General features: G+C 52.1%; 6 protein-coding genes and 1 long non-coding RNA gene across 23 annotated transcripts; 6 read left to right on the top strand and 1 right to left on the bottom strand.

Moving 5' to 3' along the window:
• Positions 1-26,341: 26,341 nt before the first annotated feature.
• On the top strand, positions 26,342-57,758 carry Fam102a (family with sequence similarity 102 member A). The gene is made up of 11 exons (XM_028884724.2): positions 26,342-26,848; positions 48,078-48,198; positions 48,425-48,454; positions 50,217-50,333; positions 51,688-51,734; positions 51,867-52,021; positions 53,608-53,712; positions 53,795-54,011; positions 54,420-54,541; positions 54,635-54,704; positions 55,415-57,758. Exons 1-11 carry the CDS (start codon positions 26,703-26,705, stop codon positions 55,458-55,460), a joined length of 1,176 nt encoding a protein of 391 aa, XP_028740557.1. The 5' UTR covers positions 26,342-26,702; the 3' UTR covers positions 55,461-57,758.
• A 914-nt stretch (positions 57,759-58,672) lies between these two features.
• Dpm2 (dolichyl-phosphate mannosyltransferase subunit 2, regulatory) lies at positions 58,673-62,060 on the top strand. Of its 4 annotated transcripts, none has more exons than XM_037204563.1 (5): positions 58,673-59,175; positions 59,468-59,557; positions 60,118-60,197; positions 60,643-60,745; positions 61,538-62,060. In XM_037204563.1, exons 1-5 carry the CDS (start codon positions 59,173-59,175, stop codon positions 61,628-61,630), a joined length of 369 nt encoding a protein of 122 aa, XP_037060458.1. In that variant the 5' UTR covers positions 58,673-59,172; the 3' UTR covers positions 61,631-62,060. The 4 variants fall into 4 exon arrangements, with proteins under 4 accessions (XP_037060458.1, XP_037060459.1, XP_028740560.1 ...); XM_037204564.1 differs by having other exon boundaries at positions 58,874-59,175; positions 61,430-61,630; XM_028884727.2 differs by lacking the exon at positions 60,118-60,197 and having other exon boundaries at positions 59,071-59,175.
• Positions 62,061-62,750: 690 nt separating this feature from the next.
• LOC114703808 lies at positions 62,751-76,883 on the bottom strand. Of its 2 annotated transcripts, XR_005091302.1 has the most exons (5): positions 76,546-76,883; positions 69,460-69,649; positions 66,525-67,789; positions 66,028-66,107; positions 62,751-65,220 (listed from the first exon to the last, which is right to left on the bottom strand). It is a non-coding gene; the product is annotated as an uncharacterized LOC114703808 (long non-coding RNA). The 2 variants fall into 2 exon arrangements; XR_003736191.2 differs by having other exon boundaries at positions 62,751-66,107.
• Pip5kl1 (phosphatidylinositol-4-phosphate 5-kinase like 1) lies at positions 63,548-72,464 on the top strand. Its single transcript, XM_028884723.2, has 10 exons — positions 63,548-64,074; positions 64,922-65,122; positions 66,212-66,265; positions 66,417-66,571; positions 66,785-66,909; positions 67,211-67,245; positions 67,335-67,390; positions 68,497-68,609; positions 68,858-69,005; positions 71,951-72,464. The coding sequence occupies exons 1-10, from the start codon at positions 63,562-63,564 to the stop codon at positions 72,216-72,218; spliced, it is 1,668 nt and encodes a 555-aa protein (XP_028740556.1). The 5' UTR covers positions 63,548-63,561; the 3' UTR covers positions 72,219-72,464.
• Positions 75,644-86,998, top strand: St6galnac4 (ST6 N-acetylgalactosaminide alpha-2,6-sialyltransferase 4). 3 transcript variants are annotated; one of them, XM_028884725.2, is made up of 6 exons: positions 75,644-75,818; positions 76,172-76,272; positions 77,897-78,085; positions 82,605-83,017; positions 84,662-84,769; positions 86,313-86,502. In XM_028884725.2, exons 2-6 carry the CDS (start codon positions 76,261-76,263, stop codon positions 86,500-86,502), a joined length of 912 nt encoding a protein of 303 aa, XP_028740558.1. In that variant the 5' UTR covers positions 75,644-75,818; positions 76,172-76,260. The 3 variants fall into 3 exon arrangements, with proteins under 3 accessions (XP_028740558.1, XP_037060457.1, XP_037060456.1); XM_037204561.1 differs by lacking the exons at positions 75,644-75,818; positions 76,172-76,272 and adding an exon at positions 76,292-76,612 and having other exon boundaries at positions 86,313-86,998; XM_037204562.1 differs by lacking the exons at positions 75,644-75,818; positions 76,172-76,272; positions 84,662-84,769 and adding an exon at positions 76,288-76,612 and having other exon boundaries at positions 86,313-86,998.
• A 2,102-nt stretch (positions 86,999-89,100) lies between these two features.
• Positions 89,101-108,728, top strand: St6galnac6 (ST6 N-acetylgalactosaminide alpha-2,6-sialyltransferase 6). 7 transcript variants are annotated; one of them, XM_028884730.2, is made up of 7 exons: positions 95,539-95,685; positions 96,573-96,627; positions 97,830-97,920; positions 100,611-100,790; positions 102,709-103,115; positions 106,546-106,653; positions 107,299-108,728. In XM_028884730.2, the coding sequence occupies exons 2-7, from the start codon at positions 96,602-96,604 to the stop codon at positions 107,612-107,614; spliced, it is 1,128 nt and encodes a 375-aa protein (XP_028740563.1). In that variant the 5' UTR covers positions 95,539-95,685; positions 96,573-96,601; the 3' UTR covers positions 107,615-108,728. The 7 variants fall into 7 exon arrangements, with proteins under 7 accessions (XP_037060449.1, XP_028740563.1, XP_028740564.1 ...); XM_028884731.2 differs by having other exon boundaries at positions 95,541-95,685; positions 107,295-108,728; XM_028884732.2 differs by having other exon boundaries at positions 95,541-95,685; positions 96,573-96,756; positions 107,295-108,728.
• Positions 108,729-109,528: 800 nt separating this feature from the next.
• Ak1 (adenylate kinase 1) lies at positions 109,529-121,829 on the top strand. 5 transcript variants are annotated; one of them, XM_037204559.1, is made up of 7 exons: positions 109,529-109,656; positions 115,966-116,003; positions 117,336-117,371; positions 117,677-117,840; positions 118,639-118,755; positions 121,259-121,450; positions 121,598-121,816. In XM_037204559.1, the coding sequence occupies exons 2-7, from the start codon at positions 115,997-115,999 to the stop codon at positions 121,664-121,666; spliced, it is 585 nt and encodes a 194-aa protein (XP_037060454.1). In that variant the 5' UTR covers positions 109,529-109,656; positions 115,966-115,996; the 3' UTR covers positions 121,667-121,816. The 5 variants fall into 5 exon arrangements, with proteins under 5 accessions (XP_037060454.1, XP_037060455.1, XP_028740567.1 ...); XM_037204560.1 differs by lacking the exon at positions 109,529-109,656 and adding an exon at positions 109,683-109,707; XM_028884734.2 differs by lacking the exon at positions 109,529-109,656 and adding an exon at positions 113,115-113,214.
• Positions 121,830-134,489: the final 12,660 nt, after the last annotated feature.

Raw genomic sequence — 134,489 nt, 5'->3', positions numbered from 1 at the left:
CGGGTGGTCGTTAGCGATCCTAACTGAGAGGGCCGGCGACAGGGCTCAGTGGGCAGAGGTGCCTACTGCAGGGCTGACGGTGGCCATCTGGGGGTCTTACATTTTTGGTTGTGAGCCTGGCCTTTAACGGCTGAGCCATCTCTCCAGCCCATCCAGGGGTCTTAATTGGGTTAAAGAATTAAAAGGCAGGAAAAATCAGGTAGCGTCAGAGAAATCTTGAACACAGACAGAAGCAGACAGACTTGGCATGGAAAGGCTTTCTTTAGGGGTGAGGAAACACACAGCGGGCACACAGGCAGGCTCAGGAAGCCTCGTGCAGCTTCTTGAGGGCTGGAATTTTAAGGTCTTTGAAGGGCTTTCCTCCCTATTTTGGGTTGATCAGTTTGAAGAAAGACAGGAAGGCTGATTGGCCACAGCTCTTGTGTAAACATGTCCTAGTCAGTCTTCTAAACTAGCAAGGCCTTTGCTTCTGGGCTTTTGTTGTTGCTGGTTTTTTTTTTGTTTTGTTTTTGTTTTTTATTTTTTGTTTTTTTGAGATAAGGTTTCTCTGTGTAGCCCTGGCTGTCCTGGAATTCTCTCTGTAGACCAGGCTGGCCTCGAAGTCACAGAGATCCGCCTGCCTCTGCCTCCCAAGTGCTGGGATTAAAGGCGGGAGCCACCGCTGCCCAGCTAAGGCTTTTGTTTTAAACTGCCAGGTTTGTCTCAGTGGGGTGAGGAAGAAGGCAGCCATCTTTGGATTTCACGGCCCCTCTAGCTATCCGTCTGCCTATTAGAGAATCTTTTTTTTTTTTTTTTTTTTTTTTCCGAGACAGGGTTTCTCTGTGTAACAGCCCTGGCTGTCCTGGAACTTGTTTTGTAGCCCAGGCTGGCCTCGAACTCACAGAGATCCGCTTGGTTCTTCCTCCCAAGTGCTGGGATTAAAGGTGTGGGCCACCACCACCTGGCCTATTAGAGAATCTGACCCCTAGTTCCTTGGGACCATCTGAGCTCAATCCTGGGACACACATGTTGGAAGGAGAGAACAGACTCCTGGAAGCAGTCCTGTGACCTCCACACATGCTCTGTGGCACACTCATGCCTATGTACACACAAAAGCTAAACATTTTAAAATGGGAAACAATTTTTTTTTGTTTTGTTTTTCGAGACAGGGTTTCTCTGTGTAGCTTTGATGCCTGTCCTGGATCTCACTCCGTAGACCAGGTTGGCCTCGAACTCACAGAGATCTGCCTGGCTTCACCTCCCGAGTGCTGGGATTAAAGGCGTGTGCCACCACTGCCCGGCTGGGAAACAATTTTAAAATATATAACAAGGACTGGAGACGTGTTTCTGCAGGTGATGCGGATGTTGCACAAATGTCAGAGCGGAATTCAATCCTCAGAACACATAAAGGGCCAGGTGCTGTGGTGTGTGATCCTGGTGTGCTGGGGAGGCAGAGATAGGCAGATCTTGGAGTTCTCTGACCGGCCAGCCTTGCCTAATTGACGAACCCCAGATAGCAGAGACCCCATCCCAAGAAACATAGTGGATGACTCCTGAGGAATGACACCTGAGGCTGACCCTTACACATAAACACTCATGGACTCATATACACACACACACAGTGTACATATAAACACATGTACATACACACATACAACAAAGTGTTAACATAGGTTGTTAGGGGTATAGCTTGGTAGAGTGCTTGTCTAGCATCCCTGGTCCCCAACAATAAAAGATAATGGAAGTTTTACTTTGTAGTCTAAACTGCCCTCAAACCCTGCTCAGCCTGTTGCAGGCTGAGATGATGGGCACAGTCCAGCAGTCTGCTTTACAGTGTCCTTGATGGATACAGTAAGGTATACCAGGACAGCCTCAAATAACCACGGAAAAGACAATCCATAAGTCCTAAGGTGTGATAGTGAATGTTGACTGTAAACTTAACGGGATTTACATATTTTTTAGATTTATTTATTTTCTTGTATGTGTCTGACTGTTCTGCCTGCGTGTATGTATTTGGTATCTGCATCACATGCATGTCTGGTTTTCACAGAAGTCAGAAGAGGTTGTCATATCCCCTGGAACTGGAGTTGTGAATGGATGTGAGCATCACAGAGTGCTGGGAATTGAACCCAGGTCCCATGGAAAAACAGTAAGTGTTCTTAACCTCTGAGCCATCTCTCCAGCTCCAACTTGATTCCAGCTGTAGAATCACCATGGAAACAAACATCTGGCTTGTCTGTGAAGGAAGGTTCATTGAGGGAGAAGGCTAGCCCTAACTGTTCGAAGCATCGCTAGGGCTCTGAGCTGAATTAGAAGCTGAGAGCAAGCTGAGCACTAGCAGGTACTCTCGGCTCTCTGCCCTCTCACTGAGGACTGAGTGTGACCAGCTCGGTCGGCTGCCCTGTGCTCCCCATCTCGAGGCTCACAAACTGCGAGCCCAAATGAGCCCTTCCTCCCTCCCTCCCTCCCTCCCTCCCTCCCTCCTTCCTTCCGTTGTCAGTTGTTTCCTTGCAGCAGTGAGACTTGGCTAGACACTAGGGACAGGTGAATTGAGGCAGCAGTGAGACTCCAGGCCTAGGGGAGTAAAAGTAGAAAAAGATGGATAACATCAAGTACTAGGAAGGATGTAGTGCCTGGAATTTGCATTGCTCTTGGTGGGGGGTCATAAAATGGCAAAAATTATGTTAGAAAGTAACTTGAGGCTGGCCAGATGGCTCAGAGATAAAGGTGTTTGCACTGAAGCCAGCTGACCTGAGTTGGATCCCAAGGACCCACACATTGAAGAGAGAGAATTCCCAAAAGTTGTCCCTCCGATCTCCACACATCCACCTGAGCATGAACAAGTGCTCCTGAGAGCTTGTGTGCGCGCATACACACACACACACACACACACACACACACACACACACACACACACACAAGTAAATGTCAATTTATTTATTTTTGGTTTTTCAAGACAAGTTTTCTCTGTGTAGCCTTGACTGTCTTGGTGAACTCACTCTGTAGGCCAGGCTGGGCTTGAACTCGGAGATTCACCTGCCTCTGCCTGCCTAGTGATGGGATTAAAGATGTGCACTACCACTACTGCCCTGCCTGGCTTTACTTATTTTTGAGACAAGGTCTGTCTGTATAAGCCCGGCTGGCTTAGATTCACAGAGATCCTCCTGCCTCTGCCTTCCTAGTGCGATGGTGTGCTCCCTTAATCTCAACTCAGGAGGAAGAGGCAGGCAGATCTCTGTGAGTTGAAGGCCAGCCTGGGCTACAGAGTGAGTTCCAGGAAAGGCACAAAGCTACACAGAGAAACCCTGCCGGGAAAAGAAAGAAAAAAAAAAAAAAAAGAAAGAAAGAAAAAGAAATAAAATCTTTAAAAAACAAAACAGAACTACTTTGAGCCCATCATGGTGGTGCATACCTTTAATCCCAGCACTGGGGAAGCAGAGGCAGGCAGATCTCTGTGAGTTCGAGGCCAGCCTGGGCTATACTCAGAGTCAAGACCAGTCAGGACTAAGTAGTGAGACTGTCTTTTTGTTTGTTTGTTTTCCTTTTTGGGACAGGATTTCTCTGTGTAGCCCTGCTGATGAGACCCATTTTTAAAGCGGGCGGGGGACAGAGAAACTCTGTCTTGAAAAATAGCAACAGTAATAATGATAATAAATTAGATGCCAAGTTGGGAAGCTGCGGCAGGAGAATTATTGTAAATATGAAGTCAGCTCGTGCTACATAATGAGTTTGGGGCCAGTCTGGGTTACAACGTGAGACCGATCTCTTCAAACAAAACAGACAACACCATGACTCTCAATATGTGCAGTTCAGTTTCTGGGGGTGAGATGCGTGTATGTGTGTTTTCTGGGAAATGGGATCAAAGGTAAGGAGGCTTTTTTTCTTTCAGCTTTCCTGCTTCTGTGTGATTTTTTTTTTTTTAAGAAAAAACCCAGACATCTGCATTTATATGTGTAATAAATGAAGCAATTCCATTTTTGCAAGAGGAAAAGAACCAAGCGCTCTGAGCAGATCCTGGCCCCGCTGACCTCACAGAGGCTCCTCTCTGGTGGCTGCTCCCTTCTGACCGGAGACTGGGAGATGACACAGACTCAAGGGCTTCCTGTGCTGGCCCGCGTGTCCCAGGCGCTCCGTGATAGTGACGGGAGTGGCCACAGATGCTTCCCGGAAGGCTCAGGGTCAGGCCTGAAGCATCACTATGTCACTGGTGCCGGCCCTGGCTGTGCTGGCGGCCACAGCGCCCGGGGTTTCCTCTGCAGTGGGAAATGCACAGGTTTGCCTGGAGCGGAAGCCGGGGGAGGGGGCGGGGGAGGGCGAGGATGGGGGGGCGGCGGAGGGCGAGGATGGGGGGGCGGCCCCCTCACGCTTAGCTTCACCATCTGGGGCTAGTGAGACGGCTCAGTCAGTCAAGTGCATGCCTTGTAAGAGTGAAGGCCTGGGTTCAGATCCCCAGAACTCGGGTAAAAATGGAAGCGCACGGTGGCCGCAGCCCTGCAAATCCCAGCTGGGGAGATGGGAGGTGGAGATGGGTGGATCCCTGGAAGCTCCTGGGAAGGTGGCCTGGCCTATGTGGCAAAGTTCCCACCAATGAGAGACCCAGTCTCAAACAAAAGATAAAGGTTGCCTGAGGATTTGATAGCTCAGATCGTCCTCTGCCCTCCACCGGGAACAACCGGTCTCCACACAGAAAGGGGAGGGGACGACTACTCGGGGAAAGGGGTGGTTGGAGGAAAATGGGGCCAGCCACGCCCCCTAGGCGTGGGGAAACAAGACCCAGGAACCCAGTCTTGGTACCTGCTTTCTCCTCCGCTTTTCTGGGCGTATGTCTACTACTGGTTGCATGTGCTGAGAGAGACTTCCTCAGAAGTCAGGTGTGGTGGCCCATGCTTGTAAACCAAGCACTGGCTATGCTGAGGCAGAAAGATTGGCATGAGTTCCAGGCCAGCCTGGGCTACATAGTAAGACTCTGTCTAAAGGGGCGGAGGGATGGCTCAGGAGTTAAGAGCACTGGCTGCTCTTACCGAGGATGCGGGTTTGGTTTCCAGCACCCACGTGGAGGCTCACAAACATCTGTAACTCCACCCAAGTACCTACATACATCCACTCATGTAGCTCTCCTACTAGTCTTTTTTTTTTTTAAAGGCAAGTGTTTTTTAAAAAAGATTTATTTTTATTTTAAATTTTATTTATTTTTATTTCATGTGCATTGGTGTTTGGGGGTTACAGACGTTGTGATCTTCCATGTGGGTGCTGGGAATTGAACCCTGGTCCTCTAGGAGAGCAGCCGTTGCTCTTAACTGCTGAGCCATCTCTCCAGCCCCGATTTATTTTTATTTTATGTGCACTGGTGTTTTGCCTGCATGGGTATCTATCCAGATGAGGGTGCCAGATGCCTTGGAACTGGAGTTACAGGTGAGCTGCCATGTGGGTGCTGGGACTTGAACCGAGGTCCTCTGGAAGAACAGCTCTTAACTGCTGAGCCAACTGTCCAGCCCCTCTACTATCCTAATAATCAAGACGTATTCTTTTTCCACCTGAGGGATTTATTGGTTCCTCTAGACCCTGAAAGTATTCATAGCCAAAGAATGACAGCTCACGTCTTCCCTGTCTTCCCTGCCTTGTAGTATGATGAAGTCCTTCACGTCTGCCCAGAATATCCACTACCCAGTGCGTGCTCCACCAGGCACAGGAGAAAACAAACGAACTGCTCTTTCTTTCAAACAACTCGGTAGGCCTTCCCTCCGGGGGTCTGTGAGGATAACCCTACCCCAACAAGCAGTACAGACGCTGATCACCGGTGTGCCATGGAGCCTGGGCCAGGGTGATTCCCATCCTCACTCATCCACGCTGCTCCAAAGAGTGTGGATGTGGCGAGCACACCATAGGGTCATCAGGTTTTAACCACCAGGTTCCTGAGCTGGGGAGACCACAGGGAGGGCGGCCAGTCGGGGAGCTCAGCGGGCCAGACCCCTCCCACCCCATGTCTGGAAGGCACTCAGTCACCAGAGCCTTTACTTTGAACTCTCAGGTAGTATTCTTTTTTTTTTTTTTTTTTTTTTTTTTAGCATAAATATTTATTTGTAACAAAGGAGTTTGTGTACAGTGTTGGAAATCCACAACTTCTTGTTAAATTCACATTTGCATTTCTCCTTTTTAAACAAACATTTATAATAATCATTATTTTATACAGATATAGATATGTAAATATAACATCGAGTTCAGTGATCCTTCAGCATTTTCCACTTAAATGTTTTTTTAACATAAAAACAGGTTATAATTCCAAAGTCCAGAGTTATTTGAAAATGGAAAATATTTTCTCTGTAGATAATAGTAAAAATGATAACATTTCCCAATAAGCCCCTTTAAGACAAATATTAGTTGAATTATGCATATAAATATTGATTAGATTCTGGGATACAGAAGAAACTTATCTTCTGTTCAGAGAGCTATGTTTGATTTATGGCAGACATTTTTCTATAGCTAATCCATAATCTAAAAAGATTTTAGCCTCCCCTCCTGAAAGTACAGCCAGCATATCCTTTCATCAGCTTGATATGGTTCAAATTCTTATCCTAATAGTGAAATATTTCACTAAAGCATGCCCAGTGATTGGGCAAAACCAAAACTTATTATAAGCCACAGTCATCCTGCCAGGTAGTCTCCCTGGATCTGTGGGTTGCAGTCTGATTATTCTTTGCTTTATATCTAGAATCCACTTATGAGTGAGTACATACCATGTTTGTCCTTCTGAGTCTGGGTTACCGCACTCAGGATGATATTTTCTAGTTCCATCCATTTGTCTGCAAATTTCATGCTGTCATTGTTTTTCTCTGAGTAGTACTCCATTGTGTATATGTACCACATTTTCTTAATCCATTCTTCAGTTGATGGGCATCTAGGTTGTTTCCAGGTTCTTGCTATTATGAATAATGATGCTATGAACATAGTTGAGCGTGTATCTTTGTGGTATGATTGAGCATTCCTTGGGTATAGCCCAAGAGTGGTATGGCTGGGTTTTGAGGTAGATCATTTCTGAGAAATCAGGTAGTATTCTTTGTAGCTAGAGTTTTCCTGCCTGGCCCACAGTTAGGACAAATCTTTGTCACCCGCCAGTCCCACAGCCGCTCAGACCCAACCAAGTAAACACAGAGACTTATATTGCTTACAAACTGTATGGCCGTGGCAGGCTTCTTGCTAACTGTTCTTATAGCTTAAATTAACCCATTTCTATAAATCTATACCTTGCCACGTGGCTGGTGGCTTACCGGAGTCTTTACATGCTGCTTGTCCTGGCGGTGGCTGCAGTGTCTCTCCTCCTTCTTCCTGTTCCCCCAATTCTCCTCTCTCTTTGTCCCGCCTATACTTCCTGCCTGGTCACTGGCCATCAGTGTTTAATTTATATAGAGTGATGTCCACAGCAATTCTTAGCCTCATTTTACTTATTCATTTTGGGACAGAATCTCATTGTGCAGCCCTGGCTGTCCTGGAGCTCACTATGTGGACTAGGGTGGCCTTGAACTCACAGAGATCCCCCTGCCTCTGCCACTTTAGGGCTGGGATTAAAGACATGAGCCCCCACAACAGGCTTCTAGTCCCACTTTACTGACAGGGAAACTAAGGTGCAGACATTCAGTGAGTTGTTCAGTGGATGGAGGCAGGTTCAGACCTGTTCCATCCTGTTACTGTCTGATGGGCTACTTGTGCCTGATGCAATTCCAGATACTGGGATATAGATATGGGTCTTGAGCTGGGGGGATGTGGCTTGGTTAGTATTCTTAGAGCCCTGGGCTTGAATCTTAGCACCAGAATCCACTGGGTGCAGTGGTACATACTGTCAATGCCGGAAGGTACTGATGCTGAGTCTAAGAATGGCAAAAGGAACCGGCAAAGCGTGGAGACACCAGGTAACAGAACGGCATATACAGTGTGTCCTGGATGACATAGCATTTTGCCAAAGGTCACCAGGGTACTGGTGACAGGGCAAGATAAGAGCCCAACCCTGGACTCTGTGACCCTGTTCCACCTTCTCCATTACCAATCACAGGCGAATGTCTACAGCCTTCTTGGAGGTAGCAAGACAACCACTCTGGGGAAGGACTCAAAAAGACATTGGATCCCAAGTGTCCCGAAGGACATAACCTCTAGGTGTTGTCTGCAGGAGTCATGAGTCAGGGGAAGATGCCAGTCTGATGGAGGAAGGGAACGGCACACAGATGCTGTCAGAGGCTGGCTCCCTCCAAAGGCTTGTGTGGGACATTCCCAGCTTCTCTAACAGTTGAGGCAATGCCGGGATTTTGACATGCTTTCGACTTAACCACTTGGAGAGATTCTTGACAAGCACCATCAGTTTCTGGACTTGAATGGCAGTAGCCAGATCTATAGCCAGGAGAGAGTGGACTGGACTCTCACCAAACAGGACTGCCAAGAGGCTGCTAACTAACCTGTCCAGCAAACATAACCGTAAGTGGGGCACGGGAAACACCTGTGTCCTCTGCCTTCTGGGCTGAGCTGGTTCTGCCCCCTAGAGGGAACCTCAGATGTTCAAGCCCTTTGGCCGAGAGGTTCTGCCTCCAGAAATTACCCCAGATGATTACACCAACGTGTAAGGGCATGAGAAGCTCACCACACGTGACCCGAGAGAGCAAAAGCCTGTAACACCTACTATCCCCATGGAACCTTCGAGTCCCAGTGTGAATGCCCGCATGTGGGAAGGCTATGGAGCCCTGAACAGCCTTTCCAACCAGGAGCAGCCTCTTGGAGTCCCTGATAAAAACAAAAGTGTGTTTTGTGTAATCCCATCTTTGTTTTTTTGAAAATAACAAAAATCAACAATGTTTCATTGTTGTTATTTTGTTTTTGTGGCTTCTTCCTTCCATTTTTTGTTTGTTTGTTTTTTAGACAAGATTTCACTGTGTACCTATTGCTGGCCTGGAACTCTCTGTGTAGACCAGGCTGACCTTGAATTCATGAGATCTCCCTGCATCTGCCTCCTGAATGCTAGGATTAAAGTTATGCATACCGTGCCCATTATTTTTAAGTATGTGTGTCTTATGCATGTTTTTGCATATGTGTGTATGTCTGAAATAGAGAAAAAATCCATCCTAAAATTCTCAAGGGACCCCAAGAACCAACCCCATGGTTAATCTCGAAGAACAAAGCTAAAGAACAGCATCTCCTAGTTTCAAAACTTTATAAAGCCGGGAGGTGGTGGCGCACACCTTTAATCTCAGCACTCGGGAGGCAGAGCCAGGCAGATCTCTGTGAGTTCAAGTCCAGCCTGCGCTAGAGAGCGAGATCTACACAGAGCAACCCTATCTCGGAAACAAACAAACAAACAAACAAACAAAAAACTTTATACAGTGCTGGAGAGATTCTGTAATTCTTGCTTGATAACTGTTTTATTATATATAATTTTGCTATGTTCAAGTTAAAACCTTCCTTTTTTATTAAATAGAAAAGGGGAAGTGCTGTGAGATGGTCTTTCTGTACGCTGTGAATATATGTTGTTCCCACTGGTTAATAAGTAAGCTGCTTTGGCTTACTGCAAGGCAGCTTAGAGGCAGGTGGGAAATCCAAGCAGAGATACAGGAAAGAGAAAGACAGGATAAGAAAGACGCTAGCCCACCATCCAAGGAGCAACAAGATGCCAGCAGATTGGTAATGCCACGGCCATGTGTCAACATATAGATTAATAGAAATGGGTTAATTTCAGATGAAAGAGCTAGTTGTCAAGAAGCCTGAGCCATAGACCATACAGTTTGTAATTAATATAAGCCTCTGTATGTTTACTTGGGACTGAGGGGATATGGAACTGGGCAGGACACAGGAAAACTTCCATCTACATCGGGTGTCCAACGGTGGTTCAGTGGTTAGGAGCACTTCCTGGTCAGGAGGACCTGAGTTTTGTTCCCAGCACCCATTTTGGGTGGCTCACAACCACCTGTAACTCCAGGTCCAGAGGATCCAAGTCCTCTTCTGGCCTCCATGAGCTCCCACACACTACATTCATTCACACAGACATATACACATACATACCAGCTTTTGTTTCATTTTTAAGTGTGGGCGTATGGGACTGGAGAGATGGTTCAGTGGTTAAGAACACTGGTCCTCCCAGAGGACCCAGGTTCAATTCCTAGCATCCACATGGTGGTTCCCAACCATGTGTAACTCCAGTTCCAGGGAATCTGATGCCCGTTTCTGCCCTCTGAGGGCAGAATACACCAAACACACACATGGTGTACATATGTGTAGACAAAACATTCATATACATAAAAAGAAAATGAAAATAGAAACAGAAACAATCTGACTACAAAACTCAGCAACCAAGAAAGTGACCAGGTTTAAAGACAGACAGAACAATGCAAGGAACTCAGAGCTTAGCAGCCAGGCTGCACACATGTGGTCACATGATTTTTAGCAAGGTTGGCAAGATCACACAGGAGGAAAAAACAGTCCTTCAACGAGTGGTCCTGTGAAATAATTTATGTTTAACACTGGTTACAAACATTAAATCAAAGTGGATCAAAACCTCAATGCAAGACCTTAAAACTATAAAACTCTCAGAAGAAAAGGGCAACAGCCTTGTGACATTGGATTTGGCAATGCTCTCCTGGCTACGACATCAAAGGCAGCAAAAGAAGAGACAGATTGGACCCCATGAACATTTCTGAAATCATGCATTTAAACAGTATCTATGGGGGCTGGAGAGATGCGTCCTGACTAAGAAAGAGCACTTGCTGCTCTTGCAGACGACCCAGGTGTAGTTCCCAGCACACAGGTTACAGTCTCACAGCCAGCTGTAACTCCAGCTAGCCTCTAAGGCTGAGAGAGCATCTGTACACACACACACACACACACACACACACACGCACGCACGCACGCACGCACGCACGCACGCACGCACGTGCAACCAAGATAAATCTTTTTAGAAGTTCAATATCAATAGTAAAAACACAGACCCTTAGAATGAGTAAAACCTGCTACAAATTGTACACCCAGGGCTTGGGATGTAGCTCAGTGGTAGAGCACTTGGCTTGCACACGAGAGTTCCTGAGTTTGATCTCCAGCATTAAAACAGCAAGGATGTCTCAGCAGTTTAGAGCATCTATCACTCTTGCAGAAGATCAGGGTTCAATTCCCAGGGCTCACACGGTGGTTCACAACCTGTAATTCTAGTTCCAGGGAATCTGACGTCCTCTTCTCACTTTCAAGGGACCAGGCATGGAAGCAGTTCACATAGATACATTCAGGGGAAACATCCATACCCATAAATAAAGTAAATATATGAAAAATTCTTAAGTAAAAGTATTTAAAAAGGGTGCACTCAAAATTTGAACATGACCTGATGGTGCAGGCCTGTAATCCCAACTACTCAGGAGGCTGAGGCTGGAAGACAAAACATCCAAGCCTGGTCTCAAGAGCAAAACAGGTCTGAAGATAGAGCTAAGTACTGAGTGGCCGTGGGCTCAGTGCACAAAGCACTGCATTCTAGGCCCAGCTCCACATAAACCAACATGGTGCCATAGTGGGTGCTCCTGTAATCCCAGCATGTAGGAGGTGGAGGAAGGTAGATCAGGAATTCAAGGTCATGGTGATTTTGAGGCTAGCCTAGACTACATAAGAACTGGTCTCAAGGTGGGGTGCAGTGGTGCAACCCTTTAATCCTAGCACTGGGGAGGCAGAGGCAGACGAATCTCTGTGAGCTTGGGGCTAGCCTGGTCTACAAAGCAAGTCCCAGGACAGCCAGGGCTGTTACACAAAGAAATCCTATCTTCAAAAACCAAAAACCAAACCAAAACAAAACAAAACATGTCTCAAGACAAAACCCCTAGAAAATAGCGAATACTGATGGTGAGAAACACCACAGCGGCTGAGGAAAATACTATGGTTGTTCCTCAAAACATGAAAAATAGAATTACCTACATGACCCAGCAATTCTACTTCTGAGGAGATACTTGCACCCCTCCCCCACATCCCCAGCAGCATCATTCACACTAGGTCACATGTGGAGGCAACTCCAGTGTCCATTACCAGATGAATGGGCAAGTGAGATGTGTTATATACACAACAGAACGTTATCCAGCCTTGGAAAGGCAGGACACCAGGACCTGTGCTAGGACTTGGACGGGCTTGAAAACATGTTAAGTGAAAGAAGCCAGGAACAGAGAGCAAACAACGGCATGGGTCCTTTCTGATGAGCTGCTCAGAGGAGAAAAACCACAGAAACGGGGTATGAAACGGTGTCATCAGGCCTGGTGGGGAGCAGAGATGGGAGCTAGTATGTAATACATGGTTTCAGTATTTTTTTTTTTCTTCCAAGAAAGTTTCTCTGTGTAGTTTTGGTGGCTGTCCTGGCTCTCGCTCTGTAGCCCAGGCTGGCCTCGAACTCACAGAGATCCGCCTGGCTCTGTCTCCTGAGTACTGGGATTAAAGGCGTGTGCCACCCCCACCCCTCCACCCCCCGGCAGTTTCAGGATTTTTATTTTTTACATTTTATTTATTTGTGGGTGTGTATTCATTCATGCATGTGTGGAGTCAGAGGACAGCTTTTGGGAGTCAGTTCTTTCTTTCTCCCAGGTGGGTCCTGGGGACTGATCTCAGGCCAAGGGGCTCGGTGGTAAGTGGCTTCCCCCTCTGAAGTCACATCTCCACCCACACAGTCTGTCTTTCTGGCTTTGTTAGGGATCACACAGGGCATGTTGGGCAAATACTCTCTCGCCATGTTAATATACTACATGGCTCTGGTCAAAAGTTCAGGCTGGGACTGGAACTTTCTGGATCTGAAGTCAGCTCCACTAAGGACTCCCCAGGCAGGATGGTCATGCTGCCTCCAAGCCTCAGTCTCCTCGTCTGTGACAGGAGAACTACCGCATGGGATGGCCGTGAGAAGCGGGAAGACTTCCATGCAGGAATCCCAGGCTAACCTCCGGGCAGCATCCTAAATGTAATGACGCTGAGCAGGGGAAGAGAAGGGGGCCTGCCCATCACAAACTGGATGTTTCTGCCTAGTCCGCTGCAGCAGCCACAGACTAACTATTATAACGTGGAAGCTTACTCTTGCCCTCTCGGGGCTGTGGGGCTCCTGGCTCTCGGCTTAACAGTTACCGTTAATGTCCCAGGCTCAGTTGCCCACTTCCTCATCATTCCAGTGGTCACTTTCTGGCCCCTGGCGGCAGGTAAAGCCTCCCTGGGCCTTTATTCCTCCTGTGAAATGGGGAAGATGAGGGTAGCTTTGGAAGGATGTAGCTGGCATTACAGCGTATCTTAATTATCCCAGGACACAGTGCTCTCAGGCTGAGGCCAAAACACAGAAGTTATTGCCACTGTTTCCACCAAATGCAGTGGGGAATATCAAGACCCTTAAATCAAAGCAGGGTGCCCAACACCATGCCGCCATACTACCTGTATCACTCAGGTAGTATTTTGGGTCTCTCTTGCCATGACAAACCTTAGGGCCTATGGTTCACCTTTCTCTCCCAGTGCCTACAGCAGCACCTAGCACACACAGTGAGGACACCATTTTTTACATTTTAATTTATTTCTTATTATGTATACGGGCATTTTGCCTGCAGGTATATCTGTGCACCATGTGTATGCCATGTCCGTGGAAGCCTGAAGAGGGTGTTTGATTCTCCTGGAACTGGAGTTGCAGCCAGCTGTGATCTCCCATGTGGGTGCTGGGAATTAAACCTGGTTCCCACTGTAAGAATACTCAGTGTTCCCAACCACTGAGATGTCTCTCCAACGCTTTAATTCACTTCTCAGAAACACCTTCAAAACAAACACTAGGATGATTCATATTTTAGAGCTCCAAAATGGAAGCATAGAGAGGTTAAGCAACTTGCCCAAGTTTACTCAGTGGCAGATGCAGAGTCTGAAGCTGAGGTGACCCTTGCTAGCTGAATGAATGAAGAGAGGAGAAGGCTGGGCACAGAGTTTGGGGTCTCTGGGTCTGAGTGGTAGAATCAGAGCAAAAGCCAACCCTGTCCAGCCGTCCACGGTTCCCCAAGTGGGGGCTGAAGTGTGGGAGGTAGCAGGACCCTAAGGTTAAGCAGAATATTAAAATCTAGGGTACCCAGATCCTAGGCTGTCGGGAAGCTGGGATTGATGGAAACCCCGACAGTGTAAGTTCCCTGCTGTCCCTGGGGAGGGCCAGAGGACTAGAGAGCACATTTTATAGCACGGAGGGCGGGCTGCCTGAGCTCAGTTGGTAGAGGGCTTGCCTAGCGCGCCAAGCATGGGGCTGCATCCTCAGCACCCTGTCAACCAGGTGCACACATCTGGAACAGGAGAGGGGTTGTCCGCTCAAGGTCATCTTCGGTTATATATCAAGTTTCAGGCCAGCCTGGCATTTATAAACTCCTGTCTCAAATAACACAACACCAGTATTAGGCTGTTAGTAGCCAACATCTGATGAGTGCTTCCTATTGCCAGGTAATTCACAAAGTCCTTTATATATATATGTATTATAGAATGTTGAGGGTATATTCTTTTTTTTTTTTTTTTTTTTTTAGTTTTTCGAGACAGGGTTTCTCTTGTGTAGCTTTGTGCCTTTTCCTGGAACTCACTTGGTAGCCCAGGCTGGCCTCGAACTCACAGAGATCCGCCTGGCTCTGCCTCCCGAGTGCTGGGATTAAAGGCGTGCGCCACCACCGCCCGGCAAGGGTATATTCTACATTATAGACTGTGTAAGTACTTTGTCAGATCCACAAGGCTAGTAGGACCATAAAGTGAAAAACCGAAGCTCAGGAATACCACACCTGGCTCCAGGTTCCAGAGCTGAAAGGCACAGAGGCTGCCAGTACGATCTTGATTCATGCCTGGGGCTCCCCTGTCCCATCCATCTCCTGCTGTTCCCATCTTCCCAGTGTTTCACCGCTACATGCCACCACAAAGCTGCCAACATTTAAAACCAGTTGTAGTTTGAGGACTGTGACTAAGAATTTAGCAAATATGCAGAGCTCAGCGAAGGTTGACGGGCCCTGGGTGTGCAAGACTCTAAGGACAGGGCAGTGACCCTGGAGTGCTTCTCCGTGGTAAGCACAGCCCTGACCACTGGGTGAAAGGTCCTGCCAGGTTATGTAAGCTCCACGCCTGCAGCCCACGTCTGGCCAGTGGGTGGGAGTTTAGAAAGATCCAGAAGACCCAGTCCAAGACGAGCAGGTGTCTTTGGAGGAGGCCTAGCACTTGGCTAGCCTGACCAAGAGAGACCTCAGCCAGCCTATCCCCCGCCACCCCACCTCCACTTCTTGGCTTCTCAGTGTAGTGTTCTTTCCCCTGATGCCTTATGTAACCGTGCAAAGAAGGTATCCTTATCTCCCTTCACAGGTGAGGACACTGAAGGAGAAACAGGTTAATGATTTCCCTGAGCCGTAGGACCAAGGAGTGGCAGGGCTGGTTTCTGAACCCAGGTCACACCTTGGTCAGAAAGGAGGCAGGTCCAGGAAATTGTGTACTTGTGCGGTGGTTTGAGACCCAGCAGCAGACAGAGAACGGCGAAGGGGATAAACTTCTGAGTCCTATGGGAAGGCAAAGGCCACACGGACCCGGTGTGTGGGATCCGGTGTGTAAGCTTACCATCCTCTGCCTGATACCTTCCATGGCTCCCCATCACATAGATAAAAATGTAGCGTTGTTATCTTGTGGGATTGGGCCTGAATTTCTTGCTAGCTTGGCCCATCGCTCTGGAAGATTCTGTGCTCTTATACTTTTTTTCCTCCTAGTGTGGGCAGTTTCTCCTCTCCACTATGCTGCCTCCCCTGCCTGCCTTCTATCACTTCCTCAGAGAAGCCTGCCTTGACTATCCACACTCCCCCAAGCCTCTCTGGTTCCCGTGCTCCTGGCCCTGCTGCCCCACCAGGCACCAGACACACAATCATCCACCACGTGAGCCACATCTGCCTGTATTTCTTTGCAGCCTAGCCCCAAAGCACGTGGTGAAGGACACCTGGGATGGATGGTGGGAGGGAACCAAAGGCTCGGCTGACCTTGCGAGGTGGGGTGGGAGTAAGGGCTGAGACTGCTGGGCAGATCTGTAGGCTGTACACAGAATGGCATCCCAGGAGAGGGGCCGGCCCGCCCTGGCCAGGAACATGGGCGAGCAGGGTCACTGCCCTGTGGCTGTTTGTAGCTGTAAGGGATGGCCTTCCAGAGCTGAAGCCCGGGTGTGGAAGGTGAAGCAGGCCCCGCGGCTGAAGGGAGAGATGAAACTGAAAACTTAGTTCCCCTTAGGAGGTAGAAGCAGGAGGACTGCGAGCTGGAGGTCAATCTGGGCTACATAAGTGAGTTCTGGGTCAGCCTGGGCTATACAGCGAAAGTGTCCTAAAACACACAGAGAAAACTCAGTTCCTCAGCTTTGCGAGCTCCACGTCAAGTGCTCATAGCCACAGGTGTCTCACGGTTGCCACACCTGACAGCACAGACAGGGAGCCTTCCTGGCACCTCACAGAGTTCTGTGGAAGCAGACAGGCCTCAAAACCCCTTGAATTTCAATAATTAACAGGTGCAGCCCCGAGGATGAGGCCAGTCGGTAGAGCGCTTGCCTGTCATACATGAAGCCCTGGGTTTCATCCACAGCACCATGTAAAACTGGGCTTGGTGGCATATACCTGTAATTCCAGTGTCCACATGGATGTTAGACCTGGGTATGGCAACATATGTCTACAATTTCTAGCACTCAGGAAATGGACGCAGAAGGATCAGGAGTTCAAGGTTAGCCTCCTCTATGCAGAAAGTTTGGGGCCAGCCTGACCTATGGGTAAGACATTGTTTAAAAAAAAATTAAGCAAACAAACAAAAAATTAAAAAAAAAGAGAAGAAGAGCAAGGCATGGTGGCGCACGCCTTTAATCCCAGCACTCGGGAGGCAGAGCCAGGCGGATCTCTGTGAGTTTGAAACTAGCATGGTCTACATAATGAGTTCTAGACTAGTCAGGAACAAACAATGAGACCCTACTATGAACAAAAAACAGGGGCCAGAGAGATGGCTCAATGGTTAAGAGCACTGGCTGTTCTTCCAGAGGACCTGGGTTCAATTCCCAGCACTTACATGGCAATTCATACCTGTCTGTAACTCCAGTCCTTGGGGATCCGACATCCTCACACAGGCATACATGTAGGCAAAACACCAATGTACATAAAATACAAATAAATAAATTATTTAAAAAACAAACAAACAACAACAACAAAACCAGGACCGGAGAGCTGGCTCAGCAGGGAAAGGCAGGTCCTGACAACCTGAGTTCAGAAGGAGAACCGACTCTTGAAAGTTGTCCTCTGACCTCACATGCGCTCTGTGGTGTGCTCCCACTCAGACAAATACACACACAAGTAAACAAATGCAACTAACAACAAGGTGGAAGTGAAGACCGAGGCTCCTTGGTTGGGTGTGGTGGCGCACGCCTTTGATCCCAGCATTTATAGGCAGAGGCAGGTGGATCTCTGAATTCAAGGCCAGCCTGGTCTACATAGCTAGTTGCAGGATAGCCAGGGCTACATAGTAAGACCTTGTCTAAAAAAAAAAGCAAAAAACCCCTAGTCTCTTACTCTCAATCCAGTATACTCTCTGCTGAAGTCAAGGAACTCCTGTGTATTAGCTCAGGCTTGGTCAGAGGTCCCTGAGGACAAACAACACTAAACCAAATCTATAAATGAAAGCAACACTTTAGTACATATATAACAGCAGTTGGTATTCATATTATATAATAAACCACTACAAATACATAAGAAACTATTACCTCAGTTTAGAAATAGACACCTCATTGAAGAAATACAAATAGCTTAAAAAATAGGAAAACATGCAGAATAAAGGTAGGCAAGCAGAATAACACAGCTTTTCTTGCTTGTTTATTCCAACAGATTGGAAAAGATGGAAGAGATGTGGGATGTGCATGTCTTGTACATTGGTGGGACATGTCAACAGCATTGTGTTCAGCCTTTTTTAGGAGGCAGCTTGGGGGCATCACAAACAAATGTGCACATCTGCAAACATCCTTTGACTCAGTAAGCCTTGGGCCTGACGCAGGACGGCTGACTCCAGATCTCGTGCTCTGAACCATGACTCCCCTGTGAGTGATGGTCAGGCTTGGGTTGAAAAGGGCAGAGTTGGCAGATTATCCAGAGAACTGTGGACTTGGCCGTGGGAGGCTTAAGCAGGATGGATTGCCGTGGGTGAGTTCTTTGGAGTCTTTATCTTCTTGTGTGGCTGGCTCAGATGGCAGCAAGGAGCCCAGAACAAATCAATATGTCCTTGGTCAGCTGCTTTGGTGGCTCCGTTGCCATTCCGGTTCTGCAAATAATCGGAGCCAGTCACCGGTGAATCAGCACTGCCTGCCCTTGGCACGCTGGGCCCGGAAGGCTGCTGTGTGAAGACGGACGTCTCTGTGCTGGGGGTCAAGTGACAGAGAGCCTGGGCCAGCTGGGTAGCTGCCCTCCAGGGTATTTGGACAAGGGACGTTTATATGCCTACCTTAGTTCCTTCTGGGTCTGGTTCTCTTTTGATCTTCTCACCCTCCGTTTCTTTCTTCCAGTTAATATGGCCAGGTGTTGTTCTAAGCCCCGGGCAGGGGAGAGTAAACGGGACCCTAGGCTCTCATTTTCTGTGCACGTGGGTGTTTGGTACCCGGAGGACACAGAGTCAGGGGCAGGCATTGTACCAGAAAGGGAAGGATGATGTGATGTGTGGATGCATGAGCTAGTGCTGGACACTGAGTGATGTTATCAGATGGGCAGTAAGGGAGGCAGGCAGAGGGTCGGAGCATTGCTTATAAAACGCTCTAAACACCAGGCTAAGAACTTGGCTTTTTATCCAGAAACAGACAAAAATGTGAAGGACTTTTGTTTATAGTCTTTTCTTTCTTTTTCTTTTCTTTTCTTTTCTTTTTTCTTTTCTTTTTTTTTTTTTTTTTTTGAGACAGGGTTTCTCTGCAGCTTTGGAGCCTGTCCTGGAACTTGATCCGTAGACCAGGCTGGCCTCAAACTCACAGAGACCCATCTGTCTCTGCCTCCTGAGTGCTGGGGTTAAAGGCATTTGCTACCACCGCCTGGCATATTCTTATACTTATATATTGTTAAATGGCAAAAGCTAATTCAGGTCTGGGGTGTAGCTCAGTGGCAGAGTGCTGGCTTTAGCATATGGAGCCGGGGTTCCGTCCCCAGCACTGAGTAAACTGCACATGGTGGGACATGCCCGGGAGGTAGACAGGAAGCTCAGAAGTTCAAGGTCATCTTTGGCTACATAGCAAGTTTGAGGGCCGCTGACTCCGTACTGGATCGGGTCTCAAACAATAACAAATCTACCTCATTCTATTATGAAAATCATCAAGGGCCAGGAGTATTTTCTTTTAATGAACTCGCGTGTACGCGTGCATACGTGCGTGCGTGTGTGTGTGTGTGTGTGTGTGTGTGTGTGTGTGTGTGTGTGTGTGTGTGTGGTGCTGGCACTCAATCTCCCTGTGCAAATGCTAGGTAAGTGCTTTCCCACTGAGCCACACCCCCACCCAGAAGAGCCAGGAAGAGTGAGTCAAGCAAGCCTGTCTTTCCAAAGCTTCTCCTCAGATGGAAGCTTCTGGTGACAACCCTTGTGGGTGTATCCCTCCAAGATCCTTTTCTATGCTCACATAAACAGCTCTCATTTTTCTTCACAAAAACAAACTTATCCTTTACACATTGTTCTGTCAGAAATGTGGCCACCTTCCGCCTCAGCACACACCCGTCTCTCAGGAGCCCATTGATGTCGCCTGCCTTTACAGGACACTTCTTGAACTGAGTGCTGAGGATGGAGGCAGGGACCAAACCCAGTCCTGTCCTGGAGGTCTCTGCCTTCCTCCCAGCGTGTCCCTCTAGCACACAGCATGCAGGGCGGGCTTGTCTGTAGACAGAGCCTCACTATGGAGTGCTGGCAGGCCTGCGACCCATTATGTAACCAGGCTGCTTTGTGTACGTGCCTTCCTTCCCATGCACGTGTGAGTATTACAGTCGGGCCATTTGTGAAAAGGAGTTTTGAGAGCTGGGTGTAGTGATACATGCTTGTAACCCCAGCACTCTGGATGCTGAGGCAGAAGGATTGCTATGAGTTTGAGGACACTGGGCTACATAGCAAGTGCAAGGCCAGCCAGGGCTGCAGAGCGAGACCCGTCTCAAACAAAAGGAATTCTGCACAAACATTTTTTTGATGAGGGGCCCTGTTTGTTAGCTAGGCTGGCCTGGAACTCTTAGCTGGAGCAGTTTCCCCGCTTCAACCTCCACAATGACTAGAAGTATACACGTTAAATTGTGAAATTAAAAAAATATTAGTGTGTGTGTGTGTGTGTGTGTGTGTGTGTGTGTGTGTGTGTGTGTGTGGTGTGTGGTGTCAGAGCATGCATACCATGGCGTACTCTTGGAGGTCAGAGGACAGCTTTCAGGAGTTCGTCTCTTCTTCCACCATGGGCTCTGGGAACCAAACTCAGGTCATCAGTCTCCCACAGCAAGCCTTTTACCCACTGAACAGCCTCTCTAGCCCAGCGAGTCTTCATCATTCTGTATGGTTGTGGTATAGTCACTCATCCAACCACCCACGCACCTGTCCACCCATTCATCCATGTATGCACCCACTCCTGGATCTGTCCACTCTGTACCCATCCATCTATATCTCCACATCCGCATCCATCTGGTCACAGTTTAGGGACTTGCCTCATGTAGCAGGCTTTGAACTGGGTAAGAGGACCCTGTGGGTGAAGTGTTGGACTGTGCAGTCCCTGCTATAATGAGACAGAGTTGTCAATAGCAACAGGAGGCTGCTGTGTGCTGGGGTGGGAGGTGGCCACACAGTAGATCCATGGCCAGAGGCAGTGTCTTAGTTAGCTTTCTATTGCTGTGATAAAGACCAAAAAATTGAGGGATGGAGGGGTTTATCTGGCTTACACTTCACCACTGAGGCAAGCCATGGCAGGAACTTGAGCAGAATAGGAATCTGGGGCAGAGACCATGGAGGAACACAGCTTACTGGCTTGCTTCCCAAGGCTTCCTCAACCTGCTTCCTTCTACAACCCAGGACCACCTGCCCAGGGGAGGCACCACCCACATCAGTCATTAATCAAGAAACTGCCCCACAGACTTGTCTACCCGACAGTCTGATGGAGGCATTTTCTCAATGGAGATTCTCTCTTCCCAGATGACTCTCGATTGTGTCAAGTTAACCCAAAACTCACCAGACAGAAGGTGAAGATTCTCTATGGTGCCCCTGCTTCCTCCGGTTACCCTTCTGTTCTGATGGCTGTGGTCACACTAAATTTCTTCATTCTTGTCTACTCCTTCCCCATGCCTGACCCTTGCTGACCTTCACTTAATCTAATCAAGAACCTTGCAGGGCTGGGCGGTGGTGGCGCACGCCTTTAATCCCAGCACTCGGGAGGCAGAGGCAGGCGGATCTCTGTGAGTTCGAGGCCAGCCTGGGCTACCAAGTGAGTTCCAGGAAAGATGCAAAGCTACACAAGAGAAACCCTGTCTCGAAAAACCAAAAAAAGAAAAAGAAAAAAAAAAAAAAAAAAAAAAAGAACCTTGCAGAAGGCATTCAATCCAATTAAAAACACTGAGGATATTCAATGGGTGGGATGTCCTTCCTGGACTCTCTAGTTTTGACCAGGAATTTGAGTAACTTAAAGAAAATTATCAGGGGGCTGGAGAGATGGCTCAGTGGTTATGAGCACTGGCTGCTCTTCCAGAGGACCCAGGTTCAATTCTTAGCACCCACATGGCAGCTCACAACCACCTGTAGTTCCCATTTCAGGAGATCTGACATGCTCCTCTAGCCTCCTCAGGAACCAGCACGAATGTGGTGCACAGAAGCAGGTAAAATATATATACACATAAAAAAATAAAGACAAATGTAAAAATTGTATTTGATAGTCACTTACAGAGGCACAGCCATGCCCAACTGGCCCTTTTCTTCATATTATCTGTTCTCTAAGCATGCTTTTCCTAACACTTGGGGTTCACTGCTTGTCTAAAGTTCCCCGTTTCCGCCCTGAGGCGGGTAGGCCCTGTGGCTGACCTCCATGTCAGCCTAACTCAAGGCATGGCTTTCTCTCTCTCTGTTTTCCTCTTCCAGGCAGTTCTAAAGAGCTGTGTTTTGCCACTCCCAGTTTTCCTTTGAAAGTGTAATAGGACACCTTCCCGGAGTCAGTCTTGTTTCTCCAGGATAGGTTCTGGGACGCATCAAACTCAGGTCGTCAGGCTACGTGCAGCAAGGTCTCTACTGCTAAGCGGCCTCTCCAGCCCTTGCCGCTTCTCCAGCCCTTGCCGGCCACACAGCTGGCCACACAGCTGTCAGTGCTCCCTGTGAAGTAGGTCTGTCCCCTTTCTTGTCCCATCACTCTGTCTCTACCCATAGGACTGGCTCCAGCCTCCTGCCTCTGTCCCTGTCTTGCTCCATGGCCCTGGCCAGCCTGGGGGACTTGCTGTAGACCAGGATGGCCTCCAGTTTGCAGCAGTGCTCTGGCCTCTGGGTGCTGGGATGACAAACGTGTGTCACTCTGTCAGGGCCCTGTGTCTACAGCAAAATTTAAACTTTAAGTCCTCAAGGGCCTTTGTAATTAGTGCCCCTCCTACTTCAGCCTTTCTCTGCCCCTTCTCATTCCATTCCAGTCACACAGAGTCCCCTAAATATGCAAATGTATGCCTCTGCCCCCAGTGCCTCATGTGCCTGCCTGGGTTCCCTGGATTTCTGAAGGCTCAGCTGAGATACCGCTCTAAGAGGCAACCTTTGGCCACGGCATCTGAGTCAGAACATGCGCTCAGACCATCTCCCTACATCTTTCCCCCGAGACTGCTTGTCTGAAATGGTACTTATTCATCTGGTCAAGGCGTTGGAGGAATGTGAACTGCTGCCAGGAGACACCCATAGACCACTTGCTCAGATCCCTCATCCCTCTAGTCCTGGGTCTTTCATGGCACATTCTAGAAAAGTTGCAAGGAAAGAAACGCCGGCTTATAGGTAGAAAAGTTAAGGTATCTCCTTTGAGGTCCCTTCCCCCACCCCTTCTTTCTTTTGAAGATAGGATTGGCCTTGCTGGGATCCTCTAGGTTAGTCTCTGAGTCCTGGGATTACAGGTGTGTATCACCACACGTGGAGCGCAGCCATCCTGGCAGGAGTGAGCTCTCCATCACTTACACTGCTTGCCCTTTATTTCAACCCCAGCCTCATGTCAGTAGCCTAGTGACTTGGGAGGTCACTGGATTTGCTCATTCCTTTCCCCATGGAACCACATTGAATAAACCTACTTTCCACTCTTGTCTTAGTTACTGGAGTATTGAGGACTGGCAGCCAAGCCTCTCTTGGAAGAAGCTCTTTAACATTCTCTTCTGCGTATGCAAGTCTTCACCCAAGCTTGTGGACTACAAACTGCCAATGGTGTACTGGTTAGAGCTCAGTATTGTTGGCTTCAAAGCACACTGTCCTCACTATAAGGCATACCCCGCTGACATCGGTAGATCCTAAGCCTCAGGGTCACAAACTAAGCCCCCATGCCAATGTACCAGCAGAGTCAGGATAGTTTGTTTTCTACACGGGGTTTCTCTGTGTAGCCCTGGCTGTCTTGGAACTCCCTCTGTAGACCAGGCTGGCCTCGAACTCATACAGATCCAACCTGCCTCTGCCGCCTCACAAGTGCTAGGAGTAAAGGCCTGTACCACCATGCCCATCCCAGAGCCAGAATTCTAACTAGGCTTGTCTCACATCAACTCTTGCACCCTGTCCTGTACCACACTTTTTTCACCATCTGGGAAGTGAGGAGGGACACTTCCTGGGTCCTAGCCTTTAGACTGCACAGAGCTAAATGGAGCCACGTCTGGTAGCAAAGCTGACTGTTTCCTGTTGGAGTGGCCCAAGGCTACACACACAGTTGAAACTGAGGAGACAGTTAGGCCTCCAGACATCCTTGGCTGATCTGGAAATCCCATTAGGGGCTCAGGCAGCCACAGGCTCTTCCCTTATGGAGCAGGCCTGGGGAGAATGGTTGAGTCCAGCCAAAGAATTTAAACCCTCTAGGCCAAGTCTGGTGTGGAAGTGCAAGCCTGTAATCCTAGGGCTTAATCGATGAAGGCAGGAGTATCATCTCTAGTCACACAGCCAGTTTGAAGCCAACCTGGGCTAAAAACATAAAGATACCATGTCAAAACCGAACCAAACCAAAAAGCCAAAGCCAGAGCTGGCAGGAGCTCAGCAGCTTGCTGCCAGGCCCGATGACCTAAGTTCCCTCTGATCTCTGGGCCCCCACGGTAGGAGAGAAGCTAAGCTGTCCTGACCACCACAGGCACTGTGACACAGGTGCCCGTTCACAGAAATAAATGTAACTTACTTGGGCCTCTATTTCCCCATCTGTAAAAAGAGACGCCTAGCTACATCAGGACTGGATTGGTTCATTTTAGTCCAATCTGACTGGGTTTTCTACTTGATAGGACAATTAAGAGAGGCAAGATTGCCACCCATGCTACTGAAATGCAAGCTCAGAAATGGGGGTCTTCTTTTACATGTCCAAACATGGCAAGTCCGGCCGAGCATCTGCATCTTGAATGCCAATCAGCCCCACACTTTTTAATCCTCCACAGTGAGGTCCTGCATGCCTTAGCTCCTGCCAGAATCAAAAATGGTGGAGCGGCGGTGGCGCACGCCTTTAATCCCAGCACTCGGGAGGCAGAGCCAGGCGGATCTCTGTGAGTTCGAGGCCAGCCTGGGCTACCAAGTGAGCTCCAGGAAAGGCGCAAAGCTACGCAGAGAAACCCTGTCTCGAAAAAAAAAAAAAAAAAAAATGGCCTCACTCACCCGTTCCCCATCACTTGAGGCCAGAACAAGCAAGTCACCACTATCTAGCTCAAAAGACCAGGTGGTGGCTCCCTCTTTACTCTGGTCTACAAGACTGTGCCAGATTCTACCCTGATCTTCCTTTCTCTCAAATTAGAATGCGTCCAGGGGTGCTCAAAACTTTCTGAGTACCACGCTGCCTGGCCAGCAGGCCTCTGGTGGCCGCCACTGTCCGTACCCTGACGTTGGGACTGCTTTGTGTCAGAACTCTTCCTTTGAGTTTTCTTCTCAATTCAAAAGCCAGATGCCTCCTCCGACCTCCCCACATGTCTACCTGAGCTCTTCAGTTGACTGTAGCCCCCTCTATGATCCGGTCTGCTTGGAGGGGTAGAAGAGAAGCCCACCAGACTTCCCACTGGGCGCCTGCCTGAATCAGGGCAGAGCCCCTACACCCTGGCGGACTGGATGAAAAGAAAACGCCGATAGCTTGGAGAGCACGAGGCTCCCCAAAGTGTCCTCTGCCTCCAGAGCAGTCAATCTAGCCCTAACTATCCTAGAAACCGAAGAACAAAAGCCTTAGATAACAGCTTGGAACGAGGCAAGCTGGGTCACAAGGCTGCAGGGCTCCACGGGATCTTCACACACGGCAACGCCAGGGCTAACGGGAGTCACGTCCAGAGCGAGAACGGCCCGCTCGGGTGTTAGGCCACCTCTCAGAGGGTCGTTTTCCTGAGGAATGGGGGGGGCTCACTTCCTCCTCTGCCTGCTGCATTGCTCAACCCGCTCAGGTCTTGGCGGGACCCGGGCAGGCCGTTCCAGCCTTAGTTTCCAGATGGTTTCTCCTAGCCATTGTTTCTCCTTTGCTTGGGCTCGCGCGCGCTCTCCTCCGGTTCCTGCTTGCGCGGGCCCCCCACCCCGCGACCTCCCACCCCTCTCGGCCCGCTTCACCCCCACCCCCGCTCTTCCCAAGGAGGCGTGTCCAGCCCCGCTAGTGCACCAATCCGAGCGCCCCTAGCCGGCTCTGCCTCCGCGAGCCCTGCCCCACGCCACCGCCAGCCAATAGAAATTGGCGTCTGTACAGTCGGCCCGTCCAATCACAGATGGGCCGTGAGCCTCGAGCGCCCCGCCCCTGCCGCGCTTGGCCGCTGCTCTTCGGGCGGCCGCGCCGGGGCTTCGGCATTCTTCGAGCGGCGCCGAAGTGCGTCGGGCTCCGCCGGCTGCGTCCGGAGGTGCGGGCGCCGGCGCCGCTGTGTTCCTGGGGAACTGGACGAGGCAGAAGCTACCTGGCTGGATCGGAAGGCGCCTCGGGCCCGGGCAGGGCAGGCGTGGCGCGGGTGCCAGGACTGAGCCGGAGGCCGACCGGCACACGTTCCCCGTCCGGCAGCACCTCCTGGAGAGGTCCCTGCGGAGCCGGGGCGGTCGCTGAGGTGGCTTCGGCTTCCCGGAGCCTCACCTGCGCAGGCCGCGGGGCGCCAGGTGCGGAGGCGTGTGCGCCGCCTGGGCGCCTCCCCCGGCCGCCAGCGGGGCGGAGGCGGGGCCGCAGCCCGGGCCTCCCGCGGCTCGCCCGGGCGTCTCAGTCTCACCGGTCCGCCGGGCCCCGCGGTTCGGGATGCTGCTGCCTGCTCGCGAGCCGCCTGCCACGCTTGCCCCCGCCGCCGGGGCCGCGCCTCGCTGTTTACATGCCGGTGGAGCCCGGGCCCCCCGAAGGTGAAAGTAGCCGGCTCACAGGACTGATTCCTCCGATCCCGGGCTCCGGACTCAGATCCTCTCCTGCCCCGCAGCCTCCGCCGCCATCTGGACTGGATCCGGCTCTGGTGTTTTTGAGGAGGGGGGTGTGGTGTCGGGAAAGGAATCCCGAGGATTTCTGGGATCCCCCTCCTTTTTTTTCCCCCCTCTTTTTTCTTTTTCTTTTTGCCCTGCGGGCTTAAGACTCAGGGAACTCGCTCATGGCTTTTTTGATGAAGAAGAAGAAATTTAAATTCCAAACCACCTTCACCCTGGAGGAGCTCACTGCGGTCCCCTTCGTGAACGGGGTCCTCTTTTGCAAAGTCCGGCTGCTGGATGGCGGGGATTTTGTCAGTTTGTCGTCTAGGTAGGCATTGAGGCTTTCGTGTTTGCACGGGAAGGTGTGTGTGTGTGTGTGTGTGTGTGTGTGTGTGTGTCGGGGGTGCTGGTGAGTGAGATCTTGGCAAGTGTGGAAGCCTCAGGTGGCGGCGGACAAGGGGCTTCCGGGCGTTATACGTGTCTGGGGGAAGATTTGGTCTAGGCAGTTACTTGGGTCCTAGTGAGCTGGCAGTGTGCCAGGCACTTGTCTGCAGGTTACCAGCCAGAAACCTGTTAGGGCCCTGCATGCATTCTCCAGGTCACCGTTTTGCAAACTTGCATGGAGAGAGCTGAATGAAATTGCACCTTGAGGGAGTAAGTAGGGGTGTCCCAGGCCATCTTGCCACCAAGCTGGCCCCTGTGGTTGTCATATGATTGGGAGCCTGGGCCAGCCACAGGTCTTCTGGCACTCTCCGTTCCCAGTCACTCCCTGGGTCTGACTGAAGATGGTGGCTGGATTTTGGGTTGCCCAGCCCCCTCTGTGTGACTGCCCTCCTCTGGCTGAAGCTGGGCTGCTTTGCATTGCAAATGTCCTTGCCAGGAGACTGCCTTCCTCTGTGAAAGAAGCCCTCCAGTTTGGTTTTGTGTCTCTGGCCGTCCTGGCAGGTCCAGCTTCCCAGCTTATGCTGAATGAGATCAGAGTTCTCAGTCTACCCTTTGCAGATAGAGCTCACTGGGGCCACACAGTTCTGGCCTGCCTGCCGAGGGCCTTGGAGTCCAGCTGATGGGGAAGGGGAGTCAAGTTCTGGCTCTTTCTGGGTTCCTGCTCCTCTTCTGCACAGATGACCACACAGGTTTCCCCATCGGAGTCACGGAGAAAAGTTGCAGTAGATAGGCCCACAACACAGCGCATGGCCCTGGGTCTGGGATACTCGACTCCTCACCTAGTCTGGCCTTTGCTCCTTAGGTTTTGTGGGCCTCGTTAGTTAGCTGCAGATGCCTCACTCTTCGGAGATCTCAGAGGTGTGTTTTACTGATTGGGATAATGAGCCTCAGAAACAGGAAGTAAATGGTTGCCAGGGACCTTGCCTGAGTCAGTTGTCAACCAAACTTGGCCTGTTCGGAGACCTGTTGGGTGAATCTGCTGGGAGCAGAGAAGCTGTGTGGCCCGATTCTGATTGTGGAATCTGTGTGCGTAGAGTGAGGTGCCTGTTCTGTGCACTGGGCCTCCTGTTCTGCTAGGAGCTGCTTATCTGAGGAATTTGGACAAGGGGTGCCCTTTGTGGTGGGGGTGGCTGCAATCTGCTGCCTGTCGAGCCTGTAGTCGCTAGAGCTACCCCGCCCGCCCGCCCGCCTAAAGGCACAGTGTCAGGGGGTCATGCTCAGACAAGGTCCCGGACTCAGCCCCTTTAGGCTTTGGGTGAATTACCCAGTCTCCCTGATTCTGATCTCAAGAGCTAGCGACTGTTGGTGCTCTGCTTGCCATTTGACTAGGGCCTCTTAACCCCTGGACTGTGCCATGGAGCAGGAGTACAGGTGGGGGTCTGGGGAGCATTTTCACAGACGTGAAAATAGAGGCTCAGAGAGAGTGGCTTTATGCTACCTTGTGCCTCAGAGCCTCAGTTTCCTCTTTTGTAAAATGGGGAAGTAATACCCACCTTTTGGTGGGAGGGGGGTGGAGAGTGTACCGTGTCTGGCCAGGGAACTTGCTACAGCAGTTACTATGACTGTATTGTAACGGGCCCAGACCCCAGTTCCCCCAACCCTAGGTCATTGGCAGGGGGATGTGGGGAACACGGGGTGACATCCCTTAATCAGCAGAGGTCCTCTCTGTGAGCTGGGGTTGGGCACAGTACCAAGGAATTTGTACCAAGAAGCCCAGGGTGTAGCTTCATCTGTCTGCCTAGACCCTTAGCCAGCCACTGTGACCTACCTGTGAGCTTTTCCTTTGCCCCAACTTGCCCCCACATCCTGGAAAGTCTGGAAAGTTCCGGGACTTAGCACACATGCTCTGGATTTCACCTCTGTTTCCCCTTCTTCCTCCTGGCAAGAGGCCACCGATTCTCTGAGCCCCACTGAACCTAGGCAGCCTTTCCTGGTACCCATTCTGGATAAAGCCTGCAGGATGGGGTGGGGGGGGGTTGCTAAAGAGGAAGAGCTGGCATTGAGGCCCAAAGCCGAGCACTTAGACGCTGGGCTCCAGGGTACTGCAGCTGTGGCTGCAGAGAGCAGTGATTTTGGAACTTGAGTCACTTTGAAGTGGCTTTGGCTTCTGTGAGCTTTTACCCAGGCGGTGGGGGCTCCTAGGTTGCCATTCCCTCTGCCCACATCCCTTCCACATTGATCCTGCAGCCTGGGCCACCCCTCCACTACTATGACCCTGTTGTTTATAAGTTGGGGTAGGGACTGAGGTGGTGGGACCCGCTTAGACCCTGGGCCTGGATGTGGCAGCACATCTTCCCAACCCCAGGGACCTCTGAATTGTTTGATGTGCTGTTGGCAGCATGGGTGGTGTCAGATTGACAACAGCCCGGGCCCCACCCCTGCAACACCCGCCCCCCTAGCTGGTGTTTCCCAGTGTGTTGAATGCCATGGCAACCACCGGTACTCAGCTGTCTGACCCAGTTGGAACAGGTGGAACAGGTGACTGCTGAGGTTGTTCCTTAGCCTCATCTTCCAACACTGCCTTAGGAGCAGCAGTTCACACAGCAGCCAGGCTGTTAGTACCCAGGCTGCCAGGCATAGTGCTGAGTGTTTTGCACTGGGTATCCCCATTAATCCTCTAAGCCATCTGGAGAGACACTGAGGCCAGAGAGATAGAATCATGTGCTGGGAGGTTACCAGATTGTAAATGGCAGTTGGGGAAACAATTCTTTTCCCATAGTGGCTTTCTTCAGTTGTGGACTTGCTGATGCCAGGGACTTGCTGAGCTACTCAAGCACCTGACCGTATGCCCTACTTGTAGGTGAGGACACTAAGGTCAGGAGAGATGAAGTGACTGGATCTCTGGAGTAGAGACAGAGCTTGATCGCAGCAGTTCCAATTCAGAGCCTTGCCTTGCCTTGATGGCATGAGTGAGAAGCAACTGGAGACCCATGTGACATTTCAGACCCTACAAAGGCTTCTTTCAGCGGGTCGGGTGGTACAGCAGAATCTGGAGCTGCATAGTTTAGAGGCACTGACTGGGTTTTGTGAAACTCAAGGCAAATACAGAGCCCCCAAGACTATAAGGTGAGGAGGGGACTAAAATAATCACTGTATTTGTGGTCAGGCTTAGGCCGTCACTGGGGCACAGTGGGCATTTGCCATGTGTCCTTGCCTGGGGCCAAGTGTACCTGGGAGGGCTTTTGGGTTTGGAGGGTATCCAGGAGCATACAGAGGTCCCATCCAAGTGTGGTGAGTCTGGCAGACGCTAATGTGTCCAAGTGGCCTTCAGGTCAGAAGGATCCCAAACCTCCCAGGGGCCCTGCTCCTTGATAGCATTGGTCCTGTGGCTTGCCACATGCATGTGGTGGCTGTGTCGGGAGAGGAGTACAAGGGAACATTGACTACCTCACAGGATGGAGAAGAGAGAGAAGAGAAAGATACTGTCCTCTTAGCCAGTGGATGGGGAAACCACACTCGGGGCAGAAGAGTGACTTGCCAGGGCTGCTTCATAGGAGGAACAGTTGACCCAGTTGGACAGACTCTGGTAGTCTAGCTCTTACCTCTGTCCCTTGCGCTTCAGCCCATTAAGAAAGTGGGCTGGCCAGCAGGAGAAGAAAGGTCCCTTGCAAGGCTACCTCCTGCTCTGTGCTTGAGTGCCAGGCGGTCTGAGAAGCCGGCTGTGACTTGAAGAGCCCCCCCCCCATCCTTATCCTTTCTTCTTGGCCAGCTCTGAGTCCTCAGTGGGCCTTCAGTGGAGTTTCATTTTTGTAAATAGAGCCTGGCTGCTTACCACACAGGCACTGCCTGCCTTCTCTGGGCACAGCCATGTGCCCACCATGTAGGAGTACTCAAAGGAGCCTTTGGGACTCCTTGAGCATGAAGGAAGTCCTTGGAAGAGTTAGCTGTGTCCAGAGGCCTTGTGCCCAGGCCCAGACCTTGATCAGGCTTGATCATTCCTTACCCAAGCCACACATTTGGCCAGGGTTCCATCTCTGTCTCTCCCCCTTCCTCATTGAAAAAAGCTGTAGAATGCCACTGGGTTCACAGCCATGCAAGGCATATTCTGGGATAGCTTGGTATGGGGGTCTGAGAAAGCATAGTGGAGATAGATACCCACACTGAGGGTTCTCTAGCAGTCTGAAGATACAGGAGAACCCCTAAATTGGGTAAGGTATTTATTGTCCTGCTTAGAATAGGGACGCTGTGGGCGGGACAGATCGGAAAGGTAGCCATGGGTCTCTCTCTCCTCCCTGACTGAGACTGACTCCCTTTGGACTGGCTTCCGGAGGTGAGCAGGTCTAGGCAGTCCTGTTGCTCACAGCTCCTCCCAGATAGATGGTGGCAGCATGCCAGTAGGCCAGGCTAATCCGGGGCGGGTCCTCGTGGATCCCAGGGACCCTGGCAGACCACCTGGGGAATGTTTTTGTTCAGACTCTGTCCATCTCTGTTGTCTCTCAGGTCTTCTCATCCCTCCCCTAGTTCACTGTCTCATGGTAAGCCACCTTCTCCATAGGGAGGGAGTCTTAGAAGCTGAGAGGGCTCGAGCCGAAGACGGGGAAGACTTGTGCAGGAGCCCCTGGCTGGAAGGCATGTCTGGGCGAGGTGGGGTTGGGGTGTTGGAAGAGTTGAGGGGCTGGAGAAAACAGAGATGGCAGGTGGCTTGACTGGAACTGTTTCTAGTCTTGGGAGTCCTACAGGGAGCAGGGGAGCAATGTGACATCATTTACCATAAGATGATGGCTCTGGGTGCTGGTAAGAGACTACAGACAGTGCTGACTTAGCCTGGCAGAGTGGTGAGGGTTGCAGGCAAAATGGGCAGGGAGGTTCCCTGTCCTAAAGGCATGGCACCATACTTTGAAGGTGCATGGTGCTCACAGGTGCCCTGGAACTATTGCTCAGGTGAAAGTCAAGATTGACAGTTTCCTTTACATGGAAAACCTGACAGCAGTGCTGTGAGGTAGCAGTCAACACAGGGCCTTGTAACCGCCTCCTCACCTGGGTTCTGGGGGCTCTGCCTCCCTACAGCATGCTCTTAGATCCTTGACATGCTCTGAGTGTCTCTTCTTGTCCGTTTGGCTCCTGAGGCCCTGTGGATGGTCTTTCCTGTGCAAGCGTGGGGTGGGGTTGGTGGGAGGAGCGGACCTATGCTAAAACCCCTCTGGCAGAGAAAAGGGAAGGAGTGTGGCCCTTAGAGGCTGGCTGGGCAGCAGGGCCCAGGTCACCCAGCTCTCTCGGAAGTCAGATCATACTGCAAGTAGCCTTGGTAAGAAGCTTCCCAGTCTGTTTCAAGCCTTAGTAGCTGCTTCTTGGACCTGGCCTTTGCTGCCAACTGGCTACACTGTTGGCATGTGCCACCTTGGCAGTGCCTTAGCCTGCTTGGCAGCTTGGTAGTAGCCCTGACCCGAGGAGATCTGGCTCTTTGGAGGAAGCGCTGCTCCCCGAGGCCTGCTCTTTGCTTGGAGCTCCTGCTTGGCTGGGGCTTCTTGGCAGCAATAACACTGCCTGCCTGCAGGCCCTGCTTACCTGGGAGTGGCTAGGAGGCCCTGAGTGACTTTGAGCTCTGCTTTGTCAGAACCTGGAAACCCTGACTTGCTTTCAAGGGCCCTGCCTGTGCATCCAGGTGCCAGCTAGTAAGTCTGCCTCTAGGTCTCAGGAACTTAGGGATTTGGTGTGTGAGTAAGGGAGCCAAGGACAAGTGTGAGAGAGGAACAGACCTGGAGCTGAGGTGGGATGGGAGGGCATATATATAGCTCCTCCTTATCTACTTCTCCTGGCGAGTGCATTGGATTATGGGGGCATTAGACTTGTTCCCGGGTCCTAGAGGTGCCCTAGGGGGGCCTGCTGGCTCCCTAAAGGTCAGACTACATTTTTGTAGGCTTGATGCTGCCCGACTTGTACCTAGCCTCAGTGTCATCAGAGGGTTGTAGTCGCAAACTTGTGGTCTTGCTTTGAGCCTCTTGGTACCCGTGCCTTAGAAGAGCTCTTGACTATAGACCTGGAACTGCTTTTTACCCATTCTGCCTAGATGCTGCCTTGCAGTCAGCAGCCCTGAGCTCTGTGGCCACCTCCTTTCAGGCTGTGGAAGGAGTACTGCTGACAGGAACTGACTCTCCACTGGTCAGGTTTCTCCTTGGCCTCCTCCACCTCCGGACCCCAGCCTGCTAGTCACTGCCTATGGCTTCAGCCTGTGGCCTTAAAGCCCAGCCTCTTCCATGAGCATCCCTTGAAGCAGGGCTGCTGTGGCTGGAGAATGTAGTGATAGTGCTTGCTGGAACGCCAGCTTGGCTTCTGGTCCATAGTGGGAACACTGTGTTATGCTCTGTCCTTGCTCCCTCTGGGCCAAGTGGTATGCATCTTGGTAGCTGGTACTCCCCGAGGGTCCAAACCCCTGTGGTGCTGCCAAGATAGGATACTTGTTGCTCAGGCTTGCTCCTTGGTCTTCAGCAGTGGTGAGAGCCAGTAGGGAATACCCTAGTGTCTGAGCTCAGGGCCCAGTGGGGTTTGCAGTGGGGTCCACATACTTTCTCTTCTCTTTGACTTAGCCCTGCTCAGGGACCCTTGCAGACAAGCAGACAGCCCCTCACAGAGGTGCAGGATACTGGCTGTAAACCTGGGAGGGTGGGACAGATGAGGGAACACAAGGTCTTTTCAGTGGCCGACATCCTGCCCCTTGTTTTTCTGGCTACTCTGCTCTTCCTCTACCCTCTTACCCTGTTTTTCCACATGAAACTACTGCTCAGCCCAATGGCCACTTCTGGAAGCTCTCCCCCTGGCCTGCTGGCCTTATTACCTGCTGTCATTTCAAGGTATTACAGTCCCTATTCATTGTGTCCAGCTCCTTCCCCAGACTATGACCCTTCAAGGCCAGAAAAGCCTCCATTGCATCTTAGTCCTTGGGCCTCTTGCTGTGTGTTGGCAGTGTCCCAGGCTGGGACTTCTCTCTCCTGGCTCTGAACCAGTGTGGTTGTTGGTGTTGACTATGTGGTGGCTACTGCCAGCTGCTAAGCCCAAGACTACCCCCCACCCGGTGCCCGAAGTATCAGTCTGTGCCAGGAGGAACCCTTACCCATATACTGGACAGCTGGCTTAAAGACTGCAATTGAGATGCAGCCCAGGGCCCACTGGCTGAGTTGAGTGTACCGCTTGTAGAGGATATTGATCGTGCAGGTTTGGGGGAAGAGAGTGAGCTCAGCACTGCCATTGGATCTTGCAGCTGCTGAATTGCTCTGTGACTATGGTCAAGGGCTTTATCTCTGCAGACTGTTTTCTCTTCTAGAGGGCACTCACTTGAGGGCAGGAGACTGCCCAAGATCAAGGATTACCTGATCAGCACATGACCCTGGCAGCTGCCACCAACTAAACCTGCTAAGAGAAGGTAGTGCACAACCTGCTATCAGGAGGACGGAGGCTGGGTCCCTGTTCACATTGAAGTACCCTCTTCACCCACCACTTCCTGTCTGCAGGGCTGGACTCTGCAGACATGTGCAGGCAGTGCCTGTGGCTTGTGCTTCCCTGGGTTGTTCCATGACAGTTTCCTGGTCACCTTATGTGTCTGGGGCCATGGGAATCCCATGGGGGCCTGTGTAGGATCCCACCTGTGGTTCATGAATTCAGTCAGTGCTTCCTCAGCAGCCCTTGAGGAAATGATGTGGATTGGGGGTGGGTAGGATTAGAGGTTGGTTGTGGGAGAAGAGAAACTGAGCAGGAAAAAGCCAGTGGTGTGGAAAAGGATCAGAGAGGGGAGGATCTTGGGGATGGACTTGACGGTATGCTGAAGAAGCTGGGGTGGGCTTGACTCAGGGAAGCTCTCGGGGATGGACTTGACAGTATGCTGAAGAAGCTGGGGTAGGCTTGACTCAATCAGTCTTGCCTTTATTTGTTTGTTTATTTGTTGTTTTTTTGAGACAGAGTTTCTCCGTGTAGCAGCTCTGGCTGTCCTGGAACTGGCTTTGTAGACCAGGCTGGCCTCGAACTCACAGAGATCTGCCTGGCTCTGCCTCCCGAGTGCTGGGATTAAAGGCGTGCGCCACCACACCTGGCTCAGGTGTATTTGATTTATTTCTTAGTTCATTACTGTTTTTATGTATATGGATGTTTTGCCTTCATGTAAGTCTGTACACCATGTGTGTGCAGTGCCCATGGAAGCCAAAAGAGGGTGTTAGATCCCCTGAAACTGTAGTTAACAGATTATAGTCAGTCTCCACGTGGGTGCTGGGAATTGACCCCTGGTCCTCTGGTAAAACACCCAATGCTCTTAACTGCTGAGCCACCTCTCTAGCCCGTAGTCTTGCACGTTAGAACTACCAAAGGTATCAGTGGGATAGCCAGCTTAGGGCTGCCAGTTGTGTTAAGCCAAGAAGGGTATCTTCCCAGCTATTGTCATGGACCAGTTCAAAGCTGGAGCCATCCTCTACAGCAGCCAAGGTGAAGAGACACAAGACACCACAGACAAAAGGCCCAAGACAAGGGTCCCTGATGATACTTACACAGGGTTCAAAAACGGTCTGGTTCAGAGAAGGTGAGGTTGTGTTTGTTGGAGTTGGGGCCATATCTGGAAGGAGCTTTTAGGCCTGCAGAATTCTGCTTAGGGTTAGTTACACAAGTATGTTCTCTCTGAAGACTTGTGAGCTGCACATCTCTGTTGCAGAAACAAGCCTTGAGATGCCCATACCTCTGGGCTCTAGGTGGGCACCAAAGCTTTCAAGACAAACACAAGGGTGCCTGGAAGTCTGAAGTTGATCTTTGGGATTTTTCCTGGGTCTTTCTGGCAAGCAAGTCTGGACCATTCCAACCCGATGAGCATCGCTCTTGTTTACAGGGCAGTGGTTCATTTTGGCAACTGCAGGCAGTCTTCTTGGGCTGGGGATTTTCCTTCTCCCACTTACAGCCCCAGCAGAGCAGGGCTTCCAGGCTCTGGAGTTCAGCAGAAGGCTTGGTGGGCTCCTGAGGTTACCGCCAGACCACTGGGTATCTGGACTTTGCCTGTGATGGGTAAATGGACTCTTCCGTGGTACCTGGATGCCATGGTGAACCTGTTACTACCCATCATAGCTTCTGGCTCAGGACACCTGCTCAGTAAAGGCTGGCATGGCTAGTTTCAGTTCAGAGCAATAGTTGGAGGGGACCTGGGGCTGGAAGCGTGGAAGGAAAGGTTCATATTTCTTCCTTTCTCCCTCCATTTGTTGCTCTGCTCTCTTCCTGAGGTTCACCTGTTGAGACAAGTGTGATTGGAGCTGGGCCACTGCCCTGGCCATGATACTTTTGCTCTCCACCTGAGGCCCCAAAGCAGGAAGAGACCATTAGACATGTCCATCTCAGAGAAGTGCAGAGCATAGAGGGGATGGGGTTTTGCTACTAAAGCTTACATCAACCCCAAACCCTTACCTTTTGTTGTTGGCTTTGAGGCAAGGTCCCACTCTGTAGCCCTGGCTAGCCTAGAACTCACTATACAGAATAGGCTGGCTTGGATCTCACAGAGATCTGCCTGCCTCTGTTTCTCGAGTGCTGGGGTAAATGGTGTGCATCATCTTTGGGATGAACTTGACTCAAAAGACATACCCTGAGCTCAGCAGCTCTTATGGGGTTTGTGTTTGCCAAAAGGATACCAGGGAGCAATTGGACCTGGTTGTGAGGCTGGCCGTGCCCATTATGGGTATAGGCAAGACAGACTTTTTATCTGGGCAGCAGTCTGGTGGACTGCTTGGGGCTTTGGGTTGTAGAAGGCATCCTCTGTAGCAGCCATTATCACAGACAAGGACCCATCACATTACACCATTGAGCAAAAGGGCAAGATCCTCGATGGCGCTTGAGTAGAGTTCAAAGGCATTCTGGTTCAGGAAGGGTAAGGTCATCCTTGCCGTGCGAGGCCTGTGTCTAGACGGGGCCCTGTCCTCCTGACTCCTGGTGTGTGCTCAGTAAGAATGAGTGAAGTTAGTGACAGTAGTAATGGTGGGCCTGGGATTGGTCTTTGAGTCTGCAGAGAGAGTCTCAGGTGTTCACTGAAGAGGTGGAACCCTGTGAGTCAGGGCCTCATGGTCCTGTCTGACCCTGAGCCCTCTCTGTCCTGTGGTTGGAATCTTGGGTAGCTGCTGAGGACAGCTGGAAAAACAGGTCTGAGTCAGTGGCAGGCTGTGAAGAAAGGTGAGTCTGGCTCAGTGACTCCTGATTATCTTGTCACCTCCGAAGTTCAGAGAGCCATGGGGTCCTTTGTGCAGCAGGAACACCTAAGTAGCAGATGCAGTACTGATGGTCCCTGACCCCACAGACTCGAGAACAAGGTGCAGTCACAACTGGGAAGCTCCTACCTAGAAGGAGAATGAGAAGACTTGGCTCTACGGAAATAGAGCACAAAGATCTCTTGTTCAGTTGTCATATCGTCAGCACCATCTCTGAGGACAGGAGACAACAGTGAGTGAGTGTACAGAGAGAGGCCTTGCCTCTGGGAGCTTGGCTGGGAGACAGAGGCCTTGCTTGATTCTGCTACATGGATAGACCCAGTCCTATGTGCACAGGAGGTACCCTCAGGATGGGCCTGGGTGAAGGTGTCCCCATGACTGGTGTCCAGTCATTTCAGGAATCAGGCCTCAGGGACAGGAATCCCTCCTTCCTCTCACTCCTTCCTCTCCGGGTGAATCAAACACCACCCAGGCCTGAGTCAGCCAGGAACTGGTCACACATTCCTGGCCGCCTGCCACACCTCTGGACATCACAGCTGGGTTTCAGGCCTGGGGAAATGGCCAGATCCAGGGTCCAGGGCAAGGAAGGAGGCTGGCAGTGGGTTTTGCATGCTTCCAGACCACCTGCCTCTGAGATCCCTCTCTGCAGGTATTTTTCAAGGGATAGGCCGTGTCCTCCAGTGAGCAGAGGTGCCGGCTGTGTTTAGGCCAGCCTGTAGCAACTCCATGAGAAAGGATGAGAGGGTGACTGAGACTCGAAAGGCTCTGGTAGTCATCTTTGCCTCCCCAAGCCTCTCAAGTGAGCCTGCTGGGAACAGGAAAGGACGCTCCGCAGCTCTGTGTGTACTAATAGTCTGGGTTTTAAGAGAGGAAGTTGGTATCACATCCCAGTGTACCATCCACTGTGTCTTCCTGCTTTGAATTCCCAGGGCCTCTAGTTTATGGCCCTTACGTGAAAATGTAGTGTTGGGCGCCCAGAGTCAGACAGCCATAGGTTCAGATCTCAAACCTCCAGTCAGTAGACACTGGGCAGGTGAGTTCTTGGGCCTTGGGTTCCTGGCCTGTGACATGGGGCTGATGGGCTGTGGATTCTGTGACCATCTCTCCCTTGGGATGAGCCCAGTTGCAGTACCATCTCTTTCCTTCTGTATAACACTCATGGTAAAGGATGAGGCCACAGGGCTTGGGTTCTGGCATGACAGATAGTCATACTGTCACTGAGACCCGAGAATAGTTCTCCTATGTTGGCAGACTTCCCAGGGATGCTGCAGGGTTGGGGCTTGGAGTGTGGGTACCCCTCCATTCCTGTAAGACCTGCCTCAAGTTCCTGGGCTCCTGAGAATCAGTATGCTGATCTGTGAAGTGGAAGTAGGGCGTCAGCATGTGAAAAGGGCTTGTACTTGGCCTACAGGAGGACATCCAGGAAACAGGAGCCAAGAGGGTACCTTTGCTTAGTGCATGGGGCTGGACCTGCATTTGGTTCAAAGCCAGCAGTTTACTATGGATCCCTTCACTAGGGCTTGAGGGTGGAGCCCAGTGGTAGAGCTCTTGCCTAGCATGCACACTCTCCGGGTTTCAACCCTTGTGCCAACAGTAAAAAGAAAAAGGTAGTGACTACTGGCACCATTTCAGAGTCTGTTCACAGGCCTTTGCCTGGGTGGTCACATGAGCTGTCTGCATACCCTGGCTGCGGAGCGGAGGGCAGAATGGGACAGCTACATGCCCGTGTCTGTAAACAAAGGGTGCCAACACCTACCTGTCTTGGGCTTTCTGTAGGTCAGTCCCCAGGTTACTTGGCTGAAGAATGGCAAGATTCAAACCCAGGTGTGTCTACCCTGACTGATGCTCCTAACCCAGCAGGCACGTTGTTGGAACCTCACCCCTTCTCTGTTGTACAGTTTCTAAAGCTGCAGTTTGCCCACATTGTGCTCGATGGGGTCCCTTGCCAGTGTCAGCCTGCACTCCCGGCCTTCTTGTCAGCCCCTGAACCATTTTTAGAGTTCTTGCCAGCAGGGGAGCAGAGGAGGCAGCATGGGGCCCCAGGGGGCTTCTCCAAGCTCTCCAGCGTTGGGCACGAAGTGGCTTGGCTTCTAGGAACTTTCCCACAGGAGGAGAGACTGGCCTGCCGAACTGTAGGGAACTGTTTCCCCTGCACGTGGCCCTGAGCTCCTGGCAGGAGCCAGACCCTGTTGGGCTGCCACGTTGGCCCTGGACGGATGCCTTGGCTGGTCCCTGGGGTGGGCTCCTCCCCAGGCAGCTGTGCCGTTCTCTTCGGGAAAGCACTGGCAGATGTTGTCGATTAAAATGTTTCCTTATTAGACTCTCACTCAGGCTGGGGCTGCCTCTCATCAGGCCAGAACATGGATTGCATCACTAGGACCACTCATTCCTTGAGGAACCATGCAAAGCCTGGGGGTTCAGGCTGTTGTTGGGCAAAGCCAGGGACGGGCAGGCTGGATAGCAGGAGACGGAACTTGCTCTGGTGCCTGTGGGCGGAATCAGAGGACTAAGTCTCCTAGGACCCAGGAGCACAGTTAGAGCTGGGAGGTCCCTGGGGTCCTATCAAGCGCCTACCTCCCTGATCAGAGTTACCTGGAAGTTGAAGGAAGAGTGGTTTCCACGGCCCCTCGTGGTGTGTCTCAACTGGAGCTGATTTGGTCAGGTCTCAAGACAGCTTGTCACATCTGGAGTTGTTCAGCTCTAATTGGTAGGGTGCAGCTAAATGTGGCACAGTGCCCAGGACAGCTTCTCATAGAGAAAATACCTGCCTTGCACAGGCCGTGGTCCTGCAGGCTGGAAGACACGTCTGTGCTCACTTGTGTGTGGAAGTGCCTGTCTTGCTGGCCTTCACACTCGACTTTGCTCAGATTTGAGCACTTGACTCTCTGCCACTGCAGTGCCCCATACTGAGCATGCCAGTGGTGGTGAGTAAATGTGCTGATGGGCATTTACATTGTGTGTGTGTGTGTGTGTGTGTGTCCCTGTGCACGTGTGCGTGCATCTTGTGTGTTGGGGGATAAACTCAGGCTGCTAGGATTGTGCACCAAGCACCTTTTCCTGGTGAGCCTTTTAGCTGGCCCCTGGGAAAGTGAAGTGTTGTAGGTGGCCCAAGGGTCACCCCGGAGCCCTGTCATGGGGACTAAGCTGCCATAGTATTCCCTGGGGTTCCCTTTTCCTTGTTCTTTGCTCCTATGGCAACTGCCAGTCCTGCTTGCACTGTAGCGCCAGCTGTGGGAGAGTCCCTGGGCCCGTGAGTTCCTAGCAGCCTGGGCCTAGGAGGGAGCTCCCGAGGCAGTCAATCTCTTGTCACCTGTGTGTGGAGACCCAGGGCCACCAAAGCTCTGGGACACTGTTGCACCTTGTAAGCAGTGATGCTGCTAGGTACAGTATTTGTTGCAGTAAGCTCATTCCTAGGAACTATGAAGCCAGACTCCTAATGGGGACACTGCATTTCTGTTAGAGAAATTGGTGGAAGTGGCTTACTTCAGCCTGACTTGCCCCCCCCCTCCCTTTAATAAATAGTCTTGGTGGTTGTGAGCCAGAGAGGCAGTAGAGTGGCCTTTCCTCCATGGTGTCTGCTTATACCTTCCTCCTCTGGGGGCGCGGGGGGGGGGGGGACGACGGACGGATGGACGGGGGACGACGACGACCAAAATGGCATAGTGAATTGGGGAGCCTCATGGCAGGCTTCTGCAGGGAGACCTGGTGTTCTGTGACTGTGTTCTACCTTCCTGGACCTGAGTTTTTTCACCTGTAGAACAGGGATGGTATTTCAACAGACCTCAGGATTATGGGAGAGTTCTTTCAGTCCTGTACTTGAACCATTAATCCCACAGAATAAACTCAAGGCATGGGGGGTGTTTTTTATTGAAGTAGAGGGGCCAAGGAGCACATAGAGATCCCACTCTGCCAGCTCTGTCCTGGACTTTTAGGGAAAGAGGCCATGGTAACAGACAGAGATGTGGTCGCCATTAGTGCGGGACCCTGATGGTGGCCAGCCACGTTTCTTGGTCCCAAGACACAGCAAGGCAGATGCTAGGAAGATGTGGCCCTGCAGACACTGGGTTGATGGACTCCTTTACATCCCACTCGAACTGAGCAGAGACAAAGGAGTCACCCCAACAGCCCCATGCAGTGGGCATGCCACCTCCTCCCTTTCAGGCTTTCCTGTGTCATTCCTATTGTTGGGGACTTCCTTTTCTTTCGTCTTTACCCAGCGGACCCCAGCTTTGAAACCCTGACTCTGATGTCACTGCCTCCAGACATCTGCCCTGCTCTGTAGAGTGCTCTTGTCGCCCTTCAGAGATACTGTCAGCTGCCAGTTGTTTCCTGTATAACATGTTTCCCACTCTGCCCAGGACCATGCCTACAGCCTGGGCTGATGCCTGCAGCCACTCTCCACGGATACCTCAAGAGGTCTGCTTGACAGTTGGATTCAGGTCCAAGGTTCTTGCTGGAACACTGTATAGCTGCCTGGGGTAGGCCCAGGCAGTCAGGGAGTCAGATTGGGAGATCCTAGAGCCAGGAGAGATCTGGGAAGTCTAAAGCTTCTGAGACCACTGTTTTGTGGGGCGCTTACTCTATTTTAGGACAGTTCAAAAATAACTACATGGTGGCCACAGAGGCCGCAGTGGCTAAAGGGCTCGCCCTGTCTCACCGGGATTTGCACGTCTAATTGTATATCTTAAAGCTAAAAGCAAAACCTGTCTCTTTAATTACCTGTCCCTGGCAGTGGCAGCAGCAGCAGGGAGCAGGGATGCACGCCCTGAAACCCCAAGCTGGAAGAGCTGACTCTCAGCCTTCCAACCCTGACAGCAGGTCGCCCACATTCACTCAGTATGTCCCCACTTGGCAGTGATCGGGGAGTAAGGGTGGGCCCTGGCCTTGAATCAGAGACTTGTGGCTCAAATCCCTTTGCTCATTATAACCACTCATCCTAACTTAATTTCCCTTTCCTTTGAAGTTAAATTTTATTTATTTTTTTATTTAAAAAATTTAAAAAAAATTTTTTTTGGCTTTTCAAGACAGGGTTTCTCTGTGTAGCCCTGGCTGTCCTAGAACTAGCTCTGTAGACCAGGCTGGCCTTGAACTCACAGAGACCCACCTGCTGGAATTAAAGGTGTGCACCATCACCACCCCGCTTAAAGTTAACTTTTGATGAGGAGAACTACTCTTAGACAAAAACAAGGTAGCCCCAGCAACTCCTCGCCTGTAGATCTAAGACTTCACTGAACTGTCCCCTTCTTTCTGGCCATTGTCTCTTCATATCAGTGTGGATACGCCAGGTGTCCAGGGAGCTAGCAGTCCAACTAGGTCTTTTTTGGGCTGGGGTGATCGCTCAGCCTTGGTTTTGCCATTTTAGTTAGTTATCTGGGCTGAGCTTGCTAAAGTTCTATGACTTTACATTGCTGTTGTCTGGCTGCATCCTGAGCCACATCATCAGACAGGGAGCAGGATACACACTTGTTTTAGTTACACCTTTTTTTTTTTTTGGAGACAGATTTCTCTGTGTAACAGTCCTGGCTGTCCTGGAACTCACTCTGTAGACCATGCTGGCTTCAAACTCACTGAGATCTTCCTGTCTCTGTCTCCCAAGTGCTGGGATTAAAGGTGTGCACCACCACCACTGCCCAGCCGTAACTGTTTACATCTTAGGTATACTTGTCTTTCACACTTTCCTGATTCCCATGGCTGGCCGGCTGTGCTCCTGATGAATGGGGATCTATATATTGGGCACTGCTGTGCGTGGGCCTGTGGTGCCCTGGCAGGCCCAGTCTCTGTCTTCCTAGCACCTCCCAGCTCATTGAGGTTGCAGACAGTATAAGATGGTGCTCAGTCTCAGCATCCTTGATACTGGGTCTCCCAGGGTTAGAGGGCTTCTACTGTTCCCTAAAGTGCTTTTTCTGCCTCTGATGATACTGTATACTCCCAGACTCATAGAAGAGTTAGTTCCCTTTACCCAGGCAGGCATTGTGAAAATTTACAACCAATGTTAACAGTTGAATGAATAAATAAGGAGCTGGGGATTTAACTCATTGGTGGAGTGCTTGGCCCTTACATGTGCAAGGCCTTAGGTTCAATCCCTAGCACCATCAAAAATGAATGAGAAAAGGGTGTCAGTGGTAGAAAGCTTGCTTGCCTGGTGTTCATAAGGTCCTGCGTTCCATCCCCAGAGGGAGAAGAGACACACTATCTCTTCCCTGCCCATCCTCACCTGTGGTTTCCAGACACTCAGGTGCCCAGTGGTGGCCCTCATATGCCATAGGATGTCATGGGCATCTCTGGATTTTCTGTGCACACCATTTCGCATATGTCCTATTGAAACCAAAGGAGATGATATAGTGTAGACGCCCTCCTGGGTCTGGCTTTTCCTGCTGTCCTGCAAGGCCACCTTCCTGTCCTTCTCTTCTTTCTTTCTTTCTTTCTTTCTTTCTTTCTTTCTTTCTTTCTTTCTTTCTTTCTTTCTTTCTTTTTGTTTTTTTGTTTTTCGAGACAGGGTTTCTCTTGTGTAGCTTTGCGCCTTTCCTGGAACTCACTCGGTAGCCCAGGCTGGCCTCGAACTCACGGAAATCTGCCTGGCTCTGCCTCCCGAGTGCTGGGATTAAAGGCGTGCGCCACTACTGCCCGGCCCTTTCTTTCTTTCTTTCTTTCTTTCTTTTTTTTTTTTTTTTGAGACAGGATCTCATTATGTACCCCTGGCTGGCCTCAACTCAGAGATCCATCTGCTGCTGCCTCAGGAGTGCTGGAATTAAAGGTGTGAGCCACCAAGCCCTGTCTTCCCCCCCCTCCAGACAGGGTTTCTCTGTGTAGACCAGGCTGGCCTTGAACTCAGAGCTCGGATTGCCTGTCTCTGCCTCTGCCTCTGCCTCCCAGGCCCAACTTCCCTTCCCTTGGTGTCACTGAGCAGTCTCTCCTTGGAGTTGTTTCTGTTTTTGCCTCACTTGGCCTCGGCTACTACGCACCCTGCCTTAGCACCCTACGTGGTCAGTCCCTTTGTAATTTGGGGCCAAGACTCCTCTCCCCACCTGTTTTGGAGCCTGCCGCTCTGCCCTCCTATGTTCCTCAGTACACACACTGGCCACATTCCTACCTTAGGGTCTTTGTTGTCAGAACTCGATGTCTTCATCTGCAAGTGTCTGTGTGGCTCACTCACTTCTTCGGTGCTTTGGTTTGATGTTCCTTTCTAGTTAAGACCTTCCTTGGCCACCTTTCCTCACAGCTCTGTCTTCCTTGACTGTCCACTGCCCACCTCTTCCCATTCCCTTTTTAACACTAGGACATGCATTGCTTGCATTTTCTGTGTCTCTTACCCACTGCCCAAGTAGTAGCACCTCAAAAGCAGGAATTTCTGTCTGCTTTGTGTGCTGCTCATTTCTCTATCAGGATATTTGGAAATGTCTAGCACATTGTGGGTGCTTTAGTTAGATCTGAAGTGACTCCAGTCTGATAGTTCCTAAACCCAGCCTGGCCAGCTCCTGCCCAGGACTCATGGCTGCCCTTTTGACATCCTCAGTCCTACCTCTGGGCCTGGTTCTTGTCCATCTCATCCTTGCTCTGTCTAGAACCTCCTTGTTCTTCCATAGGGGCCTGGGTCTGGGCTTGAGAGAGTGCATCTCTCTCTCTTTCTCTCTCCTCTCCTCTCCTCTCCTCTCCTCTCCTCTCCTCTCCTCTCCTCTCCTCTCCTCTCCTCTCCTCTCCTCTCCTCTCCTCTCCTCTCCTCTCCTCTCCTCTCCTCTCCTCTCCTCTCTCTCTCTCTCTCTCTCTCTCTCTCTCTCTCTCTCTCTCTCTCACACACACACACACACACACACACACACACACACACACACACACACACACAGTTTCTCTGTATAGTTTTGATAGTTTTGGTGCCTGTCCTGGATGCCTTGAACTCACAGAGATCCACCTGGCTCTGCCTCCCAAGTGCTGGGATTAAAGGCGCGCACCACCACCACCACCACCACCACCACCACCACCACCACCACCACCGCCCGGCATCAGCATTTCTGAACTTCATCTTCCTGTGAAAAGTGGACAGGGAAACAGCCACCTCTGTGGTGAAGAATTGTGGGATGGAGTTAGGGCAGGTACTCAAGAAGTGACCACTACTGTGGTGTTTATTACACCTGGCAAGGCTGCTTACTGCCGCCTTTCCCCAGAGGTGGTGACATGTACTACTGATTGTTCAGAATCCCCATGGAAACAGGAGGGTGGTCCAGGGCTGATCCCATAAGCCCCGCCCTGCTCACCTTCCTGCAGAAGGAGGGAACAAGCCCGTCACCTGAGCCTGGGAGGGCTTCACGTGATCTGTTCTGGCCTGGCCTGGCAGGGCTGACAGGAACCACAATTGAGCCTCAGGCTTCCTAGCTGGTATTCCCATGACAGTCTCAGAGGGGCGGGCAGTTTGCTGTCAGTCTTTGTTCCCAGGCTCTAATCCTAATTCCTCTGGGCGTTTCAAGTGTCCCATCCTTCCTGCTTCTGCTGGTCTCCAGCAGCTGCATCTCCTCTTAGGTGGGGTGGAGGTGGGGGCTGGGGATCCACACAGAGTGCTTCCCAGTTTTGACCCCTTAAAGCTCAGGACTCAGTTGCTCAAGAGTGACTCTTCTCTACCTTCCTACTCCCTGCCTGGGTGTGTGTGTGTGCTCTCTACTTCCATCTTAGCCACATCCATGTGGCCAAGGCAGCCATGAGCAGATTCAGACACCTGCCCCCGCCCTCACTGCTGTTCACTGTCTCCCCGCTGGCCGACCTCCTTGGTGTTTCTGTTTACCAAGTATATTCTCACACAGGGCCTTCAGACTGCCATTCACCTTACTTCTCTCCACTCCAGCTTTGTGAGCTACCATTGCTGGAAGGTGCGTCTCTAGACACCGCCCTGAAGTAGCAGCTCTGCCTGCCCAGCCCTGCTGTCCTCGTTTCTGTTGATCAGATTGGCTGTGCATTTTGTTTCTGTTGTACTGACAGAGAATTTACATATCACATAATCCATCTACCTGAGGTGTAGGTTCAGGGTTGGTGTGTTTTGGTGCTAGGTAAGGAACCCAGGGCCTTGCACATGACCAGCAAGCGCCGTTCCCACAGCCAGTGGTTTCCCACCTTCACAAGCTGTGCTCTCGCTGCAGGCCTCTCAGACCATTTTCGTCACTTCACCAGGAAACCCCACACGTCTTAGCTGTCGCTCTTCATTTCCCCAGCTCCTGTCCCCTGGAGCCACCAGCATACTTTCTGTCGCTCTGGGTTTGCCTGTTCTGGGCATTTCCTACAAATCAAATCTGCACTAGGCTCTCCTGTGTGCCTGGCTTTGACTTAGCTTAGCAATAATGTGTTCAAGGTTAGTAGCACTGTGTAAGTTCCTCCTTCCAAAGGACAACTGGCCTCATGAGCAGACCACAGATATTTTACCCACTTGCCATTGGTGGGTGTTGGGGTGCTTTTGCTTTTTAACTATTCCGAATAGTGCCGCTTGGCACATTTCTGTGCAGGTTTTGGTGTGGATGTAGATTCTGTTTATGTTGGGTGTGGACCTGGGAGTAGAATTACTAGATCACGTGGTAATTACGTGGACCGGCTGGCCTCACAAGCTCCCAGGGCTTCAGCTGCCAGGTTTTCCTGCTTCTTGTGCCCCTGAGCCAGTGTGGCAGCCTAGGGCTCTCACTCTGAAGCCAGACAGCCTGGGTTTCAGCCTGCTTTGTGAGCTCTGGACTTGCAATCTTGCTGGAGCCCCAATGTCACCAACGATAAAAGGGGTGGCACAGATCCACAACCACCTAGGCTGCCGTGAAAAGCAGGAGATGCCCTGACTGCGGCCCTCACTGACCCTCACCTCAAAGCCTAAATCCGGCCAGCAACCCATGTTTCTTGGGTCACTCAGGGTGTGGGAAGGTCACTTCGCAGCTGCATGACTGTCCATCCAGTTAGGTGGGATGCACTGAGTGGAGATACTGTCACACTACCTCCTTCCCATGGTTGCCCCTCCCTGAGCACCAGGGTTTGGGCAGGGCCTGTAGTGGTGCCACAGCTCAGCTCTCCAGGCTGTGCTCTGCTGCCACCCCAGATGTTGCTGAGCTCCCACAGCAGCTGGCTGAGGTGTAGATTAGCTACCCCAGAGTTTCCATCCAACTCCAGCCACCTCGTTTAGAAGTGCTGGGTTGTTCCTGTAGTCACATTCCAGGGCAGGGAGGCTAGAATTCCACCTGGTATCTCAGCACCTTCTGTTTCTGTGTAGACAGTGGCCGGCAGGCTTCCTCCAGCACCCTGGGCAGGCTGTGGTGACGGCCTGTCCAGTCTGCTTCGCAGTCCTTTGAATGGTGCCTAGCCCCCGGGAAGCAGCACATAGCATTAGCTGTTGGTGGTTACTGTGTTGTCCTTAGAGGAGTCTAGCTGTGGGCCCCACAGACTGCCGGGAGGGAGATCTGGGGCGCTGACCCGACCTTGACCTCGTATCTGTACAGTGGGTTGAGTGAGTGCATCCCAGGGAAGACTGAAGTGAGGGTCACATCAGGTGGCCAGCGGGAACCTATCGGGCTGATACAGGGAGCGTAGGAACAGCCAAGGTCAAGGTCAGGGAGGAGAGGCTCGGCATGTCCGTGGGTCCCTGGAAGGCGAGCTGCCCCAGCCTTTTTGATTCTTTGTTTTTCTTCTTTTTTTTTTTACTGGGGGGGTGAGGGGAGGGCTGGAGATAAGGTTTCTCTGTGCAGCCCTGGCTGTCTTGGAACTCACTCTGTAGACCAGGTTGGCCTCACACTCATAAGGCAAGCACCACCACTGCCCGGCTGAGTCTTCATTTTTCATTTCATGATTTTTGTGTGTTTACCATCATACTGTCATAGTCTCATGAAAACACTGGCGGGGGTGGGGGGACCCTTCCCCTGTCCCTGATAGGACTGGAGTGGGGGTTGGTGCTCCACATTAACCGCATTCACCTGTCCCATGTTCATGTCTGCCCTGTCTCTGCAGGGAGGAGGTGCAGGAGAATTGTGTACGGTGGCGAAAGAAGTTTACCTTCGTGTGTAAGATGAGCGCCAACCCGGCCACAGGCCTGCTGGACCCCTGCATCTTTCGGGTGTCTGTGCGCAAGGTGAGGTGGGTTCATGTGACTGAGCCTAGGTAGGGGCTGTGAGCTCAGAGCTGAGGGTGGGTGTGGAACTGACCGCCTGTGGTTTTAGGCCCCTTTCCTATCATGTCCACTGAAAGGAGAAATTTGGGCCGTTACCCTGGCCCCTTTTTGTGTTCTGTTTTCATGGTGTTTTGGGGAGATCTCTGAGAGTTTCCTAGTCATGCCATATGTCTCTCTGTCTCTGCAGGAGCTGAAAGGCGGGAAGGCTTATTCCAAGGTAAGATGGCTTTGCTTCACACCACTCCCTTCCTTATTCCTTTTCCTGGGACTTCACAGGTTGGGTTAGGGATTGGTTAAGAACTTATCAGAGATCACCCAGCCTCTGCTTCCCAATTGCTGGGTAAAGGGGTGGGCAACCACACCCAGTTTCTATACTTGGAGTGTGTATGTGTGTGGTGCTGGAGATTGAACCGGGCCCTCGTGCATGCTAGGCAGATATTCTACCACTGCTCCGTTTTTCTAAGGAGAAAAGAAACGCACATACAGAACTGAATAAAAGTGTGCATGTGACGTAGAAAAATGGAAAGGGAGGGAGTGCTCTGCACGTGTGTGCTTGAAAGCAGTGGTTGGTTCAAATGATGCACAGATTCTGCAGCTTGGGCTTCTTACTTACCCGGAGTAGCATGGGTACTTTTCAGGTCACCCTAGCTTTCTGTATTCTTTCTAATGGCAGCAGTGTCCACTGTGTGGCGTAGGTTCCGCCATTCACTGCTGTTGCAGAGCTGTGTTGACCCTAGGTTTTCACTCGTGCTTGCCTCCCCCCCCCATCTCCACCCCCCCACCCCCCAACCCCCGGCTTCAGCCCTAGAAGGAAAACCTTTTCGATGGGAAAAATTGGGAGGAGATGGCCTAGCTTTGAATGAGCATGTCCTGTCCTCCATCTCTCTTCTTGGCCAGCCCAGCACAGGAGGGGCTGTATCTTCATGTGCCCCACCTCTTACCCTGTGGGGATGGATACCTGAGATCTGGGTAGCAGACATCCCCACAGCAGGCTCTGCATGCCTGCCCTGGCCCAGCTGTTTACTCATGAGTAAGGACTGCCAGTGTACAGCCAAGGAGTCTTCAGTCCACATCAGATGTCGCCAGACCTTTCCTGCTGTTCCATAGCAGGACCTCACCGTGGGCTTTATCCCATTATGCAGATGAGGAAAACAATACAGAAAGCCTGAACTGTAAAATGGGGTCCCTCTGAGTCATTACAAGGGCTTGATTCCAAACCCTGTTTTCTGATCTTGAAATCGGTGCCCTAAACACTGTGGTCAAGACCTGTGTGTTACTGGTGCACAGTACATGTCCCAGTGAGTTTGCTACCCGGTGACCCCCAGCCTGGCACACTCACTGCAGCCCGGCTCTCCTCTACTCAGGCAAACTGGATTCTATCTGACTCATCCCTGTGGCCCTGTTCTTCTCTGCTTTTACGCCTTTTCTCCCTCACATCTCACCTGCACACATCCTGAGAGGAACAGGTCCGGACTGGTTGGTGACTGGTTGGTCTTACCCAGTAGGCCTGTGCGCTCAGGACAGGGGAAGGGTTCCTGTCCACATGGTAGACTCTTCCCTCCTCCAGGACTTCATGGGGACCTGCCCACTCTAGTGTTTCATCGCCTACCCTGCCACCAGGTTCCCACAGGCCTTCCCTCTCCTCTGCCCGTTCTTCCGTCAGCTCCCGACAGCATGGCCTTGTTTCCTTGGGAACAATGTGTCTGTGTCACAGACAACAATGTCCTTTCATCTCAGGCACACTGGCCCTAGTGCACCCTGGGACTCCACACAAAGGGTGCTTTGTGCCACTCAGGGATGTGAGCTCCTTGCTTTGCCACATCGGTGCTGCTGACCAGGATCCTGTCCTTGAGTCCTGGTTATGCAACAGTCAACTGGGGCTGTGGGGGAGCCCGCCCCCCCAGGTTAACCCCTCTGGTGCATCTGTGGCCCAGCACCCACACTCCCTGCAGCCTCCCCCGTCTTCTTTTTCCTCCCAGCTGGGCTTCACGGACTTGAACCTGGCTGAGTTTGCAGGCTCAGGCTCCACCGTGCGCTGCTGCCTATTGGAGGGATATGACACCAAGAACACCCGCCAGGACAACTCCATCCTCAAGGTACCGGGGCCCTGCCGCCTCTTCTGCCTTCCTAAGGGGTAGAGACAAATGTAGCTCCTCATCAGAAAATGCAAATTCTTAGAGATGCTGCGAGGATATAGGACCCTGGGTCATGGCCTCAGTTTTCCCATCCATGGTTGGGTATGACCCCTCACCTTCCATAAGGGCTTGATAAGCACCTTTCTTAAGATGGACCTTGTGCCATGTGCCATGTGCCTGTCCTTTTCTATCTCGTGGCCCTAGCAGCAAGCACAGCCTGTGAGCGTGGTGTCTGTCCTTAGCTCTGAGTTTGAACAGGAGAGAGTCGTGACAGCAGAATTCATCTGCCCTAGCTCAGACACAGAGCTCCCACTCAGTCCCGCCAGTCATTTAACTGCACAGCCTAGCTCCTGGTTGTTGCCCATCATGATCTGAGACTTCCTGGCTCCTGGTGAGGTATCAGTGAACAGAACTGATGTTCTGGACCCACGTGCAACATTGGGGGATATACTCTGAGAGCTCCAAGGCAGGCCTGCCCTGCTGGCCACACAGGTCTCCAGAAGCCCAGGTAGCTCATTTCCCTCAGGCAGCTGGTGATTTGTCTTCTTCGGAGTAGAAATACCCAGGTGTCTGCACCAAAACACCTCTTCATCCCTTTCCACCCCCTTTTACAGTCTGGCCGAGAAAACCGGTTTGTCCTAACACCACCTCTGAGCTGACCTAGGAGTGGCCAGCTGTGCCTGGCACAGAGCTGGGCACGAAGTAGCCGACAGGATTTGAAAAACATCTGAATAGGTTTAGGCTGGTAGATGTGGTAGCATACTGTGTAATCCCAGAATTTGAGGCTGAAGTTAGGAGGATCATGAGTTTGAGGCCAGCCTGAGCTACACAGCAAGAGCCGGGTGGTGGAGGCGCACGCCTTTAATCCCAGCACTTGGGAGGTAGAGGCAGGCGGATCTCTGAGTTCGAGGCCAGCCTGGTCTACATAGTGAGTTCCAGGACAGCCAGGACTACAGAGAAACCCTGTTTGGAAAAAACAAAAAGCTTTCAGCCAGCTCCTGCTTGCCATGGTGGGTCCTGTGGGTGTCCCCTCCTCCTGTGGAGCTCCGTGAGCCCTGTCCCCCACGCCAGGCTCTGTTCTCACACACTTGGGCGAAGCGCCTGTGAATGAACGTGTTCCTGGAGCTCACGTTTCAGTTGTCAGGTCGGATTGGAGGTGCTGACTCGCTGCACTCGGGTCTAGGTGGCAAGCGGGGCCTGCCACTCCCTCGGGGCTGCCCACTCTGCCCTCTACAGGACACACTGGGCAGGTGGAGCCCGGAGGGCGACCTGGGCTGGGCGTTGGCACCCAGTGCTGATTTCTCTCCACCAATAGGTCACCATTGGCATGTCCCTGCTCTCTGGAGACCCCTGTTTCAAGACGTGAGTGACACCCTGGTCATCGGTGGGGATGGGGGCCATGAGATAGATTCTTCTTCCTCCAGGCTCTGGGGTACCCGTCTCCATCTGATCCTGAGGTTGGGGCACCCCGGTCACACCCCTCTCTCCTCCCAGGCCACCGTCCACTGCCAAGTCCATCTCCATCCCGGGCCAGGACTCCTCCCTGCAGCTGACGTGTAAAGGTGGCGGGACCGGCGGCGGCGGCAGTAGCACTAATTCCCTGACTGGGTCCCGGCCCCCCAAGGCCCGACCCACCATCCTGGGTTCAGGTACGTCTTCATCCGCCTGTCTCTCCACTGCCTGTGACTACAGCGTCTCCCCTGAATGTCCGGCCCAGGAAGATGCTTATCAAGAGGAGGGTGCAGGCACAGTGGCACCCCCTTAATCCCATTGCTCAGACAGAGGCAGGAGCCTCTCTGAGTCCCAGGCTAGCCAGGGCTACCCAGGGAGACCTTGTCTCAAAAAGAGGGTGGTGGGATGGTGGAAGAGGACGTATGTTTCTGCTGGTGCTGCCGTTGCTCGTGTGACTGAGTGAGTGCCATGCTGGCCTCAACCCTACACACCCTCCCAGAGGTGCCCTCAAAGCTGGGAGGCGTGTGGCTCTCTAGACCTGAGGCTGTGATGGACCTAACCACAGGGCTTGACTTTCCCCCTAGGTGCCGCCGTTCCCGCCTGCCTTGGCATGGCATGTAGGGCCTCCCCACACCGTTGCTCTCTCTAGCTAGTGGAGGCTGGGGTGCAGAGGAGAGCTGTCTAGACCAGGGCGCCTCAGCATAGATGCTGCCCTTGTGTACACTAAAAGGCAGTAATTCTCTCCGGAACAGAGTGGTATTTGAGGGCCCATGTACCTTTGCAGTTGGTTCCCCTGCCATATACAGAGAGCTTGGTGACTTGAAATCTGCCTAAGCTGGTGTGGTCCATGCATGTAATCCTAGTGTGGGAGGGGAGGCAAGAGGATCAGAAGTTCAATCTACATAGCAAATTCAGATCCACCTGGATTACATAGGACCCTATCTTTAAAAAGAAAAAAAAATCGGGGCATGGTGGTACACACCTTTAATCCCAGAAGTCAGAGGCAGGTGGATCTCTGAGTTAGAGGCACTTGCCTAGAGAGACCCTGTCCAAACAAATGATCAAAATGTTTGGGAATATGGCGGACCTGAATCCAGCCTGTAGCTGGGGTGTCCTTGCTCATCTCTCGAGTGGAGAAGGCTGGCAAGGCTGGGGTGTGTGCGTCTGCAGAGCCATGTCTGTGTCCGCCTGGTTCCTTAGGTTTACAGCTGGGGAGGGAGGGCCAGGAAAGTTGTCTGAAAGGACCTAGGACAGCTGTTGGCCTGGCTTGGGGGCTTGTCTGTTTCCGTCCTCCTCCGTGCTCCTCCTTTCCCAGCTTTGCCCCTGAACCCAAGTGCATTCCATTTCAAGGCCTTTAGTGTGCTGTTCCCGTTGTCTGGAAAGCTCTGTCCCTGCTGCCTTCTCTGTCTCCCCTCCTTGGTGTCCTAAAGGTCTCAGCATTAAGTCATCTCCTGAAAAGGCTTGCCTGGTCGACAGACTGACCAGGCCCTCCATAGACACTGTCCCTGCTCCACACCTACTCACCATGGTTGTGGGTAACTGTCTCAAAGCCTTTGTCCTCAAAGATCTGTCACAGACATTCTCTACACACAGAGGTCCCAACAGCTTCTTGTGGAATGGGTGACCTGGGTTCCAAGGGTAGCCTGTGGCTTGAGGTAGATTCTGCTCCTCTAGTCCTTGGTCTTCAGTCTGTGGAATGGAGGCACAGGTGTCCCGTGGAAGGCTGGTTGAGAGGGGGGTTATGGGTGGGGTGGTACCTTAGTAGCCTTGCTCCTGCCCCCAGGACTGCCAGAGGAGCCGGACCAGAGCCTGTCTAGTCCTGAGGAGGTGTTCCACTCTGGCCACTCCCGCAACCCCAGCTATACCAGCCAGCAGTCCAAGCTGTCAGGTGAGTGCTCAGGCCTTCAGCTTGGGATCTCCCACAGCCCTGGGCCCCCGCAGTCACCGTCCCAATGTCACCCCCTCCGCAGGCTACAGCACCGAGCACTCTCGCTCCTCCAGCCTGTCCGACTTGACTCACCGAAGAAACACGTCCACCAGCAGCAGCGCCTCTGGGGGCCTCAGCATGGCTGTGGAGGGTCCTGAGGGCACCGACAGGGAGCACCGGCCCCCTGAGAAGCCACCTCGTCCTCCTGAGAAGCCCCCACGCCCCCCACGGCCCTTGCATCTGTCAGACCGCTCGTTTCGGTGAGTCCAGGTTTTGGGACTCTCTGGTAAGCAGAACCCTCCCTGTGCTCTGCGTCTGACCACACAGGGACAGCAGAGTCGGTTATGATTATAACAGAATGGTTATGATTTAACCGACCGCCGGTCACAAAAGCACAGCCCTGGACTAGGCATGCACCCTTGCTTATCCAGTGCTGCTGTTCATGGTTTTGTGTATTTGTCTGTGGACCCGGCAGAACTTGTTTGAGCCTTAGAACCACTGCACACATGCTGTCTGGCTTCGAGCAGGTTCCTTAACCTTAGTCCTAGCCTGTCAACGCGTGCCTCTGATGGTGTGTGCATAGAATGTGCTAGTGCCGTAGGTGCTGGGGTTGTCCTTGTTGCTGTACCTGTCACTGCCCTGTCATAGTTCTGTCCCTCTCCCCCTAGGCGAAAGAAGGACTCAGTAGAGAGCCACCCCACCTGGGTGGATGATACTCGCATTGATGCCGATGACATTGTGGAGAAGATCATGCAGAGCCAGGACTTCACTGATGGCAGCAATACTGAGGGTGAGCTGCCCACTTCAAGCCAGCTGGAGTGATGATAGCCTCCGGAGGCCACCCCTGCCCACTCAGCCTCTGTCCTCCCTTGTGTCCCCACAGACAGTAACCTTCGGCTATTCGTGAGCCGTGATGGCTCCACCACACTGAGTGGCATTCAGCTGGCCAACAGGTAGGAGCTGGAGACAGGGAAGTTTGGTAAGGCAGCCACAGGGACCCCTGGCCTGGCTTTGAACACCCATCTTGTCACCAGTGACCTTGGACCCACCCATCCTCAGAGTCCTTGATAACTACCTTCAGAGTGCCTTCCCACAGGCCTTTGGGTGGGAACTCCAGGACTTCCAGTTCCCCAGGCCTTTGAGCCAGTGAGTGAAAGTAGTATCCAGCATACAGGCTGTCCTGGGGATCTTCCTTGTGTTTTGGGAGCTAAGAACATGTCCTTTGAACTTCTGGATCCAGAGGCCAGACAACTTTGTGAAGGGTGTGTCTTGTGCTGCTCTGCTGACCCCTGTTGGCTGAGGCTAGAAATTACAACCATGCTCTCCCAGCAGTCCTGGGCTGCACTGGGTGAAAGAGCAAGAAACCACGGGTACCTCCTTTCTCTTGCCTTCTTAACAAATCTTACAGCCCCTCCTTGCCAGGGTGGTACATCCAGGTGTGTACACAGCTGATGTTTAGAGGGGATCAGTGTGGACCCCACTGACTCTTGATACTGTCTCTGTCACCCTGAGCAAATGACTAAACATCGCTGGGGCCTCAGTTCACCCCGTCTGTCTGTAGAGACTGATGGCGGTGATTGCATGTGGGGTACAGGGCCTGGCCCAGGGGAGTGCTTGTAACTGGAGCATCAGAGGGATAAGCTCACCTTTCTCTTCCCTGCAGAGTCTCCTCTGGAGTCTATGAGCCAGTCGTGATTGAAAGCCATTGAGGGATGAGGTGGCAGGCTGAGGCCATCTCTTGTCCCCAGGCCAGCAGCATTTCCTAGAGGAGCCGGAACCTGCCCTTCGGATCTGCTCTGATTTGCGTCTGTGCCTCCTTGTACTCTCGCCACACCAGCCCCCAAAGCATCATTCCATTGTCCTCCCATCCACCCTGGAACCACTGGTCCTGGGTGCCACTGTGAATATTGTCCTCTGAACCACTAGAAAACGGGGCAAGTTGGAGCTATCCAGAACTGTCCAGACAAGAGAGGACCTGGGCCCAGCAAAGGACACAGCCACTCCTTCATGTTGGGGTGCTTGTGGCTGCCCCCCCCCCCACGACCCATTTACTTCAGGAGCAGCAGCTTCAGCCAGTCTAACAGGGCTCTTGCTCCTGTGCCCTTGCCCTTCAGGAGCTGGAGCACCCCCAGAATCCTGCCACCTTTGGCCCTCTGCTTCGTGCTTCAGCTGTCCTCTATGTCCTGAGGAGACCTGCTGGCAGCCTTCTCCCAGGAGCCAAGACCTCAGACCCCACCTCCCTCGTCAGATGCTCTCCTGCTGCCCTGCAGCCTGCACTTTGCACATGCTTGGCCCCAGCACAGCCACCGGCCTTGGTTTTCCCCAGGACTCCTGGGTGCTGTCTGCTGTGCAGCCAGACAGGGTACAGTAGCCCGGCTGGAGCGTGGCACTGTCCCTGCCCTCTACCTATCCCCAGCTCAGACCGAGAGCAGAGCCTAGAAAGGTCTGAGCATCAAGGTGCCATCTGCCCAGGGCTGGGTCCTGAGCAGCTGGCCTTCCTGCAGGAAAGGAAGGGTGGGGCCCAGCTGTGCTGGGTAAGCAAAGGCCTCTTCCTCTGCTCTCGGTCAGCAGGCCTGGCTGGGTTCCAGGCTGGAGAGGCAGTCAGCCAGGTGCCGAGCTGTGACTGGATGGACTGGAGCTGGCTTATTGCCAGACAAGCCTCAGCCCTCCTCTGGGCAAGGGGCATGCTTTTCCTGGGTAGTCTGGTCCTGTGCCCTGCTCAGGCCTTCCCCTTACTACCCACCCTCTTGATACCTCCCCAACTCTAGCACTTTCTGTCTGTCCCGTAATGTGCTTAAAGGATGGTACTGGCTGCCAGTCCAGCCCTGGATAACTCCCACCTCTTTTAAGTTTCACCCATTTTGTATCAACCCAGCAGGCTGGTGTTTTCCTTTTCCTCCTGAGTTCACAGCCCTGTTTCCTCCTCCCCCAGCAAGGGGGGGTAGGTGCCTCTGTTCCCCACTCCACCTACTCAGCAGGGCTGGGGACGGGGTGGGACACTTGTTCTGTGGGTGCGGGATAGCTGGACTCCCCAGGTCGGGAGGTCCTTGCCCGGTTTCTGTCTTCCTTAGCTAACAAAAGTTGGGGCTCTGGTTTTAGAACTTGCTGGTGCTGGGACCAGAGCATTTCTTGGGATTTTGTTGCCATTATTTTAAACACCTAATGACTCTTGGCGATGAATGTTAGAAGGTGCTGCCGAGGCAGGCCAGAACATGGCTGGAAGAGGTTCTGCTCAGCTCAGTCCTTTCCTGCCCAGCAGGTATCTGGCACTTTAAGGGACACTGGCAGCTGTTTCTTAGTAAGGTGACCCCTAGAAGATGGAGAGAGCAGTACTCTTGCTGGTCTGTGACTGCCTAGTCGGAGCATTATTTTGGTCCGGTTCAAAATTCCTGGGCTCCAAACACAAAGCAGTTGGGACTCCTCCAAACCAACCCAAGCTAGGGTCTGAACCAGATGGTCACTATGCCACATCCTCCCATTCTAGGCATTGGGCTGAAAACATGGCCACAACCAAATGAACACTGACTCGAGCCAGAGACTAAGCCTTTCTCCGGTCTAAGGGTCCTTGTGAGCTCAGTGATTCCCGCAGGGTGCTCTGAGCACCTGGACTTCAAATTCTATATATACAGAGATAGGATCTATTAAGAGATATTTTTGGAAAGGAATTGGTCTATGCAATGCCAGTTTGGAACCTTGAAAGACAGTTTAATGTTTCTACTAGGGAGATATGAAAATCTACAATATTTTTAGGATTCTTTTCTGGTTACTCCCACAACTGACCACATGGCATGGTCTGGCAGGATGGAGAAGGCGGGTCTTCCTCTGGGGAGGTGACTGGGAAGAGGGTTTGCTTTTGGTTAATTCCCCCTTTCTAACCGTGTAGCGCTGCTCTCATTCCATGAGCTGTTTGTATCCCTGTCTCGGCTTACAGTAGAAAATAATGTCATACGGGAAATCAGCCTAGTGTCAATGTTTGGTGGGGGGATTAAACTCGATGTTTTTGTTACTGTTTTGTTGTTTGTTTGGTTTTTTTTTTTGTTTGTTTTTTTGTTTTTTTGTTTTGTTTTCCGAGACAGGGTTTCTCTGTGTAGTTTTGGTGCCTTTCCTGGATCTCACTCTGCAGACCAGGCTGGCCTCGAACTCACAGAGATCCGCCTGCCTCTGCCTCCCGAGTGCTGGGATTAAAGGCGTGCGTCACAGCCCAACTCTTTGTTGTAATTGTTTTTTTAATTATCTCATTACCATGTTCACTTGGGGGCCGAAACAACAGAAGCTAGCCACATATGTTACATATGCAGGTGACATGCCACAGGGGAAAGCCTAGGAGGCCAGGGTTCTCCAATCCTGCCTCCAGTCATATCCTCACACCCTTAAAACAAAACAAACAAACAAAAAACTCACCACCCCCACCCCCAACTGGGTTTCTCTGTGTAGCCCTGGCTGTCCTTGAATTCGGAGATCCGCCTGCCTCTGCCTCCTGAGTGCTGGGATTAAAGGTGTGCACCACCACTGCCAAGCTTTGCTTTTTTGTGGGGAGTGAGCATGAGCAAAGGTCAGAGAACATAGCCAGGCTGTGGTGGTGAGTACCTTTAATCCCAGCACTTGGAAGGCAGAGGCAGGTGGATGTCTGTAAGTTCAAGGCCAGCCTGGTCTACAAAGCAAGTTCCAAGATAGCCAGAGCTGTTAAGCAGAGAAACCCTGTCTTGAGTATTTATCCATGACATTCAGCTCAGGCACTCTGGATTTGGGGTGCTAATCACGGAAAAAACTGGTTAGAATACCTGACACTGTGGGGACACAAAGAGGGAGCTGCTGCCTTAGGTGCAGACACACGGCCATTCAGCAATCTGGCAGTCAGGACCTAGAAGAGGGCAGTGAAGGGAAGGAAACCAGGCAATATAAGGGAGTATCACTCTCTGCCAGTGGAAACCCTCGTCTGTGCGGGCTTGTCTGACCCCACCTCTCCTAGGCGGGGGTGGGAGGTGGTGGTGTCATTCTACAATCTCTTCCAACAATTTCAGGACCAGGAAACAGCCTTTATTCTGGTGTCTGCTTCACTGACTCAGATTATGGCTCTCTGAGCCTCACTTTTCCCACGTGAAGGAAAAAAAAAAAGACTTCCAACCTCAGGATGCATTTTGCTCTGGCTTGGGACTGTGTGATGTGTAAAGGAAGATTTTTGGTTGGGGAGGGTCTGACAGTGCTGTAGCCACAAAGACCGAGAAGTGCCAGCTACATAGTTCCCTTCAGAAACTACATTTCCCGACATGCAAAGTGGGCGGGACAGGGGACGTACCCGCACGTCCGTCCTGGACGAGTTCAGGGACTACAACTCCCAGAGTACCACTCTAGCTTTACAAGGCGGAAAGTCCTGAGCCAGGAACCGGATATGTCCTGTTGCTCCGGCGAAACGCTGGGGAGATGGTGAGCCTTGGGGTGCGGTACCTCTGATTTGGGGATGTCAGGGGTCAGGCCTGGAGACTCCTTTGGAGTTGGGGGGCTCGGGCTTTCCGAACCCGGATCGCTCTCCCGGCCGCTGGTGGACAGGTGACACGGGCCGGCGCGGCTTCCTAACCCGGAGAGCCACTTCTGGTCAGCCCCGTGTACAGCTGTGGAGTGAATGAGAAGCCTGGAGTGTAAGCCGTCTGCGCGGACCCTCCATTCGTGCGCTCGCACGTCGAGTCATCTCGCCAGCTGAGTCTTCCTTTTTCTCCAGGCCACCGGGACAGACCAAGCGGTGGGATTTGGCCTCGTCGCCATCAGCCTGATTATCTTCACCTACTACACTACTTGGGTGATTCTTTTGGTATGTGCCCTCCCATCTGCCCCCCCCCCCCCCCCCCCCCCCCCCCCCCCCCCCCCCCCCCCCCCCCCCCCCCGGCTCACCGTCATCCTGCCCTGGATCTCCTCACAAACCCACTCCTAACACGACGTAAGCAGCTCTGCATGCCATGCACTGCTGGATGCTTGGCCTGCCCCAATTTCACGAAATCTCCACTATGATTGCTGATGGTGTCTGTATTTTATAGATGAGATTGAGACCCAGGGAGAAGGGTAAGGCGCAGCCTCTCAACTGCTGTACTGTGAGATTAGCCCCGCCTCCTGGGTGTGGCAATCGCCAGTGAATTTTATTAACACCTTGAGGCTTTCTCTTTTTTTTTTAATGTGGGAAAATTTGTTAGTTATTGCCTAAAAGTGCATTGTGTTTGAAAAGGGGGATCTTGCAGTACTTAGTAACCTTTAGAGAGAAAAATTAGGGGGCTGGAGAGATAGCTCAGTGGTTAAGAGCAATGGCTGCTCCTCCAGAGGACTGGGGATTCAAGTTTCAGCACTCACATGGCCAGTTACAACCGTCTCTAACTCCAGTTCCAGGAGATCCAGCCAAAGTGCCAGACACAGCAGTGCTGCTTGAGTGTTAGGAGTTGGAGATCCAGGACTTGGATGAGGTACACCTGCATGCATGTGCACATATATATAAAATCAAAAAATAAAATGATTTAAAAAGACCTAGAGTTCCTGCGTTCCAAAGGCAGAGGAAGGTGGGTCTCTGTGAGGCCAGCCTGGCCTACATAGCAAGTTCTGGGTCAGGCAGAGCTATGTCACGAGACCCTGCCTCAGGAAACAAAAAGAATGATTTCCAGCACTCAGAAGGCTAAGGCAGTAGTTCAAGGCTACCTGAGATAATATAGTGAGACTTGTCAAAATACGTATCCATACCTAGAAGAGCCAAGGCTGGGGACCTCTTGGGGATTCCTCACAGATTCTTTGCGAGGCTGGGGATGCCATCAGGGCAGGTCCTCAGTACCCAGTGCTGTCAAGGGGTTCAGCGCCTTGGACAGAGGAGGTGGGTAAGATGAGCAGTACTGACCGGAGCTCTTCCCTCGGTGGCAGCCGTTCATTGACAGCCAGCATGTCATCCACAAGTACTTCCTGCCTCGAGCCTATGCAGTCCTCATCCCCCTGGCCACAGGCCTCCTGCTACTCCTGTTTGTGGGTAAGTCTCCCACTCTCCAGAGGTCTCCTGATCCGGGGCAGGGTGTCCGGAAGGCTGGCCACTCACCCCAGTGTGCTTCCACACTTCGGCACTTGCTGTAATCTGCTTGTCCCCAACTCTCCCTGGGGTTTTCCTGTTCCTCCTTAAAGGCCACAGGCTGACACCCCTCTGGTCCTCCCGTGATTCAGGCTCTGGGGCAGGGAGGGCAGCCTCCCCTTTCCTGTCCAGCCTTATCTTCGTCCTCACTGTTCACACCTCAGCCACGTCCCCTCTTGTCACCCTTGCATCTCTTACTGCTTCTGTGGGTTGGGGACTGTCTTCCTCATGACGGCGTTCTAAGCTCTAGCACCGGAGCAGCCCTGGGCTAGTGCTGGAAGAGTGGTTCGGAGGATAGGGGATGGGATGGGGTGCTGCTAGGTAGGAGGGCAGATGTTTGAGTAGATCTTTTAGTAGTAGATGGCTGGGTAGATCATTCCCCATGAGACCTGAAGCCTTCAGCAAAGCACCTTGTGTTCGCTGGTGATGGTTGACTGGCCGTGAGCAGCTGTGGGGCTTAAGGAATGACTGGGAAGGTTCGCCCGCGGGGTGTTTGTTCGGGAGCCCGGCCCTGCATGGGGGTCATCTTGCCCTGGTCATCCAGCCCTCACTTGAGTCCTCCCATTCCTTTCACTCTGTGTATTCCAGGATTGTTCATCACCTACGTGATGCTGAAGAGCCAGAGGGTGACCAAGAAGGCTCAGTGAAGGTCCAGCAGGGATGAGACTACCAGAGCCTTCTCCATATCTCCTCCAGGGAAGGGACCAAGGGTCACAGCCTGCACGACAGTCATCCTGGCTGTGCCGAAACCCTCTTCGGGAGGCGGAGCTGCTTACAAGTGAACTCTGACAAACTGGAGCCCCCCTTGTCCTTCCAGAAGTCGAGAGGAAGGTGGATTGGGACCTCGCCCTCGTCCCTGTCAGGCCCAGGGCCTGAACATTGCTGGTCCTGCCCACCAGTCAAAGCTCCCTGCCACTCCCTCTGGGTTCCGCTCTGTCTCCCCCCGGCCCCCCCCCCCCCGCCCCCCCCCCCCCCGTCATGTGCTGGTAGACAGAGCAGACTCCAGGTTGTGCGCAGCCCCCTGCCTCTGTACAAACCCTGTCCCTTCACACGGCAGCTCTTCTGAGTCTGACACTGTCCAGACCCCATGAGGACTTCTGGACCCAGAAAGCCCCAGGGAAAGACTGACAGACCACAGAACCCAGAGACATCCAGGCAGCCGCCCCAGATCCCAGCTGGCCTGTTTGGGAAAACTTACAAATAAATGTTGATCATGGTGTTTGTCTTGCCGTCCTTGCTTTGGGGAGACTGGCTGGAGGAGCTTCCGAGGTTGCCTAGTTGAGCAGTGAGGGTGCCTCAGGTGCTGCCTCTGTGCTGGCCTTCTGCTAGACATGAGGTAAACCAGGAACTGGGACAGATATGGTCCTGACTGGGTAAAAGTCACAGCTGGGGAGTCAACAGAAGCCTGGCACACCTTTTAAGGTCTTGTGTAGCCCAGGCTGGCTTTAAACTATGTAGGTGAGGATGGCCTTGAACTTCTGATCTTTTTTTGTCTCCATTTCCCCAGGGCTGGGACTCCAAGGTTGGGAGACCACACCTGGGGTTTGAATGTAGGGTTCACGTGTGCTGGGCAAGCTTGTGTCCCTCACCGTGGCTCCTTCCTCCATCTCTCACCTACACAACCCCAAGTTGTATCAGTTCTCACTCCCCTTTTCTCATACTCTCTCCAGCCCCTTTTTGGATACAGAGCCACCTCTCCCTAAAAAAGTGAGAGTCTCAGCTCTGCACTTCCCCTACCACTCTGGCTCCTGATGGCTTCTCAAAAGTACCTGTCGGGCTGGAACCATGTCTTAGCAGTTCTCCAGAGTTCAGTGCTAACACCCACATTAACTTCCAGCTGCCTGCCATTCCAGCTCCTGACACTTGTAGATACCACTGCCCCCCACAGGTATGCACACAGACACATAGGTAATTTTAAAGATGAATAAACGTTCTTAAGCCAGCACATCTAAGCATCCTTCTCACCTTCACCTCCAGTTCCCCTCTGGGTGGTCCCCCCACTGTCCGAAGACGCATGACAGGGACTATAATTACTACAGCCACGGTGGTCTTTTTCTTGTGGGGACGCATCAAGGCCTAGGCACCCCCACTCCCGTCATTCCAATCCTTGCTTCTCAAGCATCAGTTTGTGCTGGGCACTGAGGCAGGAAATGAGGTCCATGTGGCTCCTGCCCTGGTGGCAACTCCCATTTTAGGAGGTTTGATGTAATAAACCAATACATGAGCAAGACAATCTGCTCATGTCAAGAGTGATGAGGATAAAGGTCATGTGGTCCAGAGTGAGGGGGAAGTGCATAGAGTCCTGCAAGGTGGCAAGAAGGATCAAGGCAAGTAAAAGTCCAGACAGGAAGGGGGAAGCCTAGAGGAGGAAGCTTGCAGCGGGGCTCAGGGCAGGCAGGTGTTTGGAGTCAAGTCTAGAGTAGGGCAGATGGCCTGGGCCACGGTGAGGAGTTTGAATTCTGTTCCACTGCCAAGACAAGTCACTCGAGGCTTAAAGTACAAGGGTGACATCATCCTGTCTATGCCTTTAAAAGATCAGGCTAGAGCTGTGTCCCTCCAGCTAGTTCACCACGAAATCTCCGGAATCTGGCTCCGCTCTGGCCCCCACTGGGTGCCTCACATCATGCGGAAGGATGTGCTGACTTCTGTACGACCTGGCGATAGTCATTTCTTTCTATGCGTTTAGTTTCTTCACTAGAGAGACAGTCAATGGGAATTTCATGTCTACAAAGATCCGAGGATCACGACTTAGGCTACCTGCCTCCAGAACCAGCACCAGAAAACCACGTCGTCGGTCCAGAAGGAAACTGAAAGGAGAGCCCTTTCTCCAGCATCCCGGCCAATGCTCAGCGGCCCCGTCCAGCCAGGACGAGAGTTCGGAAGATGTTTCATCAGCGGAGGTGGAACCCGCAGGCAAAAGCCAGAGCTCCATTCCCAGACTGGGCACCACCGTGATCGCAAAGCCTATTCTCCGGCAGCCCAGTCAGCGCTCGGCGGCCCCGCCCAGCCAGGACCAGGGTCCCGCGGATGCTGCAGCCAGGGAGGTGGGGTCCGCCGGCCAAGGCCAGAGGCCGCTTCGCGGATTGGGCATAACCGTGATAGGAGCCTTGCGATTGGCCCTTCGCAATGCAGAGGTGGACCTTGACTCCTGCACCGGGGCCTCGAGGACACAGCAAAAGCCAGAGAAGCTGCAGCTCGGGGCGATGGCCGCTCCGAGCCCTGGGCCTCGCGAGGTAGGTGCGGACCGAACCGGGACAGAGGAGGGAAGGGTGAGTGAGCAGGTCCTGCCTTCCTCTTGGCCAGGGGTGTGGACACGCCCCCATCTCAGTCAGGGTGGGACTTTGCGCTGGAAAAACCAGGACACGCCCCACATGGGCGCAGGTATACAGGGGGTGGTGATCAGGTGGGTGTCTCTCCTCCCCAGGTCTTCCTCAGGAAAATGGGGATGATAAGCTCTTCCATAAGGCTGTTAAGAGCGCAAGCTCTCAGCTTTGAGCATATGATGGGCTCCACTAGCAACGGGTCAACCGGTGTGATTTCAGCATCCATTTGACCCTTCTTGCTGGCACAGAAGAACACAGCACAGAGGAGGAATAGGATGGATCTGCCAGCATCCTGGCGCCTGCTGGCAAGGCTTCATCTGAAGGCAGCTCAGGCACAACAGTAGCAGATAACGTGTAACAGACCTTACTTGCTGCCAGGGGGAAAGGCCCGATTGACCTAAGGTCAGGGAGAGCCAGTCCGACTCAGCTGGGCTTGACTATAGAAGGCATGCTCTGGGGCGGATGCAGGACAGGGAAGTGGATGGGATCAAGACCCATGATGTGAAAGGCACATAGAATAAATAAAAAGAACATGGCGGGGAGCATGCTCTGTCTACATCCTATTTGGATACCATGTGCCAGGTGCTATGTGGCCCCTCAACACCTGCGGAGTGGTTATAACATTACCCTGTGTTTTATGGCTGAGGAAGAGAAAGATAAAGAGAAGATTTCGAATGAGTGAAAGTAGGACTTGAACCCGTGCGTTTTCCTTTGGAGACACCACACGCTCTTTGTTTCCTGTACCTCTTCCCATCAGAGCCGGGCCCCCTCCCTGGAGGCTGGAAACAGGCCAATTGCCTCAGGGAGACACCGTGGCTTTTTGTTGCGCCTCCGAGACAAGCAGAATCGAGTGGGCCTGTTTGAGATCAATCCAGGGCATGAACTGCACAGAATGACGCAGATGTTGCAGGAAGGGCTCTGGGCTGCTACCCAGGTCTCCATGGACAACCCACCCAAGGTGAATGGCCAGTCCATCCCATGCTACTCAAACCCCAAGGGGGAGGTCCAGCTCGCTATCTGTCTTGCTAATACTGTGACATTGGGGATCAGAGAGACCTACGAAAAAGAGGGAGGCAGGGATTTGTGTCAGGAAGCAGAAATTCTGGGGTGGGAAGCTGGAAAGCCTAGGAGGTATGAAGGGACTCCCTGCTTCAAGTGGTGGATGTGTGCTTCAGGTGGGCCTCTCTCTCTCTCTCTCTCTAGGCCTCAGTATTCCCATCTGTATAATGGGTGGAGGGGTTACTACCCACTGGTTACTGAGCCCCCCCCAGATCCTGCTAGCTTGCAGAGTTAACAAGGGCCCCTACCCCCACCCAGCCTAACCCAGCCCATCCTCTCTGGAGCCTGTCAGGCTGGGCCACGCTGGCTCAGCAGAAAGGGTCACCTAACTGCCAACTCAGCAACCCAGCAGGCGGGTGAGCCTGTATGTTGTCTGTGTGTGCACACGTGTGCACAGTTCAGCCACAGTAATCTGGAGGAAATTCCCTAGACCACAGCCTGACTTCATCACCTGCAGAAAATCTCCTATGGTTCCTTGAGACTGAGTACAGCCTGAAGATACCGTTGGTGGCCAGGCTACCTGTCCAGTCTCATCCATTTCATTTCTGGGCTCTAAACACCTGAACCCTCTTACCCTGGCCCTGACTGCCAGTACTGAGGACCCTGTTTCTCCAATCCATCCCCCTTCAGGCTTCTGCTCAGAGGTCACCTTGCCCAGTCTGGTTCTCCAGGGTACACCTGGCAGATCACTTGACTTCAGGGGCATTTCCTTCTGCTGGGGTGGAATCTGGTTGCACACAGCCAGAATGAGTGTTTGAAAGCATGTAGCAGGCTTGAACTCACAGCCTGGTCCTGAAGACTCACCCATGGGGCCCTGCCTCAGGTCTCCGCCATCCTTCCTCCAGCCCTGGGTTAACCAGAAGCTAACAAGACTCATAGGGTCCCTGTTTGACAAAGTAATGGACAAGGCCAAGTGTTGTACTCAAAATCTCTGGGTAGGTGATGGCAGCCCCTGACTTTCTCTGAACCCCTCTACCCACCCCTGCAGGGACCTCCCACCCAGAAGGATTTCTCAGAAGTCATGACCCAGGTTCACGAAGAGGTAAGGAGCCCGGATGGAATCGGAGTCTGCCTTGGCTCCTTCCTCCTTAGCTGTGAGTGGCAGTGATAGCTTGTTCTCAGGACCTTGCCGGATCCTGCCTCTCCTGGACCCACGTGGGTGGACTCCCTTGGGGCTACTCTCTCCCCTACAGGGCTTCGAGCTGGGAACCCTGGCCGGTCCAGCTTTTGCACGTCTGCGGCAATACCTAGGTCTGGCTGAAGAAGACTATCAGGCTACCCTGGGCCCCGGTGGCCCCTACCTTCAATTTATCAGCACCTCCAAGAGCAAAGCCAGCTTCTTTCTGTCGTGAGCTTGTAGCCAGGGTGGAGCGGGGTGGGGACTCGGTTCCAGGCTGGCGGGATGGCCACGGGCAGAGAGGAGCGGGGCCGGATGAAGGTGGGATGAAGCGAGGGAGGGTGGCCAGACACATCCATGCTCGTGCAAAAGGAGGGGCAAGAAAGACTGGGTCAGAACTGCTCCAGCCAAGCCTGGACAGTGACTGCTCTTTCTCACCGGCAGCCACGACCAGCGCTTCTTCCTGAAGACCCAGAGGCGCCACGAGGTTCAGGTGCTGCTCGCCCACCTGCCCCGCTACGTGCAGCACCTGCGGCGGCATCCACACACGTTGCTGGCACGGTTGCTGGGTACGCGGCTGGAGGAGGGTCCTAAACCGCCAAGTGCCTGGGGAGGGAGGGGTCTGTGGACGGGGCGGAGCCCAAAGTGGCCGATTTGGGATGGACCGTCTCGGGCCGTGTTTCCGGGTAGGACCTCACTGATTCACAAGGGACACAGATTGAGAAGGGAGTCTGGGACGGGACTGGAGTGACAGGCTCAGGGATGCGGTGGGTCTTAAGAAAGACGCGCGGCCTGGAGCAGGGAACTCCGGTCACATGGATCCGCGACTGCGGAGTTAGAACCTTCACCTGGTGCCTTGTGCTCTTTCAGGAGTGCACAGTCTGCGCGTGGCTCGCGGGAAAAAGGTGGGTGTGGCACAGGGGAGGCGGCTCAGCAGTGGGGGCTGCTGGAGGGTGAGATCCGGGCTTCCCTCACCCGCCATCCCTGTCCCCAGACGTACTTCATCATCATGCAGAGCGTCTTCTACCCTCCCAGCCGCATCTCTGAGAGGTGAGACCATCTGGAGCGGATACATGGTTCCGATGCCACAGGGAAGGTGAAATCTGAGGCTCCGGTTCTTACCCGGTAGACCCCAAATAGGCCCAGGAAGAACTGACCCTCCCAAGATCCAGGAGGCGGGAGACAGAGCTCTCCACCACCCACTTCTCTTAAAAATGCGTTAAGTTGTTTGCATTCTTTCCTCTTTGAGGGGCCAGTATTGGGACAGAACCCAGTGTTTTGTACATGTTAGGCTCACCACTGAGATCTCCCTCCAGATCTTTTTTTGTTTAATTTGTAGTTTGAAACAGTCTCCGTGGTCCAGGTGAGTTTCCAGCCTTCCGTTCTCTTGCCTTATCTCCCCAGTGCTGGTTTCACAGGCCACTGTACTAGCCACCTTCATTTTACAGTCTAATAGGATCAGAGAACAGGACAGGTAATATGGTTCAGTCAATAAAACCACCTGCACGCAAGCCTGAGGACCCGAATTCAATCCCCAGTACTCACATGGTAGAAAGCCATATCCAACTCTTTGAAATCATGTACAGGCACCATGCACTCACATGTGCACATAGAAATAAATAAATGGCCAGGCATTGGTGGCGCACACCTTTAATCCCAGCACTCAGGAGGCAGAGGCAGGAGGATCTCTGTAAATTCAAGGCCAGCCTGGTCTACAAAGTAAGTTCCAAAATAGTCAGGCCTGTTACAGAGAGAAACCCTGTCCTATAAATAAATAAATAAATAAATAAATAAATAAATAAATAAATAAACGTAGTTGAAATTGGAGAATAGATCCACCCTACTACTGATGAGATCCTCTCCTGGCAGACAAGATACTGAGAAACAGGCAAGGCAGGGCTTACACCTGGGTTGGACTTGCAAAGGCCTGAGTTCAAATCCTTGTTCTGTTCTTTGCTTACCCTGTGACACAGGCAGGTTAAAGAGACGCTTGCACCTCTGTTTCTCCATCTCTAACATGGGCACCGTCTAAGGGGGTGCTGAGGTTTGGAGGTTTCAGGAAGTGTCATCACTAGTGATTTAGCCCATAAAGGAACAATCACACCTGGGAAGCTCTTGCTTCTAGTGATTTCTGCGTGTCCCCTACCTCCTCCCAGGTATGACATCAAGGCCTGTGAGCTGAGCCGATGGGTGGAACCAGTTCCTGAGGGCAGCCCCCTTCTCCTGGTGCTGAAGGACCTCAACTTTCAGGGAAAGACCATTAACCTGGGTGAGTCACATGGTAGTCGCTATCTCCTCTTCCTCCACTCAGGGTGAGGTTTGGAAGGGGGTCCTTAGTACTGCCCTTTGCCCAAATTCTTAGCAGCCCAGGACTCCGATCCTTGCTCTAGACTCCCACAACTGGGAGTGCGCGGCAAGTCATCGGACGGGGATGGCAGTGACATTCCCACTTTTGGGGCAAGTGCAGGTGCAGCCAACACATAAGGGGGACTCAGCTGGGGTCTGGTGCTCTCACAGGACCCCAGCGGAGCTGGTTCCTCCGCCAGATGGAGCTGGACACCGCCTTCCTGCGGGACCTCAATGTGCTGGACTACAGCCTGCTGGTGGCCTCTCAGCTTCTCCACGGAGATGAAAAGGGCTGCCGCAGCATTTTCCGTACAGTCAGGTGAGCCCTGCCTCCAGGTGTGGTGACAAGACGGGCGTGGAAAGAGGGGTGCTCGTGCGTGAGTGAGTGTGTGTGTGTGTGTGTGTGTGTGTGTGTGTGTGTGTGTGTGTGGCGTGGCTACTGGAGGCAAGGGACCCAGATTGACCACAGCAGAGGACAGAACTGAAGGGCCCTAACTGGACAAGGTTTATTTTGTTTTTTCGAAACAGGGTTTCTCCGTGTAGCTTTGCGCCTTTTCTGGAACTCACTCTGTAGATCCGGCTGGCCTCGAACTCACAGAGATCCACCTGCCTCTGCCTCCCGAGTGCTGGGATTAAAGGCGTGCGCCACCACCGCCCAGCCGGACAAGGTTTTAATGATGGTTTGAGCACTCTACTATTTTCTGGCAGGACCTATGGGGCCACCAGAGGTTTCTGAGCAGGGACAAGACCCACTTAGTTTTGTGCCCTCTTACCCAGTCATTCCGTCTCTAGACCTCCGAAGTCATCGCCACTGGTATCATCGTGTACTGTGTAGAAGTAACTGTCACTCTGTCCATGTTGACCCTGACTATTTCTCACATTCCGGGTGTGACAGTCAAGCTCAGAGCAGGCGAGGGATGTCAAAAGGCTCCTAATCCGATAGCAGTTCTCCCAGGCTCACCCCTGTGCTTGAACAGAAAGGTCATTTAAGAGGCCAATCCTGCTGAATGGGGTCTTTTTTTTTATTTATTTATTTATTTATTTATTTATTTATTTATTTATTTATTTATTTATTATGTACACAGAAGAGGGCGCCAGATCTCACTATAGATGGTTGTGAGCCACCATGTGGGTGCTGGGAATTGAACTCAGGACCTCTGGAAGAATAGTCGGTGCTCTTAACCTCTGAGCCATCTCTCCAGCCCCCTGAATGGGGGGGGGGGGGGTCTTTAAAGCAGACCTTTAATCCCAGCACTCGGAGAGAGAGGCAGATGGATCTCTGAGTTCGAGGTCAGCCACTGTCTGAGACCCTGTGGTCTCAACCGAAGCCCGTTGGTCTCACGCACGGCCGGGGAAGTAAAAGATGAGGATGCCCCAGCTTTCATGCGGTTTCTGTTCCTGCTCCATCTATGGCAGAGGCTTGGGGGTGAAGGAGATTGGAGCAGGATCCAGACTCCCCACAGTCACAGCCCAAGCATGCCTGGATCAGATGTTGAAGGAGCATCCATGGAGCAGTATCATTCAAGCTAGCTCTTGCCCACTGCCAAGTCCCAGTGTGCATAAGATAGTCATCATGTTGAATATTTCCCAATAGGCTCTTCATCGCTGCCCACACCTCCCCAGCTTCCAGGTTAATCTCGCCCAGGCTCTTCTGCCACCCATTTTGACTGGTCTGTACTGTAATGGGGCTCATCTCTCATTGGTTGTCTTTTCTCCAAGAGCCCACCCTCAGCATAGCGCTATAGCAGTGGTTCTCAACCTGTGGGTCTTGACCCCCTTGGGCTGCATACCAGATATTTACGTTACGTTTCACACCAGTAGCAAAGTTACAAAGTAGCAATGAAAATAATCTTATGGTTGGGGGCCACCACAATGTGAGAACTGTATTAAAGGGTCGCAGCGTTAGGAAGGTTGAGAACCACTGCCCTATAGCGTCCCCTCCAGGACAAGGTAGAAAAGTTGAACTTGCTTTTCCTGGGATTTGGTGACTGGGGAACGTGCGCCTAAGAGAGATCACAGGCCTACAAACTGGGGCTAGACGGTTCTCAGTTCTTCAGCTCTATGAGCCTAAGGCTTCTACGATTGGACTACCCTCAAATAGAGGTTTAGGAGATACAAGATGAGGGCCAGGTTGCATGGCTGAAATGTTCAAAAGTGGTCTTCCCCAACGGAAATATAATTCAGTCTACAGCCCTGTGTCTCATTCATAGACCACGAGTGGCTGCTGAGTCTTTGAAATGTAGAATTAATTTTTTCCCTGGTAGCCTCATTTATAAAGATTTTTTTCAAAGGGGGGGGCCTGGTAGCTGGGCATGGTAGCACATGCCTTTAATCCCAGCACTCGGGAGGCAGAGGCAGGCGGATCTCTGTGAGTTCGAGGCCAGTCTGGTCTATAGAGTGAGTTTTAGCACAGCCAGGTCTGTTACACAGAGGAACCCTGTCTTAAAAGGGGGCGGGGAGACCAAAAATTTAAAAAATAATATTGAGGGGGCTGGAGAGATAGCTCAGTGGTTAAAAGCACTGACTGCTCTTCCTGGGAACCTGTGTTCAATTCCCAGCACCGGCATGGCAGCTCACAACTGTAACTCCAGTTCCAGGGGACCCAACACCCATGGCAAAATACTAATGCACATAAGATAAAAATAAATAAATGTAAAAACCCATACCTTTAAAAATAATAATATTGAATCAATATATTTGATTATGCTGCATGTGGTGGCGCATGCCTTTAATCCCAGCACTTGGGAGGCAGAGGCAGGTGGATCTCTGAATCCAAGGCCAGAATTTGAGTGAGTTCTAGGACAGCCAGGGCTATTACACAAAGAAACCTTGTCTCGAAAATCCAAAAAAAAAATTTTTAATTTAATTTTATTTCATCAACCTAAAAGTTGATGAGATTGTTTGCATTATTTTTCAATACTGCCCTTTTTAAAGATTTTATTTTTAAATTACATGTGTGAATATGAGTGCACGGCCTGCGGAGGCCAGAAGATGGCGTTGAATCCCTTGGAGCAGGAGTTACAGACAGTTTTGAGGGGCTCTTGGTGTATGCTGGGAGCTGAACTCAGGTCCTCTACAAGAACAGCAAGATGGCTGAGCCACCTCTCCAGCCCCTCACTGCTAACTTTGAACTTGAGTTTATACTGGAGCCTGATATTTCCCATGCCACTGGCTGTATTTCAAGGGCCACTGTGGCCAGTGCCTGATGGTCAAGTATGCTATTATTCCTCAGCCTCCTAGGCTTTATCCTATTCCCACACCTAGGTCCGTACATGGTGCCCCAAACTCGTGGGGGGCGGAGAACCAGAACCGCCGGCTGCTGCCCGACGTCCCCAACGCCCTCCATGTCTTGGACGGGCCAGACCAACGTTATTTTCTGGGCTTGGTGGATCTGACCACTGTCTATGGGCTTCGCAAACGGCTGGAGCATCTGTGGAAAATGATGCGCTATCCAGGCCAGTCCTTCTCCACGGTCAGCCCGGCTCTCTACGCCCGTCGCCTCTGTCAGTGGGTGGAGACGCACACCGAGTGACTCGACGCCCACCTGTCTGCGTTCTCCTCATCTGGACAATGGGCATGAGCCCACAACAATTTTCCAGCAGTACCCAAGGAGCTAGCCTGCAGTTTCTGCCTTAGCCACAGGAGGGAAGCATCTCCTAACTAATGCTGTAACCACTCAGCCCTCTTCGGTGATGGTGCTGTACTGTTTAGAGAAAGGACTCCCCCTGCCCCCATTAGCTCATTTACTATTAAAAAATGTTGGTATTCTCTTTTTAAAGACCGAGAAATGGAGGCTCACGGGGTGAAGGGGGTGAGAGAGACCATTGAGCAATAAATGCTGGAAGCAGCCTGTACCATGCCTTGGACCACCCAGCTCCTGCAGCCCTCTGGAGAGGGGGAAAGTGGAGGCTTTGCCCCCTTGTCCCAAGCGGGGAACAAGTCCAGAGGGTTTGTTTTTGTTTTTGTTTTGTTGCTGTTGTTTTTCGAGACAGGGTTTCTCTGTGTAGTTTTGGTGCCTTTCCTGGATCTTGCTCTGTAGACCAGGCTGGCCTCGAACTCACAGAAATTCACCTGGCTCTGCCTCCCGCGTGCTGGGATTAAAGGTGTGCGCCACCACCGCCTGGCTAAGTCCAGAGGTTTTAAGGTGCAGGTTAGGAGCAAGACTAGCCCCGGATACTAGGCCTCCCAACGCCCAGCTCTGATTAAGGCTCCACAGTGGCCCTCTGGGAGACAAGTAGGAGAAGATGAAGCAGGGGCAGGCCTCCTGGAGTTGGCTGGGAGGTGGCCTCAAAGGTCACTGTTGATCTTGAATGACCTCTGAGTCCCCTGTCAAATGAGGAAGCTTCAGTGTCTAGCCCAAGGGTTGTAGACTGGCCTGCAGAGTCCCTGGCCACCGCTTTTCCTTCCTCTGGGAAACCAGCATGGCCTCTGACCCCAGTCTGATCCAATTTTGCTCAACGGCCTTTTCTTCCAAGGTGTTGTAGAGCCTGGCTGTGTTTCCCCGGCATGGTGCCAACCCCTGCCTCCCTGCTCTAATGTGTGAAGTAGAAATGGTGGCACACAGACCTCAGGAACACATTCGGCACTGCCTGGGCAGCTGACCAAAACAGGCTCTCTCCCGGGATACACACAGTTGGGAAGAAGGCTAGGGCCAAAGTCCCAGGAAAAGGAACCATTACCAAATCACCTCACAGATGGTGTCACAGAGGGAAGGGGCCTTATCTTCTAAGCTGAGACCAGAAGGGTCAGACATGTCCCTGATAGGTTCCAGGCCAAGAGCACAGTGAAGGACCTGGAATTTGGGAGAAAGTAAACATCTTAGCAAGAAGTAGCATTGTGGGGGGTGTGGGGAGCAGTGCTGAGGGACCCCCCCCCATCCGACTGGCCAGCTAGGTTCCTGGAAAAGCCTCTCAATAACTCTTCTACTGGCCCATCAGATATGGCCAGACTTTGAAAAGTGGCTGCTGGGAACAGGGACAGGAAAGGAGGGCAGAAGAGGCTAGCCTCAGTGGAACATTCCAGGAATTGGCACTTTTCAGACAGACACATGGCCTGTTCTGGGTGTTCTTGGACGATTACTCTGTGTAGGGATTTGTTCTTGGTTGGCAGGAAGTTGAGAAAGTGTGTTCCGTTTCTGATGCCGCCCATAGGTGTCCAGCTGGGGATGTAGGAAGGTAGAAGGGGCCAGAACAGGAGCTGGGATTTGCTCCCGCATCTGGGGTCTGGCTCCCAGGGGATTGACCTTGAACTCAGAGCCTGGAGGTCACACACAAAGGTGACAGCTCTGCCTCTGGCTGGGAACCTTGACAGGGCCTGAGGGTGTGTGGGGAGTGACCTAAGACCTCAGAGACCCAGGACTGCTGGCTCTCTTGCCTTGTTTTGAATGTGTGGGCACCGTACCATGTGGGTGCTGAAGGTGATAACATCAGCATATGGAAATGAGTCTAATGGGCACATGGGCATGAGAACAAGGGAACTGATCCACAGAGTGACTTCTCGGTGCACAGCTGGGGGGTGGGGTGCCTAACGCCTGTAATCCCAGCATTCGTGGGGCTGAGCAGGGTCCAAGACTAGCCTGGAGTGTGCTGGTGAGTTTTCATCAACTTGACACAAAGTAGGGTCATTTGGAAAGAGGGAACCTGAGTGGAGGAAATGCCTCCATCATTGACCTATAGGTACATCTTTGCGGGTATCCCTTCCTTCCTTCCTTCCTTCCTTCCTTCCTTCCTTCCTTCCTTCCTTCCTTCCTTCCTTTTATTAATGAGTGGCGTGGGAGTGCCTAGGCTACTGTGGGCAGTGCCTCCCTGGGCAGGTGGTATAAGAAAAGTGAATGTGAGTCTGAGGAACAAGCCAGTGACCAGCATCCTCCATGGCCTCTGCTTCAGTTCCTGCCTCCTCTCCACACTCCTGCCTTGAGTCCCCGCCCTGACTTCTTCCCTCAGTGAAGACTGTAATGAGGAACTGAAAGCTGAAATAAACCCTTTGTCATGTTGCTTTTGGTCCTGGGGTTTGTCACTGCAACAGAAAGCAGACTGGGACAGCCACATAGGAAGGTCCTGTCTGGTGTAATAAAATCAACCTGGAGTGTACCATTGGAAAGGGTCCTCCTGAGGAGCTGAGGTTTGAGCTGAGTGACAGAGAGTCCCACTAGGCTGGAGCAGCCCGGGTAGAGGACGCAGGAAGTGCAAGGTCCTGCGGATGTGACAGCGGCTTCCATGAGGGATTCCATTCTTGTCCCCAGAGGCCCAGAGGCCAGTGAGGGGGCAGTAGGAACTCCACAAGCCGAAGTGCCCCTGGGACTACAGAATTTTCTGGTAGTGCCCTGAGTCACCACTGCCCTTCTCTCACTGGGAGAGGGGGTTATTTCCCCCACTTTACGGGGGTGGGCTGGGGGGAACAGCTCAGGCAAAGGCTGCTTTGACATAATCAGTGCAAAACTTGGGCTGTGTGGAAAACAGCCTGCGCCATTAATCCCAGCTCTCAACCCTCTGCCCCAGCTCGCAGTGGCAGCCGATCTTGGTAAGCCCGAGGCGAGGTCTGTCTCAAATATATGGGACTCTGTCTCAAAAACAAAAACATGTTTCATCATTGCCAATCTGAATTTTAGATTCAAGTTTACATCTTGCATTTCATTTGAGCTGACAGCCCTACCAGCCTGAAACCCAGGGCTGCTTAACTCGGAGCCCTTGCTTCATTTCCTGTCCCCCTGTCACTTCCCGGCAATTTCAGCAATGGAGAACTTCATCTCTCCGGTCAGGAAGCCATTGCATGGTGGCTCAGACCTTCTGGAGAGGTTTTCCTCTTGCTTCCATGCCCTTGGCGCACACCGAGTAGGGTGGGTTGCTAAAGTAGACAGGCCCCGCCCACACCAGCCCGGAGGTCTCGGAGACCTCCACGCTCCGCCCGCCTCCGCTGCGTAGACCCCGCCCCCTGTGCGCAAAGCCTCCGCCCCTCCGACAGGCCCCGCCCCTGCCCCCGGGCTGCGCTGCTCGATCTTCCATCCAGCCGAAGCTGCGGCCGCAGCACCGCCTCCCACCCGGGGCCGGTTCCAGGCCCTCTAGTCGGGCCCACTGGACATGGAGCTCCGAGCAGCGCTTCGTGAGCCCCCGGCGCGCCCCAACCTGCCGATCTGGTTAGCGCCCAGCTTGGGGAGGGGACGGTGGAATCTAGCAGGGTGATAACTCCACATCCTGGCCGCCCCAGGCCTCTCCATCGCCCCGCGGTAGAGAGGTGGGATGCATGGGGAAGAAATCCCTGCTCCTGGCTTTCTTTGCCTTCCTTTGACCAAATGGGTGACCTTGAGCCGAGAGCGCCTCCTCTCTGTCTGTCCTTCCCCATCTGCACAATGGACATTGGTTTGGCAGGGTCTCTGAACCCACATCCTTTAGGATGGGGCACGTTGTCGCATGCTTGGAGACTTTAAGGCTATTGGTTCCTGGGCCCTTTTGCCTTGACCTGGATCTGTACCCTCTTCCCTTGCCTCAGTTTCCCTCACATCATAGGACCAGCTTCCAGCCTTTCCCATCCCAAGCTCTGGAGACAGCAGCCTCCGGACTGCTGAGGGCGCAGACAGCATGAAGGCCCGGGTAAGTGACGTGGAAGAAAGAACGCTCACTGGGGGGCAACCTGGGCAGAGCTTCACAGCGGCCTTCGAATGCCAGGAGTTATGGTGATCCTCCCCATCCCGTTTGGTGTTGGGGATGGAACTCAGAGCCATGCACATGCTGAGCACACACCCGAACAGAGCCCCACCCACAGCCCCGGTGGGCGCCCCTGTGCCACCCCTGCTCCTGAGTCTTTGTGACCCCAGGCCAGTGACTTCCGCTTCCCCTTTTGGTTTCACTTTTTGCTCTTCTCACCTGAAATGGAAGTAAGGGTACCATGTCACTCAGTCCGGGGATGAGACTGCATGATGTGAAGGTTCAGGTCAGTAGCTCTAGCCTTTGCTGGTGAGCCCCTTGAATGTTGGGGTGGGGAGATTTAATCACTGCGTGAGTCAAGGTCACTGGTCCCCTGTGGACAGGGGACCGAAGCCTCCGGGGCTGTGAACCCTGTCTCCTGGACAGCTGGCCACACAGAGAAGACTTATTTTTAGAAGCTGATGTGGCTTGTGGACAGACAAGGAAGGGTGGGCCCCTGCAGGATGTGCCAGGGGCTGTTCCCCACCTCTGATTTCTGGGCATACTGGCCAGCTCCTAGTGCCTCCTCTGGAATGGCCCTGGGCCTAGAAAATCGTAGCTCTGAGAGTCACAGGTATCCAGATGGATGGCCCAGCAGACAGTGACCCGAGGCATGACTCCTCCAAAGCTTGCTGGGCATTTTCAGTGAGTGTGTGTGTAGGTAGCCACCCCAAGGTGAGAGAGCCAGAGGGTTATCTCCAGGGGCCTTTGGTGTATCATTTCTAGAATTTAGAATGACCCAGCAGAAACAAGCGTTCCAACCATTGAAAGCATATTCTTGTTTGTTTGTTTGTTTGTTTTTGGTTATTGAGACAGAGTCTCAGTCTGTAGCCTGGACTAGCCTGGAACTCACTGTGTAGCCCAGGTTGGTCTCAAACTTGTAGCAGTCCTGCCTGAGGCAAGGGATGAGCTGCCATGCTTGGAGAGATCTATCTAACCTGTCTAGATGATGGGTGGTCGTGAGGCATCCTGCGTGAGCTCTGGGGACCTGGTGCAAGTGCGGAACATTCTCATCACCACTCAGCCTCCTTTCCATCCCTCGAAGGCATTTCTTAAAAGATGCCTTCCCCCAAGTCCCCATCCACCTCCTATACTGTCCATCCAGACCCTAGCCAGGGGACACACCAGGCCAGCTGGGGGTGGGCGGGGCTGGGGTGATGGAGGTGGGGCCACGAGGGCAGCACTAGCCCGGGCTGAAGGCCATCGAGACCCCAGACTGCTGAGTGTATCTGGGTTCTAGGTGAGAATCTGGGTTCTGCAATTTGGATTTACGACTCCAGCCTGTACCCTGCACCCTTGTGTGTGGCCTTGAGCAGTATGTGGGCTTCATCCCAAGTGGGTGTCCTGACCTGGAAGAGGGGCGTTAGAGAGTTACCTGTAGTTTCAAGGGCCAAGAGCTAGGCATCCCTGAAGAAGATCTCATCAACAGAGATTGAATTCTACTCTGGTTATGAGCATAAGAGGTTCTTCACAGGGAGGCTGGGTGCTCTCCACAAGCACCTCACAGGCCCATGACCACTGTCTCTTTCAGGGTCGCCTTCTGCTCCTCATACTGTGCACCTTGGCATTCTCCGCTGTCTACATCTTCCTGTGCTGCTGGGCCTGCCTGCCCCTCTGCCCGGCAACCTGCCTGGACCGCCGCCGCCTCCCTGTGGCACCCAGACCCACTGTGCCAGGGCCCCTGCACTTCAGTGGCTACAGCAGTGTGCCAGACGGAAAGGTGAGTCAGCCGGGAAATGCTAAGGAGGCCCGCGTGTCCCCAGCTCTGGGAAACAGTGAGAACTGGGCGGCTGGCAAGGCGGCCTCGACTCTGAGCGTGACGTGTCTGCTCACCAGCCACAGTGTGACTTCTTCCAGTCACTTGGCCGACCTCTCTGAGCACTCAAGGAGGAAATATGGTTTGCACTGAGCAGACGCTGCCTGACTACTTCCAGCCACACGCTGGGTGAAAGGGTCGCTGCCCACTCGGGACTGCCGCTGTGTGTCAGTGTATACCTGAGTATCTTTAGACTTCTGTCTCCACACCGTGTGCCCAGCAAACATGGCTTGGCCCCTGCACTGTGCCTGTCACTGTGTGGCAGCCGAGGGTAAAGAGCCAACACAGGTCAGGGTTATGTGTGGTCCCAGGACTCACGAGACAGGGACGCTGGCGTCCATGAGTGACAAGGCACCCGTGGCTCCTGTCCCATAGTTGCTCTTCCTGGTGTGGCACAGGGACATTCCCATCCTTGACCCTCACAGCAGTGACCCTGTGTGTCACCCTCGTTCAGCAGCTCCCTAACTCCACCCCGTTGGGGCGTGCTTAGGAGCGCTGGCTTGCTGGAGACGTGTGGGTCCTCATCCCTCGGAGTCTCCGCCACCTCGTCATCAATAAAGGACCATTCCCGCCTGTGTTGGGCTGCTTCGAGATTCAGAGGGTGACTGGCAGGCGTGGGCATAGCTGATGAAGGGTGAAAGTAGCTGGGGTGGGCCGGGGCTGTAGTGTTGTTTGTGAGCAAGGTCGGGTGCTAGGTTCAATCCCCATGACCCCAAAGCAAACCAAAACAAAACAAAAGACTCCTGGGGGTGTTAACTCTCCACTCCCCCAGGATGGCCAAGTGGGACAAATGCCAGGTGTGCTGGGTGGACACTGTCCAGTCTGCCATGATGGGACCAGAGTTCTTTTAGACACTTAGGCCCTCACAGAACATTTTCTTTGTGTGTGTGTGTGTGTGTGTGTGTGTGTGTGTGTGTGTGAGGTCAGCCTTGGGTTTTGTTTCTCAGACGTTGTCCACCTTTATTTATTTTATTTTATTTTTTGAGACAGGGTCTCTCACTACCTGGAATTAAGTCAGCTAGACTGGCTAGTGAGTCTTAGGGACCTGTCTCTGCCCCCCCCACCCCGTAGTGCTGGGATTACTAACTCATGCCATGGTGCCCAGCTCATGCACTTACCCACCCACCCTTCCTTCCTTCCTTCCGCAAGGACTGGAGATTAAACTCGGGTCCTTATTTCGCCACTGAGCACTCTCCCCAGCCTCCTTTTGTTTTTCTTTTCTTTTCTTTTTTTCTTTTTTTTTTTTTTTTTGGTTTTTCGAGACAGGGTTTCTCTGTGTAGCTTTGCGCCTTTCCTGGAGCTCACTTGGTAGCCCAGGCTGGCCTCGAACTCACAGAGATCCGCCTGGCTCTGCCTCCCGAGTGCTGGGATTAAAGGCGTGCGCCACCAACGCCCGGCCTCCTTTTGTTTTTCTTAAGTGGGAAATCCAGATATGGAATGTCCACAGGGGTACTTTTTACACACTTGTCATAGTGAAAACAGCTTAAGGTCTTGCAAGGGCCAGTACAATGATTCTTGGTGGAGCTGACGTTGACGAGGATCAGAATCAACGTTTCCCCATTGCCAGGACAGGCTCAGACTGGTGGTACCACAAGGGAGTCCTTTTGTTCTTTTTTATGTTTTCTGTTCTTTCAGGAGAGGGTCTCATACAGCCCTGGCGGCCTGGAAGCCGCTGTGTGGCAGATGTCTTTGAGCTGATCCTCGGGCCACAGGTCAAGTGCTGGGATTACAGACTTGCCCTACCCTGCCTGGTCTAGAATGCCTTTTTTTTTTTAAACACTGTGGTACAGAAAATATGAGTTCTTAAATCAACATTTTATCAAATAAAAAAAGAAACGTACCTGAGTGGTATTTCACAATGTCTTTTATTGAGTGGAATTAATGTCCCTGTATCTTTCACATGCCTCTATAAACTTGAGTTCCTCCAGGTGAGGGCCCAGCCTTTCCCTGGGAGCCCTGACATTGACTGTTTGCACCTAACATATTGGAGCCAGTGGCCCTTCTGGGCCTGAGGTCTGTGTGGTGGCTCACATCTGTTGTCCCAGCACTCGAGTCCCATGTCAGTCTCTATATATCAAGGCCTCATCTCAAAAGAGGTGGGGCAGGGTGGGGGAAATGGCTGTCATAAAGTGTGTGCCATGCAACTGAAAGGACCAGAGTGTGGGCCCCAAAACCCACAAAAAGCTAGGTCGGCGTGGTAGCTTGCTGTGATCCCTTCTTTGGGGAGGCAGAGGTGGGACCCCAGGGTAAGATAGCCAGGGGGCTGGAGAGATGGCTCAGAGGTTAAGAGTGCTGACTGCTCTTCCAGAGGACCCGAGTTCAATTCCCAGCACCCACATGGCAGCTCACACCTGTCTGTAACTCCAGTTTCAAGGGACCCTGACACCCATGGCAAAAATACAAATGCACATAAAAATAAAATAAAAATACATTTAAAAAAAAAGATAGTTAGCCAGACTATCCAAAGCAGGCTTCTTAGTGTGTCGCCACTGAGACCCTGTCTCATTATACATGGTGGAGAATGACCAAAGAAGACACTCTATATCAAACAGCCTCCACATGGATGTGAATCCACACATGCAAACACACATGAGAGGAAACACATGAAATTGGCTTTAATAAACTACAATTTGTAAAAGAATTCACCATTATAAATGTACAGTTTAAGGGAACTTTTTTGTTATAGACAAGGTCTCACCATATAGCCCTGGCTGGCCTAGAACTCACTCTGTAGACCAGGCTGGCCTCGAACTCACAGAGATCCACCTGGCTCTGCCTCCCCAGTCTTGACAGAAGTAGGAGAACATGAATAGCCCTCACTGTGGTGACACGGAACTTTCCTGTCACTCCCGAAAGTTCTCTCAGGGCCTTTTGCAGCCATCTCTGGCTTTTAGAAACACTAGGGCAGGCCTGAAGCCTGGAGAGGCATTTTCCCATTCCACTGTGTTCTAGCCTGCTGACGCTGGCAGCCTGTCCCCAAGACCACCCTGTCCCCCAGCTCCTTATTCCTTGTGCTTTTTCTATTGCATTCTCAAGAGGAGATGTTCTCACACCCACCAGACTGCCAAAGCTCTCGTGGGCTGCTCATGGAAGACCCCTCTTACTGACAACCCTCCTGTCATAAACCGGGTGCCGTGAGGGTTGGGCTTGGACAGGGCCGGGAAGGGCTTAGGTGGTTCTGCGTTTGCTTAACAAACACCTGCTTGACATCAAGCTTGTGCCAGAGGCCATTCTAAGTGCCTTATAAATATTTGTTCCTGTGGCCTTAACGAGGTCCCAATAGTGTAGGCCTTCTGAGGCCTGGGGGCAGCAAGAGTGCTGCCTGGAGCTGATGAGGAAGCTCGGGAAAGTTATTTTCCCAAGCCTAGCTTGCCAAGTGGGCAAACTTTGGTCTTTGGGGGCAGACATGGTGGTTGCCCTCTATATATAGTTCCTGCGTTTGTGAAGTTGAACAGGAGAAACGCCACAAGTTCAAGGCACATCTAAGCAACAAAGTGAGACTTCATATCACAAATGAAAACTGGGACCAGCCAGGGGCCTAATAGATGAAAGCACTTATTATAGAGTTCTACCCTGGAACCCACACGGTGGAAGCAGAGAACTGACTCACGCAAGTTGTCCCTGGATCGTCACATGTATACTATGGCACTTGCTCCCCCCCCAAACCCCCCCCAAAAAAAAACAAAAAACCCTAGGGTCTGGTGAGGTGGTTAACTTGGTAAAAGTGATCGGTGGGCAAGCCTGAGGACCAGAGATCAGTCTCCAGTATCCATGTAAGAGCCAGGTACCAGGCCGGGCGGTGGTGGCGCACGCCTTTAATCCCAGGACTTGGGAGGCAGAGCCAGGCGGATCTCTGTGAGTTTGAGGCCAGCCTGGTCTACAGAGCAAGATCCAGGACAGGCACCAAAACTACACAGAGAAATCCTGTCTCGAAAAACCACACACACACACACACACACACACACACACACACACACACACACACACAAAATAAAAATAAAAATAAAAATAAAATAAATAAATAAAGAGCAGCTGCCTAGCATGCACCTGTAATCCTGTGCCGGGAGGCAGATACGGGAAGCTCTCTGGAGCTGCCAGGTCAGGCAATGTAGCAGAATTGGCAAGATCCTGGTTCAGTGAGAAACTGTCTCAAAAATAAATAGTGATTAAGGAAGATACTCAGTGTCAACCTCTGACCCCCCCAAACACACACACATATACACAGATGTGTGCAAGCACACCCACCCCTGTGCACGCACGTATGTACATACACAAAATTTGAAAAACAAAAAACCAGTAACTCTTAGTCCTTGGAACTGATCCAGCTATCGGGCAGGGTAGTGGGTGTGATGGGGACAGGGTGGGACCAGTGGGTGGCAGCTGGCGTTGAGGTTTTCTGACCTTTCTCTACTTTCCTCTGCAGCCCCTTGTCCGAGAGCCTTGCCACAGCTGTGCAGTGGTGTCCAGCTCTGGCCAGATGCTGGGTTCAGGCCTGGGCGCCCAGATCGATGGTGCTGAGTGTGTGCTGCGCATGAACCAGGCGCCCACCGTGGGCTTTGAGGAGGACGTGGGCCGGCGCAGCACCCTGCGCGTGATCTCGCACACAAGTGTGCCCTTGCTTCTGCGCAACTACTCACACTATTTCCAGCAGGCCCAGGACACGCTGTACGTGGTGTGGGGCCAGGGCAGGCACATGGACCGGATGCTGGGCGGCCGCACCTACCGCACCTTGCTGCAGCTCACCAGGATGTACCCCGGCCTGCGGGTGTACACCTTCACTGAACGCATGATGGCCTACTGTGACCAGATCTTCCAGGAGGAGACGGGCAAGAACCGGTGAGCCGGGACCCCTGGCACCTGGGGCTTGTCTTCTCTGAGAGCCTCTTGGTGCCAGGACATGCTTTCAGGTTGGAGGTGCCCTCTGAGGTCTGACCCAGATGACTGACGTAAGAGTTGCAGTTGGAACAGCGGCCGTCAGGCTGGGGATGTGGCTCTGTTGGCAGTGTTTGCCTAGCATGCCCGAGGTCCTGGGTTCCATCCCCAGTACAGAATAAACTAACCTCCGTAATCCCAGCACTCATGAGGCAGAGGCGGGGTGGTCAGGAGTTCAAGGGCATCTTCAGGTACTTAGGGAGTTTGGTTGAGGTTAGCCTGGGCTACTCGAGACTCTCAAAAATGAGCAAACAGAAAACCGGACTCGGGCCCTTAGCTAAGCACTCTGCATCAGACACCTCTTTAATACCTCATTCCAGAGGGCCCTCAGGATTCCCCGTGGGACCTCCCCTACATGCCTCGCCCCAACCCCCACCCCCAGATGTTTACACTGGTAGCTGGAGTTCCTTCTGCCTAGAATCCTGCCCCCATGTTCCGCCGCCCCCCCCATGCCCTTCCCAGGCTCTTAGGGGCTCTCGCCGTTAGACATCACCTTGTTTATGTTTTCTCCGTCCCAGTGTTAGCACAGGCGGAGCAGGTGCTGGTTGTACTCAGCCTGAGAGGGGGAGCCAGCCTGCACCCTCAGAGGGGGTGACCCTCTGCTTGGGGCCGCCACAGCACCTTTGATCCAGGTGGGGTGGGGAGGGCATGGGCAAGGCTAGCGTGTTCCCTCCTGAAAGCCACCTGGACGTCTCCCCATTTCACAGCTGGGTCACTGAGGCTGAGTTTCAGGAGTGAGTCAGGTTTCCTACCGCAGAGGCGGGGCTCTCCAGCAGACTCCATCACGTTTACCAACTGCTCTCATGCCCTGGGGTCTCCCCAGGCCCAGGCGCATCATCAGCTTGGGTAGCAAGACTGATCAGACTTGGGTTTGTGTGCAGCTTCACCTCTGACCCACTGCTGACCTCAGGCTGGCTCGCTGCCTCTTCCCCATCCTCCCCAAGACCCCTTTCTGGCTGTCAGGTGGGGGAGCAGGGGTGTCAGGAGGGACCACTGACAATGTCCCGTCCTCCCCAGGAGGCAGTCAGGCTGTCAGGTGGGGAGCAGGGGTGTAGCTAGAGTTTTCCTGCCTTGCCCACAGTCAGGACAAATCTTTGTCACCCGCTCAGACCCAACCAAGTAAACACAGAGACTTATATTGCTTACAAACTATATGGCCATGGCAGGCTTCTTGCTAACTGTTCTTATAGCTTAAATTAATCCATTTCCATAATTCTATACCTTGCCACGTGGCTCGTGGCTTACCGGCATCTTTACATGCTGCTTGTCATGGCAGAGGCTGGCAGTGTCTCCTTCCGCCTTCCTGTTCTCTCAATTCTCCTCTCTGTTAATCCTGCCTATACTTCCTGCCTGGCCACTGGCCAATCAGTGTTTTATTTTATTTTATTGACCAATCAGAGCAATTTGACATACAGACCATCCCACAGCACAGGGGTGTCGGGAGGGGCCGCTGACAATGTCCCGTCCTCCCCAGGACCCCTTTCTGGCTGTCAGGTGGGGGAGCAGGGGTATTGGGAGGGACCACTGACAATGTCCCGTCCTCCCCAGGAGGCAGTCAGGCTCCTTCCTCAGCACTGGCTGGTTCACCATGATCCTGGCCCTGGAGCTGTGTGAGGAGATCGTGGTCTACGGGATGGTCAGTGACAGCTACTGCAGGTCAGACCGGCTCCCAGGCTGGGGGAAGGGTGGGGGCATGAAGCCTTGAGCCAGAGGGTCTATGAGCTGTGAGGGCTTCATGATGGGTGACCTAGGCAAGACACCCCCAAGTGCAGACCTTTGGGGAAAAGTGTAGTCTCTAGCTGGGCATAGTCATCCTACTTAGGAGGTGGAGGGGGTAGAATTAGGAACAGGGCCAGCCTTAGCTCCACATCAAGTTCAAGGCTAGCCCTCTTTTTGAGAGCCTCTCAAAAAACTCAAACAAAAAGCAAGACTTGTACTTTTCTCGGAAGGTTGTTGAGCTGTCAGAGCAGGCGAGTCTAAGCTTGTGACATTGCGACATCGTCCTCTACAAAGTTCACACTTAAGAACCATGTCATCACCGATGGTGGTGGTGGCACACACCCTTAATCCCAGCACCACCACGGCTACAGCGAAACCCTTGTCTCAACAAACAAACAAAAGAACCAGTCCATCAAGTTTAAAAAAGGGGCTGGTGGACTGGCTCGGGGTAACAGCACCTGCTGCCAAGCTAGACAGCCCGAGTTCAGTCCCCAGGACCCACACATCAGAAGGAGAGAACCGACTCTCAGTGTGTCTGTTGACCTCCACATGTACACTGTGTCAGGTTCTTGTCCACCCACCACCACACACAAATACAAAAATACAAAAAAATAAAATAAAATTTTTAAGTTGCCAAAAAAGATTTGGCAAAATGGGCCTTGAGTTGGACCCACCTGATGGAATAATCTTTAAAAATGTTGCCCATCCCCCTTGGAGCCTATATCTATTTTTTTCAAAGATTTATTTACTTTATGTATATGTCTGCTCTGTCTACATGTACAACTTGATGCCAGAAGAGGACATCAGATCCCACTGTAGATGGCTGTGAGCCACCATGTGGTTGCTGGGAATTGAACTCAGGACCTCTGGAAGAGCAGTCAGTGCTCTTCACTCTCCAGCCCCTCGTATATCTATTTTAAGAAAACACCACAGATAGGATTAGTTGCAGTATTACTTAAATACTGTGAGTTCAGATGTGAAGTGGAATTGTATTGTGACCATGTGACTTGATTATATTTCAGTATTATTATAACTAAGGAGTTTGGGAAAGGCCACAGGTTTTCACTCTCTTCCCTTCAGAACCTATGCCTTGGGCATATGAGAGAGGGGGTAAGGGGGTGGCCCCTGCCATGGCTGGCCCACAAAGTGCCTCCAGGCAGGGGGTGTGCAGAGCCAATGGCTCTGGGCATGGAGTTAGGCACCACTCTTCGAGAATTCATCCTTTGAGTGACCTGCTCTCCCTGGAGCTGAATGCCCCACTCGGTTTTCCAGATGGACTGGTAAGGCTCAGGCATGCTTCTCTATCCAGTCACCCAACTCGCAAGAAGCAGTTTCTGAGTTTTGGCCCCTGGGCTCCACACCTGCTGGTCTCCTGCCTGCTGTTCAGATGTGGATGTCGCAGCAGCTGAGGCACAGTCCTGGAGGCAGGCGGCTCTGAGGCCCCATGTCTGTCCCCCCTGACCCCATTCCCTCCCAACAGTGAGAAGAGCCCTCCCTCCGTGCCTTACCACTACTTTGAGAGGGGCCGGCTGGACGAGTGTCAGATGTACCTTTTGCATGAGAGGGCACCACGGAGCGCCCATCGCTTCATCACCGAGAAGGCCGTGTTCTCCCGCTGGGCCAAGAAACGGCCCATCGTGTTCGCCCACCCCTCCTGGAGGGCCGAGTAGTTCCCGTTGCCAGTGGCCACCAGGCCTCGCCAGGCCTGCCGCAGCCAGTCGAGGCCACCACACTCCATTATGAACACTTTTTTTATGACTCTCGCCTTCTGCCTGATGCCAGGTGGAACCTGGGGCCTCTGTTACCCTAGGCTGGGTAAACTTGGAGAAATCTTGGGCCTCGTGACTTGAAGGGGAGTCAGGAGGGTACCATCTATGCCACCCCTGCTCCTTGGCAAACCCACGTCTTCATCTTGGGGTCCATCCTGCCTCCAGGGCGTTCGAGTGGCCTTTGCCCTGGGGCCGATGGCTCCCCTCACCAGCATCATGACTTTGTGCCAGTCCTGGTCTTTCCTCTTCCTGTCCCTGTCCACACGGTGCCATGTTCTTGGGCTGGTGGCCCTGGTTGGTGCAGCCTGGAGCCTAGGATTTGATGGGCACAAGGGTCTTTGAGCATCAGCCTCCCAGCCCCTCTCAGGAGTGTGCCAGTAAATGCATATTTTCTGGACATGGTGTCTAGTGTGGTAACAGATGTGGGGTGGGAGTTAGGACACAGACCTGGAACATGTTCACTGAGGGCAGACAGTCCTCCAGCCCTTCTCTAGGCCCACAGAGGCCTGCTCTTTCAGGCCAGGTCTGACCACGGGATGATGCTGGCCCAGGAAAGCTCCCTTTGTCCCAGGCAGGCACAGAGCAGGGCCTGCGAGGGCTCAGGGTGAGAAAGAAACCCTATCCAACGTTGCTTTCCTGTCCCATGAGTCCGATTCCAAAATCTGTCAGTCAAACTGCCTGTTAACTCTGGGATAGCAAGAGAGAATGCAGCTCAGTGTGTGGAAGGACGTGAACTTGGCTTTTCTCGCCCTTGAAGTGCTGATACAGCCACCTTCCTGCTGTTAGTGACACTGTGACACCACCCTGAGGAGGGAGCTGGTGCTTATTACAGATGAGGTAGCCCAGGCTAGCTTTGGTGAGGTGGCTGAGCTGGGAGGCTGTCAGGCCCGGGAGCTCACTTACCCCCACCCCCGTTCCCCTTTGGACGACTGAGGAATGGAACCCTGGATTTAGCTCTTGGCTTCAGAGCTCAGGACACTCTGGGTATGACCTGTGCAGTTCCCACAGCCCTGGGCTTCATTTAGTCTCTCCGGCTACAAACGTAAAGTTCTTTGTAGTGTTAGGTGTTAGTTTTTAACAAGGAACCTCTCACTGAGCTATTGTGCTGGATCCTACAAATGACAGGGCCCGTCCTGCCGAGGACTCTGGTGGCCTGGCCCTCTCTCCCTCTGACCCATCTCCTCAGGAGTGGCTGGAGACCTGGCGCCTGGCCCACGGCACTGCCCTTGTCCCCTGTGCGTCCTGTGCTAGGTGGCCCGGAAGCCTTCTTCTCATAAGTAGGAGGAGGGAAGAGACGGGGGAGCTCTGAGCCAGGCCTGCAGGCTGGGTGCCAAGGCACTTCCGCAGGCCTGGCGGTGCTAAGGGGCTGTGAGTACGGACAGGGCAGAGGTGAGTAGTGGGCGCGATGGAGGACCCGGGCAGCAGGCCTGTCCACTCTCTGATCTATGGCTCTGGTTCATTAGAACCTCTTTGGGTCTCAGTTTCCCCATCGATTTTTTAAAAAAAAAAAAGCGATCGAGTAATTCCTACCTCACAAGATTGCATGAGTTCAGAGATGCTGGGCTGTCTCTGGGGCTTAAATACTGTTGGTAGCTGGGCAGTGATGGCGCACACCTTTGATCCCAGCACTCAAGAGGCTGAGGCAGGAGGATCTCTGAGTTCGAGGCCAACCTGGGCTACAGAGTGAGTTCCAGGAAAGGCGCCGAAGCTACACAGAGAAACCCTGTCTTAAAACAAACAAACGAATAAATAAATAACAAAAAAATACTGTTCTTATCTTAATGGGAATAGTTAATTCTGGAGCCATTTTGAGTATCTGTGGCCCAGGACACAGATTTAGGTTACCTCAAAATTCATGTTCCAATGTGGAAGCAGTTTCATGATGTTTTATAATTTCACAGGACAAAGTCATAAATCAAGGCGAGTTTAAAATACATTGCTTGGTGCATCAGAGAGGCAGTCACAGCAAGATGGGGGGAGCCCTCCCATAGGCCTGAGATGATATCTGATGGCGTTCTTAGCTTTTGAGTTGGTAGACGCTCATGATCTGCTAAGTTAATAGCTTTCAACGGTTTTTATCTATTAGTTACAAGATGGTAGAATAAAGATATGCAAGGAATGGCTGTTTCCAGCCACAGCGAGCCCAAGATAAAGCGAGTTCTGGCCTCTGGGCAGTCTCTAGGTACAGCTGCTTTCCAGTTCTCATGCCCAGTGGGTAGTGGGCCTTCCACCCCAGTTGAAGTCTTCTGACCCGTGCCCTCACCCTGGGGGTTCAGAACCCAGAGACATCCCCCACTCTTATCCCCCATCCTGATGGGCTTTAGGCTGTATTCCTTCCTGAGAGTCAGTCTTCATATTTTCTAGCCACCAGGAAACGCTGGCCGAATCACTGGGTCCAGCACACAGGAATGCTTCTGTCTTGGCCCTGCCTCTGGGTGAGGTGTTTATTTGCTGGGTTGGCCTGAATAATTATGTTTCTCAGAAAACTGCCAGCTACTTCCTCCAGGCACACAAAGATGCCCTCTGAGAGGTCTGGTTGTTGGAACAGGGTCTACTGAAGCCTCTCCCGTGATGACAATGAGGAGCCCCCTCCTTCCCCGCTGTGGGCCTGGCACCTGCTGGAAGGTGAGTAGGGGACAGGAGCCCTGCAAAGCCTTGAGGCGTTGTGGGGGTCACTCAGGTTTACAGACTCTGAGCTAGTGTGTTCATATCCCTCCTCTGGTTCCTTTGTCTCTCAGTGAACTCACTGGGGACCCACCAACTTCATTTAAGCCCAGAAAGAAAGTGAGGTGGGTCCCACAGCACCAGGTGTCTCAGAACTCCTTTCTCAGGGACCTCTAGCTGGGGTATGTGTTTCTCTACGGTGTCTATTCAGGGAAGAAAGGAACTCCGTGCTTACTGGGAACAGCTGGGCACCTCTGTCCAGCCCCTGTCCACAGGGACCTGGGGATCCCAGCACCACGCTCGGAGCTCTGACTCAGTCGCCAGCCTCCTCCTTAGAGACCGAAAGTTGGAGTCCCCAGGCCTGACTTCAGTGGAGCTGAGCACCAATCTGTCTGTGGATCTGAGATGGTAGTTGAGGAAAAGACTTCAGAAAAATCATAAGAGCACAAAGAAGTTTGCTGGGGCTGGAGAGATGGCTCAGTGGTTGAGGGCATTGGCTGCTCTTCCAAAGGACCTTGGTTCAATTCCCAAGCAACCACATGGCAGCTCACAACTGTCTGTAACTCCAGGTCCGGAGGATCTGGCACCCTTGCACAGACATACATGCAGGCAAAATACCACTGTATATAAAATAAAAATAAATCATTAAATTAAAAAAAAAAAAAAGCCGGGCGGTGGTGCACTCAGGAGGCAGAGGCGGGCGGATCTCTGTGAGTTTGAGGCCAGCCTGGGCTACCAAGTGAGTCCCAGGAAAGGCACAAAGCTACACAGAGAAACCCTGTCTCGAAAAACCAAAAAAAAAAAAAAAAAAAAAGAAGTTTGCTGAAGGAAGGATTAAGGTGTTGCTTAGTGATAGGGTGTTTGCTAGGTACACCTGGGTTCCAACCCCAACCGTGTGTGTTGGGGGGACCTTTGGTAAATTGCAGGAAGTAGGGGTACCCGGCTGTCACATATGTGCCTTCCCTGGGGAGAAAGGACTGAAACTGAGTGAACTTCTCCAGGGATGAGGCGGGGCTGGGCCCGTTCAGTTCTCCCAGGCTTGGGGTCTGTGTCTAACAGCTCAGCGGGTATTAAACAGGCCTAGATGATCGGCAGCCCGTCACCTCCATGTTCCCCAAGCTGGAACCTGTCACTCCCACGTTCCGGTCTTCTGGAAAGTGGACTCCCAGTCTCTCCCCTGTAACGGGTTCTCTAGGGATTTGGTGAGGGGTGCTTGGAAAGGGCTTAGTGCAGAGACGAGCACCCCAGCAGGAGCTTATGTCTTTCTTAACAACCTCCCTTTTGTTTCTTTCCTTCCTTTTCCTGAGACGGTTTCCCAGGGTACCCCTTGCTGTCCTGGAACTAGCTCTGTAGACCAGGCTGGCCTCAAATTCAGATCTGTCTGCCTCTGCCTCCCGAGTGCTGGCATTAAAGTTGTGCACCAACTCTTACCCGCATTATGAGTACCACAAAGGGGGCTGCTACTGTTCTTGGGGTCCAGGAAGGGAAGCCAGCCCTCCTAGAACGAGTCCAGAAATCTGACGGGCTTGAGTCCACTCTGCTTTGGTCTGGATCTGGGCTTAAGCATCCCTTCATTTTCAGGGTCCCTAGCAGGGCCGGGGCTAGAGAGAAGGGCTGTGGTGAGGGCAGGAGACTCCCATGACTGGCACCACCCCCACCCCCCTGGCTGTCCTTGCTAGAGAGCCCTCTGGTCTCTGAGCACCTAGCAGTCAAGTTCAGCAGATTGTTCACCTGCCCTTCCTTTCTCCTCAACCACGCCCACCGTGGTGGTTTCCGTTCCGGCCTGCAGGGTGGGGTCCCGAGGCCTGGGGTGCAGGAAGCAGTGAAGGTGGGTTCTCCCGTCCTGCGTCCACTCTGGCTGATCTGCCTGCTTCCCCACCATGGCTGGAGTCGAGTTTATCACACACACACACACACACACACACACACACACACACACACACACACACGTTTTTCTTCAGTTTTAATCTATTTTGTGTGTTTGGGTGTTTTGCCTGCATACACATCTGTGTACCATGTACATGCCTGGTACCATCAGATACTGGAAGAGGGCACCCGATCTCCTGAACTGGAGTTACAAGCGATTGTGAACCACCACGTAGGGGCTGGGAATCTAACCCAGGTTCTCTGGAAGAGCAGCCAGTGCCCTTAACTACTGAGCCGTCTCTCCAACCCCATCACACCTGTTTTAATAATAATAATAAAAATAAAACAGTGTTATTTACTTCCCAAAGTAGATTTGGCATAGCAGCAATCCCAATACTTTGAAAGGAGGCAAGAAGATCAGAAATTCAAGGTCATCCTTGGTCACCCTCACCCCCCCCCACACCGTAGAAAGACTTTCAAACCAATCACAACTTACTAAATTAATGAAATGCAAACAACTTAGAGGTTTATAAAGTTAAAAGTTATGGCAGCACTCCTACGAACCTGCAGAGCAGAGGTTCTGAACCTGTGGGTGCAGACTCCTTTGGGAATCAAACGACCCTTTCATAGGGGTCACCTAAGTCCACCGGAAAACAGATATTTTCCTTATGATTCACAAAGGTAGCAAGTTACAGTTATGAAGTAGCAGTGAAAATAATTTTATGGTTGAGTGTTCACCAGGACATGAGGAACTGTACTAAAGGGTCTCGGCCTTAGGAAGGTTGAGAGCCACTGAGCTCGGGAGTTACAGCTTCGGTTCCGTGTGGACTTTATCCCACACCTTTCATGTGCATTTACTAACATGGTGATTATATTAAAGGGGGAGGTAACAGAAAAAGGAGGAGAAAAGAAAGGGAGGTTGGGGAGAGAGCTCACTTCATAAAGTACTGTGTAGGACAAGCCTGGGGACTTGAGCTTAGCCCTCTGAAAATCCCCCCCCCCCCGAAAATCCTAAGTGTTGAGGTCCTTGTTCACAACAAGAAAGGGGAAGAGACAGCTGGATCCCTGAGGCTCTCTGGCCAGCCTGGAGGAACCCCTGCCTCACCAAGAACAAGGTGGGGTTTCTTTCCGGGTCTTTCCTAGGCACCTAACGAGAGGGCTGAGCAGTGAGTTCAGCCGCTGTCCACACCCACACACCGTGAACATTCCCCAGCTCACACAAAGCCACAGGTGCAACTCAGTTTTTAAAATTTTAAAGTCCTGGGGCTGGAGAGAGAGCTCATCCGTTAGGAACACCGGCTGCCCTTGCAGAGGGCTGGCTTCCCTTCCCAACCACACGGTGGCTCACAACCGTCGCTAACTCAGGGTCCAGAGGATCCAGTGTCCTCTTCTGACCTCCATGGCACCAAAGCACAAGAGGTGCACAGACATACATGCAGGCAAAACACCCTTATGTATAAAATAAAAATTAAAAACAAATTTTAATTATGAATTTTAATTTATTGTATGTGCGTGTGCCTGCTTGTCTGCATGTAAATCAAGTGTGTGCTGGTGCCCTCCTAGGCCAGGAGAGGGCACCAGCACCCTTGGGGTTTCCTGCCTTAGCTTCCCCAGTAGCTGAGACGACCAGCCCTGCCACCATAGTCATCCTGAAACAAACTCGAGGTCAGACTCCCGACGTTTGAACCAACGCTGGTTCCTGAGTCATGTTGGAACTTCTACCCTGAGAAGGACCGTGGTGGTCTCAGAGGCCAGGCATCGCAGACATGTTATCACAATGACCAAAAAGTGTCTCGTTTTTATCTTTCTTCTTTTTCTTACATTTTATTTATTTATTTGGGGGTGGGGGGGAATGTGAGAATCCTACAGTGCACGTGTGGAAGTTAGAGAACAACTGGCCAGAGTGGATTCTCTCCTACCACGTGGGTCCCAGGGACTAAACTCAGGTCATCAGGCTTGGCGGCAATCGCTATTGCCTGCTGAGCAATCTCACCAGCCCTGAACTTTTCTTTTAAAATTGTGATGTTCTGATTTTGTGACAGGCTGAGCTCTCTACGTTATATTAGTAAATTAGAAGGCACATGGACTCTATGAGCCTCTTGAACTCAATACCCATGCTTACTGTAATGTGCACACCTCCTCAGGGCTCTTAAAACTTTAATCAGTGATACGGGCACAGGCTCTCTCCTGCCCTTGGCAACGCTGTTTAGGTTTCCTTTGTTTGTGTCTTGGTCACTGTCCCATTGTTGTGCAGAGACACCGTGACCACGGCAGCTCTTATAAAGAAAGCACTGACTTGGGGGTTTGCTTACAGTTCAGAGCTTTAGTCCACTTTCCTCACGGCCGGGAGCATGGCGTGGTGCTGGGGCGGTAGCTGGGAGCTACAGCCCAATTCACAGATGGGGCAGAGGTGGAAACGGGGATGAAGAAAACCGAGCTTTCCCTTCATTTGGCTTTGTTTTTTGAAACAGTCTCAGCTGCCCGGCCTGCTCTTGACCTGGATCTTTAGCTGAGGAAGATCTTGGCCTACTCTATCCCCTCTGCTGGCCACGTGTGCAGCTTTGTTTACCTCCCCACATTTCTTCTTTTTGCTCCTTAGGTCTCCAAGATTCACCAGCTTGGCTGTAGCTTATTAATTGCCCTGCTGTGTAATATTCATATTAAAATCCACAGTGTGAATATTCCATATTAAAAACAAACCCTTGCCAGGCAGTGGTGTTGCACATTTTTAATCCCAGCACTTGGGAGACAGAGGTAGTTAGATCTGAGTTCAAGGCCAGCCTGGTCGACAGAGTGAGTGAGTTCCAGAACAGCCTGGGCTACATAGAGAAATCCTGTCTCAAAAAACCAAACCAGACCAAACAAAACCTTCTGTTCTCCTGTTGCCAGACATCTGGACTACTGCCACTTCTGTCTTTAAATCACGCTGCTGTGAACATCACGTCTCTGGGTGCATCTGCAGAGACTTCTAGGTACCCAGGGTGTTAAACGGAAATTGTTACTATGTTGTTTTCCAAAGGGATTGCATAACATGAAGCTCTTCAAACTCGCTTTCTACACTTAAGTGTCCTGTAAATGTCTCAGCTCCCTCTCCCGGCACGCACACTGATCCCGGTATCCCAGCCCCCTCTCCCGCACGCACACTGACCCCCGTGACCCAGCCCCCCTCTCCCGGCACACACACTGACCCCCATGTCCCAGCCCCCCTCTCCCGGCACACACACTGACCCCCATGCTTCATTTTAGCAGCCTCTTAGAACACTATGAGCAGGCTGTGTCTGTTTATTTACCCAGTCTCCTAACATGCTACTTAGATTGCTTTTGCGCGTGGGTGTGTACACATGTGCATGTCTGTGTGTGTGGAGGTCAAAGGTGAACTTCCAATGCTGTTCTCTTGCTGACCTGGAAGGCTCAGATAGGGTAAGCTAGCCAGAGGGATCTTCACACCCCCAGGGTAATCCCAGAGCTGGGGTTACAAACACATGGCTTTGGCAGGCGGTGGTGGTGGTGCACGCCTTTAATCCCAGCCCTCAGGAGGCAGAGCCAGGTGGATCTCTGTGAGTTGGAGGCCAGCCTGGGCTACAGAGCGAGATCCAGGACAGCCAGGGCTACACAGTGAGATCCTGTCTTGAAAAACCAAAACCAAACCAACAACAAAAATGCATGGCATCATGTCTGGCTTACCTGACTATCTCCTCAGCCCTCAAATTGCCTTTAAAAAAAAAAAAAAAACCTTTAATTTTATTTTATATGTAGGGGTGTTTTGCTTGCATGTCTGTTTACCGCAGATATGTGCAGTGTCCATGGAGGCCAGAAGAGGGCGTCAGATTCCCGAGGTCCTTTAGAAGGGTAGCCAGTATTTTTAACTGCTGAGCCATCTCTCCAGTCCCATGTTGCTTCCTTTTAATCGCATAAAATACAATGAATACATGGGGTAGGAGGAAGAGAGTTGAGCCAAGGTCTCCCTATGTCTACCAGGCTGGCCTCGAACTTCCAACAGTCTTCTCTCCTATCTTTTTTTTTTTTTTTTTTTTTTTTTTTTTTGGTTTTTCGAGCTCTCCTACCTTCTTAAGTGTTGGGCTCGGAGGCCTGCACCACTAGGCCCTGCAGAAGCTACATTTTGAGACCTTCTTCTCTCCATTTTCCGTCAGTAAGGAAATAAAGCAACGTATCAGGTTGCCCAGGGATCTCAGGGTGGAGGAACCAGAGTTCGAGCCCAGTGATCTCCACCTCCCAATCCCAGGTCTTGGTGTCCATACGGGGCGGGGCGGGGCGTGGGTGTGAGAAATGGAGAAATGGGCCAGACTCGGGATGGCATGGGAGGCTGATGGAGAGCATCCCTCCTCTCTGGCACCTCCCTGGGGCGGGGCCACGCACAGCCGGAGGCTCCGCCCTCCGGCCTGGCCCGGGTCTGGGAGCGTCGGCGCTAGGACCCCGCGGGCGGGAGCTGCGGCGGGGCCTGGGTGGCCCGGGCAGCGCGGACCCCGGTTCTCGGCTCCCGGCGCCATGTGAGGGGGTTCGGGGGCCGCGGGGGCCTGGCGCTCCCCGGCGGAGGTGAGCGGGCGCTGCGCGGGGGCGGGCGGCGGCGGGGCGGGGGCTTGTGCCGCGCCGCGGGGATGGAGAGCCGCTGGGGAGGGGGGCCCCGGGGCTCCCCGAGACCCACTTTCCTCGATAACCGCACCCCGAGATATAAAAGCTCGCGGGGTTCGCTGGGCCTGCCGCTTTGGAGACGAGGGGACCCTGCCGCGGCCCCGCACCCCTCTCCTTCGGAGCTGGGGTCAGGATGCCCGACCCCGGGTTGCAGCGGCCGCGGAGGGGGCGCGGGGCTGAGCCTCCCACGCGGCACCTGGGGTTCCCTGATCCCGGCTCCCGGAGAAGCGAAGCCCCAGGGCGAGCTCAGGGTGCGGCCCTGGCCCGCAGCTCAGCCTCCGCACGTCCAGCCTCCGGCTGGGTCCGGGCTCCGGGGCTGCGGAGCCGCTCCCCAGCAGGCCTGTCCACGCCGGGCGCACGCAGGGACCGGAGGGGGACCCTCCTGGGAGACCCGGTCAGGCTCCGCCCTGTAAACAAACGTGTCCACAAGGTCCCCTCTGCTTGCTCCGGCGGCCTGCAAGGCGCCTGGTCGCTCTGCTCCCTCAGTCTGCTCATCTGTGGAATGGGGAGCAAGAGCACCTACCAGGCCGCGTTGCCAGGAGGGTTCTGTAGGCGGGCGATGCTTAGCGTGGCCCCGGGGCTTGTTCCGTAATATAGGGGTGGTCCCTGGCTTGGGATCGAGGGGAGGAGGATTGTTTGTGGGACAGGCTTGTGCTGGGGCGGGCTTTGAACCCTAAAGGCTAAGGACATCCGATAGAGCACTTTCAAGCCCTGGGCGCCCTTTGTCACATCTGCATGCATCCTGCCAGTCGCCTCAGGAGTTACTAGTTCTTATCATTCCCACTTCACAGATGAGGCAACTGAGGCTCAGAGAGGTCCCATGGCTTGCTCGAGGCCCCCCAGCCAGTAAGTGTGGACCCGACATTCGCACTGGCACCTGACATGCTGTCCTGACCATGGCCTCCTCAAAGCAGGACCGTGACGGGGCTGACCAGGGGGACCGTGGTCCTGGCTGAGGGCACTGCTCAGGCAAAGGTGGGAAAGTGGGGCGTGGGCCTGGGACCTGGCGTGCTCCGGGTGTCTGGAGCGCGGGGCATGCGCAGGACAGGGTAGTAAGCCCGAGGTCCGCCTGGGAGCGGCGGCCAGACCCGGGAGCGCTTTGAAAGCTGGAGGTGGCGGGGCTGATGGGGGACCCTGGGATTCTGGGTTCTGACGCCTGTGATTGGCCCTAGCGGTTTGAGTCCCAGGACAAGCCGCGCCTCCCTCCCGATGAGCCTCAGTTTCCCGGTCTGCCCGGTGGGGACAGATGGGAGTCTGGGGTCTCCGCGACCGGAGGTGCAGGGACGGCCCAGGAGCACCCTGGCCTGGGGAGGGCGGGGCCGCTCGGCGGTGGGCGGGGCCAGGCCTGGCCAATCAGGAGCGGGGCGAGTGTGTGGCGCTCTGGCCTGAGGTTTTTAGCTATTCCTGGTGTAGGGAGTAAACAGCAGCTAGGTCAGGGGGCGGAGATAGTGACGGGAACCCGGAGGCTCCGGGAGGCCCCCGGCCGGGATCCCCTCCGAGGATCCAGGCCCGTCCTTCCTTTTCGCACCATCCCTTTCTGCCTGTCGGAGGAGGTGGACTGATCCGAATATTGACGGCCTGCTTACAGGTGGGGAGTGGAAGTGAAGCCGGGCCCGGCCCAGCGGTGCCCAGCGGTGCCCAGCGGTGCCCAGCGGTGGGGGAGAGGGCTAGGGATGAGGCACACAGCGGTTCCGGGCAGGCAGGCCTGCGTCAGGCTGTGATTGCAGCCATCCCCTCAGCTGAGACAACAATGTACCTCTGAGAACCGTGGCTGTGCCCTTGACCCCAAGATCACACTGGCCAATGACTGAATTCACTGAGTCATATCGTTCAGAGGTCTGTGAGGTGGCCCCTGGGGAGTCAGGGACGTCGGAAACTTTTGCACCGTCCCTGCTCGAAGTGTGAGTGGGAACCGGGGCAAAATGGATGCAGCCCTGAGCCTTAAAGTTTGGGGGCATGTAGGAGAGCTGTTGGGTAGAGGTGAGACCTGTGATCCAGCCGCATCCAGGGGAGGGCCTCCGGCCATAACCCTTTCTGGTGGCTTGCAGGTGTGACCCCACAGCCTTGCCCCCCGGGCCACCTGCGGGACGCTGGCCCCTACCCCTCAGCAGACGCCGGAGAGAGATGAGTGGCAACAAAGTAAGTCCCCCTCATTTCCTGTCCGCATCTGAGCTGCTGCCGTGGAGTGGACTCTGTGAAACCCGCCCTGGCCACGGCACCGCCACTCTAACCCACACAGGATGCCGGGTGCAGACCCTGGCTTCAGCCACTGAGCGGTTGATCTCGAAGGCTCTTGCCTCTTTCTGGGCCCAATGTCCTATGTCCTAAGCTTGACTTATCTATGGGAAAGCACTGTGTGAAGGTGGATGCTGTGCATGCGGGGGAACGGGTAGGGAGGTGAGCAGGGGCCTTGGGGGAATGGCCATGTTCAAAGTCACAGCACCTGAGTTCCCCATCATGTATTTGTTCATGTTTCCTGAGCTCCTACTATGTGTTTGACACCCCCCCACCCAAACACCTTTCCCCCGGGTCCCATGGCAGAATGTGAGATTTGAAAGTGGGGCATGAGGTTGTAGCATTCTGAGTCCAGGGGAAAGAACACAGTCCTTTGACAGGGATGATTTAATACGGAGAATTATCAGTGGCAATGGGGCACGGAGCAACAGGGAATGAATGGGACTCAGTCCCAGCACCCAGGAAGCCAAGGCAGGTGGTGGATCTCTGGAGTGATCCCAGGCCAGCCTGGTCTACATAATGAATTCCAGTACAGCCTGGTCTAAATAGGAATCTGACTTGTCGTGGTTAGACTTAGAAAAAAAATTTTTGTTTGTGACAGGGTCTTGTATATCCCAGGCTGGCCTCACTGTGTAGGCTAAGGGACTCCTGACCCTCCTGCCTCCACTTCCGAGCGCTGGGACTTCAGGCCTGTACCACCATGCCCAGTTTATGTAGTGCTGGGAATCTGAACCAGGGCTTCAGGCATACTAGCTGAGCACTCCATCAACTGATCTGCACCCAACGCTGCCAGACGTGGGCTTTCTGAATTTTGGTGATGCAAGAGTGCAAAGTATTCGGTGGGACCCACGCTTTGAAACTTGAGGTTTTGTTGGTTTGCTCCCCGGTGATCGTGGGTGGGGCTGAGGCCCGCAGCTTCCAAAGAGCCCCTCTTGCTGAGAGGAGCCCGTGACACACTGCAGAGTGGGCTGTCTGGAGCTGGCTGACGCCTTTCCTACCTTCTGACATCTCCTGCTTGCAGTGGGTTGATCAGGATGCAACCTGATTGTTAAATCCAGGACCGGGTGTAAGCCCAAGGGTTGAGGTGCAGGCCCAGCTGGAGACAGCCCAGCCGTAGCCCACCCACCGTCTACTGCATGGCCCTGCGAAGGGAAGCTGCTGGCTTCTGCGTCCTGCTGGTGGTTGAGTGCCCCGGAGGAGCTGAACTTTAAATAAATACTTGTGGTCCCAGTAAGAACCAAAGCGATTTAGGGGTACTGCCTTTATTCTTAACAGTGTCTCTCCAGCGCCCTCTACTGAGAAATCTTAAGATGCTTTGGCAAGGAAAAATACCTCAAAGAGCCCAGACCCGTTTTCACCAAGCAGGCAAGGAATGAGAAGTGACATGTTCCTTCATATATGTAAGGGATTGCTCCTGGGATCCCGAGGAGACAGAAATCCAAGGGTGTGAGCTCAGGTTCTTCATATAGGATGGCTTAGTAATTGCATATAACCCACACAACACATAGAGTTTATCATCTCTACATAAGTTATAATGCCTAACCCAATGTGTGCAAGCAAAACTGCTGGTGTGAGGCTGCCCGATTGTCATCCAGCACTTGGGAGGCGGACACAGGAGGATCAGTAGATCAAAGCCAGCCTTGATTACATAGTGAGGTGGAGGTGGCACGGGCTATGTGAGCCGATTTCTTTTCTTTCTTTTTTGTTTTTTTGTTTTTTTTTTCCGAGACAGGGTTCTCTGTGTAGTTTTGGTGCCTGTCCTGGAACTCACTCTGTAGACCAGGCTGGCCTCGAACTCACAGAGGTACGCCTGCCTATGCCTCCTGAGTGCTGGGGTTAAAGGGGTGTACCACCAGCACCCAGTGTGAGCTGATTTCTAAACAAACAAACAAAAAACCTCACAAAATTAAGGATTGATAACAAGATAGGAATCCTACATCTGTTCAGTACTGGTCCAGTCATTCTAGGCTTGACTAGACTGTTGATTGTGGTCTGTTGAATCTGCAGACCTCAAAGTGTGTGGGGCCAGCTGTATAGACAGCGTATGGAGAGTTACTAGCATTGGACATCTGGATCTTGTTTGGATGTTCCTCTCCCCACCTGTGTCTAGGCAGGGGACCTTGTCACCCGCATCCAGTTCAGTCCAGAAACACTTTTCCTGTTCCGTGTAGCAATCCTCAGGCCTCAGCCTCCACAGCACTGGGAGGGTGCAACACCGTGTTGGGCTCTCTTCTTGAGTACCTTCTGCAGGCCTCACCCAGGGCCTGGGGAACAAGGCTGACCCAGCCTTAGGGCTCAGAGCTCCAGGTCTGGTTTGGAGGGATAGCAGTTTGCAAGCGGCGTGACTGGACTGGATAGTTCAGAGGCAGAGTAACTGTCTCACATACATGAGGCCCTAGGTTCAATCCCTAGGACTGGGGCGGGGGGGGGGGGGGGGGGACGACAGACGACGGACGACTGACTAAGAAGGAACGAGATAGGCGGAATGCCGGGAGAAGGAGGTGGTACCTGAACTCATCTGGTCTGGTGGGCTGCAGGGGTACCATGCCTGTTGTGTGTGTGCCCGAACCCTCAATGGCCTCTTCCCTCTCCAGGAGCAGCGGTCAGCAGTGTTTGTGGTCCTCTTGGCTCTCATCACCATCCTCATCCTCTACAGCTCCAACAGTGCCAACGAGGTCTTCCACTACGGCTCCCTGAGGGGCCGCATGCGTCGGCCTGTCAACCTCAAGAAGTGGAGTTTCTCCAACGCCTACTTCCCTATCCTGGGAAACAAGGTAGAGCAGCTTCTGTGGGGAGGTCCCTGGCTGCTGATACCCCCCCACTTTCCATCTCTTCCCTCCTGTATCCTGTGCCTCCGAGAGGAGAGGATGGATGAGGGTCATCAGTCAAGATCATGGCCCTTTGCTTAGGGCGGGATCTTGGACAGGTGTTTGACGGTGGGCCTTAGTTCTCATTAAGGTCCCGCCCTTAGTGTTAAAAGTCTGTCTTGGCCCAGTGAAATGACTCAGTTGGTAAAGGTGTTTGCTGCCAAGCCTGATGACCTGAGTTAGATCGAGCTCTGGAATCTACGTAGTGGAAGAAAAACAACTCCAGCTGTCCTCTGACCTCCACACACGTGGGAGTGTGTTGTGGGATGCCACCCCCCCCATACACACACACAACACACATGTGCACATACAAATGTATTTTAAAATTTAAAAAGGTCTTCTGTTGCTCCTGAATCAGACTTCCGGTTTTCATGGCTCTCTGGGGACACACCCCATTAGCTTGGGCGGAGACCCCTGAGGTTCCGGAGAACACAAGAGCAGAAACAGTAATGGCTGGCTGCCCTTTCTCGAATAGTACGAGCTGCTCAGTGCTATTATCTCCCTAGAAGACCTGAGGTGATCACGCAGCCACGCAGCATGGGAGGGCCAGAGATTTGCCCAGCCCCTGCTAAATTGCAGCTAGACAGAAAAGTCCAGTGACGGGGGCCTGGTGGTCAGGATTCAGCGCTCTCGCCTCTACAGACCTGGTTTGTCAGCCAGTCATGTCATCCTGGGTACCTCTGCCCTAGGGAGTCTATGAATTCGTGTATTTAGACCGTCTTCCCTTGTTGAATTTTCTTCAGAGCCTTTGTGTATGGAAGGCCCTTGGCCGTGGACACGCCCTCCCTGGAAAGGACCCATAGTCGGGGTTAAGAGGAATGGGAGAGTAGACGGGGAGAAAGAGGGACCTCGCGAGCGTGGGTGGTTTGAAGGGAAAGGCGTCTGAGCGTGGCTTGTTGCTCCTCCCAGCCTGGTGGCGAGAGAACCAGCTTGGGGAGTGTGTGTCTGGGCGTTGGAGCTTGTTGGAGGCGATGGAAAATGACCTGGTGCACTGGGAGGAAGCGTTCTTTTTGGGGAGCGGGGCCACACGCAGCTGAGTTCCAGCCAGTCTCCATCTTCTGTTTCTCAGTGTGCCCCCTGTATTTCTGTCTCAAGTCTTTCTTTGTACTTGCTTTTCCTCTGGCCTTGAACATTTTTGCCTAAGTGGTATGACTCTAAAGACAGGGTTTTTTTTTTTTTCAAGATAGAGTTTCTCTGTAAACAACCTGGCTGTCCTAGAACTTGCTCTGTAGACCAGGCTGGCCTCGAACTCACAGAGACCTGTCTGCCTCTGCCTCCCGAGTGCTGGGATCAGAGGGGAGTGCCACCACCGCCTGGCTCTAAGGACTGTTCTAAAGCAGCCTCCATCTCTCTGTTTCTGATCCCCTCTTTCCGTGTTTTTCCCTGTGTATTACGCTGTCTGTCTCCCCAACTCTAAGCATCTTTTTTTGGGTTTTGGCTTTTTATTAGCATATATTAATTATATAATGGGTTTCTTATGACATCCTCATGCATGTTTATAATGTATTTTGAGATCTTTATTCTCCTTTATTTTCTCTTCGCCCCCTCTCCAACCCCTACCCCGGCGTCCACAAACCGCCATAGAGACTCTGGGAGGGGTGGAACCTCGGGCCTGTGCTGCTCCCTAGGATGGCAAACATCTTGAGGGACGGGGACCGGCTGTCCTTTGTTGCTGTGCCCCCAGATGGTTAGGAATATCCACAGAATGCAGAACGCATGTGCTTTGACAGGTCGAGATGGTCCCCGGCTCCCGCAGGCCCGGCCGCCTAGCGCTCCGAACCCTGCACCGCGCAGCTCTGATAGTGCCCCCCTTCTTGCCCCACAGACGCTGCCCTCCCGGTGCAACCAGTGTGTGATCATCACCAGCTCCAGCCACCTGCTGGGCACCAAACTGGGCCCCGAGATTGAGCGGGCTGAGTGCACCATCCGCATGAACGACGCGCCCACCACTGGCTACTCGGCCGATGTCGGCAACAAAACCACCTTCCGCGTAGTGGCCCATTCCAGTGTGTTCCGTGTGCTGCGGAGGCCCCAGGAATTTGTCAACCGGACCCCTGAAACGGTGTTTATCTTCTGGGGCCCCCCAAACAAGATGCAGAAGCCCCAGGGCAGCCTCCTGCGCGTCATCCAGCGGGCGGGCCTCGCCTTCCCGAACATGGAGGCCTACGCCGTCTCTCCCACCCGCATGCAGCAGTTTGACGACCTCTTCCGGGGTGAGACGGGCAAGGACAGGTACCAGCCAACCTCCCACCTGCCCGCCGCGGTCATCCCTGGCCTGATACTCCCAGCATGCACTATGTTGAGGGTGTAGTCACTTCTTGCCACCCTCCTCTGGTCAGGTCCCCCCAGCTCTCCTCAGCTGTTAACGTGGAACGTGGGTCATCTTCAAAATGTCCACCTTGTCCTCACCCACCTGCCCACTGCCAGCCCCCAACCCCCACCCCCGCTTCTTCCCAGCATCCTCAACTCCAAGGGGACAGGGGCTCCCAGAATGCTCTGCACTGTTACGTAGGTGTTCCTGGCATCTTTCTAGGTGGTACTCTCCACAGTGTGGCACCTAGGGTCTAGACATCAGTGTAAGCACACAGGTGCTCCTAGCATGCTCTGGTCTAAGGAAATCTTTCCCATCATGCTCTTCTCCGACTAATCTCCCTAGAAACCTAGTCAGCCCCCTCCTGTATAAATACAGTGTGGGCCACATTTAAAGTATTACGGTAGCTATGTCAAAAAAGCTAACGATAATGGCAGAGGATGCATTTAACTTCATTGTTATTTAAACCAATGGGTTCAGCATACAGCTTCTATGCGTGTGTTGGTAGATTTATACCTAATTATTGTTTTTCAAAGATTCGTGTGTCTGAGTCTTTGGCCTGTGTGTGTCTGTGCACTACTTCAAACCTAGTGCCTGAGGAGCTCCTAAAAGGGTGTTCTGTCTCCTGGAACTCAAGTTACAGACCGCTGTGAGATACTATGTGGGCGCTGGGAATTGATCCCAGGTCCTCTGGAAGAGCAGTAAGTGCTCTTAACCACTGAACCATCTCTCCAGCCCCCTTTATACCTAGTTAATTTTAAAGATTTGTGACTATTGAAGGAGACTCCCACACAGGGGGGGGGGGCCGCTTCCAGACCCTGGATTAGGCACAAACCACACCCAAACACCTGTTCTCACAGAGAGATCCTTTATTAAGCTGGGAAGAAAAAAAGTGGCTGCTTTCTGACTCTGGCAGAAAAACAGCAGCAAATGATGTTGCAGGTGTCATTCTTAAAGGGAGAAGGGGAAGGGGAAGGGGGAGGAGAAAAGGGGAGGTCTGTGTTAGGATGGGCTGGGATGCAGTGGTCGAGGAGATCAAGGATGATGGAGAAGGGGAGGGAAGGGGGAGGGGGATTTGCTCCAGAGGGACAGAGGACGGCCTCTGGACAGAGAGGAGACAGACGTGGCACACAGGCAAATGGCGGTTTATAAAGGTAAACAGGGAAACCCCGTGTTAGGATGAGGTGTTTAATTTTGATTGGGCGGGTTAATTAGGTGACCAAAGGGGGGCTTCTGATGCTGGACTTCAGTACTTGGATAGCTGGACCTTGTTAGCCTCAGGAGGAGGAAGGGGCCCGATAAGGGAACAGGCCTTGGTGGCAGCTTTGGTACTGTAATCTGATGGTTTTTAACAAGGCAGAGGGAGTGGGGGAGAAGGGCGGGGCCTGCCAGGGCCACATGGTCAAGTGGGCTAGTGTCCCTTCAGCTATTATAAGTGACAATTTTCAATTTTTATTTTAGGCTCCCAGTTTTTATTGTTAGTGTATTTTTTCTGTGTGTATGTATGTGTGTTCATGTGTGTGTGTAAGTGTGCATACGTGTGTATGTGCATGTGCACATAGAGGCCAGAGGCTGAGGTCAGATGTTTTCCTGGCTCACTCTACCTTATATACCGAGACAGAGTCTCTCGCTTGAACCCAGTAATCGCTGATCTGGCTAGGGCATCTCTTGTGTCTCCTTCCTGGTCACTTGAATTGCAGATGGGCCGCCACGCCCACCTGGGATTTTGTGGGTGCGTGGACGTCATGCCCTGATGTTTGCACAGCGCATGCTTTACCCACCGAGCGACCTCCTGGCCCTGTTGCTAGTGTGTGTGTTTTTAAAAATGGTTAGTTTTGATGTGTTGACTCTTAAACTCACCAGTTGAAGATTTTTGTAGGTTCTCTGGGTCTTTCACACATTAATTATCATGTTATACGAAGATGCTTTTTTTTTTTCTTCCTTCCCAATGTGTGCCTCTTTTTTCTCACTGTGTCGCACTAGGATTTTCAACCCAGGCTGTTTTTGCTGTAGTTTTCTTTCTAGGTTGAGTTTGGGGTCACACATTGAAGTGCCCCCTTCTCTTTTGTGGGTGAGGTTGTACAGAACGGAAATTAGGTAGAGTTTGCTGTGAAACTGTCTGGGTCTGTAGAAGATGTTTAGTCTTTTTAGTTTTTATTTCTAGGGGTGGAACTCGGGACCCAAAGCATGATAAGTGCACATTCTACTATGAAAGCTGCACCCCCCGGCCCTGGAATTGCTGGGTTCATTTTCTTTAATATTATAGAGTGTTCAGGCAACCTCCTTCATCGTGGGGATTTCGTGGGTTTTAAGGAGTTGGCCATTTCATGTCCGGTATCGGATTTATATCTGTATATCTGTGGGTTCCCTTAGCACCCGTAAGGAAGTGTGGTCATTTCTTTTCTTCCTGTCTCGGGCAGCTTTGTGTCATCTATCTTTGTCACACTTGTTACAGGGGTGCTTTTTTTTTTAAACGTGTCCCACCACATACGTGGAAAATAGTCTCAACTTCAGGTGTACTTAGGACTGGAGGGATGGTTCAGCGGTTAAGAGCACCTGCACTCTTCCAGAGGACTTGAGTTCGGTTCCCAGCACCCACACCAGGACAGACTGCTCACAGCCACCTGGAACTCCAGTTCTGCTGGCCCCCATGAACACTGCCTTCATATGGTATATGCACACAGACATCTTTGAGGCCAGCCTGGTCTACATAGCAAGTTCAGGACATCCAGGGCTACACAGAGAGAACTCTGTCTTGAAAAAAACACAAAACAAAAAAACTATATATATATAATATATCTATTTTAAATCAATATCAAAACACTATGAATGACGTCTGCATTCTGCTTTTCATGCTTCCCAAGGGCTCCAGTGCACATTTGACATAGTACCTCTCGGACACATATCAAGTGCTTACTAAGCCACACGTAGCTGGTGGCTGCTGTAGCCCCAGGTGTGGGCTGTCCTTTATGCCTTGCTCTGTGGTCACCTCAGCATCATCTTCTCAGCATCCTCGAGTATCCCCATAGGAGTTTGGTCCCAGAGGACACACACTGCTGCTAGCATGCTTTATGGTCGTCATGGTTACTCGCAGTGTGCACTGTTGAACTGTTAGCCTCTTGAGTGCATGACCTGTTTATTGTGCCCTTCCCCTTCACCAGCCCGAGTGCTCCCCCCACAGTGGTGGTACACAAGTCTGATGTAGAGGCAGAGCCTGGAGAGACAGTGGGTAGAGCTTCCTGGAGCCTCCGTGGGGGTTGACCATTTCCCCATCCCTGCCTGCTCCCCATCCCTGCCTGCTCCCCATCCCTGCCTGCCTGCCCCTTCACTGAGACTCCTCTCTGCCCCCAGGGAAAAGTCCCACTCCTGGTTGAGCACGGGCTGGTTTACCATGGTGATTGCGGTGGAGTTGTGTGACCATGTGCACGTGTATGGCATGGTCCCTCCTGACTACTGCAGGTGAGCTCTGACCGGTACCCCCTGGGAACCATACCCAGTTACTGATTACAGGGTGGAGCTGGGAGGTCTGGGGACGTTGCTGAGGGTTCGTCTGAGGGCCTCTGTGGGGTGAATTCATGCTGTTCTGCAGAGGTGGGTTTCTTGGAGCTGCGCCAGGGGCTTCCACTCCAGGCTGGGTTTTGAGTTTGTTGGCACTGACTATGAGAATTCCATGGAGTGCCAGTCATGCCTTACTGAGTGCTGACCACGCACCAAGCGTCATTCCCTCACACAATGCCAGGACACTGTCCTCCCCATTTTATGAGCGCAAACTGAGGAGGGTGTTTAGTGAGGGGACCCAAGGAAGGTCTCAGAAACTATAAGGGGTACCAGGCCTCTAAGCCCACAGTTCTTGATCACTGCTGCTCTGTTGGGGAAAGAAAAAAGTTTCATTTTTTTTTTTTTTTTAAAGAAGCTTGATGGTTCCACAAACTTAGTCTACCATATACCCACTTTGTAGATGGGAAAACTGAGGCTTGAGGAAGGATTGAGGATTTATTCCACTGAGACTCTAGAATAGGAGAGGGGTGAAAGTAGAAAAGACCCCTTACAGGTGCCCATCTTGCCCCCACGCCCCTGACTCCCCTGTCTGATGTGCCCAGCCAGCGGCCCCGCCTGCAGCGCATGCCATACCACTACTATGAGCCCAAGGGGCCCGATGAGTGTGTCACGTACATCCAGAATGAGCACAGCCGTAAGGGCAATCACCACCGCTTCATCACCGAGAAGAGGGTCTTCTCATCCTGGGCCCAGCTCTACGGCATCACCTTCTCCCACCCCTCCTGGACCTAGCCATCCTGCCCTTACCACCTCGGAGAGATGCAGGCAGAGTGGCTCTGGGCTCGACCATTTGACCATGGCCATCTTCCAGCCAGTTTGGGCTGGCTGGAGTATTTCCCAGTCAATCAAATCAGGGCCTTGATGAGGGTTTTTCCTCCAGCCAGTCAGGGCTGGAGTTATCTCTTGGCCAATCAGGGATTTGGAATTCTGTATGGTTTAATCGGGTGTCAGGGGGTCTTTCTTGTCTAGTCAGGGTCTGAGCATCGTCAATCAGGGTATAGGGGTCTTTCTGAGTCAGCCTGAGGCTTAGGTCATGTCCTTTCCTGTAAGGCCTTGCATCAGAGCCCCAGGAATGGGCCCCAAATCATTCCCTCCTTAGCTGGGACCAAGAGGTCTGTCCCAAGGATTTGGCCCACAGTTCCAGAATCAGAGATACTGTATGGGGTAGGAGCTGCCAGCAGGCCAGGCCAGAGAATTTGTGGAGTTCTGGAAATGGTAGGAGGCCTGGGAGGTGGGAGGCCTGTGTCCAGGTCCTGGCTTCCTCCCGAGTGACCTTGGACGAGCCCTCCTCTCTTTCCGGCATGCTATGATGAGATCACATTCCTGTGTGGGACAGACTCACTCTCCATGTACTTAAGTGTAAATTCCCCCAGCTGCCGTCCCTCACTGGGGACTCAGCTCCCTGGGGATGGGGACCCTGGGGTACTCTTCCCCACCTCCTGGAAACTTTAGGGTATTTTTGTGTAAATACCCGTGGTTGAGGAACTCGGGCAGATGTGGGACAAACACACAGCTGTTTTCTTAGCGGCTATCAGTCCAGCTGCCATTAGCCTGGCTCCTGTCGGCCAGGCGTCTCTTCCTACCCTGCAGCAGGAGAGTGGTCCCTGCCGCCCGAGGAGCCTTTGGGATTGAGGAAGGGTACCCCGCCACACCAGGACAGCCTTTGTTTAGAGATGTTTGGGGGAGAAGTGTCTCCCTCCGAGTTTGGGATGGGAATAGAGAGACGGGAGCTGGGTTACCTGGGTTCTGTCCCCTGCTCAAGCACTTTATTAAAGTTGGGGCTGGGTGGGGTGTGTTTAATTCCCCTCTTCCACAGCCTTCAAGGGAAGGGCTTCCAAAAGGAGGCTGTGGATTGCGGGGTAGGGGCTGGCCAGCTGTGAGTCCTTGCACACTGAGGTAATCGGGGGGCAGCGACAGCCCCAGGTCTGGTTTTGTAACGATTTATACAGAAATAAACACACGTAAGCCCCAGCTCAGTGTTCTGTGTCTCGAGTCTGCGTTTTTGTGTGTGCCCTCCTCTCCCAGCTGGGAATATCCTAAGGACCGGCCTGTAGCCTTTGGGTTAGGAGCTTGCATGAAGTTGAAGCCTCAGAGAACAGCTGGAGAAGGACTTTCGGGAGAGCAGTGGTCTGGGTGGGGCCAGAAGTCAGCACTGGAGCCTGGGGCCTGAGGGCAGGGAAAAGGACCTTCCAGGTAGAGTGAGCTTGGCAGGTTGTGAACATGGCTGCCAGCCTCTTAGTGCAGTCTTGTTTACTCCAGACGGGCAGGAGGTGAAGGGTCCCTGACTCCAGAGGATATTACAGCCTGTTGGAGCAGATAAGATTCCCTTGGGAGCCAGGCCTAACAAAGGGTGACTGTGTGAGACAAGTACAGGCTGCAGAGGGCCCGAGAGAGCTGTCCTGGGCTCCCGGCCAGGCAAGATGGTGGGCCGCCAGGGCGGGGAGGCAAGAGAGACACCTAGCATTTGTTCCTTGTCCCGTGTGGTTAATCATCAGGTGCCCGAAACCATATTAGGTGGCCTCCGTGAAACAGTGTCCGCCGGGACCTCTAACTCCAGCAACAGTAAAGAGTGGTAAGGCAGGAGTCAGGGCCAGATGGCCAGCAGCCAGGACTACCCACCTGACGGCGGCAACGCGTGGTGCTGTCTGCCACCTTCCGTGGGGCCGCAGCAGGCCAGGCTAGGCGGCAGGGCCAGTAACTAAGCAACCACTGTGATGCAGGCACGACACAGGGACCGGAGAGGCAGGGACTTCTGACGCTGTCATAATAGGGGTGTCTTGAGCCCTGCGTGGGCCTGAGACACAGCACACTCCAGCTCCATGTAGAGGCTTCTGCTGAAACGATCCTGTGAAGTGTGCCTGGGTAGAATTTCTCCCATAAACTGGCACCTCTGCTCGCCCACAGGTGGGTATGAAGAGGACGTCAGATTGCTGAATATGGATCTGGTACTGGGAGGTCAGTTGAGCTGAGGGCTGGAAGGCCCAGGGCCTAGTCCCCCAGCCCCAAACCTCACCTCAGGTGGAACCCATTGGAAACGTGCTGGTTTCTGAAGCCCAGGTCTCCACGGCTCTGAAGTCTTCCATGGATCCCCATTCACTCCCTGGCCGGGAACAAACCTCCCTCATTTGGCATTTGAGGTCTCTGCCTCCTCTGCCAGAGACCCTGGCCTCCCTGCCTCCGATTGCGGCTCACCTAAATTGTCTGCAGAGCCTTTCCCTTCTGTTCTCGGTTTCCTATCCAGATGTTTCCTGCGGATGTTGGTGGTTGTGCTCCACCAGTCGACCTGGGGCATGCCCACTCCATCCCCTCTCAGTACTAACCCACACCGATCCAGCTGTGAGCCTCAGTATGGCTGCCCCAGGGTCATCCACCCTCTCCCACTCTCACCCCTACGGGGTTTGTTTTCAAGCCCTGGAATTCTTCCTGTAGTCAAAATATTTAATTTTATTTTTAATTATGTGTCTGTGTGTGGACATGTACATATTGAATGCAGGTGGTCCGGGAAGCCAGAGTGACGAGCTGCAGCCAAAGGCTGTTGGGAGTGATTGGAACTAAACTTGGGTCCCTGGAACAGCCCCAGGCACTCTTAATTGCTGAGCCAGCTCCCCGGCCCTCAGAATATATTTTAGTGTTTTAACTTTTATTATTTTGTTTAAGATAAGGTTTCTCTGTGTAGCCCTGGCTGTCCTGGATCTCACTCTGTAGCCCAGGCTGACCTCAAACTCACAGAGATCCACCTGCCTCTGCCTCTCGAGTGCTGGGATTAAAATTGTGCATCACCACCACCTGACATAGAATTTTCTAGGTATAGCCGGGCGGTGGTGGCGCACGCCTTTAATCCCAGCACTTGGGAGGCAGAGCCAGGCGGATCTCTGTGAGTTCGAGGCCAGCCTGGGCTGCCAAGTGAGTTCCAGGAAAGGCGCAAAGCTACACAGAGAAACCCTGTTTCAAAAAACCAAATAATAATAATAATAATAATAATAATAAAAATAATAATAATAATAATTTTCTAGGTATAAAATAACTTAAGCTGGGGACCAGAAAGATGGCTCAGTGGTTATGAGTGCTTGTTGCTCTTCCAGAAGACCCAGGTTCAATTCCCAGCACCCTTATCAAGTGGCTACAACCCCTTATAACTCTAGCTTCAGGGGATCTGATGTCCTCTTGTGGCCTTTACAGGTACCTGCAAATATGTGATATACACTCATACATACACATAAATTAAAAATAAAATCCTAAAGCCAGCATAGTGGTACATGCCTTTAACCCCAGCATTCAGGAGGGAGAGACAAGCCAATCTGTGAATTTGAGGTCAGCCTGGTCTACATAGTTCCAGGATAGCCAGGGATATATAGGCACACCTTGTCTCAGAAACAAAACAAAATAAAAACAAAAAATAAAAGGAAAAAGCGGGCGTATGTAGATGGTGATGATGCTGCAGGAGAGATGGGTGGTGGTTATGGGCACTTGTTCTTACCAAGGACCCAAGTTTGATTCCAAGAACCCACACTATAGCTCACAGCTGGGGCCGGAGTACAGTAGGTCCTCTTGGAAGGGGACTGGGGTGTGAGTCCCAGCACCCACACGGTGCTTCGTAGCCATCTGTAATTCCAGTTTCAGAGGTTCCAGTTCCTCCTGGCCTCTGGGCACCAAGCTACATACATGTGTGCAGGCAAAGTGCTCACATATAAAACAAATCTGATTATACAAAAAAGGTTTTTAAAGCGCAGAGCCAGAGAGATGACCCAGCTGGTAATGGTGCGTGCTGCCGCCAAGCCTGAATTCAGTCCCCGAAATTCACATGGACCGAAATTGTGCAAGTTGTCCTCTGACCTCCACGAGTGTGCCTAGCACTTGTGCATCCACACGTTCATGTGGCCCCACACATACATTGAATGTAAGAGAAAAACAATCATGAGAAGGCTGTGGCTAGAGCCCAGCTGGAATAGAGCCTACTTTGTGTGCAGGGGCTCCGGCTCCATCCTTGGCACCACAGAAACTGGGCATGGCGGTTTCGTAATCCCGCCACCCAGGAGGCAGCGGAATCAGAAGAGCTATGTGAGATTAGGTTTCAAAGGAAGGAGGGGGGAGAGGGAGAGAGGACAGGGGAGAGGAGGGGGAGATGTATGGAGGAAAAATCTGGGGTCTGCCTCCACTGTAGGTACACAGCAGGAGAGGCACCCTGGGCCAAGGTATTGTCCACAGGAGGATCCCTCTTTTAGCTTTTTTAGATTTTTGTGTGCATGAATCTGTGTGCTATATGTGTGCTTGGTGCTGTGGGAAGTCAGAAGAGGGTGTCAGATCCCCTGGAGATGGAGCACAGTTGTGAGCCACCATGTGGTTGCTGGGAATTGAACTCAGGACCTCTGGCTCACTGCATCTGTCCCCCAGCCTCCAACTGCAGAAGTAAAGTAGCTTGATGCCACAGGTGGCAGAGTTGGAATTAGATCAGGCACCTTGGTACCCACGCTGCTGCTGTTGCTAAGGCAACACCAAGCCTTCTGTGGCTCCCTAGTACTTACAAGACAATTTCTGATTTCATCCCTCCTTGCCATTTGGAGCCAGTGCCCGGTTTCACGTGGGCCAATGGTCAAATACATTAGTTCTGAACCTTGACGGTCCTGGGCTCTCAGCTTTGCCCTGATGGGCTTTGAGTACCTATTACCCTGTGCCAGTTGTCCAGAAGAGAGAGTGCTCCATAGGCACATGGCTTCCCAGCCCGGAGCCTCAGGTAGCCTCTGGGTACTGCTCTGTGCTTAGGGGTTCCCTGGGCACAGCTGAGGTCTGTGGTGGCATAGTGCTCCACCCAGGTGCTCACAAATGAGAGCTCTTGCGGTCTGAAACCCCTCCATCTGGATACACAGAGGTTTCTGAAAGTCCCCAGCTCAAGTGTTCCAGCTTCATGGGGTCAGGGCTGGCTTGTTGTCTACCTAACCACCAGATATTTGGGACTTGGAAAAGACTCTTTGAGTTCCTCTAACAAAGATGTCTCAGGGTAGGGGGTCTCTGCACTATGGCCTTTGAACCCCAAGGTCTATACCCTGGTTCCCCTCCCTCCTTACTTCCCTGGTCTGGCCTCTTTACCACCAACACAGTGAGATCTTACACACAGAACTCATCTGTCTGAGCATCAGTTTCTCCAGCTACAGAACCCTTGTCCATGGGGAGTCATGTGGACAGAGTGGGGGTGGCAGAACTGTGTGCAGGTTCAGTCCCTGGGGGTGCCTGTTGGGGACGCTCACTCTTCGCCGGGCTTCCCATCAGAGTCCCTGCTTCCTCCTCCCCCTCCTCCTCCCCCCCTCCCTCCTCCCTTCCTTCTCCCTGCCATCTCGCCAGAGAGCTGGCTCCCGGCATGCCATGCGAGCGCGCACTGACAGCCTTATAAATAGTCGCCTTTGCAGGCGGCTGAGAGGACGGGGCAGGGCACACACTGGTCCTAGTGCCCACCACACCCTCCCCCAGGTCAGTGTGTGGCTGCTCCATTGTCTGCCTGTGTGGATACCCCCAAGGGGAGTGGGGAGGCATCACCTGTGGGAAGGTGGGGGTGCTCCGGTCAGGCTACCCTTGGGTTCTGTGTGTCCTGTGTGTTTGTTGTTTGTATCCATGGTTATGAACTGTGTATTTGCATGTGTGTTCTATCAGCTCTGGGTGCCTGTGGCTGTGTGTGTGTGTGTGTGTGTGTCTCCTCCCAGACTCCTTTGTCCCTGCTGGTGTTACTGGGGCTTCGGGTCTGTGCCCTTGGCACATCCCTGCTGAGGCCCTAAGGGAAGGGGGACGGACAGAAGACCTGGGTAAGGGCAGCCTGTGTGCTCCGAGAGCTGTAATGTCACTTTGAGTGTTGGGAGGACCTGGGACCTCTGGACGCTGGAGCCCTGCCAGTACCTCCTGCTGGATCAGGGGCTCTGAAGGAGCCTTGGCGCCTGACTCACAGCTCTGGTCAGCTGCTTAGCCACGACACTTCAGCAGTGGCAAGACTGGCCCGAGAGGGGACAGCGGCTGCCCAAGGTCACACAGCTGAGTGATGGAGTTGTGATTAGAGCCCCGATGGATTGCAGTCTGTGAGGGCTTCTGTTAGCGTGCATCTCAGACAACCAGGCCTTGAGATGGGAGATGCTTATCCCTTGGAGCCTCTGCCCCCTGAACCACCTAGAAGACCACTCAGTCATATTAGGAGTCAGTGGGGCCCTGACTCAGGGAGCCTTATAAGGCCCGACTGCTTACTCTGTAACCTTACTCTGTCTGGGACCCCTGGCCTCCTGGAAACCTCCTCACGACCTAAGTTATTTTAGACCAAGGAAGTAGCAGGTGTCTGTGAGGCAGGGGGGCTTAGGTTACCAGGAGGGGGTGGGGTAGGTGGAGTGGAGAGGCTTCCTAGGGCATCCTGGTGGCTGTCCAGAGCCTGGGACACTCCTCCTCCCCTGGGCGCCTCCTTCTGAACACTCCGCAGGCCTGGAGGCTGCAGCTCAGGCCGTGGATCCATGCAAAGTCGCTCAAGGTCCTTGTCTGGTTTGGGGCACCAGGCCTGAGCTTGACCCCAGCCAGAAGCTGGGGCTAGTCTGTCATTCTCTCCAAGCCTGTCCCCTCCCCAAGTGGCGGGCATGATGGAATGAGGGTCCCAGTCCAGGGTTCATCTCCTGCCAGACCCAATCAGGGCCTGGAACAAGGCCCATGGGGCAAGAGAATAGTCTGGCACTTTATGCGGGGTGCCTTGCAACCAGAAGTTCAGAGAGAACACCTGTGGGATTGTTGGGGGGAGTCTAGGAAGGCGTCCTGAAGGAGGGGAGACTTGAGCTGAGGTCTCCAGTAGCATTGGAGAAAGACATCCCAAGAATTGGTTGTGGTACTTGGAAGGCCTGTGGACGGGTGGGTGGGTGGGTGGGTGGGGGTAACATTGCAGCAGATGAGAAGCAAGGGTCAGATTGCCTCGGCCCTGCCAGCGAGATTGAGAGGTTCAAGTCTGGTTTAGGGAGCCAAGAGGACAATACATGGAAGGCTATGAGCAGAAGGGTCACATAGTTGTTGCTTGCTAAAAAAATACATCTGCCCATTGCTCTGTGTGTGTGTGTGTGTGTGTGTGGCTCTGGGGGGAGGGCAGGCTATGGTCTAGGTTGGAGAAAGGCCGGAGAAAAGAATGTAGGGATATGATGTGCAGGGCAGAGGTGGGATGGGTTGTGGGGAGCATGCGTGCGGACGTAGGACTGACTATAGAGGTGGGAATGGGGGGGGGGGGCTGAAGCCAGGGTGAGAGGACAGAAGTGTGTAGCAGGGACCCAGAAGGCTGACAAGAACAGTGTTGATGGTCTTGAGATGGTGGGACAGGTAGGGAGCGAGGGAAGAGTTCTGAAGAGGCTGGAGAGGTTGGGAATTGTGGAGAAAGGATGGGCCAGCCGGGGACAGTGGAGCAAGTCCTCCGTGGGGTGAGTGGGAGGGCTTTGGGCGAGGTGACTGGAAAAGGGCTGGACAGGTGGCTCAGCAGCTAAGAGCACTGGCTGCTCTTCCAAAGGACCTGGGTTCTGTTTCTAACACCTACATGGCAGCTCACAACCACCTGTAACTCTAGTTCCAAAGAAGCCAGCACACCTCTGTGGCCTCTTCATGGACTGCGTGCACATGGTACACTTAGATACTTGCAGGCAAACACTCAAACACATGAAATTAAAAACAACAACAACACAAACCACTCAGAGCCGGGTGTGATAACCATTCCTGCAGCTCCAGCGCCAGAGAGGCCGAGGCGATAGGGGTGCTGTTAGTTTGATGCCAGCCTGCACTACAACGAAGGACCCCTGTCTTAAACAGAACAAAACAACAAACTGTAAAGAGTTGTGCTCCAGCAGTGTCTCTGGGTCTTGTCCCCAGGCAAGAAAGCAGGACACTGCTGCCAGCATTCCTGTGCCCCGGAGAACGTTGTCAAGGCACCTGGCCCATGCACTAGGGACTCTCGGTAGACTCCATATTGCTGTTTATACCCCTCTGTGACCTCTACCCAGGGGCCTCCAACAGACCAAGGCACACTGGAGGGTGACAGAGGCAGTAGAAGCCAGCAGGAAGGTGACTTTTCCAAGGTCACTCTGCCTCCTGGGCGTTCATCTCCCCTCTTGGCCTCTGGGTGCTTTGGAAATTGCGTGTTGGAGCCTGGCACTTACCTGCCGCTACTGTGGGTGGGGCTCCGTGGAAGGAGAGTCCCTCACCTTGCCTGTGCCTTGTTTGCAGAGTGCGGATCTAGCTCCCAGACCTCAGCAGGATGGAAGGTATGAAGTCCCCTCCTGGCTTCAGAATGCCTATGTATTAAGGGGTGGGCTCTCACAGGGACTGTCTGGAAGGGTTGGAGGAAGCCCCAGGGTTCCTCCTCTGGCCTGTCACAATATTCCTGGCTTCTAAACCAAATATGCAAGGCCTCTCAGGCTTCTGGGGCCCCAGAGCTCACCTCTGCCAGTGTTTATAGCCAAGCCTGCCCTTTTTGGGGGGAGGGGGTGCTAGGGATGGGTCTGTGCAGTGCAGCCATCCCAACCGTATCAACCGCCAAGCTGGAGTGTGGGGGTGGGGCAGGCACATGTGGGACTCAGTGTCCCTGTCTCCCAGTGGGGTGGACCCTACAGTCTTGAGTCTTCCCGGCTCCTGTGCTCTGGGATGTGGGCAGAGTGCCTGGAGTGGGTGGGCTCTGGCTTCTGGCAGCACCATTCCCTGGCACTGGGCCTCTGCCTGGGTGGTTCTGGAGAGCTGGTCAGACGTGAGCCGGTCACCAGTCTGCCCCTTAGCTGCCTCTGAGCCTTAGCCGCTTCCCGACAGTTCAAGCCCTCTTCCCCCAGCAGCCATCAATGCCACCTCCTCTGGGTCAAGGACAGAGTGAAGCGGCTGCTTCTTGCCCAGGCCCCTGCCCAGCCCCATTTCCCTAAGGGGAGGAAACCCAGGAGAAAGACCCGGGTTCTAGTTTGGGTTCAGATGTCCCTTGGGTAAGCCCCTCCCTCTGTAGGCCTCAGTTTCCCTCTCCCCATGGGTGGCGAAGTCCTTTTGCAAAGCATCAGGTATGGGACCCAGAATATGACTCCTGCTACTCTGCCGCTCAGCTGCACCCCAGGCCACCAGGGCTGTAGCTTCAATGGAGGCAGTCTGGGAATTCTGCTTACCTCCCTGTCTGAGTAAGAGTTCCATTTGCCCACAGGCCTCCTCCCTGGCAACCATCTCTATGGCAACACACGTTGTGGTTGTCAGCTCCACGTTAGTACTGCTGGGCTGGGGCGGGCCAGCCACGGGAGGGCCAAGGCAGGGAGCCGAGGGAGGCGACAATATGAACAGGATCACAGGCTGCTGTTCGTCTGGTGAACCCCGAGAAAAGGAAGACAGGAAGGCCAGAGGTGACCAACACCTGGGGTCCAGCCCCCCCAGGAGGTGCCCCGGGGTTGCCATCCCATTCTCTTAACCGCCTCTGAGTTCTTAGCTGAGATTTTAGCCTTCAGGCTTTGTCTGGGTGGGTCCAGAACACCCTGTGCCCATCCCTGCTTACTGTGCAAGCCTGGGTTACAGAGGTGTCTGTGTGCTCGTCTAGCCAGTGATTGAGCCCTGCTTCCCTGTTCTCTCCACAGAGAAGCTGAAGAAAGCCAAGATCATCTTTGTAGTGGGTGAGTTGTAGGCAAGCACATGGTGGGCAGGCAGGGAGGGTCTGAGCAGGCGCCTGCAGAAGTCTGGGCCTGGGGCTCTTTTTTTGGGGGGGGAGACAGTCTTTCTACATAATCCTGGCTGTCCTGGAACTCACTCTGTAGACCAGGCTTCCCTCAAACTCAGATTTGCCTGCCTCTGCCCCTCAAGTGCTGGGATTAAAGGCCTGTGGGGCTCTTCTTTGAACTCTGATTTTCTCTCATTGAGGGACCCCTGTCCTTCCCGGGGCTTCATTTTTTTGGGTTTCTGAATGTGTGGATCCTTGCAGGCGGGCCTGGCTCAGGAAAGGGCACCCAGTGTGAGAAGATTGTGCAGAAATATGGCTACACCCATCTCTCCACTGGGGACCTGCTGCGAGCAGAAGTCAGCTCGGGATCGGAGAGGGGCAAGATGCTGTCATCCATCATGGAAAAGGGGCAGCTGGTGCCACTGGTGAGGGGCTCTGGTGGGGACTGGGGTGGGGGGGGGTGGAGGCTCTGAGCCTGAGGCCCTGGGGGTCAGCTGGCAAAGCCTGGGATACACTGCCAAGGTTGACCAGGCCCTCTCGATCTCAGAAGCCTGTTGTGGTTCCCCATGGCCCTCGGCCAAAAGTTGCTTCCAGAAATTACTAAGACCCGGCCTCCCACTCTTCATCCCCTAGTGCCTTGGCTCTGTCTCAACCACACTCCGTTATGGCTGGAATGGTCTTCCCTGTCCGCACCCAGGCCTCCTGACTCCCCAGCCTGCAGTTCAGACCCCTTAACCTTATACTGCAGTGGCTCCCTTCTATTTGGTTTATCGGGAGGAGTGTGCATGCTCCATAGCACCCATATGGCAGTCAGAGGACAGCTTGAAGGAACCAGTTCCCTCCTTCCACCATGTGGGTCCTGGGGACCAAACTCTGGCCATCAGGCTTGGTGGCAAATGCCCTTAACCACTGAGCCATCCTGCTGACCCACTGGTCCCCTTCTTTACCCCTCATGCTATGTCATGCTTAGAATCATAGGCCGAATGTGTCCCCGTCTGTCCCCTCCCGAGGACCCCGGGCTTGGTGAGGGTGGGAACAGGAAGGCCTGCAGGAGCTGTGTCCTCAGGCTCAGGACCTCTCCTGGCTGGAAGAAGGGGGTTCACTTAAGCCCAACCCTGGAGAGAGTGGCTTCCCGGGACTCAGAGGACGGCGTGGGGGGCCCGCCTAGGCCAAGGCCCCAGGGGCGGGAGAGAAGGCTCAGGGTTCGCTGTGCCGCCCAACAGGAGACGGTGCTGGACATGCTCAAGGACGCCATGATGGCCAAAGTGGACTCTTCCAATGGCTTCTTGATTGACGGCTACCCGAGGGAAGTGAAGCAGGGGGAGGAGTTCGAACAGCGGGTAAGAGGCCCTTGATTGGCTGCTGCTGCCCAGGGCCGGGGCGCCGCTGGGAAGGAGGAAGGGGGATGGGGGCCGAGGCTACAGGGTGAGGGTGGGGAAGGCATGAGGATTTGAGAGACTTCGTCCTTGTGGGGCTTGCCATCCCACAAACGCACTGTCCAAGGGTCGGTCGGCTGCACTGGCCATGTTGGAAAGGTAAAGCCGCTGTTGGGGGAACAGAAGAGGGGTCAGAGTGACCAGGCGTGACGTGGAAGAAGGGTGTGGAACACTGACTGGAACCTTGCTGCCAGGGAGAGGATCCATGCTCTTTTCCCAGCACAGAGAACTGGCAAGTTCTGCTGGGGCAGGCCAGCCACGGGAGGGCCAAGCCAGGGAGCCGAGGGAGGCGACAATATGAACAGGATCACAGGCTGCTGTTCGTCTAGTGAACCCCGAGAAGAGGAAGACAGGAAGGCCAGAGGTGACCAACACCTGGGGTTCCAGCCCCCCCAGGAGGTGTCACGGGGTTGCCATCCCAGTCTCTTAACCGCCTCTGAGTTCTGGCTGGGAAGAGCTGGCATCAAGAATGACAGTCCTAAGATTCCACAAGCCTTTGTCCATCAGGAAAACAAGATCTATAGAGTGACACCTCCCCAAACACACATGTGCACAGACAGACGTTTGTGCACGTGATCCACACCTACACACACAATAGGTAACATAGGATGCATACACATGCATAAGGCTGGGTGCTCTGCACACACATGCACATATGTGCTCTGGATGTAGCACGCACTACAGGGGTACATGCATGTTAATTCACATGCTGACACATATTTGCATACATTTATACCATATAAAGCCACACGGGACTGTGGGGCTATAGGTGCTGAGTCCCCGGGGGCGGGGTGACAAGGGTGAGGCGGAGAGATAATCGGGCGTCCTGGTGGGCTGGGGACAGAGCATCTCCAGCCACACTCCTGCCCACACCTCTGAGTCCCAGCCAGAGCAGGGGACTGTATGTCACAACCCCTAAGAGGCTGAAAGACCTCAAGAGAGTGCTTGCCTTGCCCTGAGCCTTAGCTCGCCAATCTGTGAAATGGGAGTTGAGGCCACAGAGCCCGCAGCTACCCTGAGGCATGCTTTGTCTTTCCCCGTTTCCCCAGTTGGGTGAGGTCACCTGCAACCCTCAGGGCCACCTCCAGCAAGTGAAAGTGCCCGGCAGTCCTATCATGATAATAGCCAGAGACTACAGGCTTCACCCAGGGCTTGATGGCGTCCTCTGGGAATCCAAGTAACCGAAGTTCTCAGATCTTGACACTAGGGGGTGCCAGAACTGTACTAAAGGAGGAGGGTGGGCCTGGAAGTGGCTGGTTGTGCAGGCTAAAACGCCCAGAGCTGCTTTGGGGTGGGCAGTGTCCAGGACCCACTCCTAAGCCTAGATGCCCATTTCCAGGCTGGGAAACTGAGGCTCCAGTCAGGGATGCACTGCCCAGAGATTTAGCTGTTATCATAGCCCCACTACCTTCCAAAGCATGGATACAGTCTGCTGTGTTTGGTCCTGTGGACTCAGCGGATGTCGGCACCTCATGGCTGATGGTCAGGGGGTGGCAGCCTTGGTCTGACCTTTGCTCTTCTGTAAGAGAAGAACCTGGTGAACTGTCCGTGGTCAGCAGGTGGCCTGATCACTCCTGCCTGAAGGTAGCCGATGCTTATCACCCTAAATCCTAACTACCCGGGAGGCAGACACCAAACTCAGTGGGGCCAGTAGCCTGCCCCCAGGTTACTTGGTTGGACAGAGGCAGGAGAGGAGCTGTGAGTGACAGTCTGACAGCTGCCTAGAGACTCTGGGGAACTGACTCAGCTGGGCTCTGAAGGACAGAGAGCTCTGAGGCTGGATAGAAGTCCCAACCCAGGCCAAGGCTAAACAGAGAAGGGTGGTTCCCTCCCTCTGGCCAGGAAGACCTAGAGTCCTTCTTGCTCGAGCCCAGCCTCGCCTGTGCCAGGCTCCCCTCTCCGAGGAATGGTGTGGTCTAGAAAGGGAAGGGTAGCCATTGTCAGCTTGAGTGCAGGGCCCAGCCTGGGCAGGGGACACTGTGGAGAGGCACTGGTAGCTGAACCGAGGTCTGGGTCTGCCAGGCCTTATTCCTCACCTCTCCAAGCCATCTTTGTGATGAGTGGCTTATACCGGTGACATCATTCAGATTTCCTTAACAGTCTCCACCCTGTTCCTCTCTGGTTCCTTTGTCAGTCAAGTCTTATCCAGGCCTCCGCTCCCCTCTGGGCTGAGGGAAGGGGGCAGGGGCATGACACATAGGTGCTCTCAAGCTGGTAAGGATTTGGGGCTTTCTCTTAGATTTCTAGGAAGCTGTGGAAGAATTTTGAACAGAGGAGAGACGGGGGTCACTGTTTTAGGAAGGCCTCTGGCTGCCTTGGGGAAGGGCCTGACGTCCTGAACAGGTCTCGTGCAGGGCTGCAGAGGTGGAACCAGGAATGGTCTGCTGACACCATGTCCACCCTGCAGATTGGACAGCCCACACTGCTGCTGTATGTGGATGCAGGCGCTGATACCATGACCCAACGACTCCTGAAGCGAGGGGAGACCAGTGGCCGTGTGGATGACAATGAGGAGACCATCAAGAAGAGGCTGGAGACCTATTACCAGGCCACAGAGCCCGTCATCTCCTTCTATGAGAAGCGCGGCATTGTGCGCAAGGTGGGGACCTTATGGTAGGACCTTAGGCCAGCCCTCTCCCTCTGCCTCAGTTTCTCCTTTTCCCCCCTCTTCAGTGAGTAGCTATTGTAGTGGGGTTGTGTGGATCCGGCCATGGCATCCCTGCCCTCATCGTCTCTATCCCCACAGGTCAATGCCGAAGGTGAGGTGGACTCTGTCTTCTCCCAGGTCTGCACCTACCTGGACTCCCTGAAGTAACTGGAGCCCTTGGCCAGCTCCCAGCTTGCCCCACCCTTGCCCCCTGACCCCAGGCAGCCTGGCTCAAGCCCAGCGCCTCCACCCTGCTGGGCTGTGCACAGACACAGGAAGCCACTTTATCCTGTTCCATGGACATGCGAGCACTAAAGGAATTGCCAAGGACGTTTGGGCTCACTCCCTCTTCTTTGCTTCCTCTGGAGGTGATTCATGCCGCCACAGCCAGGCTCCAGCACTGCCTGCCCATCCTTGCCTGTGCCTCAGCCCAGCTGTCTGCTGGGATCCTAGGCCCTTCCTGAGCCAAGCCGTGTCAGACCTAGGGGCTCCTGGGCTCTGAAACTCGGCCCCTTCCTCATAGCCTTGCTGAATGGCTTTGCCTCTGAGCCACCATCTCTCTGGAGTGAGCTTAATTTTTTATTTTTTCTTTAGACAGCATCTCGTGTGTCTCAAGCTGGGCCTCACACTGCTATGTAACTGAGGGCAACCTTGATCCTCCTGCCTCCACTTGAGATTTCAGCTGTGTGCTGCTACCACTCCTGGTTATGGGGTGCCGGGGATCAGTCTCATGGCCTTGTGTACACCATGCCAGAACTCTACAGACGGAGCTACGTTCCCAGTTGAGGTTTCTGTGCCTGACTGGGGCCTCGGCTGCAGTGGGCAAAAGGCATGGCCACACCGGGCCGGGTGGCTACCAGATGCAGGCGCCGCCACTATGTGAGATGCACAGGGGTGGCCTTCCTGAGGAGGAGACTCACCACCCTTTGAGCCGTTTCCATTTCTAAATGGTTCTGTTAGGATGTGTCCCAACCCTTAGCCTCAGTGTTAGGACAAGAACAAACTGATCAAGGGGTGTGAGTTGTCATAGACATGGATGTGAGATCAAGCACCAGGCCCGGAACCTGGAGAGGACACCCAGGGATCCCCAGAAGAGCTGGCACCTCTCGTCACATAGGAAGGCTCTGTTGGTGCTCACTTGTCCTTGACCCCTGACCCCATCACTAGTGACTCCCCCTCTAGGCCCAGATAGCCGGTAGCCAGCTGCCACAAGTGCCCCAGGGACACCTGCCCCTGGGGGTGACGGTGCTCAGTCCCTCTGTTTCCGGCCAGTGGGGCCACTTTCCTTTTGCATCATCTAAGCTGTCCTTTAAAATAAAGGTATTTCAGTCATGAAAGTGAGTGTACTGAAGAACTTCAAACAGATGAACCTTAGGAGGGAGAGGTCAGCCATCACCAGACAGGCTTCTGCCAGGCCAGGCTCTGGGGGTGAGGTCTCTACACCTGCTCCTCTGTCCCCATGTTGACTTTAGGAAAGTGGAAGGGTCACATCACTCTAACAACTCACCCCAATGCCATGTACACACACACACACACACACACACACACACACACACACACACACGCCATACGTGTAATTGTGCAGACATACACTCTTACAGGGACTTCCACTCAACCCTGCTGAATGAACATGGCTGTCTTAAGGTCAGCATAGGAGTGAACAGAAAATGCACGGGAGAGGAGAAAGTTGGAGGAAAAGGTCTGAAAACCCCCCACTGTCTTTGTGTTAATTATAGCTCAATTAATTCAGATGGGTCCCAGTTTATGAAAACCTGGCTGATCAAACCAGAAAGCTCTACACCACAATGGTCCCTTTGTCCATTAGAATCTGAGGGGACCTGGCTCCAGGTCCCTCGAGCATTCCCAGAACTCAGCATACCTAAGTCCCTCAGGTAAAATGCTGCGGGGGCTAGACATGGAGTACCGGCCTGTGCTCCTCCGTGTGGGGTGCGGGCTGTTTACCCACCAGCCCCACAGCTCCCCAGAGTTTTGTGTGAGCAGCAGGAAATATTAGGATTTATATTGCAGAGAATATTGCGGAGATAAACAGAAAATATAGGATAGCCTCGAGAGGGCCTGGAACCTATTCCAACAGGCCCAGACTGTCTCTGCCTCAGGGTATTTATAGAGATGCCAAGGGGTGGAGCAAAAGACCGCCCCCCCCCCCCAGCACAGCCCAGTGCAGACCATCTCAGACACCTGCACTCAGGCCCGTGGTCCTGATCATCCTCTATGAGGACCTGCTGGGTAAAGCCACAAGGAACCTGAGAACGGGCTCCCACGGGTCCCCCTTTCTTAATATATAAAAAATAACTCATTATTAATGGCTTACAGCAATCTCCATAGCTGTTACACCTCCCAGTATGGAGTAGAGGATGATACAGATGGCATTTCTCTTTTGAATTAGGTCCAAGGTGACTACAGTAGTCTTTAGCTATATCAAGCCCTTTCTAAACCAAAAACTTAATGCAATCGCAAACTTAATCCCTTAGCTTCATCATTACCATGAACAGGTTAACAAACATTGCTATACATAGTCACAATTCTCCCAATCTTACAACTCAAAGCAAACTCTTAACAGAACCATTTGAATTAGAAAATATGGTGCTATATATAGTCAACAATTTTCTCAGTCTTAAAATTTTAACTCTTAATCATTTGAATTTTCTTGTTAACAGAACATAGGAAAAACTTCAATGTATTCATATCAAACTTAAATATGCAAAACCAGGGTGCATTAATACCAATAGGTTAAACATTTCTGCCAACATAATTCAACTTTAATTCACTCATAACTCCTCCTTTTCTTTATAATTTTTTAAACAAAATCTCAAACCTAGTTAGAAAAAACCTAAACTTATACAATTCCTACAAACCCATATTGAAAAGCAATATTCTCAATCTAACCATTAATACTTTGAAAACTTTTAGCAAAACATCCAAAAGCAGTTTCTTTTTTTCTTTTTTTTTTTTTTTTTTTTGGTTTTTCGAGACAGGGTTTCTCTGTGTAGCTTTGCGCCTTTCCTGGAACTCACTTGGTAGCCCAGGCTGACCTTGAACTCACAGAGATCCGCCTGCCTCTGCCTCCCGAGTGCTGGGATTAAAGGTGTGCGCCACCACCGCCTGGCTCAAAAGCAGTTTCTTTTTCTTTTCTTTTCTTTTTTTTTTTTTACAATACCATTCAGTTCTACATATCAGCCATGGGTTCCCCTATTCTCCCCCCTCCCACCCCCTCCCTTTACCCCCAGCCTACCCTCCCATTCCCACCTCCTCCAGGACAAGTCCTCCCCCGAGGACTGCAATCAACCTGGTAGACTCAGTCCAGGCAGATCCAGTCCCTTCCTCCCAGACTGAGCCAAGTGTCCCTGCATAAACTCCAGGTTTCAAACAGCCAACTCATGCAATGAGCACAGGACTTGGTCCCACTGCCTAGTTGCCTCCCAAACTGATCAAGCCAATCAACTGTCTCACCTATTCAGAGGGCCTGATCCAGCTGGGGGCCCCTCAACCTTTGGTTCATAGTTCATGTGTTTCCATTCATTTGGCTATTTTTTTTTCAATAATTGAGTAAAACTGAAATTTATTATAAGCCACAGTCGTCCTAGGGACCTCCATGCTATATATATATAGCCTCTATGGTTCTATGGGTTGTGGTCCAAAAGCAGTTTCTTAATAAAACTCTTTACACTTTAAAAGTAGTCTCTTAGTATACCCCATTTGCATTTCTTACTAACAAAACATGACATTAATCCACTCAAGCAATTTTTGAAATTAGACTAAGGAATTTTAACTCTCCCTTTTCTTTATAATTTTTTAAGCAAAATCTCAAGCCTAGTTAGAAAACCCAAACTTTTCCATTTAAACAGTTCCATTTGTAACACAAAACCAGTTCTGTACGTAATTCCATTTTTACATAAACAGTTCCACAAAACAATTGCATTTAACACAGAATGCATAAATCACCAGCATATATGCATACACAAAACTGCATCTTCAGTCAAGGTAGAAACAATAAATTTCTTCATTTAAACAGTTTCATTTTTAACCCAATTCCAGAAAAGTTTCCTAGGTCATTACTATGAGTAAACTCAAAATTTTCCTACTGCAATGAAATCTCTATTGTTCATTTCACTTCTTAAGTCCCAAAATTCAAATGATAAATTCTGGTACTAGCCTTCCAAATATGAAGAAATCCATAACCAAAATCTTTTTGTAGTTTTATCTCATTTTAAGTTCAAAAAGTTCAAGCAAGAAAAATGCTGGTATCAGGCTTTCGCTTCCAAATATGAAGAGACGTTTACAACCAAAACTTTTTGCAGTTAACAATTTTAGTTCAAACAAGCATCTCTGCAACTTTTGTTCTCACAGACAGAGACCTTTTTAGGTACAGTAGTATTCTAAACAGCACCGTTTTTGATGTTAGCTCAGGTTTTTCTGTGTTGCGTTGATTTTTCACAGATCTCAGCTGCGGATGCTTTGTTGCGCTGGTTCTGGCGTCCGCCATTCTTAGCGGCTTCTGGAACTATTGAAACCATTCAGACTGCCTACTTTGCAGTCTACTAGGACACTACCTTCTGTGTCTCAGGTTCTTTTACCATACACATTAAGCATAGATTCACACTCAATATTTACACTTTCACAAACTCACATATAACATGTGCTTAAGCATAACTCACACTCAACATTTACACATTTTTACAAACTCACATATAACATATTAACATCTACTTATTTATACTCTTTAAGGAAACTATAGAATTACTTTAGCAAATATATTTCTTATTACTTATATACTTATATTCATCCCATCTTCTTATTTCTTATTTAAACTTACATTTACAACTAGCATCTTACAAGCTTATTACTACATGTCTAAAGACTACCTTGGATACTTCTTGCAAGCTTATATTCTTAAAGGAACTCTATAGATCTATTTTACAAACTTATATAGGGCTACCATTAGCATATATTTAACTTAGCAAACACCTAAAGATTTCTTAACAGAGATCTAACAAGACAGAATAATTTCTGCAAACTCACATATCTTATTTTCATCTTTTTCTACTTCTTACTCTTAATCATCATCACTATCTCTATTAGATTCTCTTAACTAGACAGGAAGTACGTACATCATTTCTAAAGTTTAGAGTTTATAGTCAGCTTTGCTATAAAACATGGGAATTTAGTGAGTGTTGTCGTTAGAGTTGTGATACTTGTTGCTAGGGGACTGTAACATTGTCAGGACGAAGCCACACTCCAAAGTTGCTGAGTTCTCTCAGCCGTTCCAGACCAGCAGAGATGCAATGTCAGCAACAGACAGTTTTTTTGTTTTGTTTTGTTTTTCCGAGACAGGGTCTCTCTGTGTAGCTTTGCGCCTTTCCTGGAACTCGCTTTGGAGACCAGGCTGGCCTCGAACTCACAGAGATCCGCCTGCCTCTGCCTCCCGAGTGCTAGGATTAAAGGCGTGCGCCACCACCGCCCAGCAGTAGACAGTTTTTAACTAGAGGCTGTCCCTTCACCCAAATTCATAATAGCTCTTCTAAGTGCTTCAATTCAGACAAACGTTTCTATTACAGCAGTACTTTTGGTTCGTTCTACCAAAAAAACTTCACGCTGAGAGTGAAATTACCGTATTTAGCTGCTGTAAAGCTCTTCGCCAAATACTGCACAGCTATTAGGTGATATAAAGTATTTTTCTAAAGGAGCTAGTAAAGCCAAAAGCAGCACAGCTCCGAACTCTATTTCCTCACTGTTTGCATTAACCAGCGACAAAACCTCAGAAACACTAATCAGGTCACTTTCATTCTGGTTCCTTTATAGGAACGTCATTGGAGCTGACCTTCCTTAGTTCCACACTCCTTACCAGATGCTCTGGTAACCACCGAGCTTCATTCTCTTGTGAAAAAACACAAACATGTCCTTGACCCCATATTAACACAGGATTGGGACCCTTCCATAATCCTGAGCAGAAATCTTTCCATTTCACTTAGCAGAAGTCGCTTGGGTGCCACTGTGCCAAAATCTATCTGCGGCAGACTGCTCACGTACATCCATATTCAAAAAGTTCAGAACAAAGAGAGCATGATTTAATGCATTATGTGGTGATTGAGGGTAAATTTCTTCCTTTTTTAATTTTATTTTTTGAAGTTGTATTTTAAGACTGTTATGAGCCCTTTATACAATACCTTGTCCCTGAAAATTATAAGGAATACCTGTTTTATGTACAATTTTCCATTGGGTACAAAATTGTTGAAATGCCTTACCACTATATCCAGAACCATTATCAGTTTTAATTTTTGGTATACCCATGTACGAAAAACACCTCAAACAGTGCATAATTACATGTTTTGTAGCTTCCCCAGGTTGTGCACTAGCCATTAAAAATCCCGAATAAGTGTCAATGGTCACATGTACATCTTAATTTGCCAAATTCTGCAATATGAGTAACATCCATTTGTCATAGGTGATTGGGAAGAAGACCTCGAGGGTTTACCCCTAAGTGAGAGACAGGAAAATATTTTGGACATACCCCACATTGTTTAACTATTTGATGAGCTGCTTCTTTGGTAAGATTGAATTGCTTTCTTAAACTTTTGCTATTTTGATGAAGAACATGTGACTGTTGAGCCATTTCCACTTGGGATAATGCTCATCCATTGCATTAACCTCAGCAAAAGGACCAGGAAGATTGGAGTGAGCTCTAATATGGCCCACAAAGCATGGCAGCTTTCTTTTGTTAATAGCGTCTTGGATTTGTTGAAACATTTTGACTTGATTGTTGTTAGTTCCAATATCTTCAACAAAAGTGTTACTATTCAAAAGAGTCAAGAACACAGATGTTCTTTCATGAAACATATCCTTCATTAGCTTACTTTGAGAAAAAGCACTTTCAGGATTTAGTATTTTCACTTCATTAGCTTTAACTCCTGATGTTATTATTAACTGATATTTAGCATTGATTTCTTATAAGAAACTTTCAGGTGAAGCTTTTTTAAGACAGATTTTTCTGAAGTTTGTCTCCCATCTATAAAGCAGTCATTTCTTTTTGAATGACTGTTTCCTTGTCTCCTTATTAGATTTGCAAAGGAATTACTCATTGCAGGCTGTTTGTTCAAAAGGCAAAGAACTTTTTTAATTTCAACATGTTTCACCATATCTCAGACTTCATATCTAAGTCATTGTATAAACTGCTTTCCCTTGCTTTAAGGATTTTAAAGTGGCTTGTTTGCTCTTATAGGTGGCGTTTTGTCATCCAACTACCGTAAAAATTTGTACAGCTATTAGGGTAAATAAGGCATTTTATCAACGGAGCCCCAAACCGTGAAGCACCTAGTTCCGTATCTTTTCAATTTTTCATTGGAACTGACATTTAACAAACTCTTAAACTATTTTTCTCCTTATTCTTTTAAAAGCTGTATTTTAAGTTTACCATGAACGTATTTTCGAGCTGACAAAAGTGTTTCAGGGCAATGTCGCCATCTTTAGCGGAAAAACTACCTTTCCCAGAATGCATTTCCCTTATATCAGTCCCTTATTGCAAGCTAGCTTTCGGACTTCATTTCCCATAGTTCTTTTCGGGTCTGAGAGTCAACTGGTTCTCTTTTACCAGGCTTGCTTACAAATTCTTGCCTGGGAGGTTTGAACAATGTTTTTTGCTTTTGCAACGGGAGATTTGAACAAGCATTTTACATTTTCAGTTGTTGCACATTGGGAGATTCCTATTCTCTCCTCAGCTGGCTTTAACAGGTGTCTCTCCTTCATTTGACACTGGCCCCCAAATCAGAACTGCACCTGCTTCCTTAGCGCTTAGCGCACATTGAGGTGGGCAATTTTTGATAGCAACTTTCCTGGGTGCTTGTTTGCCTTAGCCAGACAGCAAAAAACAAATATTTACAACAGAGCTTTTCCATAGCTCCTTCAGAGTTTTTTTCCCACTGATTTTATTCTCATTTTGTTTGTTCCTTTCCCCCCAGATGCAGAGCTTCAGATATCTCAAGGCTGCTCTGTACCTCTGCTAGCTGCCTTTGGAGGTAGGGGCTTTTCCCCCCACCAATCTACCTCAAACTCTTAGCAGCTTTCACAGGTCATGCATTTTCTGGGGAGGAATCTGTCCCCTCTGTTTCTTCAGAGTCTTTCTCCCTTACAGTATCCAGTTTGATCTCAGTTTATCCTCTCTATCCCAGAAACAGTTTCCGACACTACAGTGGCGGCTTTTTTGCTTCTGAAGGTAGGGGCTTTTTGTCTGTTTCTGTTTTTCAGGGTCTGAGGTTTGTGTTCATAAATCAAGCTTAGCAAGGGAGGTTTTTGCCATATCTAAACTCACATTAGGACAGGTGTTTTGCCTCATCAGGCCTTCACCTGGCCCAGTCCCCCAGTGGGTTGTGTTTGCTTGTCTGGGTGCTCAAGGACAGAGCTTATGCCAGAGGCAATCACCCCTCAGGGCTACACTCCCTCATCTCAGGGAGTCAGTTGAAACAAAGCTTTTCTCAAAGAGATGCTTTCTCTGACAGAAAACAAAGCTTTACTCCTGGATAGTTCTGTTCTGCCCTGGCTGGGCTCTTTCCCCAGACAGCGTTCTGACTCGGCAGCACAACTGCTTCAGACACAGTTCAGCTTTACTGTTTTCCCAGAAAGGTCCTTACTGATAGGAAAGCTTTTCTCAAATTTCTTTTTGCAGCTGTGGACCTATCAACCCGGGACTTGTAGGAAAGTGGACAACTGTGCCGTTCCCACCAGCTTTAGATTTGTTTGTTCATTAGCAATCTTCCCCTGGGTTCTGCACCTTCCTGCATCATCTCTGTGCTCCAGGAAGTTCACAACTGCAGGAACCCTAGTATCCCCGAAATGCACTCCAACTCAGAGACGCTGGCCAATTGCTTCTTAGTTGTTGGTCAGAAGCGAGGATACAATGCTAACAGTTTGCATTGCTTCAGGGGATCTTTGCTTAGGACAATTAGGAACACCTTTTCATAGCTCACTCAGAAACAAAACCCTTGATGCCTCAGCTTGGCTGTAACTGAAAAGCTTGGCTTTTTTGCTTTTCTCAGGTAGTTTCCTGCCCTTTTGGGCTATCTATCTCTAAACTCTCCCAAGTGTTTCCCTCAGGGGTTTGACCCACTGTCTTTTACTAGCTTGAAGAGACAGAGCTTAGAAGAGAGGTTTTTTTTTTTTTTTTTTTTTTTTTTTTTTTTAAGGTTTATTTATTATGTATACAGTGTTCTGCCTGCACCAGAAGAGGGCACCAGATCTAATTGCAAGTGGTTGTGAGCCACCATGTGGTTGCTGGGAATTGAACTCAGGTCCTCTGGAAGAGCAGTCAGTGCTCTTAAGCACTGAGCCATCTCTCCAGCCCAGAAGAGAGGTTTTTAGGAACTCCATCCCTGCCTCCTGCATTGCAGGGAGGATTTTTAAAGCTTGAAAGACAGAACTTATAGAGGTTTTGCGGTCTTAAGAGGTTTGTTGTTTTCCCTTAGAGCGAATCACAGGTGATTCCCATACTAATATCTTCAGGTGATTCTAATTTGTCCTTCTGAGAGAGTCCTGAAAGGCTTTAGTTTTTAAGTTTAGGAGAGCTTTTGAGAAAGATTAAAGCTTTTTAGAGAGATTCCCCCCCCAAATTTTCCAAGAAGAGCTTTAGTTTAAGAGAAAGACTTTTTTTCCCCCAAGAGAGAAAGACCAACTTTCCCCAAAACTTCTGAACTTTAAACCTTGGCTTTTTATAACCCCATTTTTGCCTCAGGGAGAAATCACTTTCTCCTGCCGCTTGGTTTTAGCATTTCAGCTGTCCCCAGGTCAAAAGCTTCCAAAGGAAACTTTTTCTTCCCCATAAGATCAAAGAAGAACTTTTTTACTACCCATAAAGCCCAAAGAAAGATTTTTTCCCCCAGTTTGCGCTCATAGCCCCCAAAGTTAGAAAATTGAAGTTCTGTCTAGTTGCTTTTTCTACACGATTTTACATTTCTAAGTTTTTCCTACGCTATATTACTACCCTATACCTTATACTTATTTTTCACAGATAGAAATTGAGAAAGGCCAGACAGTGGTGGCGCATGCCTTTAATCCCAGCACTTGGGAGGCAGAGGCAGGCGGATCTCTGAGTTCGAAGCCAGCCTGGTCTACAAAGTGAGATCCAGGAAAGGCACAAAGCTGCACAGAGAAACCCTGTCTCAAAAAAACAAAAAAAACAAAAAAGAAAGAAATTGAGAAAGGGATAGAAAATAGAAAATTTTGACAGAAGAGAATTTTGCGCTGCAGCATTGGACATCCTTCCAGTCTGTTTTCCTTTTCTCTTGAGGATAAAATCCCTGCCCCTCAATAATATATATACTATATATATTTTTTCCACAACACTGTCAGGGCTGACTCAGCACTTTCGCCAAAAACTCTGTAATAAAACTATTATTTTCCTTTTTCTCTAGTCCCTATTTGTCTTTAGTCCCTGTTCATTTGTCTGTAGTCCCTTTTTTTCTTTTGGTCCCCCCTTTTTTCTTTAGTTCCTGTTCATGGCGCCATTCTGTGGGGCGTTTGCCCACTAACTCCACAGCTCCCCAGAGTTTTCTTGAGTGCGAGCAGCAGGAAATATTAGATAGAAAGATTTATATTGTGGAGAGGAACAGATAGAAAATAAAGGATAGCCTCGAGAAGGCCTGGAACCTTTTCCAACGGGCCCTGACTGTCTCTGCCCCAGAGTTTTTATAGAGACACCAAAGGGTGGAGCAAAAGACCTCCTCCCCCAGCACAGCCAAGTGCACACCATCTCAGACACCTGCACTCAGGCCTGTGGTCCTGATCATCCTCTATGCGGACCTGCTGGGTAAAGCCACGAGGAACTTGAAAACGGGCTCCCACAGTGGGGGTGGGGTTAATTGCTGGCCTGGTAGCTTATATCACAAAGCAGGAGGATTGCCACAAGTTGATGGAGTCCATCTTGGATTATGATGTAAGAATTGATATACATTTTAAAAAAAAGCTGGGTATGGCAGCTCACACCTGTAATCCCAGCATTCAGGATGCAGAAACGGGATCATTGAGAACTCAAGCCAGGCAGGTGTACCTAAACATCTCCAAGCAGCCTAGGCAACAGAGTGAGACTCCTTCTCAAGCTCTACTGCCTGCTATCATAATAAATAAATAAACTAGAAATAGAACCTACATATACTTTGCAGTATACTCTGTGTGGTCTCCAGATCACTCATAATTCACTGGACAGTAAGTATGTGTCACTACACTGTAAGGACAAGAAAGTCATTTCTATATAGATACAGGGGGAAAGTTATTTCTTATTTGTTTTGAGACAAGGTCTGGTTATAGAGCTCTGGCTGGGCTGGAACTCACAATGCAGAACAGGCTGGCCTCGAACTCAGAAATCTGCCTGCCTCTGCCTCTGGAATGATGGTATTAAAGGCCTGTGCCACCACATCCTGCCCAAAAGTCACTCTTTTAAGATGAGGCTTGCTGTGTTGTTAGGCTGATCTTGAACTCCCAGGCTCAGCCCTCCTTCCTCCACCTCCCAAGCTCTGAGGTCACAGGCAGGCGTCACCACACTCAACTGCCAACATGTTTTACAGGAACTGAGCCACTGAAGAAACTTCTTCCTAAAATGTAACTTGAAGATGGCTTGGAGGAACCAGGACATTTTCTTGAACACCCATAGCCTGTTGTGACAGCAGCAGGGTCCCCGCTGTCATCCAGCCAATTCCTCCTGTGGCTTCCCATTTCTCCCTAAACTTCCTCGGAGCTGGCTTGCCGGAGCCAGGGTGTGATGGAGGACCACACATTGCATTTAGCCATCAATTTTCTGAGGACTGGGGCCAGGGACGGAGGCCCTGCGGGACCTCATGATCACACTAGGCGGGGGCTCTGCCACTGAGCTCCAGCTGGGACAGACCCTCTCCTGTGAGGACAGCTCTGCCCCTGGTTTTACTTGGTTCTGCTAGGACAGCTGTCTTGCTGGAACGCCTCCTTCCAGGTCCTCCTCTGGCTCCCTCCCTCTGCCCTGCTCTTCCTGCACACCTACAGCTAGCTGGAAAGATGGAAGTGTTCCAGCTGAGCTTTCCGGACAGGGGTCCTTGTAAGTGAGGCTTGTGGAGGTTTACATCAAGGCAAGAAGGTCTGTAAACCCAGTCCTTGGGAGGCTCAGGCAGGAGGATCGTCATGAGCTCAAGATCAGTCAGGGCTACAATGGTGCCACCCTGTCTAAAAGAAAAGCCTAAACTGGGGCTGGAGAGACGGCTCAGTGGCTAAGAGCCTGTGCTGTTCTTCCAGAGGACCCGAGCTCTGTTCCAGGGACCCACGTGGGAATGGGGATAAGGGCTTACAACTGCTTGAAACTCTAGTTCCATGGGACACTAAGCCCTCTTCTGGATTCCAGAAGGGTTCTTGCGCGCGCACACTGCACACACACACACACACACATTTTTGTTTTTGTTTTTGTTTTAAATCAGGTCTAGGGCTGGGGGTAGCCAGTGGGCAGAGAGCTTGAGTGCTTGTCTAGCACACAGAAAGCTCCGGGTTTGACTTGAGTGCTGTGTACACTAGACATGGTGCCCACCTGTTACTGTAGCAGAAGGATCAGAAATTTAAGGACATCCTCAGCTACATAGCAAGTTTGAGGCCAGCCTGGGTTACATGAGACCTTGTCTCAAAATAAATAAGTAAAATAAAGCACAGCAGGTCCAGTGCGGGGGTGGCCTCCGGGCAGCTCCCCCTCAGGTCACCCTGCCATCAGCTCGGGGAAAGCAGCTGGACAGCGGGAGAAGCGGAGGTCTGAGGGAGGCGGCAGCCTGCTGGCGGGGCTCGGGGTCTTCTCTGGAGTCACTGCTGGAATGGCGCGGGCGTGGCAGGCATCCGAAAGTCACGGATGCTGTCATTGTCTTCTGGTCTCCAGGGGCGTCCCTGGCAGCTGCTCATTGCGACCTGGGGGATTGTAGGGTTAATTGTAAGATTAATGCCCTGTGCCCACAGAGTCTCAGAGAGGGCACACTCCACGGAA

The sequence above is a fragment of the Peromyscus leucopus genome, chromosome 4 (assembly GCF_004664715.2).
Source record: "Peromyscus leucopus breed LL Stock chromosome 4, UCI_PerLeu_2.1, whole genome shotgun sequence".
NCBI classification, from domain to species: Eukaryota; Metazoa; Chordata; class Mammalia; order Rodentia; family Cricetidae; genus Peromyscus; species Peromyscus leucopus.
The sequence above is the reverse complement of the archived record's forward strand: the minus strand, read 5'-3'. Positions and strand labels throughout refer to the sequence as shown.

Bases quoted from the DNA above. Each gene is read 5' to 3' on its own strand.
- Fam102a (XM_028884724.2), top strand. From the start codon at position 26,703: ATGGCTTTTTTGATGAAGAAGAAGAAATTTAAATTCCAAACCACCTTC. The intron at 48,455-50,216 runs GTAAGATGGCTT...TTTTCCTCCCAG, and splicing joins GCGGGAAGGCTTATTCCAAG to CTGGGCTTCACGGACTTGAA. The intron at 53,713-53,794 runs GTGAGTGCTCAG...CCCCCTCCGCAG, and splicing joins CCAGCAGTCCAAGCTGTCAG to GCTACAGCACCGAGCACTCT.
- Dpm2 (XM_037204563.1), top strand. The intron at 59,558-60,117 runs GTATGTGCCCTC...CTCTAACTCCAG, and splicing joins CTACTTGGGTGATTCTTTTG to TTCCAGGAGATCCAGCCAAA. The intron at 60,746-61,537 runs GTAAGTCTCCCA...TATCTCCTCCAG, and splicing joins CCTGCTACTCCTGTTTGTGG to GGAAGGGACCAAGGGTCACA.
- Pip5kl1 (XM_028884723.2), top strand. From the start codon at position 63,562: ATGTCTACAAAGATCCGAGGATCACGACTTAGGCTACCTGCCTCCAGA. The intron at 65,123-66,211 runs GTGAATGGCCAG...CCACCCCTGCAG, and splicing joins CCATGGACAACCCACCCAAG to GGACCTCCCACCCAGAAGGA. The intron at 66,266-66,416 runs GTAAGGAGCCCG...TCTCCCCTACAG, and splicing joins TGACCCAGGTTCACGAAGAG to GGCTTCGAGCTGGGAACCCT.
- St6galnac4 (XM_037204561.1), top strand. From the start codon at position 76,568: ATGTCACTCAGTCCGGGGATGAGACTGCATGATGTGAAGGTTCAG. The intron at 78,086-82,604 runs GTGAGTCAGCCG...TTTCCTCTGCAG, and splicing joins GCAGTGTGCCAGACGGAAAG to CCCCTTGTCCGAGAGCCTTG. The intron at 84,770-86,312 runs GTCAGACCGGCT...CCCTCCCAACAG, and splicing joins GTCAGTGACAGCTACTGCAG to TGAGAAGAGCCCTCCCTCCG.
- St6galnac6 (XM_028884730.2), top strand. From the start codon at position 96,602: ATGGCTTGCTCGAGGCCCCCCAGCCA. The intron at 97,921-100,610 runs GTAAGTCCCCCT...TTCCCTCTCCAG, and splicing joins GAGAGATGAGTGGCAACAAA to GAGCAGCGGTCAGCAGTGTT. The intron at 103,116-106,545 runs GTACCAGCCAAC...CTCTGCCCCCAG, and splicing joins GGTGAGACGGGCAAGGACAG to GGAAAAGTCCCACTCCTGGT.
- Ak1 (XM_037204558.1), top strand. From the start codon at position 117,041: ATGAACAGGATCACAGGCTGCTGTTCGTCTGGTGAACCCCGAGAAAAG. The intron at 117,372-117,676 runs GTGAGTTGTAGG...GGATCCTTGCAG, and splicing joins CAAGATCATCTTTGTAGTGG to GCGGGCCTGGCTCAGGAAAG. The intron at 118,756-121,258 runs GTAAGAGGCCCT...TCCACCCTGCAG, and splicing joins GGGAGGAGTTCGAACAGCGG to ATTGGACAGCCCACACTGCT.